Source organism: Nipponia nippon, unplaced genomic scaffold, assembly GCF_047370975.1.
Source record: "Nipponia nippon isolate SJK-2023a ecotype South Korea unplaced genomic scaffold, ASM4737097v1 scaffold_9, whole genome shotgun sequence".
Lineage (NCBI taxonomy): Eukaryota > Metazoa > Chordata > Aves > Pelecaniformes > Threskiornithidae > Nipponia > Nipponia nippon.
In genome coordinates, this window is record NW_028262413.1 from 29,543,266 (window position 1) to 29,676,042 (window position 132,777).

Here is a 132,777-nt window from a genome sequence, read left to right on the forward strand (position 1 = left end):
CTAGAGAAAATGGAAGAAGTCATAATTTTTAAGAATGCTAAACAATGCATTAGAATATGCTGTACAGACAAGATGTTTTACAATATCTTTCAGGTGTTCAGGCTTCATGTGGTGCAATTACCTGAGTATTGTGTGTAACCGTGGTCTTTGAATGTTGTTAGTTTTGAGGATAGCTTTACCATTTTTATGCATCTGTATTCTGCAAAGAAAAATAAAACAATCGCAACTATAAAGAAGTGCTTCTTTTCCTAGGCTCCATATTTATTCATGACTTTTATAAAATTCATGTTATATTCTGACTTACAAAACTACATGCCTCTTGCTGAAAGAAATCATCCACAGGGTCTTGCATGGAACAATTATGGTAAAGTATAGTAATATTTTGCATTTGTGCAAAAAGATTAGAGTAATTTGAAAGCGAATTATACATCTAACTAGTGGCATTATGCCCATTTCAGAGAAGAATAAATAGGAAGGGGACTTATTCAAGGTCAGATGGGCTCAATGAAAAAAATGGAAGCTTTCTGCTTAACCGAAGCCCTCTAGATAAACAAATTGTTACTTTTTTTTCCCCTTATGAAAACAGGGACTGGATCAGTGCTCTGCTTATGACTGCATAAACTTTAATCTTTATTGCTTAAATTTTTCACCTCTCTAGAATTTGATTGAAGCAAAACAGAATACTAGTGCTTGCTAGAAACAGCTCAAGTGTTATTTTGCTACTGAGTCCAGTTGCATATGATGCAACTCTGCATAAATATTAACTCGTGAAATACTGTGGCTACTCCTTTCTGGAACAGCAGTGAGTTTACTGTGCGTTAAGTTAATGTGTACAGGCACATATCTCTTGCGTACTATATTGGGCAGTCCTCCAGTACATCTCTCTACATCCTGCCAAGACTAACCAGTCTGTTTGCTTCTGTTGCTGCAGGGCCATGACAGCTGGATAACCTCTCTGCTTTAAATGCAAAGGGACAACTAGTCTCAGTTTGTTTGTATCTGGGTGCTCCAGAGGTAAGCACAAAGGTGATGTTAGAGATCTGTGTTGTCTCTTTTTCGTGTTTCCATCCAGAGGTCTCAGTTTGTCTTACTCACTGAGTAGGAAAGACTATAGCAGGGGGAAGCAAGCATTTGTGATGAGTACTTTTCTTTTCCTAACTGTATTGTTAAAGGGATATAAAGTGGGGACACAATTGCAGGATTGTGCAACAGTGGCCCTTAAAAGAAGGCAGAGGACCAAAACTCACTCGTAAGGCCCTAAAGGTATTGTGACCATCTGGTAAGAGTACAGCTGGGGAGTGGCAATCCTATGAATGGTACTTTGACCATTGGTCATTTATTGTTTAACTCTTTCTACTATCTTTATGCATATAATTATTATTATCACACAATATTTAAGCTGCATTTCAGCTGTGCACTGGTTGCTATCATATTAAGCTAATGTGAATTACTAATAATTTTGAAGTTCTGATAACCTTCTTGCTACACATGCTCAAAATGCTTCATACCCATGCACAGATTAGTTTGGAATTAGTCTTGTGTATGAATCTAATAACCTTCCTGTTACATATACTCAAAATGTTTTGTACCCATGCACAGATTAGTTTGGAATTAGTCTTGTATATGAATTTAGTTGTTACTTGGTTGTTCATGTATAATCCTTTTATTTTCCCCTTTATATTCTCATTCATTATCTTCCAGTGCAAACCCCTCCTGTTTCCCATGTGTTTTTCCCATTTGTTTTCTGGTATTTGTTTCCTGTTTTGGCCTGGCCAAGGGCGTTTCTGAGGTGCAGAACACTGTTTCACCCAGACTGGCTTCTAACAGTTTGAAAAAGTTACCAGCTGGCTAAAGAAAGGAGAGATGGTGATGGATTGAATCAGATGTTAAATCTGAGGTTACTTCAGACTGGTTCCTACTCTGCATTCCACAGTGTGTTGGGATCCAACAGTAGAAGAAGGGAAGTGACACAGCCACCCGCAATCCTGAGCTCTGAAAGTGCTGATTATGTGGCAGTGATGATTTGTACTGGGGTAAGAGCCAGCTGGCTGTGTGGATCTGGCTTTAGATTGCTTTCTAATAAATAACAGTTAGTATGGCTCAGCTTGGTATGAACGGGAAGTGCCATGCAGAAGAACTGTCACTCTAGAACATGAGTCAGAAGATGAAATTAGTGACTGACACAGATGCATATACTTCAATGCCTCCACATTTGGCATCCCTGCACAGGCAAAATGTTCTAATAACGGCTCCCCTCATATACCTTGAATTCACAGGAAAAGAGCTAGTGTTGGATGAGTAACATATAGAAGATATAGGTGAATGGTATTTTTAGCCTAGCAATCAATTTTTCCAGACACTTCATAGATGGGTGTAGGCTGGTTTTAGTCATGTTACTTAGTGTTTGCAACTGCTTCTTCCACACCTGATCAGTGACTGACACAAGCTCCTTTCCTCATCTTTTAATTGGTAAACTTGCCTTTCTAAAATATTTTTCTTTTTCTTTTGCCTCATGTAAATTGTGAACTCAGTGGCCAAGAGAAGTGTCTTGCCTTTGAATGAGCCCTCACACAGAAATGATTGTTTCAAGACCTTTCTTTATTGGGCTAGTGTACAAGGCAAGACTCTTCTCATGTATTTCTGAACATCAAGAGCAGAATTTATTTGGACAAATCTGGGTCCTGGTCTAGTTAACTAACTGCACAGGCAGATCACTGTGATATTAATAACGCTCGAGAATGCTAAAGCTTTACCCACACAGCCCTAATTGCAAGATGGGGTCACAAGTAGCAATTTGGTGTCTTGTATCCAGTCAAGGAGCTTATGTTCAATGTCTTTTGTTGCTGGTTTGGGCTCTTTCTTTTTTTCCCATTGGTTGTTTATTAACTGGTGGCACAGAAACATCCAATGTCCATTATTCTAATTGTTGTCCCATTTCTGTATAAAATGATTTCTGAGTCACATCCAAAAACATATAGACTCCTTTCATTGCCATGACAACAGCAAGGCATGCCAATGTTAGCAATGTCCGCTGGAAAAAAATGTCAGTAAAAGCAAAACGCAGTTAATTGAGATGTTTCATATATAAATCAAATTTTCTGTAATGATCCAAAATTATCCTGCATTGTGGAGAAGTAGCTAAGAACAAGCCCTAGATAAATAGCATAGTCTAATGCTGAATGTTGGGTCCTGTCCTAGGCACTGCATTACAAAAAAAGATTGTACAAAAATAGTGAGAGTGGAATTGGTCATAGCCCTGGCATAATGTCTGGATCAGAAGAGGATAAAGAGTTAAATGTGGTTACTAAAACTAAAGGATAATAACTAACAGTTTTAGAAAAAGAAAGACTTGATGTTAAAGTGTGCATTGTTCTTTCATTATCATACCTTTCTCATCATTGCTTAAGATTAAAAGTACATTTGATGGGATTACATAACAATACATCTAAAAGTAATAAATAATGCAGCAACTCATACAAAATAATAGGAAATCATTGATGTAAACCAGGTCTTGTAGAGCTGAATGCTAGAAGAAATCTGCCTTAGTTCAAGTGAAGCTGGGAAGGAGGAAAGCCGGGGGGTGGGACTTGAGAGATCTGCAGTCATCAGGAGGGATTATTTCTGTTTCAAAAAAGAGGTGGGAGCACAGAGCTAACGGAGGTAGCATCTACAGCCTCCTTTCCCTTGAAACCTGCATGATCGTATGGGCTTTCTCCTGGCCTCTCTCTATGCTTTGAAGCTAAGATGGAGACTGTCTTGGAAATGGAAATTGAGCATGAATATCCTGCAGTCAGGGGCATTACCTGCTGAACTCTAGAAATTTGTGGATTTTGAAGACTTCTGCTTATGCTTGCTGTGAAGGAGGGGGATAGGATGAATGATGTTGCTCATTCAGAAGCTGTGATTCACGTTTTCCTGGCCTATGTCTGGGGTTCTCCCATAAAACTCTTCTCAACTTTTTTTTGTTAGTTTTGCCCTGTTAATATGTAGCTGCAGATGGCTGGAGGGCTAATCTTTCCTCTCATGTGTCCTCAGGGTACCCAAAAGAGTTTCAGGAGCCTCCGCAATTTCCAAAGGATGGAAGTGCTATGATTTCATTTAGTGATAGTTTGATTCTCCAATCAGGTGGCTGATTTCTAGTGACAGCCATAGGTGATGTCAGAGCAAATGTAGATTTTGTTCCCCTTATTTACATCCTTATTTTTAGACCTACTGGTACTACTGTAGACTAGGATGCTGTTGACTTCATTTAGGTTCTCAGGAATTTTGACAATACTTGTCTGCTTAGTACAGGGAGATGGAATAGGCTTCCTCATCCTGCAGCATTATCCATCCTGGGTTTTTTTTGAGTTGAGGAGGTCCCAAATGCCAGCTGGCTGTAAGTGCAGACAGTAGCTCAGGCAATGTAGCCCCCAGTGAGTGGGGGCTCCAGCTCTAAAAGCCCTCCTGGACTTCCAGAGAAAATGAGGAAGTCACTTGACTTCTAGATGTTGTTTGAGGCTTATCAAAGATTGTGGTTAATATCAAATATTAACAGTTGCTATAATAAACAAGCTTCATGTGAGAATTCAAAAAGATAAATTGCAATGGTCCTTTGGGACGTTGGAAGCATTCTATGGGCTGAATACCTCATGAAGGTTGTAAGCAAAACTGGATTTTCTTTTTTTTTTTTTTTTTTTGTTGACCCTCTTACCCCAACCTTTAGCTGGCAGCGTGCTATTTTGCAACAGCAATGATCAGAAATTGCGTGGCAAAGATTTTCAAGGCGTCTTAGAGAATTAGGTACTTTGATTACAACAGTCTATATTCTAGTCATCATGTATGTTTTAAGAGGTATATATTCTAAAATGATAGGAAGATTTTTAATTTAGAACACTACTATTAATTTGCTTCCTTGATTCTTCTCATGTTCTTGGCACCTCAAGTCCCAGTCTGGAGGGTGGCTGCATAATGTCTCCAGCGTAACTTAGATTCTGAAATCGATGAGCTTCTGTGGAAACAGACAGGTACATCGGCATATAGCCAAACTGCATGGTGAAAGTCCTAGCCTCTCAGTATTGCAAGGTGATTGGTGGGCTGTGTCAAGACTTGACAAACAAAACAAGAAAACCTTGCAGCTTTATGAACTTAATATCTAAGTGTACGTAATTTAAAAACATTAAACATTGGGAAACCTAAGAAATTCCTTGAGAATTATACAACACTTGGTTGCTGGTGGAGCCTGCAAGCCATAAAAACCTGCAGTTAATGATAAGGTTTGTCTTCATGCTGCGGTTAGCATAAGTCTGTGGGTGTGGGGCATGTTAGCATATTGAAGAGTACTGCTTAGTGTGTCTGTTTATTCTGCTTTCTGTTCTGTGGAATGGCAGATCTGCTGGACATTTCTGAATTTAATGTATCTGTTGAATTTTTTTAAGTTTATTTCTTACACAGCATCCTTTAGCTGGCATATTTTAAAGAATGCTTTAAAATGTTTTTATAATTTACCCCATTTTTGGTGATGTTTGTTGATGAGACCACCTGTGCAAACAACGAAACTTCTGATTCGCATCAGAGTTTGACTATGGCTTTAGACAAAAGATTAGCCGGTGCAGGTAGGGTTACAAAACTAAAAAAAACTTAAGACTTCTTGAACAAAAATGGGTTGTCTCGACCATTGTTCTGTGGGCTGATATTACATGGGTAAGCTGCTAACAGAGACTATTTTTGGTCTGTATTTTTTAGCATGGTTGGGTCAAGGACTATTTTCAAAGCAAGGCATTTGAGTTTTATTCTGCTGCAAAGAATTATGAATCCAAGAATAGCCTTTTTGGGGGATGGAATAAAGAGCCATGAGTAGCTGGGAATCTGCCTCCGGAGCTGCCAGTGTCGTTTGATCTAATTTTGGTTGGAACTTGTGTCAGGAGTGTAGCAGCCCCCCCCGGGAGCTGAGCTCTACTGTTAGTAAATCCCCTAACCGCTTCATTCCTCAGAATAAACTATTAAGGATATGTGCTTTGGGCTGAGAGGGGGACTTATACTGAGGAGAGATGCAGTAAAGATGGGCCGTAGGACAAGAACGTAAGGAGGGGAACACTGGTCCATCGGTACCATGTGTCAGAGGACAGCCATCAGCAGATGCCTAGAGAAGAAAAGGCAAGAGCAAGCACATAGTAATGTGTCCCCAAATACTCTGTGGCCTTCAGTGGTCTATGGGTCAGGGCATTTTTCAGCCAGAGATGTCTTTGGTAATCTCTGATGGATTTTTTTTTTTTCCTTCCTTGCTTTTTTCCAGTCCCTTTTTTGAGTCCAGGTAAACTTTTGCTACATAGTGTCCTGCAGCAAGGTGTTCTACAGCTTAATTATGTGTGTATGAAAAAATAATCACTCCTTTGCTTGTTCTGAATTTGACATCTACTGGTTTCACTTGTTAGCCTCTAGCTCTTCTACTGGAAGAGACAGTAAACAATTGTTCCCTGTTCACCTATTTCATGTCACTAATCTTTGTAAACTTCCATTATATTCCTACCTTAGGCTGATGTATCCAAACGTATGCAATTCCTCCTTGCGCATGCTTGTCAATTTTCCTGTTTATTTAATGTAAGTCATTAACAACGTAGACTAATTCAGTCACAATATCCCTACCATTCTATGGACCACAACCAATCGACGTGGGTGTAACTGAAATTTCTCATTGTTTTGTTTCTTGCCAGTGTGGCCTCACTGATCTTACTTGGCATGTCATCGTTGCTGCCACGATCTTAGCCTATAATTCAGTCTTGATAGTATACTTTTCCTATTTTAGACCCAGAATTTCAATCCCCAGTGACACTTTCACTTGTTGTTGTTGTTATCCTGTTCATTTTAAGCCAAAGCCTTCTTTTTCCATATACTCCTGCTCATCCACTGACGTGACCTGTTTTGCCTTTTCTGCACACTTTCTATCCCTGCATACAGTATCTATTTCCCTTCCTTTCACTGACTTTCCAATACATCTATTCAATCAATATCCTCATCTAAATTAGGTATTTCATTCCCCTAACCTGTTTTTCAGACTGCTTTTATGCAAAAAACAGTTGTCTGCTGTTCCTCGCACTTTAAGAAAACAAATAAGCAACCGTTTTGGTAATGTTTTCATTCCCAATGGCAGTGGCCTGCTTCCATTTTCACTAAGGAAAAGCCATGCCTGCTGCACGCGCTGCCCCTGCTCCAGCCCTGCCCTGTGCAGGGAAAGGTCTGGGAAAGAGGTCTGGGCCCCTCTTTCTTCTGCACGCTGATGGTTTGTTTCCCGGTTTCTCCATGGCTCTTGCCACAGCGTCCCTCACGGCCCTGTCGGGAGCCCCTAAAGGCTCAGCAACAGGCGCCCGACGCGCAGCCCTGCGGCCTTGGTGCTGCGCGCACACCTGCACCACAGCCGCTCTGGGCAGCCAACGGCCGCGCCCCCGTCCCTCTGGCTGGGCCGCCGCAGGCCTCACCGGGGTGAGGCGGTGCGTTCCCTGTCCCTGCCGGCAGCCCCGCTGCTCGGGGGTTGCTTTGCAGCTCGTTTAGCCAGGGACAGGAGCTGGGCTGCCCGGCGGGCCGAGCCCCGGGCGGGCCGAGCCCCGGGCGCGCCACCGCAGCCTCGCCTGATGGCGGCCGCGGTCCTTTGCGGGGGAGGCGCGGAGCGGGCGGCCGCGCGCCCAGCTTTCCCGCGGCGCGGCCGGCGGCGGCTCGCGGCCCTGCGCGCGGAGGCGGGGAGCGGCCGGCGCCTCGCGAGACCCGCGCGGTAGCCCCGCGAGATCTCGCCGCCTCCCTCCCCCTCCCCGCCCGCGTCATGTTTTCTCTTTGACAAGCCGCCGTCGCCGTTGCTGCCGCAGGAGAGGACGCGGCTGCCGGCGGGGACTCGCCGCTTGCCCCGGCCTCGCCGAAGACCCGGACTAAGGCCCGCCGCCTCCCCCCGCTGCCTGGTGAGCGCTCGGCTGCGGGGGGCTGGCGAGCCCGGCCCCCGGTGGGGACAGGGGCGGGAGGCCCGGGCGAGCCCGGCGCGGGCGGGGGAGGGGGGTTCTCCTCAGCGTCGCTCCCCACCGAAACAAGCCGCGCGTCGCGGGGCGCGGCCGCGGGGTGTGGGGGGGCAGCTGCAGCCCCGCTGCACCCCGGCACGGCCCCCTCGCCGTGTCATGCGGGGGCGGCTGCACCCCCTGTGCCGCCGACGGGTTGCTGGGGGGGCGCGGGGAGGCGAGGCCGCAGCCCTAGCCACGGGCGTCTGGGAAGGGGGAAAGGTGCAGGCGGGGATGGAGAAAAGGGGGAGGCAGGTGGGGCCGCTCAGATGTCGGTGCCCTGTTGCTGAGGGTGAGCGAACGGCGGGTGCCCAGCAGCTTTTCTTCCTTTATAGGGAGGGGAGGAGGGGAGGGTTGTGCCTCTTCAAAGCAGTATAAACTACACAAAATCTGGGTTGTGCTTCGGCTGGGATCCTTGGAGCCTGTGCTTTTCCTCTTGATCCTCATGAATGCGGTTGTAGCACGGCCATGCGTTCTTCCCCTAAGTGTTAAATGCGTCTCCCTCAGGCTGTGTGCGTCCTGGGTGGGTCTGGCCGGTGTCACAAAATTCTGTCTGAAATTTGCCGTGCTGGCCTTTGTCAACTGTGTGTATGACTGTAGGTGTTCCATGTATCTCCAGACCTGTCATCTGAATTGCATCGTCTCCCTGTGGCCTATTTGCTGGCTCTTATTTGTAGTACTGAAAAATTATATGTATACTTCTACTTAGAGATGATTTATTTTGTTTTCTAAAGTGATGTCCTAGCATGTGTTTTTGTTTAACTTCATACAGTTAATTACTTTTAGAAGTTACTATATACAAGCTGCTTTTCATGTTTTTTAGGGACAGAATCCTATTGTTATGCTCTCTCCCTTTCACAGTGTACATAGGAGAGGTTTATGTGAAGTTGGTGAAACATCTCCATCTTCTGTTGTTTTAGACCTGTTCTTCATGTCACATATCTAAACTGATTGTTGCTTCATGGGCTGTTTAATTTGCTGTAGCTGAGACCATGTGCATACATAGCTGAAACCATGTGCATACATATATGTACATGTATATATACAGGCGTGCATATTAAGTTATGAGCTTGATCAGATTTGTAGTTTTAGCAAAGTGTTCTATGCTGTTACTTCATAACAAAACCTCAAAGCTATACACTTACACATATTGAATTTAATGCTCCTTGTTAGAGGCCCCATGTAAACCACATCTTCTCCATTGCATAGGAGTGTGGGACTGCAGAGGACTTGGATATCAGGATTGAGTCACATAGTTACGGGGAAAAATATAATAGGCATTTAATCTGGAAAGGTAGATTTTATACCTGGTCAGCCTGCTACTGCTTCCCAATATTCTAAGAGGAATCTATTAATTTTGTATGAAATATTAAAAGCTGTACAATGTTAGTGTGCTACAGGACAGAAGAAGGGCATTGCCAGTCTCCTGTATCCTTGCACTTACAAGGAATTTGTTAGGTGGCTTTATGCATAGTAGTTGGCTCTCAGAATGAAACATCTTAGGGCTCCTTGTCTCCGAGTATAAACAAACCTGTATGTGTTTGAGGCTTTCCTCTCTGCTCTTATATTCTTATTTAAATGTATCATGTATGTTTTGTTCGTTGTCTTAACATTAAGGATATCTGTTTTTGTAGCTGGAAGTATATAAGTTGAAGGGGGGGGTGTTGAAATTTTTTTCTGCAAGCTGTGTGAAGGAGGTATTGATATCTAATTGTTAATTAAGAATAATAGGGATATAAAGTCTTTGACTTATTTTTGCTGGAGGACCGCTTGGCATAGTAAGAATATAACACACCGTGGTTTTATTCATTTAATCTTTGAACCAAAAGATAGTTTACCAGTGAAAGCTTTTTCTCTTGTTATTTGAGAACTGAATTAAATGAATATTAGTTGATTAGGAAAGGATTTAAGTGGCGTGACTACTGTTTTTTGTCTTTCCTTTACCAATTTTAGATAGCCATAATCTTGCTTTTTCAAAGAAAACAGTGCAGGGGTGCTCTGCATGTTTTAAAGTATCAGTGATGATTGGAGTGGGACTATTTTACAGATGGGAAAAACTACACGTGAAATTAGTCTTTGTATTTTGGTAGTAAAATTAAAAGTGTGTACATTTATGTAATTTTGTTTGAGACTCACTTTTAGTATTCCAATCTTTCTTTCCATTTTTAATGTAATTCTTGTAATTATCATTGGGTAGAGAAGCACTTTTATCCCCATTTTAGAAACTAATAATGGAGACAAAAATCGTATGTATTTCAGGAAGACTTGGTGGAGCAGGCATTTGAGTTCTGGTCATAGGTTGTTATGAAGTCATTATCCTTTCAATACTACAGTCTTCATTTAGATATTGTACAGATACTTAATCTTCCTCTGTTTATATAACTTGAAAGATTTTTATCTTGCGCTAGTATGTTTTAGTTAAATGTAGGGTACATTTGTCTATGGCTGATTTGACTTCCTGGTGTCAAAGTTATCTTAGTGAATGGTGAGTATTGTGTTGGTTATGTTTCCTTCTCATGATTGGTTCTCAGAAGTACTCAAACTCTTAAATTGCTGGCAGGTTTTCTTTCTTTCTGTCTCCCTGTAGTGGTTGACAGTCATATGGAACATTCAAATCTAGTAGGTGCTTTCTCTTTAAAAACATCTAAAGTAGCCCTCAGAAAGTGAAGCTTTACTTTCCTAGGGCTGCTGAAGTAACTGGCAGTGTGCTGCACTGCTTACTGTGCATCATAGTAACTTCATAGTAACCCTTGTCATTTCTGAAGATGGAAAAAAAAAATAGCCTGGAACCCAGTGGCTGTGGAATTTGCCAGTCAACAGCAAGTGTAATTGTGGCCTGGGAACTGGCCAGGTATATTCTCTGGCCTTGACTGCCTGTTGTGATTGACCTGATGGCATCAAGCTAGCTGGGAGCATGTTCAGGTGGCTGAAGCAATCATGTTCTCTGCTGGAAGCTGGAATTAATTTACTGTTTAAAGAAGAGCCTACAGTTTCAGTCCTCCTTACTAGTGATAAAATTTTTTTGCTGTCAGCACTGCGTAATACAGAAATTTAATCCTCAAACGTTTCCTTACAAATGCAGAAATGTATACAACAGAAGTTTCTTTTTCAGTTGGTTATACTGGGAGTACTCTGAGTCAAGAAATGGAAATGTTAACACAAAGTATATGCTTTGCTTATTTTGCATTTAAGTTGTAGTCTAGCTCTTGAGTACTTTTTTTTTACTCTCTGAAATAAGAAATTGCATATTGAAGCAAAAATGGGCTCAACTGTATTTTAAAGTAGAATTACTTACACCTTATTCACTGTGTTCTGGAGAAAGAAGTGATTAAAAACTTGCTAAGAGGACCATCAAATAATTAGGTTATAAGTCATCCCTGGAGGTCATACAGTTACAGAATCATAGAATGGTTTGAGTTGGAAGGGACCTTCAAAGATCATCTAGTCCAACGCTGCTGCCTGGGCAGGGACATCTCTCACTAGATCAGGTTGCTCAAAGCCCCGTCCAGCCTGATCTTGAACATTTCCAGTGATGGGGCATCCACAACTTCTTGGGCAACCTGTTCCAGTGTCTCACCACCCTCATTATAAAAAAATTCTTACTTATATCCAACTTAAATTTACCCCCCCCCCGCCCCCCGTATTTGATGCATGGGGATGTCTGCTTCTCAGCTCCTCTTTTTACTAACTGCTTTTGATGATATGTATGTGGACTGTCTTCTACATTCTCAGCTTTTGTTTCAATGTACTTTTATGCATCTGAAGAAGTAATGGATTAAATTGATTTTTATAAGTTTCTCTGCTGAATAGTAATAATAAACTTTTATTTCTGCTTGGGTATGTTTTGTATGTTTTGTACAGCACCCAGGGGTATAAGGGTTTACATTTACAGACCATGATTAGGTTTTTGTATCACTTTCTTTATAAACATAAGGGCAAAAGAGCAAATAGATTTGATTTCTTATCAACTTAAAAAAACCTTTGTCCTACTTTTGTCTGTCTCCCAAAAGATTTCTGGAGTGACCAGTTATGACCAGCTGAAAGCATAGGATTATACTGATTTCAGTAGTAGACATGATAATGAATAAATAATCCTAAAGGAGCCCAAAATCATATAGGAAGACTAAATTTGGAAGAGTATCAGTAGAAGCTCAGCATGGCTTAGCTGATGAATATTCTGAAGCTAGGTGGAATTTAATGTTTGGAAAGAAAAGTTGATAGTTGGCTGCAAAATCAATCTGAATTAAGATATCAGTAATTTGGTTTCCATATGCTGAGCAGAAGGCTAATACAGGGAGGAAAGATAGTAGACATTGTGACCAATAGAGACAGGTGTTCACATAAATCAATTAATGTTAGTGTGTATTTCATTGTAACATTTTTCTTAGGAGTGAAGAACAGTCTGCTGTAGCTGCTGTTCTTGCTTGCTCTTTCTGGTTTAGTTCCTTTTGCTTGTCGTCTTGCTGTTCCAGATTTGTAGGAGGCCACGGCTTATTTTTTCTGCATTGTTTTGCTGTCCATCTATTATCTAGCACCTCTCCCTTTTTCCTTTTTTTCTGCTTCTACTGTCTCTTTTTGTCTCTTTAGTTTCAATTCTCTGTTAATTTGTAGTAATTTGTCTGCAGTGTCAATATTTTCTAATTTATCATTTTCTCTTTTTCTTTCCCATGACTTTTTTGTATAGGTTCCCATTTACCTCACGTCTGTCATGACATTGTGTGTAGACTAAATGTATTGGCCAAAAAGAACATTTGAGGAACGTTACCTTGCACAGTGATCTGTAGTGCTTTTTGGCATGAGTAAAATATTGAACAAATAACTGGCTTAGGCAGCATTATGTCCTGTTACTGTTGGTTTTAACTGTCATAGTTTGTCCTGGCCAGGAGTAATATGGAACATCTTGGAGGTTTTGTATTGCTTTTAGGTTTTACGTTGTTGGCCTATGACAAGGCATGACTTTAATTGATTTTATGTGTTCCTGGTTTCTAAATTAACCGTTCAAGAAAAAGGCTGTAAATGTTGTTTGGAGCCCTGGTATCTGCTGCTAAATCATATATATACAACCCTTTATTTATGAAAAAAAGAAAGCAAATCAAACAGTTTGCTTTTCATTTAGTTGTATTTTCAGATTGTAAAACGTTAATAAGGATTGCAAAAATTGCTGCATTGTAACAGTTGGTAGTGTGTGAAGCATGATTCTTACTGGGACTTTGTGCCCCCTTTGTAAGAAGTATGAAAGACGGGAATGGTAAAAAGTTCAGGTAATATGTCATTTTATATATTGTTAGGAAATGTTAGGACTGGAACCCAGCAAAACCAGAAAACAGTCCTTCTGTTGCACAAATTGAAGGTGTATTTGTATCTTGAATTCCACGTTCAGTTCTGGAGCCGTACAGATGAACATATAGATATATATGCTGATGCTACAGGTAGGTCATTATATCAATATAGATGATCATATAGCAATAAAGGAACTAGGAAGAAGGCAAAGGAATATGGTATGGATGATTAGAGTTATGCAATGCTTCCATGGAAAGAGAGAGTCTTTGGTTTCAGTTGATTCTGTAAAGGAGAAATAAAATAACCACATTTTTTGTGTGTCATAGTTGTATTAGAAATTGGACAGAATAATGAGATAATAATTTAGAAGACTTAGATACAGAATAAAGACTTTGGTTTACTGGTAAGAATGTTACATTCATTTGAATTAACAAAATAATTTATAAGGGCTCTAAGTGCTGATGCTACAAAACTAAAACGCTGCAAATTTGAACAGATTCCACGTGTATGGAATTGTAGTATTATCATCACAGTGAGGTGGTAAATAGAAACATATTGCATCAGGTTTTCACTCATATTTGGAAGAAATTAACTGTTCCAGACCTGTGATCAGCTATGTGTACAGAACAACTGCTTTCTTAAGAACTTATTTAAAGTAACATCCCAGAAAAAAGTTTTTGAATAGTCAGTCTCACTTGCAGTGAATGAATTGAATTGTATTCTTAATGAGGTAGTATAATTAGCTGATTTTTGTGATTGTGAAATCTTTCCTGAGTTTTGTGTCAATCAAAAGCTTGATTTTTTTCTGGTCCATCCACAGAAATTATTTCTCACTGTTGCAAACAAAGATTTAACTACTCTTGGCAATATTAAGAGCTGTAGTGCGCCCTGGCTGCCGTCTGTTTAAATATTAAATTTTCTAATCCTTTTCAGAAACCACCCAGGTGACACCATGCTTAAAGTACGTCTAGCACAGTTTACTCTAGGACCACTCATGTTGAAAATAGTAAAGGAAACTGCTGTGAACTTGAGAAAGATTGTTAGTGAACACCCGCTGAAGAACTCTGTCTTTAGAAATCCACAGACCTGCTTATTTGTTTTGCTTATTTGTTAAAGTTTTTTCTTTTCTTGCACTCTGTTTAGAAAACATCTTTACCTGTCCATGGGGGAAAGGTGGTATAACATTACAGTGAGGCAGTAAATAGAATTCAGGCGTGTGAGTTTCACAACCAGTTCTTTGCTTGTTCTTCAGTGTTGGTGTTTCCTGCCTTTGCTTTGACTGTACAGACTTCCAGCTTATTGTGTTACAAGCTTTTGTAATTAGGTTCCCATAAAATAACGATATATGTAGTCAGCATCTTAAAAAGGTTGCTGAAATTGCTAATTGCAGAGAGTGAGTAAGTGAGTGCTTATGAGGTTTATTTTTCCTCTGAGAAAACTTCTCATTTTTAGTACATGTAATGTTCGCAACCTTATAGGTGCGGTTTTTCAAGAGTTTTGCAGAAAATAAAATTTTCAACTGCTTTTGTGGCAGTTCTAAGAGTGTGAGCACTTAGCTTCTGTCAGAGTAATTGTTTTTGTCTGTACTTGATTTCTTCTGTAGCTAGACTAAGTTAAAGAAAAATGCCGTAATATGTAGCTTTATTAAATTCTGGCCTTGTTAATATCTTGAGTGTGTGTGCTAGAGTCACTGATTTAAGAAAACGTGTTTTCTTCATACTGACTGAAGATACAGTATCTCATTCTATGTATATTGGTGCTCAGATTGTGGTTCGTGAAGTGGTGCTGTCTTCATGTTTCCAAATTCAGAAGCTTCTGGGTCGTACTTAAATGTTTTTTTTTCATTACCTTTCTAATATATATTTTCACTTTTCAAGAAATTAATCCTGGTTTTGCTACAGGATATTATAACTTAACCCTTTATAAGTACTAAACTAATTTTCTAACTCTTCCCACATATCTTATAGCTTTTGGAGTAGGCTGTTGAAGCTGTTTTTAATTGCTTTATACCTAATACATTATTTATACAGGGAGTGAATAATCCTACATTTTATTCAGTTGACACTGTAGGGAGGAATAAAATTAGCTAAAGCAGAATTTGGATAGAATGTTAAATTTCATTCTTCTACTATTCTAAGAGTTGCTCAAATCTTTTTATAATGACAAGTGATAATATCTATGGTTTTTCTCTCCAGTTATAATATTGCTTCCTACAACACATGATTCTCTCCTCTTATTTCTCTGGCTGACATGCCATGCTTTTTCTGAGCAGAACAACATGACAGCGTTTTCCAAATCTTCAAGTAAGAGGCTTTTGTGTTTCGTATACATTTGTAATTGTAGGACTTTTGTGATGATGACCTGATAGTTGAACCTTCCTCAGTTGTGTAACTCGTGATGAGATACTTGTGTTAAAGAGATAGACCTTGTACAAGACACAATGTTTCCAATATTTTTGATTTTCATAAAGAAATGTTTGCAAAACCTCTTAAAAATCTGGGGTTTATTTTGAAACAATTAAAAAAGAAAGTAAGTGGAAGATTTGCGCTCTGCTTGCCGTTTGAGTGGCAGACTGCAAAAATGCAATCAGGTATGCTTAGAAGAAAGCATTATTACTATTTAAGAGAAAAGTGGCAGAGCAATAGACTTTCATGAGCCATAGAAAACTTTGAAACTTATAATTGTGTTAGTTGAAGAATGAATTTTGTAAGTTTAAAAATCCCCATGGACTGTGACAAGTGATGCCTAAAGACTAGGTTAAAAAATTGCCCTTGTTTAGTGTGTCCATTTGACAACACTTTACGTAAGACCAGTTTTGCTTTGGTATGTACTTGAAGATTCAAGTATATACAAGCAATGGGAAATCACTGTACTTGAAGATTTAGCTACATTTCTGACTTGATTGTTCAAATTTTCCTTTTAGCAGGCTGGGCAGCAGTTATACCTTCTTCCTTCCTATCTGTGGGCTTTTATTATTATTGAAATTCTTGATGTAATACCAGTGACTACCCGCATTTGACTATGAGGTAGAATGCCTGTGTTGGAGATCATGATGCTTAAAAAAAAAAAAGCCCTAAAATCAACTTCTCCCTTCCACACATTTAGGTAGTTTCTGTCTGTTCATAAGCTGAACGTGTGTGCTAAGGACCGAAAAAACAAAACACATTTTCTGGGGAAATTGTGCTATTACACTCTCTACTTTTTAAAATCCTAAGATAATATTCCTGTCTTCTACTTTTTAGTGATCTTTTGTACAACCTTCTTTTAAACAAAACAAAAAACCCTCTACTTTTTCTTGCCTTGACTTTCATACTTAAATCTCTTCTTGCAGGAATTTAGAGTTATCTCTTTGGAGTTGCCTAGAGCTGTTCCTCATCTTTCTGTTCCTCCTACAGTGTGTGCTGTAATCACTTTATATAGCTTCTGTTCCATCTCCACCTTTCTTTAATTCATCACAGCAATCTTTCTTTTAGATCTATACAGAGCACCTTCTCAGTAATTTTATTTTTTTTATTTTATTTTTTTTTTAAATCTAAACCCTACAAGGGAGCTTCCTGTTTACTTATATTAGGATAAATTTATCAGCTGCATGGAGGCCGTTCTTGAGTGACAAACTCAAATATGTCCCATAATTTCCAAGCTGACATGGAAAGGGAAGACTACATAAGTTCCTTCTGGGAAGTTGTGTATACGTTCTGTCCAGGGCCAATCTGTCCTGCTAAGCTGAGAAAAGGGACCTTTATAACCTTACAAGCTTTGACCTTCAACCCCATGCTAAAGTCCTTTTTAAATTATTATTATTATTCCCCCCCTTGGAATTTAGGAATATTTGCTGCACTTTCCAAATTCGAAAGTCCTTTGCCTGTATTGAAGTTGAGAACTTTTCTTACTGTTTTATAATTATTTTTTTTTCCCCTCTGGTGAATTGTTCTTATACTTGCATTTGAAGTTGATCAAAGCTGTCCCACTTACCTCAAAGTGAGAAGACCTAAAAACTTCTTGATTTCCAGAAGCTGTAGTAAAAATCTGAAAAAAAATCTCTTCTTAGAGATTTGACAGTCTTCATATCTGAGCCAACCAAGTGGGTTTATGAAAACTCTTTAGTGTTTGCTTTGTTCCCCTTCTAGAAAAATCTACATTTTCCATAGATAATTTAGGAGGTGGTCGTAAGTGGCTGGAAAACTTACTGTTACTTTCTAGTCCCATTTTACCTTTCTTATAGCACATTATATAAACACAAACCCACATTTTACATTGTTTCCCCTATAATTTCCCTTTGATGTTAACTTTGATGTTTTGAAAGAATTACTCCACTTTTGAAAATAAGTGTTACAGAGCAGTCACTTGTGCTTCAGACACGTATACCTGAAATACTGAAATATTTGTAGTATATACTATAAATACTGAAATATATATTTATGTATATATAAAAATACTGAAACATTTATAGCCGGACACCTATTTTGTTTTATCTCCTAGTCAGTTTTAGATCAGGGTATTGCTCATGCATCCATGCAGTCAGTGGCTTGGTATTGTACGTATAAAATAAACGAGCTGGGATTAATTGCAAGATCAAGTTTTTCTTTCTGTTTTGAGTGTTTAAATTACTGTGGTGAAAAAGAGAAGAAAGGAGCAGTGGTTATAGTTTATCACTTCATAATTTATTTCCGTTTCATGGAAATAACTTGTAAATTTAGTTATATGCATCTCCAGTCTCTTATTTTATTCTTATTTAAGATATAGGGATAGTTCTTATTTCCTTAGAAAATATGCAGTTTTCCTCCATAAAAGCAATTACTGTTTGCCCTATTTCATTAGTGATATAAACTTAATCTTAACTGAAAGCTCATTTGTTCAATATTCTGTTATACCTAACGATTACTTGCAACAGGCCTTTCACATTTTGATGCATGTGATTTATTATTTATTTTAGGCAAGCTTACATCTCAAAAAGGAATGTTTTAAGTGACCTGTAGGAAGTAGCCGGTGGTTTCAGGCTGAATTAATTCCTATCTAAGAAAACCAAACTCTTTAATAACACTGAATATTTTATATTCTTTAAAAATATTCGCTAGGTCACTGAAGACTGCATTCTCTCCCTGAAATATGACAACTTTTCTCCTTTTCTCTATATTTTAACTCAAAGGGAAGATCTTAAATGTTTTAATTACTATTAGTGTTTACTCTGTCTTGCTGACAAACACTTGCAGGCTCTTGGTTTTGTGTTTTTTTTTTTTTTTTCTCAATGCAGCAAACACTGTCTAAACTAAAACCTCTTTAAAATCACCATGTAAGCAAGTAGATGAACAGAAATATATGGAAAAAGGGGAAATTAAATTTATTGTAAACTCTCATTCTTGCTGAGTTCTTGGCCATGTGGAAATGTGTGCCAACAATTTAATTATTATAATTTCATAATGCTTAGAATTGCTTGTAAATTGATTTATTTGAATTTTAAATGCAGCCTATTATCTTCTTTTTATGCTTACTAATTATTGCAAGATGTGAAGACTTCATCCTGAGCTTAGAATTTGAGTGATAATAGCATGAAGTAATTTGTATATTTGGTGTTAGTTTGTTTACATAATGGGGAAAACCATGAAGAGACCAGAAGAGGTAGCTGTTTTGTACTTTTGTGCTTGAAAACACAGAATCTGAAACATAAGGGGATGATCATACGTTATGCAGTGAGGTGTAGCTTTGGAAGTTGTAGGTTGGTCTTTGGGTGCATTTTAAATGGCGGGCTGATAAAAGGAAAAAGAACCTTTGTCTATGCTGCAGGTAAGTTCCATGTTTCTTACATTAAGAGAGAGCTCTCTTAGCATATTTTCTTTTGTTATTTAAATGTTCCACTCTCCTCTTAGCTCAGGAAAAAAAAACCCAACCAACCTTGATTATGTTCTTGTTTTCACAGGTTTCATTTTTAAGTTCTTTTCTTCTCATTCCCTTTCATATGATGTAAGAGAAAAGACCAGCAGTTAGTGTCCCAGTTGAAGTGAAGGATAACTAACAGCTTTGTTTCTTCTACAGCTTGCAGATATTCCAGTAGAGTATTTGATGAATCTGAGCCTTTTCTTCAGTGCAGTTGTAGAGTCTGTGGCACTGTCTGTGACTCACAGAGCTATTCAGCATCATTTTTCACCCAACTTTAACAGTAGTTTCTAAGAGGGTGGTGGACAAATGCCTTTCCCTTCATCTTCCATTCAGCACCAGTTCTTTCTTTTTGGAGCTGCCACTAGTATCATTAAGGTTCTGAATCTCCCCCCTAGCACTTGTTAATGAAAACCACTTTCTTGGCAGGCATTAAGTTGGATAAGAAATATCCAAATTCTTTTGTCCAACTAATGTTTATAAGGAATGCAGTTGACCTTTGACCTTGCCCTGGGTTTTGTTGAAGGTAGTCTCATGCTTGTATCTTTGCTTTACTTTCTTTCATGTTTCTTCTTTACTCCTAGTATAAGACAGTTTCGTCGGCTACGCTTGATTAGTGTTTCCACTTACTTAAATGTGTTCCTGAATTATTTTTTTTTCTCACAGAGTCAACTCTTAGGTGGAGTTTTCCAGATTAGTTTCTAACTTTATGACAAAGAACTTGGAATTCTGAGTTAGCAAACAAGCTCTGAAGGCAGTCTTAGTTACCTTCAGGTTTATTCTACTGCAGCTGAAGTTGCTGCCACTGCTATTCTGAAAAAAATTCTACATCCAGGATACATAGAACTTATTTTTTAGGGTTTGATATTTTCATTTCGTCCTAACTGTTCTCTAGAGTAAGCTTTTGAAATAGGTGTTAAATTTGGTAAGACTGTCTTGTAGTCCTTGTTCAGCTGTGAGTTTTACGTCTATTTTAGTTGATGTACTGATCAGCAGCAGTAAAATATATGTGGGCAGTTACTCCCCCAAAGTGGGTATTTGCCAAACAGGAACTGTGGTTCTAAAAGATATGACAAAGGAGTTGTGTTGCAAATTCTCACTATTTACTACTACTTTTTTTTTTATTCTTTTTTTTTTTTTTTTCCCTGAGGAGAAGGAGAAAGCAAGGATAAGGGAAGGAGAGAGGAGAGCTGGGCTTTTGTGGTTCATGTTTTGTCAACGTGAATAGATTTTTCTCCACCTGGTGCTGGACAGATACATTTTTATATAAAGTAAAATATCAAAACTTTCTCTAATAATTCTAATTTTAAAACTTTGTTGTGTATCTGGAAATTATGTAATAGGTAATGTTCAAGGCATTATCTTGGTTCAATCCTAGCTTTTTTTGAACCAGTGAGAGCTGTTCACTTGGAAGATTTGGGGGTTTACTACATGTAAAATGTTGGCTAGTGATTTGACAGTAGGATAGGTTATTTTCAGATTGCTGAAAGGAATATTTTCTCTAATTGGAGTCCCAAAATATGAAACTATAAGCACATAACAATGTGATAGGGCTGTTTTTAAGGCAGAACAGTTGTTGCAGTTTCAAAAAGATCTTTTGGTTGTGGTTTGTTTTGTGTTTTTTGGTTTGGTTTTGGGTTTTTTTTGTTTGTTTTTGTTAAAATAGAAATCCCAGAAAGTTCTGGGAACCTTGAATTTGGAACTTTGAATTCAAAGTGTTTGAAGTGCTCCAGTGTTGAAATACTTTTATAAAGCTGTTGCTATACATTTAGGCTGTTTTAGGTTTGTGCTGCTGATAATGAAAGAAAAGTGCTTCCTTTCTCCACTTCTTGTCACATGTTTCTGCCTTCTCCCTTTGTGCTTGGCCGTATGATCAGCCATATGATCAGCTTGTTCAGAAAGCTGGTGGGACTACACGCTGGCCCACACTGCAGAATTGGTACCTTCCACATTGTCAGCTGACCTTGTAGTGGTTAGATGGAGTAAAACATCAGTGAATATATTCCTGTGGTCTTTCAAAGTCAAATGTATTTTCTTTTTGTCTGCACTTAAAAAGGCTCTGAAGCAATTATAAACCTTATATTTGTGGTCCTCGGACAACGAGCTGGAGGAAATAAACTGTGCTAACTATTGTTACCTAGTTTCTGGTTAACTACAGCGATACATAGTCACTGTGCTCGCACTCCACACAGAGACAGAGATAATTTACATTTGTATTCAGAGATCATTTTCAGGATTATATCAAATCAGCTTGTTGCCATCAGTTTATCCAGTTAAAGACCTGTCACATCAAACCAAATGTTATTTTCAAGATGGACCAACATATTTCTTTTGAAAGTTGCAGTAGGAGAGTAGGTCACTACTAAGAGCTCAGATTGAAGCTTCAGTCTGTATTTTTAGAGATGCATACAAGGGGAAGAGAAAAAAATCTTATCAGTTTTCGGGAAAAGGAGCAGTATTTGCACCTTTGAGGCACATGAGCAAGTGTTGTAATTTCTGAATGAAGAATAGGTGCTGTAAGTATAAAGCAAATGAATGAGTCTTTATTCAGATGACTTCTTAATGTAGCTAGATCCCCATGTATTGCCTCTTGAGAAGGCGCTAACTTTGTCACTGAAGACTAGAGTTTGGAAGTCTGCATTAATTGTTCTTACAGTTGCAATTCACATCAAACGGTAGTTAGCAAATCCTTTCTTCCTGACAAATGCAAAAACGTTGCCTTTTCTTTGTGAACAAGGTCCTGGATGTAATAATACCTGTCTGTGTCACTTGGAGGCTATGCCGTTAGTTTGGTTTGTTGTGTGAGTAAACAGAAGGTGTGTCTAGTATGAAATGCAAAGAATGCTCCCTCCCTCTGAATGGTAGTTAACAGTTGTGGCTCCAGTTTTTGTATGATAGACATGTGTAAGGATTTTGTCTGCTGTAATACAACTGAAGTTACTGGGACAAGGCTCACTGAGGCTCAAATAAGGCTTTTGATGAAGGTGCTAATCTATTGTAGAGAAAATTTGGCTGGAATAAAAGCAGGTGTTTAATAGCACAGAATGTGCTTTTTGGCGGGTATATTGGAAGAGCTGTATTATAGTTCTCTGATTTTTTTTTTTTTTTTTTAAGTGTGAAATGTCGAGTCTGAGAGAGAATGAAGTCATACTATGTTATCCATTGCACTACAAGCATTACAGCTGTAGTGAGCACATCGTCTCACTAGATGGCAGAGCGATTCCCTTCACCCCCCAGAGATTTAGTTTTAAATAAGATCAGATAGGGCTCAGACTACCAAATAACACAAACCTCATCTTCAGAGTATTATATTACTTTTTGGTGAAATTGTAATGCATTAGAACTTGAAGGGTCAAAGAACAGAAAGTGATCATTCAGAACCTATGTAACTTATGGTTAATGATTATAAAACAGGAGTCAAACAAATCTGTTTTGTACAATAGGAGGTAAAGCATTTGTGGGTTACTTTAAACAACACTTCTTTTAAAAAGAGCAGTTTGAAAACACTCTTGCTTTGAAAAAGCCTCCTTGCATATTAAGCTGTAAGTTAGCTTGACAAAATTTACAGTTAACATCAAGAATCCTCTTGAAGAAACTGGAGTTCCAAATGATAACAGCATTAAAATTAATAACTCAAGTGTCTCTTTGGGAGCAGTGTGTTCTTTTTATTTATTAATTTTTAAAAATTTTCTCAGACTTAGACTTAAAAGAACCCTGGACTCAACTAGTTGTGATCAGTCTGCATTCTTGTATGTGAGAAGTTTTTCAAGCTCAGTGGGTTTTTTTTTGGGAATTAGGGTCTTTTGGCGATGTTATCAATGCTTTTACTTTTGCAGTACTTGAACATTGTATAAATGATAGCTAAGAAACACTGTTGATTTTAATGACTTCATTGTTACTTCGGATGCGTGTGGTTCTTGTGGTTTATGTTTTTGCTGTTGAGTTCGAAAGCTGTCTACTGAAAATACTGTGTTTAAGAGGGTTAAAATATTAAGCAAGCAAAACAAGAATAAAAAAATTATTTTATTGGAATACAGAAATTGAAGTCAGTAAAAAAGTATCCTAAATCCAGTTGCAAAGCACTGAAATGCTGAAATGCCACTAGATTGCAAGTGAACAATAAAAATAGTAAGACATTAAAGTAGGCAGTCTTTGAAATCTATGGGACACGTATAAATATGAAATGCTCAATGTTCATTGCACTTATACTCTTCTATAGATTTCTCCTACTCATGCCAGGGTTCTGATCCAGAACTATGAATAGGATCTGGCAATGAAGCCCTCACTTTGTTTTTAAGTAGCTGGAGGTCCCAAAAGATAGTTATTCGAAAACCATATTGCATTCCTTTTTTTCAGTCTTATGTGTTGACAGAACAGCCTGGATTTGCAAGATGAAAGAAAAAAATGAGAAGAAATGGCCTGAAAAGTTTTATGATGCATGCTGCAGCAAGATATGTGAACTAGCTTGGATCCTGTAACCAGTATGGTTGTATCAACATGGTGCTGTGCTTGAGCTAAGATGACCTGCGAAGAAGCTATCCGAATACAAGCTTTGCTTATGTCTCTACTTAGTCTCACATAGGCCAACACTTCTAGACCATGCAAACACTGGTCTCTGCAGCACCTTGCCTTTGGGTACCAGTGGCATACATGAATGGTTTTGGTTAGAATCATTTTTCGAAGAGTACCAGTATCTTCCATTTTTGAGCTCTAAACAATACGTATAGTATAGGAATTCTAGTCATTGCTTTACTCTTGGGAGAACACTGTCAGTTACAGTTCCTTGTTTTTTGGTCTATGGAATTTCTTGTTGTTATATGAGAGATGTGGACTGTTCAGTTTACATTTTTGTCAGAAAAGCTACCCCATTAGGCTAACCTCCTTTATCCTTATAAAATACCAGAATGTGAGAGCAGGGTCACCCATTGTATAATTCAATGCAGATATAAATCATTATAATGCTGAGATATGCTTATCAATTCTGCAACATTTTAGGTCTTCAGATCTAAATCTTGAATTACCTTGTCTATTAAATAAATGCTGTTCATGTGTACTTTTAAAATAATAACTGGATAAACTAAAACTGTGGTTACTAACATTAAAATACAAATCTGTAGTACTTGGAAGAAGTGAATTATGGTGAGAAGTGTATCGTGATAAAGAAGAAATGCCATACATTGCTGCATTCGTATGGAACAGTCTTCCCCCATACATCCTCATCTGTCTGTGAGAGAGCAGTCACTAAGACAGCATTAGGCACTTTATAAATAAATTTAAAAACCAATTAATTTACTTGTGACTCTAAATATTGCAAAATTGGAACAAATTTCACTTTGTGTTCTTGCTGCAGATTACTTAGGATTTCTTTTTGTGATAGATATCTCTTCAAGGAAGATCTTCTTGTTAGCTTGAAATAAATGTTTTCCTAGTAGAATGACAACATGAGACTAGAAAAATTCTCTATGTTGTGTATCAGAATTTACTATATTGCATTTAAAAAACGTTTGCCGTTTCCATTAGAAACTCATTGCAGAATTTAACTGGGAACAAACTGCTGAGTTTTTCAGTTTAAATTAATTTGTGATTGTTTCATACCCATTTGTTCTTATGCCCATATTCTCCTTGTGCTTATTTAGCCACTCCTGCCCCCTTTTTTCTCTGCTGTATTTATAGACCAGATTTCATTTTATTTCATTTTTATTATGTATTTATTTATTTTGGTTTGCTGTGCCGAAAAGCCACACTCCTAGTCTTACCTTCAGGCTAGATTCTCTGTTAGGGTAGATCAGAGGAATAATCTTTTTCTCTGCATGATCCAGTGTCAGTCTTTAATGAGTTCAGGATATAGGTGACAGAAATCCAGCTGGCTAATCCACTTGGTTAGCATTTTATAAAATTGTGTAAAAATACTTCCCTTACCTAACCTTCCCTAACCATTCTGGAAAAGCTTGTTAATGCTACTCAGGACTGTATTTTCTTTCATGCTGACTTATGATCCCTCTGTGATTCACTAGACTCTTCTACTTTTGAATCTCCAAATAATAATTTCTCTACTTAGGGAGAACTTTTTATTCCATAATTGTATAAGCTCGCATATTTTACTATTAAATTTCAAGCTATTAATCTTACTACTTCTCACTTATGTATTGTTCTTCCCCTGTGACATATTCATCTACAGTGATAGAGATACCTCTGCACTTTGTGTTGTCATTGTTTTACCAACTCATTAATCAAAATATTACATTGTTGGTTTCAAGATAGAGAAGATATTTCAAAACATAACTAAAAACTAACTTGATTTTTTTCCCCTGTTTTCCTCCAAATTTTGTCTTCCTAACATACAGTTCTTCTATAAACTTATATCACCTTAATTTTTGTGAGTGGTTTATTACAGCATCATTTGCCTAAATAGTACTGTGTGCTTCTGAATATGCAAGATGCTGTTCTGGTGATTTTTTTTTTTAAATGGCTTACACTTTCATTTTGAGTGATATGGTTAAGAGGTTTGCAGTGACTGAGCATTGGGGAACTACAAGGCCATATGCACATTTGGCATACTGTCCATGCCATATACCTGTGGTGTGTCATCCCTAAAGAAGGACTATGTAGAGAAAATAATATGCTTTTCCAACACTATATTCTCCCTTCTGAAAGTGATCAAAGAGGACTTGTTGCTATGTTCAGTTTGAAAGTTGATGAACTCAGATTAAATTTCAAAAAGGCCTGATATTCTGTAACCTAACTGTAACTTTTCCATCTGTTGATTTATTTTAGATTTTGAATTTTAAAACAGTGAACAAAAAATGCAATCCTGTGTAATTAATTGTAAATCTTGAAACTACTCTTCATTTAAGCCAAGTTATAGTGGTTTAATCAAAGCATTCAAGTCTCACACATGGATTTTGTAACTGAGGCTTTGGGCTGCCTGTGTAGAACTCAGACCCTACTGCGTCTCTCAAGGGAATAACAAGGGCAAAAGGGATTTTTCCATTCAACTAAGTAAGTTGACTTGGGTTCAGGCAGTGCAAAAGTCAGAAAAGAGATGTATTCCAGGGGCTAGTGCTAGCCGAATAAAGCTTTGTGGTATGTGGTGAGGAATCCCATTTTAACCATAGGATTCCCAGGAATTTTGTAGCAATTTCATCATAATGTTTCATTGAGTTTGAATCCGTGTAAAAGTGTCATGATTCATAATGTGTTGGGTTTTTTTCCTAAAATTGTCGGCAAAGAAAGATCTCTCAAATTAATTGATGTCTTTGATTTGAAAGAATGTTGTAAGCTGTCAAGTTGGTTTGGCAATCAAGCAGTGTTGTGGCGTTATTAAGTTTTCTCTTTATCTCCATGTTGTTAGTGATCCCTTCCTTAAAAATCTGTCCAAAAAGCTTTGAATACTTTCAGAGTCTTACATTATACAATATGTTAATACAATGTAATACATAATGTTTGATACTGTAAATCTACTTGGAATAGGTGTAACGTGCATTGGGCTCTGAAGAGCCTATTGACTGAATTAATAGAATCTACATAATGTGCCTCTCTAGCAGTTAAGCCACCTGTCCTGGTTTCCATTTAACATTCTGACATGGATTTTAAGGAGATCTCTAGCTTACCTTAGAAAGGGTATTTTCATTGAAACATAGCAGAATTAAATCTGCTTTGTGTGAATTTTTGTGCACATGGATGTAGAAAATGCAGGCTCATACTAAAATTTTTACATCATGTTAAGGAAGTTGCACATACGTGTGTACTTATTTGTTTAAAATGAAGATAAAAATTAATCTGTAAAATGTCTTTTTTATACTACTCTTAAACTATACGGTTAGCATTTGATCTGAATTCCAGGTGGCAGCACTTATATGGGTAAAATGGTGGAACTTCGGTAATTCTTCGTGATTAATCATTTGCTTTTGTAAAGGATTATTAGGATTTGCCCTGCTGTGAGTAATAAGTTCTGTAGATAATATTGCACACCTATTTACAGTTTTTTTTCATCTTCAGGACTAATGGCAAAGGAGTAAACCAACATGGCAGCTATGGTCCCACCTGTGAAGCTGAAATGGCTTGAACATCTAAACAGCTCCTGGATCACAGAAGACAGTGAATCTATTGCAACAAGGGAGGGAGTTTCTATCTTGTACTCCAAGTTAGTCAGCAATAAAGAAGTAGTGCCATTGCCCCAGCAGGTTCTGTGCCTCAAAGGACCTCAGTTACCAGATTTTGAGCGGGAATCTCTATCTAGTGATGAACAGGACCACTACTTGGATGCCCTTCTTAGCAGCCAGCTGGCACTGGCGAAGATGGTATGCTCAGACTCTCCATTTGCTGGAGCGCTTCGAAAACGTCTCCTTGTGTTACAGCGTGTCTTCTATGCACTTTCTAATAAATATCATGATAAGGGTAAGGTGAAACAACAGCAGCATTCACCAGAAAGCAGTTCTGGATCAACAGATGTGCATTCTGTCAGTGAACGTCCTAGGTCAAGTACAGATGCACTCATAGAAATGGGAGTTCGGACTGGATTAAGCTTGTTATTTGCACTGCTAAGACAAAGTTGGATGATGCCTGCATCGGGACCCGGCCTCAGTCTTTGCAATGATGTTATCCATACTGCAATAGAGGTCGTGAGCTCTTTACCACCTTTATCTTTAGCAAATGAAAGCAAGATTCCACCAATGGGGCTGGACTGTTTATCACAAGTAACAACATTTCTGAAAGGAGTAACAATTCCAAACTCTGGGGCAGACACTTTAGGTCGTAGATTAGCTTCTGAATTGCTTCTTGGTTTGGCTGCCCAGCGAGGTTCCTTGCGATACCTCCTTGAATGGATAGAAATGGCTTTAGGTGCTTCAGCTGTAGTAAACACCATGGAGAAAACCAAGTTGCTGCAAAGTCCAGAAGGGATGATCAGCTTTGATTGCTTTATGAGTATATTAACACAGATGCGACGATCTTTGGTAAGTATACCAGCTTTGATTTTTCTACATTGCAAATGTAGTTGCATTCTTAACTTTAAATAGTTTCTCAATACTGAATGCCAGTTTGCTGAATAGTTTGCTTAATAAATTAAAAAAGATTGTGTTGGGGTTTTTTTGTGAAATATTTCTTTCAGTATTTCCTTTGTTACCCACCTTATCTTTCTCTTCGTCCCTGCCCACCCATTTCCTAGTAGGTAAAGGAGATGAAACAGCAAAGCAATCCCTGTGTTGTCAGTTCTGGCATTATGCTCTAACTTCAGGAAAAGAATCAAGGACATACTTGATCCATTTGCACTTTACATTTAAAAGTTAGAAAGCATGGAACAGGTTTTAAGGCTTGCTTTGCTGAATTTACTTAAAATTCAAAGTTTTGTAATATGCATTTTTCCTGTTCAAAGTTATTTATATCGGACATTCCTGCACTCCAGTTAACCTGGACCTCTGCTTATACACCTTTGGAGAATCAGTAAGATTTGAGATGTTTGGTGCTTTTGGTACCGCTCAGAAATTAATGCGATAAGAAAACAAGCTAAATTGTTTGGAACTATGGCACACGGCTTTGTATGTTGAGTGCTTACTTCTGGTCCTTTAAAGCTATGAAATTATTGCACAATATGCAATCATTAGCTGTGGCAAACTTCTGCCTCATATAATCAGACTGAAACAGGAAAGGACTTTTTCCCTGAAGTGGTCATTCTTTTCTCTCCTCTCAGGCTTGTAATGCTTGCTAATAAACATGAATTTTAAAAACTAAAAAATTTAAAGAATGGGGCCCATGAGAAGGGCATGGCAGTGGCGGGATCTGAATTGGATAGAATATCTTGATGGGCAACTTTATTTGTTGTTGGTTTTGGACTAGGTATGAAATTAGAGACCAAAATGTGGAAGATATGTAAACACAAAACTAATGATGATTAGTAATTTTTAAATTAAATAATAATCACTTCAAACTAAACACAAGTGACATGCATTTCAGAAAAAAACATTATTAGGAGAAATTAACTCTAAACCCAGATATTTTCACAAAAATGAATAAATAAGAATGTTTAACTGGCACTTGTCACATTTTTGGTATCCTGAGGTATATGCAGATATCACAGCTCAGTGGAGAAAGGTTGTTTACTTATGTTTATAGAAAGAGCTTTTAATTTTGCTTAACTGGAAGAACAAATCCCTAATGTATTTTGTACAGGTGCACTGTTGCTATATGGAAGTATTTTTCTCATAATAACAACATTTTAAAATTGTAGGGGTCATCCGCTGATCGAAGTCAATGGAGAGAGCCAACCAGAACTTCTGATGGCTTATGTTCTCTTTATGAGGCAGCTCTGTGTTTATTTGAAGAGGTATGTCTTGAAATGAACCTTGACTTTAAGGTAATTGTAGTTTACTTCCCTCTCACACATCTGATTGGTGTGTGCATGTGGGTATGGTCCAGTCTCTCCTGAGTTGTTCTGGAGTAGAGGAGGAAGGCAAAAAAAGGTGAAAAACTAAGATGTAGAGAAACAAAGTAATTTGGGCAAGCTAATGATATGGTGATGGATGGATGATTTGTGTTTTAGGCAGAGAATCATACTGAGGGGAAGTTAAAGTTGCATTAACCATTGCGACTATATGGAAATAAATGAAAATGGTACTGTGTTAATAAATCTCTCATTTTAATAGGTTTGCCGAATGGCATCCGACTACTCAAGAACATGTGCCAGCCCTGACAGCATTCAAACGGGTGATGCTCCCATTGTTTCTGAGACCTGTGAAGTGTATGTTTGGGGTAGCAACAGCAGTCATCAACTGGTAGAAGGAACTCAAGAGAAAATACTTCAACCCAAGCTTGCTCCAAGTTTTTCTGATGCACAGACTGTGAGTGGCATTTATAGTGGCACATTATGTAACATTTAACAGCTTCATAGTTATAGTATGAAATTGGAAAATAGTACTTTATTTCTGAGTGTCAGTTGTAACGAAGGTATGATGCTCAGAACTAATCACACAAGTTATTTTACTGAAAGTATCTCGATACTTTTATCGATGGCTGGAAGAAACATTCTGTTTCTTTTTTAATGACACACAGAGATCAATATCCATGTAACAAGAATGATTGAATTATCTAACTTGTTATGAAATGCATTTGCACGGATGAATTTGCTTGCCTGTAGGTGTGTTTTGTTTTGTTTTTTTCTGTTGTTTAAAAGGTATCTTAACTACTCAATCTTCTTTCCCCTTGGTGGTTTTCACACCAAGGTTCCCTAGTTTAAAAGTCCAGACTGGGCTAACTGCTGGCACAGCAACCATAATTAACTTTCTGAAAATCAGTGTACAGTATGCTCTTTCTGCCCTCAGTCACAGATTCTGCAGGTGCAACTGAGCACTTCTATTGATGCGTGACACAGAATAGAATAGTTTGCTTTTCTGTTACTATATTGGCTTTGCAGTGTTGACTTAAGTAAAAGCATTTTTTTGGTCACTAGACAATTTAGGTATGTTTTCTGAAATTGTTTCTATTGACTTCACTGATACATTTTATATGCCAGTGGACTGTAGCACCAGGCATCATAAAGCAAGTTTATGCATTCAAAAAACTTTGTTTAAACAAAACACTAACAGACAAGAGTGGAATGAGTAATCTGAATGAATGAGTTACTCTTTAAATAGTACTGTATACACCCAGACAACATATTTATGTGATTTCTCGCTGGGATAAAGAATTTTTTCTTCAGCCTTCATTGATGATCTTTGTAGGATTTGTCTATATGAAGAACTTAATTCGCAGTAAACAGGGCTGTCACCATGCAGTCCACCACCTGCTTTGTGCTGTCTTATGTTGTGGACATGCAGTGCCTTTATGCTGCAGATTTGAACCTGCTTTGCACTTATGGTGTGTTAAGATTCCTATAGGAAATTATTGCAGGGTGAGTTGGTTTGCTATTAGGTCGTTCTTCAGCTGTGCACTGACTTTCTAGTAGAGGCAAGTTCTTACTTTCTTAAAAACTTTTGGTCTTGTTTCTTTGCTGTTTATGTAATCAAAATGCATAGTCTCAAATGGTAGTGGATTTTTAGCATTTGACATATTTCTGTAATGTTGCCACTTGGTACTGGTTAAAATTAAGCAAAACCTACAGTGCTTTTTCAAGCTGTTACTTTGTAATCTTCAGAAATTAAGATACCTTCAAAGACTGTCCATCTCCAGACTTGGAGATCTGAAGGCAGCCTGAGTTCTGTAGTCTGTAGAAGAGATGCAAATAACTAAAATGGATTAATCACTATTTACATCCTTTACCTCAAGAAAATATATTTACTCATAAAATATTTTTCAGGGATTTGAATTTTACTTCTGAAGTCCAAATTCTCCTTAATTTTTACGTCATGTTATATGAAAAGGTTATGTAAAGAAACCTGACATTCTGTTTAAAGATACAGACTTCTAGGCCTATATGTGAATTTTACATTTATCTAATCATTCTTTTTTTTACTATTTTAACCTTTTTTTATAGATTGAAGCTGGACAATATTGTACTTTTGTTATTTCTACGGATGGTTCTGTTAGAGCCTGTGGTAAAGGCAGCTATGGGAGACTAGGACTGGGCGACTCCAATAATCAGTCCACATTGAAAAAATTGACTTTTGAGCCTCATAGGTCTATTAAAAAAGTGTCATCTTCAAAGGGATCTGATGGTCACACTTTAGCATTTACAACAGAAGGGGAAGTCTTCAGCTGGGGTGACGGTGACTATGGAAAACTGGGACATGGAAACAGTTCAACTCAGAAATATCCCAAACTTATTCAGGGTCCTCTGCAAGGAAAGGTATGTTTTGCATAGTAGAACACCTGTTTTTGTTGTGTTCAGTTGTGATATTGTGTAAAATTTGAAGTATATAAAATCTTAAGAGAAAGTTCTGTGTTTTATCTAAACTTCTCTTTGAAGCTGTGTCTACTTTCAGCAAAGCACTAAATCTTATGGTTGCCTTTAGGTGTGTGATTTGGACAATGGCATTGTTGGTAAACCTTCTCATAGTCTTATGAGTAAAACTTGCTCATGTGCTTTTGCGGAATGTGGTGACATTCCAGGAGGTGGTTGCCTTTATTAGCTGTAACATTAGGACTTTTTGTATACAACTTTTTTAGTGGCTTTATTTGAAAAGTGGCTTTGTATTGTCCTACAAGGCCTTCTCTTCCCTATCTGTCTATGTTTTGGCCAGTGTTTTAAACATCCACTGGTGCTTTCTTTTGTTCCACTGATGTAAGACTAGGATATCATTATGTTAGATTTGCTTGATAAACAAATCATGACCATTTTTATATATAAACTTGTCTCTTTGTGTACTGATTTCCACTTATCAAATACTAAATAATAAAGATTGCAAAGATTAATTTATGTGCGTACTTGCTCCACACAAGTCAACAAGTCAATTTACTGCTTCTGAAACTTGACTTCCATAAGCTTTCAACCTTCCTATTCAATTTGTATGAAAACTTGATTTTTATTTTTGGATGTAATGTAGGTGGTTGTATGTGTATCAGCTGGATACAGACATAGTGCTGCTGTTACAGAAGATGGAGAGCTATATACATGGGGAGAAGGAGACTTTGGAAGATTAGGTAATTTTAAAATTTCATGAGATGTTCTTGGAAGAATTCCTGTGTCTGGTAATGATACTATACATATATATGCCTTGTTCTCTTATTGTCCCCTCTAAATACACATACATATGCACACATGTACACAGCTGTGTCTGTATAGGTGACTGTATTAAAACTAGTGCAGAGACTCTTAAAAGGTTTCAATGCAGTTAATTTTACAAAGATTCAATTTTTCTATATTTTTCTTTTCAGGAAAAGTTGCCTTCATTCCTAAGACTGTGTATAATTGCCACTGCCACTTAAATGTTAACAGTACACGTTTTAAATAAACTGGAATTCTAGATAAACATGATCTAGTGATGGGAGGATAGTTCTTTGAACAGTCATGAATAACTGGCTAATAATATCAAGGGTCTGATTCTAATGTGATACTAATAAGGGTACTTGAAATTAAGTTTGCCAGAGTGGCTTAATGTCATTTTACCTTAATACATCTAAAAAGTTAAATTTAACTGAAACGAAAACCACAGTATTTCTATTTGCTAAAAGTTCACTTGTCTATTTCATCATCTTTGCTGTGCAGCTGGTATGCCTAGTATAAAAACACCCTTCTTAAGCAGGCTCAGTTGAACCAAACATTTTGCATAGAAAAATGCTTCAAATTGGCCTTTAGCTCCTTTCTGCTGTCTTTGCTTTGAATGTCATTATTGCCAAGTAGACGAGTGAAAACAAGTAACTGACGGGGCAGAAGATGAGGACAATGTTTTACAACTTAAACTGTCACAGATTTTCAAGGTAATCAACAGAACTGCTGAGCCTATCCCTGCTGTTAAGAAAAGCACACTGGGTTAGAGGTTTAACCTACAATTTTGAGGGGAATTGTAGAAATGTTCTCATTGAGTTTTAGGTTAATATGGGGTTTTTATGCGCTTTGGGGAGCTTTGAGTTTCAGTGCGCAGCTAAAAGGTGGCATTTAATTAGGTCATAGTAACTTGTTCACATTTAATCAGTTATGAATACCATGTAGTATTCTTTTCCCTATGTGCCCCATTTTTTCTTCCGTATCTGCAGAATTTTCATAGTTTATTAGACATGTAACTCATGCTTATTATGAAGTAGGTGATACTGTAATGTATTGGGCTTCTGCAGAAAGGACCAGTTAGAATTGGGATTGTCTAAAACTAACTAGTTTGCTGGGTTTATTTGTCTGTGCAGTATGTATGCTTGTATTGACAGTAGTAAGAGTGTGCCCTTACTTTAGCTTCCTCATGCTGTTCAGGCTACCTGCTGCCCCGTATTAGGTAGTATGGCTACCTAGTCAACTAGTATTAAAGGCAGTTGTACTAGTAACTCTTTTTATTTCTTTTAAACTAGGTAGAAAATAGTCCTATGATTTAGTGGCAGAAAGGTACGAACAAGTGTTCTGGAGTATGTCTTATAAAAATTAAATGTTTGTTATCGTTATTACAGATCTCTTCCAAACCTTACTACAAATCTTTCCAAAAAGTGGGCAGAAATTATAATTTGTGATAATTACATTGTATATAGGTTTTGCAAAATCTTACTGAAATTACAAACCATAAATAGAACTTAAATCTTCACAAAAAGAAAATATATTTTTCTTTTTTCCTTAGGTCATGGTGACAGCAACAGTCGCAACATTCCAACCTTAGTAAAAGATATTAGCAATGTAGGAGAGGTTTCCTGTGGCAGTTCACACACAATAGCTCTGTCCAAAGATGGGAGAACAGTATGGTCATTTGGAGGAGGAGATAATGGTAGGTAAAACTAACATTTTGGTAGTAATTTTCGTCTTATTCCATCTGTCACATAGACTCAGTACTCCTTGCAGGTTCGGGGTTTTTTTGTTGTTGTGTTTTGTTTGTTTGGGGTTTTTTTTGTCATTTGGTAGCTGTTCAAGAAAAGGATTTTAGTAAAATCTAAATAAAATATTTGACGTTTAACTGCAAGATTATAGACTTTAAAAACATTATCAGAAGGAAGAGAGGTTTCACACAACAGAAAGCTCAATGAATGCATAAACAATTTTGGAAAAAATGCTTTGCTGCGAACTTTGAAATAAACTCACTTATTTGATAAGGCAATAACTGTATTCGTGTACTAGAAACTGTTGCATTTAAACTGCCTCTTGAAGAAACATCTCCCATCTCAAAAATGAATGGCTTCTAAGCTTCATTGCCAGTAGATGCTTTGTCAAAGACAGAATCATTCATTTTCTACTATTACTGTTATTTAGCTAAATTTGGTTATGCTGCTAAATAAAAATTAAAACTCAGATTAAAATTGCTGTATTATTGCTTCCTAGCTTAGTGTGAGAAGAGATGAAAATGCAGACTACAGAAATCTCATAATCAAATTGGTAGTTAATAGGACTGGGTAGGAATTTGAATTTCATTCGAAAGCTAGCTCTGGCATGCGCATATAGAATTATTCCCACTCCTCTGTCTCCCTCTTTCTGTAATTTCAGTTGAAAAATCAGTTTTTACCAGGATAGGCATCTTAACCATCACAAAGTATTGGAGCTTGCTCTTCTCTTTCAGTAAATTGTAAACAATTTGGCTTTTGGATATTAATAATGCGGTACTAAAATATTGTAGGAAAGCTAAACCAACGTGAAACAAAGCATAACCTTTGTAGAAATTATCAGTCTTTGTAATATATTTCACATTTGATTTTATTTTTTCTCCTTCCTTATGAGGAATGTTTTTCTGTCAACACACTGACATGGGCTAGTGACAGTCCTTGTTTTTGAGGTCATTGATTGAAAATGGTGAAATTGAGGAGAAGAATAGCTGTTTTCAAGAGAAACTTAAAAGGAGGAATAAGGGAATAAAAATATTAATGTTTACACAAATGCACACAGCTGTTAGGAAAAAAATGCAGAGAAGTTGGGGTTTTTTCAAGTCACTTTATAAAGTAGGAGAGAGAAATTTTTTTATCTTTTTTTGCCAAATATGAAAAGGTTCAGTGCTTTGGAAGGCTTTAGTAATTAAAAGCAGGCAATGAATAGTGTAGATAATGGAATTAATATTTAAATTTTTAAATACACTACAGTAAGTACATATTTCCTGAAGTATGTAATTACTGCAATTGAAAGAGAATAGGTTTTATAAAAATTGTAATATGTTTTAATTTTAAAAATATACTCGAACATTTTTGGAAATCCAAAAAGAATTCTTTTTGGGTACTTCTAATTGTTGTAGTTTATGTATTGAAAATACCTTCCACTTGTGTTTCCTCCTTTTGTAGGCAAACTTGGTCATGGTGATACAAACAGAGTATATAAACCTAAGGTTATAGAAGCCTTGCAAGGAATGTTTATTCGAAAAGTTTGTGCTGGGAGCCAGTCTTCACTTGCCTTGACATCAACAGGGCAGGTAGGCAAAAACAAGTTTTCACTGAAGTTATAAAGGTTGGTAAAGATGCTGTGGGTTCATTGTTTCATCATCTATTATTTTGACTGTTGAGAAAATATTCAACTAGTACTTAAATATCAGTGAAGTTCTTGATTAGAGATTGACTAAAGTACCAAGATCCTAATGCGCTAGAGTAATTCAAAACGTGCTGAAGAGTCATGTAAAAATATACTTTTCCAAAGTCTTGCGTAGCCACAGAAAACGAATTATTTTTAGGTTAATAAACGTAACCAGTGCAAAACCAAATTGGATTCAGGAAACAAAGTGGGTTCTAGAAGCAAAAAGCAGTGAAATGCTTGTAATTTTTAATGCATTAACCAACTCAGGTGCTTAAGTGATTTAATGTTTTTTTAAAATGTATGTGTATTTTAGAATATAGATGTTAACTGGAAGTTTTATTTCTAATCTGAAAAATCTCAGGAGAACTTGGAGATAAATATTTAGGTGGTAAATGAAGGCCCTTATTGGCATGATGTATATACATGTAATAGAATAAGCATTTCTACACATGTAACCTAACTGACCCCCCCCTTATCCCAGTGTGATTCAAAGGCTTTTAATATAATTTATATAATATTATATTAATATGTTTTAAATTATAATATTGTTAATATATTATATAATGTTATATACTAAACCCTCAAAGGGTTTTTAAAGTATGGATTAGGAGTGTTGAAGTTTACTGTAGCAGTTTCTTTTCTTGCAACAGCCTCCCTGTTGATGTGCTTTGTGGCCAGTGATCTGAGTGGTTAGGGGAAGAAATATAGATTATATGAAATGTACGTTAGAGTCATAAAAGTACTGTGCGTGTTTTGTTGAAAGTGTAATTACAATTATTGTGCAAGTGGTTATCTGGTATTTTGTTTGTTTGTGGTCACCAATAATACAAATTTGACATACTGATATTTTGTGGTTTGTTTGCTCTAGGTTTATGCATGGGGCTGTGGTGCATGCCTCGGCTGTGGCTCTTCAGAGGCAACCGCTCTCAGACCCAAGCTTATTGAAGAACTGGCTGCTACAAGAATAGTTGATATTTCGATTGGTGACAGTCACTGTTTGGCACTTTCTCATGGTAAAAAGAAAAAGGTGTAAAAATACATGACCCTCCTCTTGATCAAAAGCAATTGTATCTCAGGTTTTGTTTTCTACTTTATTTATGTTTATAGATAATGAAGTTTATGCGTGGGGTAACAATTCAATGGGACAGTGTGGTCAGGGAAACTCTACTGGTCCCATTACTAAACCGAAGAAAGTAAGTGGTTTAGATGGAGTTGCAATTCAACAAATTTCAGCAGGAACATCCCATAGCCTTGCCTGGACAGCTCTTCCAAGGGACAGGTAACAATGACATTGGGGGACAGGTATAAATTCTCTCTATACAAGTCCACTTTGGGGTACATGTAACTCTTTCCTGAAGGTGTTAACCACGTCATGTGTTTCAAGTATTCTGCTTGTAATGTTTTGGACTGGAGAGTCTTTTCTTCTCTCTTCCTCTCTCCCCTTCTCTTTCTCTTCCTCTCTTTTCTCCTCTTCTATTCTTTTTTCTTTTTAGACTGCTAAAGATTACAAGTGAAAATATAGCAGCACAAAGGATTTGGGTATTAGTTCTTTGTATACGAAAATTACAAATTTCAAATTGCAAAATTACAAATTGACAAAAATTATCTCTGTTTGTAAAAATCGACAAGTTAGGCAGTAGGAGGAGAAACAACTCAGAATTTTTTATTTTGTTCTTCTGACGGGATTTTTTGTGGCTTAGGCAATTTCCTTTAGTGTTACAAGGAGCAAACTAAGCACAAGACTTTGGGAAATGGGGAACTTTAGCCAAATTACTGATGTGGATTTAAACATCTTAACAAATTTCTGGGTGGTTACATGTTAAGCTAAACTAAAACCAGGTACCTAAATAAATAGTTTGGTTATTAATATACAATAACTGAAATAATACTTTGTTACACCAAAGACGTGAGCAAGTGATTGAAGTGAACCGGTAAACTCGAGATTTATGTATGGACTAACACAAAGGAATAGAAAAACTTAATATTTGGAAGATAATTCAGGAAGAATTTCAATGCCCTGTTTTAAAGGGAGCTATCTTAAAAAAATGAATTAAGGAAATAGTGAGACTCAAATAGTACTAAGTGGTACTACCCCTTTTGAATTCTCCCTACATTGTACGAAAGTCTCTTTATAATCCACCATTTATACTAAAACAGCTTTATAAATACTGGTCAGCTTTTGCACGAATCAGATTAAATACATATGGCTTTATATTTATGGCATTGTAGGTATTTTTGTTCATAAGTGAAGAATGTTTGATTTGTAAAGACCTTTACAGAAAAGAGAGAAGAAAGTACCTTCAAGGTTCTGGAAGTTAGTCTGCCTCAATCGTATTAGTTTGTTGTAAGAAAAAAATTGTTTCGGTCAAGTGTGTACTCAACCTACATAAATTGTTAATTTATTAAAGCAGTTGGAATATTTTCAGAGGTTAACGTATTTTGGTGTTTGATTCCAGGCAAGTTGTGGCATGGCACAGACCCTATTGCGTAGACCTTGAAGAAAGTACCTTTTCGCATCTTCGTTGTTTTCTTGAGCACTACTGTGACAAAATTAACAGTGAAATTCCCCCTCTTCCTTTTCCTTCATCAAGGTATATACAGCATATGCATGTTATAGATCTTTATAAATTATTTTCTTTACAGCAGTGGTGCATGGCTTAGTTCTGGTTAGTCTTTTCTTTAACAAGCAAAAGTCTGGTTTATTTGCTCTTTCAGGTGCCTTTTGTTTGTATAGCACAGGAGCTTTTCAGTGCCTCAAGTGTAGCAGGATCTTTTGTCTGGAATTTATTTTAATTATGCTCTGAGTGAAATATTTTCTTCCAGAGTTATCCTTTAAAACACATTTTTCTATATAGTTGAAATGCTTTTACTATTTCTGTACATTATTTCTACTTTGCAAGTTCTTCCTCCTGTAACCAGTTTGAGTGGATGCTTACTGACTCTAATCTACTGATAAGCTCAGGCAAAAAAAAACTTCTAAAGTGATAAGCCATCAATCCAAACATTCAGTTATTGACCAACACATGTATGATGCTCAGATGGGGAGATGTATAATTGCCATTGTGTTTTGAATTGGGGTCAATGCTTTGATAAAACCCTATTTCTATCTAAGGAATTAGGATATTTTTCTACAAGCGTTTTTAGCATGTGAGGGTTGGCTATTTCCTTCTTGCAGCTCAAGGTCTCTGATCACCTCTGGAGAGACAGAAGTTGTTCAGAATGCATGGAAGACTTTTTTAAAGGTCACGTATGACTCTGTTGTTCAGGCTGTGTCAAGTAGCATAACTGTTTTCCATCTGAATGAACAAAATGGAGAAAGGCAGTTCAATTTTTTCAGTAACTGATTTGTCTATGAAACTTTGTAATGAGATGTAGTATTACAGTTACAGCAGTTTGCCTCTGATACAGACAGAGGAGGACACATTAGTGGACAATTTGGGATATTTCATGATCAGTTCCACGTGTTGTTTTGTTTTGGTGGGGTTTTGTTTGTTTGTTTGTTTTTTCCAAGATAAGATATTCCATTAGTTTTGAAAATGCAAGCTGGTTCTCACAAACGTGAGATTCATAGACATGAAATGTCACTTAAGTTTGAAATATATAGGCAAGAAGCATTTTCCTTGCTTTGGATTTGGGGAGCCTTTATGTACTTCCACAAATTTGTCTTTTCTGGAAGGTGCTCCAGAAAATGAAATGCAACAAAACCAAGCCTATCTTGATAGAGCCATGTTGACTAAAACAGCTGCTTGACAAATCATCAGTAATTGCTATTATAGCTTCCAGATTTTGATTCTTTTCACCAAAGGTGATGTTTTAAATGTATTGCTATAAAATACAAAAGCATGAATGTTTCCTCACTGACGTTTGCAAAAAACACTATAAGTATCAAAGATCCTTATGAATCTTTTTTCCTTGCTACAGAGTTTTTTCAGAAGTTTTCTTTTTTAAGAAGGCTGCAAATTACTATTCCGACTTTTCATTTTTGATCCAATTTGTTGTACTCCTAAATCTTCTGAGAGAAGGTTACATTTATTACATCTTAAAAGGTTTATTTTTTCCTTTATGTGAGGAATATATTTGTCTGTCTACTTGTGTATTTTGGGATGATTTTGACTCATGGGATTTTGCTTCATGGGACTACATTTCTAAACTGAATGCCTCTTGGAACCATTGTACACAAAGACACTTTTCTCTATTCTGATTTTGTTTTTTGTTCTTTTAAGCAGATGGGCAGTAGGTTTTCAGAGGCGTTTCTTTAAAGTCCCAGCTGTAATTTACTTATCTTTCTGGTATGCAAAATCAAATGAGCAGTTAAAAGCTTCATGCACAAATAAGTGAAAGGAAGTAAGGCTAATAATTGGAGACATTAACAGGCATGTATTTCTTCTTACAGGGAACATCACAATTTTCTTAAATTGTGTTTGAAGCTGCTTTCTAATCATCTTGCACTTGCACTGGCTGGAGGTGTAGCTACTAGCATTCTTGGCCGGCAAGCTGGTCCTCTTCGAAATTTGTTGTTTAGACTGATGGACTCTTCTGTTCCTGATGAAATTCAGGAAGTAAGTAATGCTTTTTTGTTTACACGTGAAAATTCTGCTACTCTCCTTTCTTTCTTTGACTGTGTAATTAGAGAGTTCTCTGACTTTCTGAATGTGGTACTCTGATGAACATTATTCTGACTTACAAATTTTACTCATTAAAGTTAAAATATTTAATCACCATCACTGTTTTACAATCTGAAAGCAGTGGAGAATGAGAATTTCAAAAAGCTGCTTTTATTTCATAGCATTTTCATTTTTATTGCTTGTAATAATGAGCCTGAAATGTTAATGGTGTGGATTGAGTAGCTAATTTACTTGAGTAACTTCTCCTAAGATGGCACTCTTACAGGAAATAGCAACTTAGAAAGAATTTTTTACTGTTTTCACAATACATTGGTCTCATTTTGCTCCTTCAGTGTGCATCCTTCTGTGCATCACAGAATAAAAGATTAACGTGCTATTGTGTGATAGAATTCTGATGTTAAATGAAAGTAAGTGGATGTTTTGGATATATGGTATGCTCCCCACCCCTCACTGGAAAAGTATTTTCTGCTGCTCTAATTTTAGGTAGTAATTGAGACGTTGTCAGTAGGAGCAACTATGCTACTTCCTCCATTGCGAGAGAGAATGGAATTGCTACATTCTCTTCTACCCCAAGGTCCTGATAGATGGGAAAGCTTATCAAAAGGACAGGTAAGGTCAAGTAAAAATATGCCATGCTTTGAAAGCAGTTGGTTTGGTTGGGTTTTTTTGGGTTTTTTTTTGCTAGAACATTTTGAGCAGTGAGGTGAGCCTCATTTGCAGAGTGCAAGCACGTTATTGGTGAGATGCAGTGCAAAATGCAACTTAACAAAATCAGTAGCCTGGCTAAATCAGAATCTAGTGAGGTAAGGAGCACCACGTGTTTTCTCAAGTGAAGCTTGACTACAGAAAGGTTAGGAATTGCTGTGTCCGAGTATCTAGACACGTTTAAACGTTAGATATTTTTGAATACTAGCCTGATATAACAAGTCTTGGTAACAGAAAATTAACTGTTTTCTGGGAAGAATACTTGTATAATGCTTTTCCTACATGGATTTCACTCTACTTTGCAAACATGACTGGGATGCTCCTTTTTCCCTTTTTCTTTCTTGAATGTAAAGAACAGGAATTAATGCAGGTTAGGAGACTTGCCCAGTATTGTACAAATGGAAGGAAAAAAAATTAAAGGAACATCTGTTCCTATCCTTGAGGGCAGTATGAACTGAAGCTTCAGCAGTAGTCTCAGGTTAAAAAATGAGAGAAAATGTTATTCAGTTCTGTACACATAGGATCCTGGTCAAATCCTTTATTTTATAAACTATGGAATAGACTGGTTTACACTGATACTGAAACTATGAAGAAGGATCTTCTGATTCTAATGTTCTAAAGATTTCTGAAGATTAGTACTGGTACAAACTAAAACCCCTGGCAATTACTAGGGTAGAGCAAGTTTAGGTTTTTCAGGAATCATAACCAGCAACAGTGCGGAACAATACTGAAACTGAAGGTTATTACTCTGCACCTGCCACACCTCCCTTGGTCTAATGTATGCTTGCCCTGCTTTTTACCCTTTTCCTTTTTCCTATGTATAGATTAGAATAATTACCCCCCTTGCTCCGCCCATCCCCCCCCCCCCCAATAATCAGACAACTAGAACAAACTGGGGAAAGCATTTGGTCCGATATCTAGTCTCTCTCTCTCTCTTAATCTCAGATTGTTACTAGCTATGGTCATATAATTCGATGTATTTATCTGTTCTCTAATACTACAAATCTGCAGAAAAAATTGTTTGGATTTTTTTGGTAAAGTCCTCCAGCTTATTTTCACATCTCATTAGAATATTTTTATTGCGTAACTATGCCTGATGCTTTTTTCTTCTTAGCTCATTATTTTGTCTTCATTAACAAAGGGTGTTTCTTGTGTCTGAATATTTTTCTTTAGAGAATGCAATTGGATATTATTCTGACAAGCTTGCAGGATCACACCCATGTAGCTTCCCTGCTTGGCTATAGCTCACCATCTGATGCCACAGAAACTTCCTCGTTATGTATCAGCTATGGAAATCTCTCTGATCAAACATATGCTGTCCAGAGCAGTCATCCGGATACTCATCTAGCTGAAATCTTAATGAAGACTCTTCTAAGAAATTTGGGATTTTATACAGTATGTATAGGTCTTGTATTTATTTTTTAAATGGTAATGAATTTTGAATACTTAAAAGGGTTAAAAGTTTTTCCTTGCTTTCAGAAAATGGTGCTCTTTTTGTTTATCTAAAGTAGTACTGCCATATGTATTTGTCCTGCAGTGGACTCGAATCAGTTAAATCTTCTCTAACATTATGGTTCTAATGTTATTGTAGCGGTATTTATTGTTCAGCTTGGCTTACGTAAATGTAGATGGTTTCATATCAGACTAAAGTATTTTATTGCTCTTACTTTGGCTTCAAAATGTTTTGGAAGATAGAATGTAACTGATCAAGTAAGATTTTATGGAACCCTTTTTCTCAGTATAATCTCAGTCACCAGAGAAAGATAGGCAGACACCAGGAACGTGAATCTGTTTAACTTCACTAGGGTAACTACCTTAGAGTTCAGCAAGTACAGGTCAGCCATCTTATTACATGTAGTCTGTCAAACAGATTGTTGTTCTTAGCTGTGTAACCTTAGAGGCTGATGAAAAGTTTAGGGGAGCGTAAAAGCAAGTAACGGACTCTCTCTCACCTTTTTATTCAACTAGCCAGTTAAATATAACAGTGAAAGGAAATCAGAGATTTTTACTTTTCTGGCATAGTATCCCTGTCTCCTGAGGGTGAGGGTTGGTAGTTTTTTGTTCTTTTCTCCAGACCTCCACCAGGCATCTAGATTGAGCTATCTACTTTGAATTTTCTACTTGAAACTAACTCATTTTTTTTCAATAGAATTCAGAATGAAGTCAAGCAGGTATCTACCTTCTGCTCCTTTTATTGCCATCCTAGATAATGCAAGGAAGGATTCTAATCTGAAACATTTTATGTGCCAGCCTGCAATAAATTCTAAAGGATTATTGCTTATTTTAACATATTGTGATTCAGGGGTCAGGGTGGGGAGTGAGTTCTTTCATCCAGTTATCCTTGGTGGGTTGAACGAAAAATATTTCTGCATCTGAAAATACTGGTTTTAGAATAGAAATGTTTGCTTGGCAGCTATCACAATCACTACTGTGACATTCTAAACGATTGTAGTTTCAAGTTTGGTTATCCCATGATCCACTTGACACGATCCAATTTCTTTGATAATCACAGGTGCACAAGGTAAAGATACAAAAGCTTATTTTTAAGGTGCTATGAAAGTATTCTAGCGTTTGAAGAAAGAGTTAATTGTTCTTTTTTTTCCCCTTTTTGTCTAGGACCAAGCCTTTGGAGAACTGGAAAAAAACAGTGATAAATTTTTATTGGGTACATCATCATCAGAAAACAGCCAACCTGCTCATCTTCATGAGCTTTTATGCTCACTGCAGAAACAGTTACTGGCTTATTGCCACATCAACAGTGTTAGTGAGGTGTGTGTCCTTATTTTTATCATTTGGGGGGGGGGAATTAATTCAATATGCATGAGCACCAGAATGTTGTAAGATTCCTGTTGAAAGTCTTCTGAGTAGGTGAAGGCTAAACTGATTCAAATAATGAACGCCTTAAATACATTTACAGAATTATTCTTATGTTTGGTTGTTTGTTTCCTTCTAGAATTCCAGCAGTGTGGCACTACTTCACAAACACCTTCAGCTTTTATTGCCTCACGCTACAGATATCTATTCCCGTTCTGCAACACTGCTTAAAGAAAGCTCTTGGAATGGTAGCGTTGGGGAAAAACTGAGAGGTAAATGTTCATGGAAAAATCAGTAGTGGTGGCACCGTAAGCTTAAGGCAGTTCTTGTTTGTTTAGATTTGAATAATAAAATACCTTATTTTTCCTATATCTGCATAAAGTAGACATCCCAAGCCTCCCCCAAAGGAGGAAATTAAGTGTCTACTCAAGGATAGCATCTGGTTCGTGCTTTTGATGTAACATTTTGCATACAGGAAAAATACAGAATAGAGAGGATATTGTCTCTGTGCATTTTTGTTTCAGTTTCATTAGTTCTAGATTTCTCTTTTTAGGAGTACTTTTTTTTTTTTGAGATTGCTGAAAAGCGTAGAAGTAAAATATGGAATGGATTAATAATTATTAAACAAACCTCCCAATTCAACATGTACACTTGAGACAGCTGAGATACTTTTATGCTGTTCTTTCTGACTTGTTAAATTGTGCTTGGAATATAATTATATTGTGAATTATAATTATAGTTGGTTTTTTTTTTTCTTCTCTGTAGATGTAATTTATGTATCAGCTGCTGGTAGTATGCTCTCTCAGATTGTCAACTCATTATTGTTACTGCCAGTATCAGTAGCTCGGCCTTTGTTGAGTTACCTGCTAGATCTGTTGCCACCTTTAGATCGTCTTAATAGACTGTTACCTGCTGCAGCCCTTTTAGAAGATCAAGAATTACAGTGGCCACTTCATGGTAAGGGTAATAAGTAACACACTGTTTAATCTGAAAAATAAAAAATGGCTTGTCACCTTTTTTTATTCTCTAAACCCAGAATGTATATTGACTTGTGTTGGAATCCAAGAGCGATATGGGAAATATATATTGAACTGAAAATACTAAGTTTGTAATACATAAAAATACCATTCTTTACTTGTAAAAGAAACACTGATTTTAGAATGACAGAATCATAGAATATCTCAAGTTGGAAGGAACCCATAAGGATCATGGGAGTCCAACTCCCTGCTCCTCACAGGACTGCCTAAAACTAAACCATATGACTAAGAGCACCGTCCAGATGCTCCTTGAACTCTGACAGGCTTTGTGCCATGACCAGTTTCCAGGGGAGCCTGTTCCAGTGACCGACCACCCTCTCTGTGAAGAACCTTTTCATACTGTTCAATCTGAACTTCCCCTGATGCAGCTAATAGATAATTTTGGCATGATCTGTTTACTTTCATGTCCAAATTTTACTTTCGCTTTCCATTTCATGGTGTACTAGAATTTTAACTTAAAATCATGGATTACCTGCTAAATTCCTGAACACGTGCCACCAGATATTTCCGATGCCAGTGAAACAGAAATATAAAAGCAGAGGGAAAGCGACCGACATTTGTGATAGGAGGTGCTATACTTATTTGCTGTTCATTGAATTTTTCATTAGTATTTTTGGCAAAGTTTTCTGCTTTTATTAAGTGCTGTTTCCAGTTGTATCATTTCTCTATGCATGTTTATCAGAACACAAAGAAATGTGGATTGCACAAAATTAAGTGCTTGGGCAGAGTTTAGAAGAGCCTTTACTTCACTGAGTATGAACAGTTGGACCGTGAATGGTGATGGCCTCTGCTGCTGCTGAAGTTATAATGTTAAGCGACCTATTTGTCCTAACTGCTGTTTCTTCAGTTTACAGGTTCTTGACTGAGGGGCAAATCTGCTATTGACTGGGAAATATTAACAAGATCTGCCATTGATTTTACTAATTTTGGAATTGTTTTTAACATCTGGGCAACAGTGACTAATTTGACAATTCATTGTTAATACTTTTAGGTGGACCTGAATTAATTGATCCTGCTGGAGTGCCCTTACCACAGCCTGCCCAGTCTTGGGTATGGCTTGTTGATCTAGAGAGAACTGTAGCTTTGCTTATTGGGCGGTGTCTTGGTGGCATGCTTCAAGGACCTCCAGTGTCCCCTGAAGAACAAGATACAGCCTATTGGTTGAAAACTCCACTTTTCAGTGATGGAGTGGAAATGGATATTCCTCACTTAGGTAAGCTGTTAAATGCAAGTGTCTAATTGTCATTGTAAATATTTGAGTTCAGTTTTGAAATTTCTGATGATGTTTGAATAAGTCTGTGTACTTAGGGTATGTCTTTCAGCATTCTTGTCTATTCACATAGTAATACAGAAAGTTGGAAAATGGATATTTAATTATATGCTGTAGTTTACAAAGGGTCTTGTAAATGCATACAGAAGAAGAAAAATCTGCAATTTCTCAGAGAAAGAAGTAACACAGACTTCACTGAGTTAAATTTAAATGTTTTACTCTTAGATGCTTAGCATTTAACAGACACACCAGGGGCTCCATTGTTCATATTTAGTATTGAAAAAGATTATCTTAAATTGTATTCTACTTACAAAGTGGAATTTTTATTAATTAGAAATAATACTATTAACAAACTTCAATCCTTCTGATCTACCAGAAGTGTTAACAGGACTGAGCACTAGTATTTCTAGTCATCCCTTCCTATCTGAATAATGCACTTGCTTCTGCTTCTCTGTGGCCTGTTCCTGTTAGTTCACATCATCTTCTTCCTCTGATTCTGAGTAGACTACTTCAAGACTTATTTACAAGACGTAGTATTTTGAGATGGGTCCATGTCTGAAGATACAATAATTGCAAGTGTATGGCTATATAGTTCAGGTAGAATTAATGATACAGAATTATGCTATTGAAGCAGAGTTGGATAATGCTTCTAAATCTTCATATGTTTTACGTAAATTGTAACTCTGAGTCACTTTACTCCTTACCTAATGTGAGTTTGTAGTCAGACAATGAGATGTCTTGATTTTTTTTTTATTTTTTTTTTTTAAAGAAGTGGAGAGTGAAAGCTGTTTTATACGCTTTTAGGTAGATGCATGTAATCCTCAAAATTTGCAGAGTTTAACTTCTTAAGTATTTCCCTTCTGTTAGACAAATGCATGAGCTCCTTATTAGAAGTGGCCCTATCTGGAAATGAGGAACAGAAGCCATTTGATTATAAGCTGAGACCTGAGATTTCCGTGTATGTTGATTTGGCCTTGGGTTGTACAAAAGAGCCAGCAAGGAGCCTCTGGATCAGTATGCAAGACTATGCTGTTAGTAAAGGTAAGATGTTGAAAATATATATACGTGTGTGTGTTAAAAGCATATTGCATGCTTCAACTACATACCTGGCAGAATCCAATATTTTCCTTGGCAATGACTTTTAATTTTGTAACATGATACAATAATTTATTGTCATGTTCCACGGTCTTTCGTTTGCCTTTTCTGTTACTTATTTTTGACATTGATTCCAGTGTTTGGCAAACATGTAGTTCAATGTTCTTTTTCCCTCCAAACTGGAAAAGAGAGACTCTTGTTTGCTTACTCAGTTGTTGGTGTTTCTGTTTTCCTAGTAGAGCAGGGTGAAACTTGGAATTAAAAAGAAAAATTGATGGGCAATAGATGGGGGAAGGCAAAGTAACTTGCAAAATATATTAGGAATGGGACGAAGGGGTAAGTCATCTTTTGTTTTTCAAGGCTCTGGGAGTCTGGCCTTACAGTATTAATGGTTCTTCATGCTTATTGCCTAAAATCTGGGTTCCTGCTCAAGCTTCCTAGGTCTCCTTTTAATGAGATCCACTAAGCATTGTGGTTGTACTGTAACTTTCTACTGGATCCAGAGATAATTTTCTGTAGCTCTGGCCAAGCTAGGCCAAATCAAGAAGACAGCAAATGGTATTGTGTTCTTGTTCAGAGCAACACAGAGAAGTCTGTTGCAGAATTCCACAGAAGTAGGAATTCCAGTAAAAAATGCAGGTTGTCTGTTTGCAAAATCTGAGATAAATGGGCTAATATGTATTATTTTGGTTATGGAATTGGGTGTTTTAGAAGTTGATGCGGTTCTGCTCTGTTCATAATGCAAGCTGACTGGAAGTTGTATGGTGACAGTTAGCGTAGCATCAAATGCAAAGTAATGGAACTTGCTGAGCAGCAGGTGTGTTAGACTAAACATTATGTGGCCAGGTAAGCTTTTTTGATTTTTACAGCAGTTTCAAGAATTCATAGATAATATTTAATTGAAAAAAATATTATGAAAATATTTGTAACTAAGTGGGACAGTAATATTTTTTTCCCCCATGAAAAATTATGGTGCCTTGTGGAGGCTTCCTTGGCAGTTTGGTTATTTTATAGTAGAACAATAATATTTTCATAACAGATCTTTTTAAAGTGGGGAAAAACTTTTGAAATGAAAAAGCCAGTTTCTGAAAATACTGGACAAACCTTAATTTTGAGACCTGAAAATGTCTCTTGTTAATATTAGCAGTGAAACTTGTGCTTAAGCTTGTGCTTGTGTTAATAGTTGGCTTTCCTACTGGAGATAAGGCTTTTTCATCATAAGTGAGTCTGTGAAATAATTCTTGAATGTAGTATCAACCACGTGTAAAAGAGCAGAAAGTCTCAAATATGGTGCGTTTCTAAACAAGTTCTGTGTAAATCAGTGGCTCAGTAAAAAGAAGAGCTGCAGCTCCGTATCCTTGCTTGAAAGAGAGGTTGCACCCTGGGTTCTGCTCTTTGAGTCTCTGGTAGAAGTTTGTGTGCATGCCCTTGGCTGACTGTTAGACTTAAGTACCTTGAGCAGACCAAAACACATTTGTCTGAAGCAATGTATTTATGAGCTATTGATGCTAAACTTTTATTTCTTAAGTATTAAAACTACTTCTAAATTGAAAGATTTAAATGGGTGAAGATTTTTTTTAATGATGTCATTGAAAATATATTTGTTTGTTGCAAACAGTAGCCAGTTTTGATGTATCCTTTCTATTTTCAGATTGGGATACTGCAACTTTAAGTAATGAATCACTCCTAGATACTGTGTCCAGATTTGTTCTTGCAGCTCTTCTGAAACATACAAGTTTACTTAGTCAAGCTTGTGGTGAGAGCAGGCAAGTAACTTAAAGCTGCTTTTAAAAGTTCAACTTCAATTTTTAAAAGAAAGTTTGTATGATTTTTTTCCATTTTGGGTCTCTCTTTTTGTAGATACCAACCTGGCAAAGCCTTGGCAGAAGTATACCGTTGTGTATATAAAGTTCGGAGTCGCTTGCTTGCCTGCAAGAACATGGAACTTATTCAGACTAGGTCATCCTCAAGAGACAGATGGGTAAGACTGTAAAGCTCTTTTGAGTTCTTCAGGTTTTACTGTGTATTAAGAAAATATTACATAATGTTAATTTCATATATGTTGCCAGTATTTTTGTTCTACCTTGTTGAAAAACTTCCAGGAGTTTTTAAATGAAAATAGGCGATGTATAATTAGGAGTCCATTAACCTGTAGTACATGTGGTATTAAATCAATTGCAGCAAATAATTGATTGACAATATTTGATTCAAGCACAGCCTGAAACCTAGTTTTACCTGTAAACATAGCACTAGTATGCTCTACCATAGAAGCCCATAACTTAGGATTGCTTAGCTAGGTTGACCAGGCCACAGCTTCGTCTGGCTGCCATTCCTGAACCCAGCTAAGTTACCTGGGCCTCTGATCTCTGTCCCTCTCTGTACTTCTCTCTTCCCCTTCCCTGCCTTACTCACCCCTTTTTCCTTCCTCCCCAGCCAGATTCTCTTCTTAGTCCTGTCATTACTTTAAGGCTACTTGTCCTTGTCAGCCCTACGTGAATGTTAGACATGATACGACTGGGCCTGAAACTAGCATGATGGCAACTTCTGAATCATTTTATTAAGCCAGGTCAGAATTGATGATGGAAGTGTTCATTGAATTACTCAGGGTTGGGGACTGTTAGGCATTACAAGGTAGTCCTTAAAGTAGGATTAGGGTTTCTCTGATAGGATTTTTAATTGCTGTTTACAGTCTACAAGTGGGATATTTTTAATCAAGGAAATTCTCATGTGACATCAGGATCGTGAGGCTTTTTAGCTATATTGTAAAGCACTAGTGATGCTTTTTAAAATTGTGTAGGTCTGTTTCCTCCTTTTAATTAATATTAAGGGGATATGTGTCTTTGCCCCTTCCTTTCTCATGGTCTAACGTATCTGCAAGAGATTCAACACTTCTGAAAGCATTGGGTGGAGCGTGTGTACGCAGGACAGTATGCATGCATTAAGCTTGGTGGTTCTCTGGCTTATCAAGGATACATGGGGTGGTCATTTTCTAAACACGTAATTAATCTGTTGCTTCATGTTCATGTTATAGCTGTTGTGCATACTCACCATCAGGTGCTGTGTACTGCGTGTGTGCAATAAGTTCCATTACTCCCAGAAATCCTTGAGCTTACTGTGCAGATGCAATACAGCGAATCTAAGTGTATGCAGTAGATTTGTTGCTTCAGGGAGATCTCAGATTTAATACTATTGGGGAAAAAATAGTTGGTTTGCATTTGCAAAGTATACACAGGCTTAATGATAGAGTGACGAGAGCGAATAAAAGGCACCAGAAAAATGGTAACCATGATCTGCTGCTACCAAGACTTTTTTTTTTTTTTTTTTTTAAAAGGAAAACTGCCAGGAGAGGGCAGATGAATGATGCTGGTGGGACATGTATGTCCCAAGATTTGTAGGATTAATTACTTTCTAAAGTATTCTAAAACCTCTAATATAACTGTATGTTTTATATTTAAAGCTTTGCCTTCTTCAGATTGTCTAAAGCTGTTTCCTGCACTGGAAAATTGTCTGTTAGGTAGTAGGTATTTTGCTGGTCAGCACTTACATCCTCAAATTGAAGGAAAGCATCAACCCAAATACATCCACTCAATCAAAAAGATGTTTTAAATTCAAGTTGTAAGACTACTGTTCTTCTTGTGCACCTCATAATGCTAATCTTTGGTCTTGGGGAGTGCATCTGTTTAATTTCATTGAAATAAAAGGGAGGAAAAGAACTGCAAATTCAGGACTGTTAAGACTAAAAATGGGAACATATTGAGTATCGCTTTAAGTAACATCATCGTTTCCATCGAAGTAAGTTTTATCATATTCATGTCCTTTTTAAAGGGAGAAAATTTTATGAGACAACGGCGTGTGGTTGTTAAAGGCTTTGATGCTGAAGTGTCAAAGTTTGACAATAGAGTCTAAGCAAGCATTACAAGGAGACATTTTTCTGCAAATAATCTGAGTAACAGTTATTAAAGGAAAACTAAATTTTCTGACTTATGTATTTAAAGCCTTGAATGTAAACAGCTGCCTGTTGTTTATTTCACACAATATCAAAAGTATCTTTTTGACAGGAAAAAAGCTTATTAAATACCTATGTCCTTTTATGTTCATCTTTCATTTTGGTGAGAATTAATTTCACTCTCTCTATATTTTTTTAATCAAGATGTTAGATAACCAAGAATCTGCTGATGTTGATACTCAAGAACATTCTTTTACTCGTACAATTGATGAAGAAGCAGAAATGGAGGAGCAGGCAGAACGCGACAGAGAAGAAGGACACCCAGAACAAGAGGATGAAGAGGAGGAAAGAGAACATGAAGTTATGACAGCTGGTAGTAAGTACTAGTTATGTGTGTCAATAATGTAATGTGCTTTGGAAGCACAATATATTTTTTTCTGCAAGGTAAAACAGAGACATTATTTAAAAGATTATGAAAGATTTGTCTGCATAAACATTGTAAGAAGTTTATTTTTTATAGAATTATGTAGTGCTTTTATTGGATCAGAAAAGTCTTTTGATAACCAGGGCATGTGAATATTGGGCAAGTGGACTGCCTTTATGGGCAGTTCTCAGGGCATCTGACATATACCAACGCTTCTTATATGCACTGTCTATAAGACTAATAGGTTTTATACTGTTTTCTCTAAACTTCTATTCAATAGACCTCTGAGTTTTCATCACTATTTATATATAGAATTTTTGCTGTGTTTGTGCTATTGTATGTAATAAGCTTTGAAGGGTAATGTTATTCTGAAGTTTGGAAACAAAACTGCTGTTGATAACAGTGGGCTGACTGAGTTAGAATTCACTTGTATCTTTGAATATCTCTTCTTGAATCTATTAAAAATGTGGAGGCTTTAGTCAGAGTTTGGTATTTGTAACACTTTTTGCAGTACTTTCTCATGGGGTTTCTAAAAAACTTGTTTAATTCTTCAGAAGATAGCTTGAAAAAGGTGAGCTTTGCAGACTGTTGTTATGCTGACTTGGGCTTGTAATCAGGCTCAATGGGGTAGGTAATCCTTAGTTTTTCCAACTTTTTGAAGCAACATACAGTCACGCTCAGTTGTTTTTTCTATCGTTACCCTAGTGTTTTCAAAGACAGAAATCATGTTAGCCTTCAAAAATTACCGTAGAATGTATGTAGCGTAAAAAATAAAATTGGCTGACTTGAAATATTTTCCATAGATATATAATGTTTTTTTCTTTTCCAAATATTGTTCTTTCAGATACTGTTAGATGTTTATCTTTTTCCAGCCTCTGCTGTCATTGCCTATTTTGCTGACAGTGTTTATATTTCCCGTTAGGACTCCTGTATTCCTGTTTGGGATCTTATAGACCAAAATGTATGTTACACCTTTAGTTTCTATACGATGTGTCATTACATCCACAATGCAGTGGGCTTTCCTGAAAGTGTACTATGGAGTGAAGTACAGATTCATGAGATGATTTATGGTTCTAGAAGGTGTACACGTGTTACCTGTTCAATAGATGCAATGTGCTTTTGCTGCTTGATATGCAGTTATCCTGGGCAAATGCTCAGTGTTCTCGGATTCTACCTGGACAGGGTTTCTGGGTACCATAAAGGAAACGTATCCAGAAATATCGAGACAGACAGTAGTGCTGCATGCACAAATAAGTAGGAAGATGATGACTCTTTTACTGGAGATCCTAAGGGAAGCTGATCCTGACATGCAGAGTTCAGTTTGTGTCCTTGATGCCTTGCTGCTGCTAACTATTTAATATCAATGAAGGAGGTGTTTGGGTTTTACCTTTGCCTTTCCAAAGGGGAACCGAATCTTTAAAATTAAAGTGATTAAGTCAAGAGAGCTTTAGGTCCTTGGACAGAGATGATGTGGTCTCTCACACAGCTTCTTCAGAAGAATCTGGCACCTAAGACAACAGCAGAATTAAGCAAAGTGAAGGCTAAGAATTTTGATAGGATCTTCATTGTACTGACCAAAGCTAATAAAAGCCTGAAACTGTTTCAGTATTGAATTACAGATATGCTGGTGTCTGCAGTAGAGATTTACAGAAGCATTACTTTATATATGTCTGCTAAAAGGCAAACAGGAAATAATCTCTTTTTCTTTGGTGCTATGCAAACAGGAGTTAGGTTACAGTAAGACACTGAAAGAAGACTGTTTAGAGTTCTGTCGAATTGCATTGTCTTCTGAATTTTAAACTTAACGTTGTGTAAATGCTTTGTTTAACCCGTTTGCATGACTTCTTTTATAGCTTTGTATTGCTAATGTATTCTTTGACTGTTGGAAAAATATTTGTTGTTCTTTGTAGTGGGGCAGTTTTTGGCCCAAGATGTAGATGCATATTTCATTCTATGTAGCTTTGTCTAGAAGTTAAGACCTTCTTTTTGTGTTGCATGTTACAGAAATATTTCAATGTTTCCTATCAGCCCGTGAAGTAGCTCGCAGTCGGGATCGAGATAGGATGAACACTGGGACAGGGACTAGACTTGATGATCCACCTCCTCAGTCTCAGCAGGAACGAAGAATCAGCACTGATCTGACAGAAGGTCAAGATGTGTATACTGCTGCATGCAACTCTGTGATCCACAGATGTGCCTTGTTGATCTTAGGAGTAAGCCCTGTTATTGAGGAGTTCCAGAAACGAAGGGAGGATGGACAGTTACAGCAACCTCCCTCTACTGCTCCTGAAGGGATTGGACTCATGACAAGGTGGGGTTTGCTGACTGCTTAGAATAGTTAACTCTTCTCTGCTTCCTTTATAATTGATTCAATAACCTCAGTTTTCCTCTGAGGATTCTTAGAATTTTTTTAAAATGAAGATTTTTGCCTAGAGCAATGTTATGTTTTTGTTGAGAATAGTGATTTTTCTCAATTTTCTTTGTCCACATTAACTAAACCTTAATAAGAGTTTTATTCTGTGTGGGACATATTTACTTTTCAAAGTTGGGTTTAGTGATAAATAGTAATAAAGTCCACATCATCAGGTGTACATAGTCTGAAGTAATTGGAAAAATTCTTCATTTTTCCTAAGATATATTTACATGTTTGGATTTTTTATTAACATGTTTGTATTTTCTTGAACTTTACCAATGTCCTATATGGTAGTGTCCAAAAAAAATTTGTAGGATATGTTTAAAAGTAAGAGTTTCAAAGCCTATTATGAAAAAAAGTGTCATTTGTGATTGATTTTTACAAATATTCCTAACATACCGGCATGTGTAAGACACTGTTGTTAGGCATAGGAGAATAACAAAATAAAGCCAAACAGCTCACTGAATTGGAGAAGTATATAATTTAAATAGTATAAGTTCTACATGATGTATTTTAATTTTCATAACCTGAGATATTCTTGGTAACACAGTTTTATTCTAAACTTGACCCATTTAAACTTTTATTCCAGAGATCTTTGTGTGTGTATTAGAATATAACACAAGAATTGTGTAGCTGGTGCTACTAGTGAACTCCTGAGTCTGCTTAAGCTTCTAGTGTACAGAAACTCTGCTCTGATATTTTAAATTAAGATATTGACAGGGAGTTCAGAAAGAGATTATATGTATTCAGTACCCTTTTATTCTTTTTGCCTCTTTTTGGATATCTAGTCCCTAAAGCATGGGTGGCTGCCTCTGTCGTTGTCAAAGTGGCTTTCATCTCCAGCATATCAACTTTAGGATGCATTTTATGGGTGGGTTTTTAAAAAGTTCAGTGCTTTTTCACCCACTTACTCTGTCTCTGTTTTCTTGTCTTCTCAGCTCAGAAGTGTTTCTGTATACTGTATGTAATACTTACCAAGGCACTTGAATGATCAGTCATTTGAGGTTGCCATTTGTTCAGTTGACCAATAAGGGTGTTCAGAAGTAACAAAGTTTACTAATACCCTTCATAAGCATAATAATTGAAGCCATCAGACCACTTTTTTCCTCTTTGGTGTGGTCTTGTGATGTTTCTGTGATAGTCTGCTCCCAAATAAAACTGTGGTACCTGCTAAATTTGACTATCAAATCTTACTTTTGCCTAATATCAATATTTTCTTTCTCTCTCTGTGTGTGCGTGTGTGTGTGCACCTGAAGCAGGAGTGAAAGTCTTACTGCAGAAAGTCGCTCAATCCATGCAAGCTCAAACTACAGACTGATTAAGTCAAGAAGTGAATCTGATTTATCTCAACCAGAATCAGACGAGGAAGGTTACTCACTGGTAAGTAAACTAGCATTATGTATTTAGAGATTGTCAAAATAGTTAGGTGGGAAGTACATCTTAAACATTTGTTTAGTACTGTATTTCAGTATAGAGATCTCTTCTAATAATCACCATTGTTAAGAGAAAGTAATGGTGGTAAAAAACCAATTGAAATTATTATAGCTGTTAGTTTTCTTACTTTTATGGGTGAGGGATGCATTTTAAATACTCAAATATTAGGCACTACATATGTTCACCTAAAGAAATAAGGCTTTTATTAATCTTTTAATCTAGAGTGGAAGACGAAATGTTGATTTGGATTTGGCATCATCACACAGAAAGAGGGGTAAGTTTTATTGTTTACCTAGTGAATATTGACCTGATAAATATGTTGGTATTTCCTAAGTTAAAATGTGTTTGCAATTAAATACGGTACATAGTGGCAATCAGGATGTTAAAACTGAGTATTTAAAAATAACATTTAAAATAATTATTACCTACTGTTTGTTGTGCTAAGTTCTGTTGCTTTGTGGCTTGGTTATGGTATTTCCCAGGTTATAACTATTTATTCTAGTTTCTAGAATTGCAATGCTCTTTTGAAGAAAGCAAGGATTTATGTGAGGTCAAGTGAATTAGGAACTTTCATTCTGTTTTCACTCGCATGACTTCAGGAAGAAAAAATTGGCAGAGAATTTCAGTATCAAGTGGAACACTCTGTTCTTGTGCTAACAATGAACTTTTACCATAAAATGTGCTTGAACATGGAGAACTTGTATCCAGAAAATACCGCTTCAATTTTTGCATCCTCTCAACACCAGCACACCGACAGAACCAAGCAACCGCTTCTTCTATTACTCCAATATAAATCAGATTTTTAGCTTTTGTACTGCTTTTTGTTGCTGCTTCATTCTGAGGACTCTTAATGAGCTTCTTCATAGAAGGTAGTGGAGGGAGCACAGAATGTTTGTTTACACAGAGACCAGGAAGTCCCACCATTCTGGATGATGCAGAGTCTCTGCTAAAAATCACAACTTATGTCTGTTGTATCTGTAAAAATCTTGGGAAGAGGCTAACAGGAATTAGCTTGGGTTATGATACACTTTAATTACAGAAGCCTTAATACTGTTAGGTAACGTAAGAGTTCTAGTTTAATAGCCTTCATCATTACGTACTCTGGTACTGAGAGGTTGCTTGCTTTTTAAAGGCTTTTGGAATTGTAAAGCAAACTATCAGTGGCAACACTCATTACACTTCAATTTGTAAATAATGTGGAAAGGAATTCCTTGTACATGGATAACCAACTGAACCGCTGAGCAATAAAGAAATTTACTAGAGCTGTTCATACTGTGACAGCAGGATGTATGTTGTCATTCTCACTGTTAGAAGATCTGATAGCCTCTGTCAGCGCTCTGATCTGCAGTGTATTCTTTGAAGCCACCATTTTTAGCTTTGCCATTAATCTGACACAGAACTCTGCACTTGCTTTCCTCTATATCCTAAAAGTAATCCAGGAAATCATCTTGGGTTAGATCTGAGATACAGTATATCTTTATGATTCTTGAACTGTTGATTAGATTGATGAGGTTGTTTTGGTCATGGGCTCCAGGAAATAAGGAATAATGCAAGAATAGACTTTATCAACCAACCAGAAGCTTTTTATTACAGAAGAAAATTCTGCACCAGGTGTGCAACACTGAGGAGAAACGGGTGTAAATGCAGTTGATCTATCCAGAACCTAAAGAAGCTCAAATAGCTCATTTGCAAACTGAACACTGACAGCATGTACTGATACCTGTTTTCTGGTACTGGAGGACTTACTTTGCTGTCCCATGGTACTTGGAGATTTTTTTTTTCTGGTTTTGGCAACTGGAAGTTAACATACAAGAATGAAAAATTATCTGCTTGTACTGGATGATATTTATGACCATTTTGGTTGATACCCAATACCAGACTTAGCCAGTGAATGCAGGGTGCATTTACAGGGAAACATTCCTGATATCAAGGTCAGGAAAAGATCTACAAAGGTCTGTGTGACCAAATGGATGAGCTGTTCAGCTTGGTGCTATTTAAGGTCTTTCATTTCTTACGAAATGTCTGGTTTTGTGAATCCTAGTTATCTTCTAGAACTGAAGCATGCCCCAGTGCTTGGTGAAGATGTAACCTGCAGCCATTTTGAATTGTCCACCCCTTGTAACACAGCCAGCACACTGAAGTGCTAGAGATACTGCAGTGCCTATCAAGGGTGTTTTGACTGGTAAAACCCCTTCAGTTTCATCTTTATTCTTGTGATGGGCCGTGACTAATAAAGGGGACATTTATGCTCACTGTTACCTCAGCTTGAAGAATAGGAGAAATCTAAATTCTTACAGCATATTTGCATTATGCTTGCTCCATCTTGAGTTGCTGGCAAAAAAGATTAAGGAGTTCCATCAGAATGAGCTATCTGCATTTGAATTTGCTACATTTGTTAAGAATTGAAGCATTAGAGAAAGCCTGGTTTCCTGTTTATGGCAAGTAAACTGCTGTAGAAGAGATGACCTGTGGAAGACTACAGCATTGTTCCTCAAGATGTTCTCCAGTGGGATTTTTAAGTGCCACTGAAGTCAGATTCCCCTGAAGCAACCATTAGACATTTTAGTGAGAAACAAGCAGCATATTTTTATTTGTCAGGGTTTTCTTTGAGATGTTCTTTCCATATTCATGTTTGTACCTTGTGCTCCTAGGACTCCCGTATATGATCTGCTCTTGAGTGGAAGATTTTATGTCCCTCTAAACAAGAAGGAGAGGAAGGAAACATGTATGCCATATAAATGCTAGAGAAGATCTCTATTTTGAGTGCAGAGGATAGTCGTGCATTACAACAGAAGCATACATGGGAAACACTTCTCAAATTGCAATTAACATGAAGTAAAGCTTCCTGGTTTTTCTTGTCTCTATTTCTACAAAACAGCAGTAACCATTGTTGCTTTAAGGGACTTACAGATGAACTTTTCAAATTTTTGTTGGATTGAATGTAGAGTTGGCAGTGTTAAGTGGAAAAGAACAAGTGGGTCGTACAGAAGAACCACAGGAACCACTTATCATTTCTTTCAGTTGAAATTTATTATTCAAAAAATTCAATCATGTTTCCTTTTACATGTGGTTTTTAGAATATCTTACTGCAGTTTGCAGCAGTCCCTTGAAAATATTTGTTGTTTAAGTGTGTCTCCATAAACTGTGTGAAGGAAGTTGACAAGCAGAGCTAATTGGAAAGCAAGGGTTTTTCCTGAAGAAATTTCCTTCTATCACCATTGGTTTTTTCCTGTAGGCTGTGCTATTTTGGAGACTTAAAAGGGAATTTTCACTAAAAAGAATTCCTTAATATATGGGCATGAGGTTCCTCCCATCTCTTCTTAACACATTTACTAGAATTTAACCACGCTACTTATCACAGAACCATGGCCACACATGATGTTTCCAGCTGAGGTTTTGTAGGGTTAATTTATCCTCAACTATATGCAGAGTATTTGATCCTTGCAAAGTTGTCAAAATGATGTAGTGTGTATAGGGTATCAGTGAGTGGTTCTTTTGTAACAGGCAAGAGAGTAATTCCCTTTGGAGTGAGTTGGCTCATTTTAGAACTTCTGTTTATTGAATGCAGCAACTCGTTATTCAAAATTCAGATCACATTTCCTTAATAATTGAATCTCACTGTTGATTATAGTCTGATTTTTGTGGTATGAAAGCTGTTCCTATTCATAAATCGCAATATAGAAAACTAGCAGTAGAAAAGCTGCTAATACTATCAATTGTTCCTCTGGTCTTGCAGATGGCTATGGAAGGAAAGCATTCTCTTTTTATTCAATTAACCTCTTAGCCACTCAGTCCTATCTTTAATTGCCTTCTTCATTTATATATCTGTTCAGAAATATGACTGTGGTATTCCTACTTCAGATCCTTTGAGTATCTTGTTCCTTGCTATTATTTAGTTATTTCTGAATTCTCCTTCCATTCCTGCAGAAAAAGTCTTTTTCAATACTTTTGCCATAAGGGGTGATGAGCACATTATTTTTTTGCCCTCATGTCTAAGCCCATTGGGATTTTTTTGTTGCTTAGATTAATCTTTTTCAATTTAGCACATCCCAAGAGTATGCCTCAAAATGTTGTACCTATCTTATACAGTACCCGTGGGATACTGTACACTGCATTAGATACTTAACAGTAAAGAATGTGTATTTATCAATACAATCATAATCATAGTTACAGACAGATAAATGAGAGTCCTCCAGTCCTGCGTTTTCTACTTCATATGAATCTTAATTCAGTGAATTTCAGTGTGCTTGTGTGTTCTGTAGTACTTTACTAATACAATTGGGAAACTCTGAAAAAAAAGGCAAGTTAAATGAAATCCAAATTAAATTGAAATAATTTTGTGTACCTGTAATAATATGAGTTCTGCATTTTGAAAGGGAAAGATCATGTTTAAGTAAGGGACGTAAACACGGCTTGATGTATGCGTATAACTGTGTTAAAGGGGATATATTTTTCTTTCCCTGAAAAGAAGGTGGAAAATTTAGAATGTCTGTTACCTAGGCTATACTAATTCAAAACAAGCGTAAATATTCTTTTCCCCAAACTTTGCTGCTTGATATATTGTTGTATGGATTGAGATGAGACTGATGACTTAAGTCTAAGTCAGAATAGTATGAGGAAGAGATTGTATGAATATGTTACCTTCTGTTTCAAATGTCTGCTTTTGTCTTCTGATTCTTGTGTGGTGTAGTGTATTTACTCCTTTTTGGCCAGTTGAGCCCCAGAAAAAAGAAGAGCTTCAAGCAAGTAACTGATGGCATGTTTATTTTTTTTGTCTCTATAGCTTCCCTACATATTTCATGTTTTATGAAGCGTGTATTGCAGCTGTGCCACATTCATTTAGAAAACTCATTATTACAAGCTGGCTTTTAAGGACAATAAACTTTTTTTTTTTTTTTTTTTTTACTGTAAGCTTAAAGTTTATTCTTATGTGCAACTCTATTCATGTGATTGTAGAGGCTTATGGAAGTGCTAAGCTGCAATCAATTCTGTGTAATTAATATTACACAGAATCAAGCTAAGCTCTAATATACAATCATACTTTTGATTCTTCTATTGATATTTAACATCTTCAAGGAAAAAAAAAATTACTTTGTTTTAGATTTGTGTGCCCTAATTCTGAAGTATACTACTTTCACTTCTGACATCTTTGTTTTTACACTCTATACCTTTAGTTATAACTTCTCTTGTTTTCATTTAATCTGTATCTCATAATTGTTGGACTTTTCTCCTAATTTGAAACAATTTTAAATTGCTGTTACATTTAAACATTCTTGCATTTAATACTAAAACAATTAGCTAAGATCTCATCTTTTTTCAAATATGAAATGGTTTAGGTTTTTATTAATATATAGTGGGTTTTTTTTCTTATAAGATTTGTTGACTATCAAAACTAAATTTTATTCTGATGTTCTGTTAATCCTTGAAAGGTCTCCTAAAGCTTGTGATTTAAGACACTGGAATGGCTTTTTGTTTCTTTACAAATCCTTTGATTCTGTGCTGTGCTTCATAGTGGCATAGCGTAGTGTAGGACAGGTAGAGGACAGTAAGCTGATGTCACTTTGGGATGCTTTAAGCTCTCCTGCTATTGAAAGACTGCAGGGCTTAAGGAGGCTTTTGAAATAGTTGTTGCTATGTAGACAACATTTTGTGGACTTGGTAATGGTTTAGCTATGCTTCCTGTAGGAAATCTGAGGCTTCGTTTATCTTCTCCCTTGGGCTCTGTTCGCCATGCATATGCTAGGAAACTCCTTCTTACATGAAACTGAGTATTTTAACACCCTTTTATTCTACTCTGTCCTATTTATCCTATGTTTCTCACCTGCTGCTTCAGCATATAACTTAATTTTTAATAGAGAGCTTTAAAACAAGTATTATAAGAATTAATTAAAATTAGGGTAAAGTGGTATCTGTCTTTACTTTTGTTTTAAATATTGTCACCAGGTCTAAATTGTAATTGAGTATCAGAATTTAAATTCTTTCATAGTAAACATGACAAAATAGATTGTTCTCTGTAAACTAGGTAATATTGCTGTGTTACATACACCAGCAGAAATTGGGAAATTGGACTACACTTTGAAAAGTAGTGTTTAAACTTAATCTTTGCATTATCCAAAATAAATTTGTGTGCATATATTTTTGTCAAATACCTAATAAGACCTAAGTACTGTGATGGTTCTTTCTGAAGCCATTGCAATCTGTTTAGTAGCAAGTGTAAGGAATACCATGCAAATGTACACGAACGCTATTTACCAAAAAGGAAATGGAATGTGAACAGGTTTTCATAATTCATAGCCCTGATAATTAAATTTTTTGGCCACTAAGTGGAGTTTAACTACCTAATTTACAAAGCAAAAGCAAAATTTCACAGTATTTTGAATTTGTAAGTTGTGTGAAGGTATAAATTGTGACCTGCAGGTGCAGATTGGTTGACAGAAAAATAGCATTTTGCCTTTATCTCGGGAAAAGAATGGTGCAGAATGGTTGCTAGGAGAGTTGACATAAGTTCCAAATCTGATGTGTATTTCTTTGTTCCTATGAACAGCTGTTTACAGAGCTGCTGCAGGTAGGCAGTGTTTAAAGGAGGTCCTGAAACTAGCATCCAGCTGTTACCATTGGAACTCAGCCTCACTGATGAAAGAATTCTTTCAACAGATGAATTTCTATGAATTTGTGTGACTTTTTCCAGAAAATGGCTGTGTTTAATAATGTATGAGGCCGATACCCTGCAGACAGATTTTAAAAACTGAAGTGTTAATGTAGATTTGTACGAGTACTGTGAATGGGTTGTGATTCTCCAAATTGTATCTGTAGCTCATAGTGCACAAGAGATAATATATAAAAATTCTATGTAGATTATTTAAGATAATTGAAACTAGAATTTCAAAGTGAATTTAAACACACATTAGGTTTCCACATAGGTCTCCAGACATTACGTATCTATGTAGATGGGAAGTTCTTCTGTACAGGGTCTGCCTTTTTGTAATACCTTGCGTAGCTCCAAGTCAGCTAACAGCATTTATAAAAACAATAAAATACCAACTTCGGTGTTGATATGTATATTTAACTGATGCCTATCAGTTAACTGCTGATGAAGGTATGACTTCAGTGAGATTGCACTCCTTTGTGTGAGTTCTAGCAAAACTTTTGGAAATGAGATCAAATATATGGTGATAAGTTGTAGTGCTGCAGATTGATGACTGATGCTCATTTGAAGAAGTACAGTTATTACTGATGGTAAAGCTTCAGGTAGTGTAATGACATGCCAATGTAATAGGAAATACTTGAAAATAGACTTGTGAAATTGCCAAATGATGAAGACGCAGATCTAATACATGCTGTAGATAGTATTTAATATACATGTATCTATTTATCTTGAATCATAACAAAGTAAATGCTCTCTGTTAGTCTGAAATAAAAATTTTCTGTTCCCTTCTGCAATCATGAATTCTGTAAATATTTCACCCAAAATAACATTGTGCTTTTTCAAAATGATAAAACATACAATGGCTTGATTAAAACCAAAATACACTCTTGTTTTATGCTTAGACCTTAAAATAAATATTCAAGGTGCACAATTTCTGTTGTAGCAGATCTTTTCTTTACTGTTTTGTCATTTAGCTGCAAAGCATTTTTATTCAGTGTTCTAGCTTAAAGCTGAGCAGTTTGAGTGGCTTCTATCTTTTTGTTTTCTCACTTGGCAGCGTGTTGCAATACTGCTTAACATGATTAAAAGAAATACAGCCTTTCCTTTAGGGAAATTGCTGTAAATTTAAATCAAGTGTTTTGCTCTAAGTTGCTTAATGCATGGTGTAATTAACATGAATATCCATTTTCCACCTGTATGAATAGCAGCAGTCTTTACCTACTGTCAAAATGTGTTACCTGGTGAATTGGAATTGATGATACTTCATTATGTATATCTTTAGGAGCAATACACAGTCAAGTGGAACCTTTAAGTGACTCATGGGCTCGACTAAAACACAGCAGAGATTGGTTATACACTTCGTCCTACTCATTTGTTGAGTCTGATTTTGATCTCTCAAGATCCCTTGGAGTACATACTTTGATCGAAAATGTTGTCAGCTTTGTAAGTGGAGATGTGGGAAACTCGCCAGGATTTAAGGAACCAGAGGAAAGTATGTCCACCAGTCCGCAAGCGTCAATAATTGCAATGGAGCAGCAGCAGCTGAGGGCTGAGGCAAGTTTCACTTTAACACCTTTCTTGTTCTTCATATGTTATGCTCATTTTATGGATTTTTTAAAAACATTGTCCAAATTCTGTCTATTAAGGACGTTTTTCCTCTCTTTTCTGTTAAAATATCTTAACTGGAACTGGGAACTTTTTATGTAAATAAACTCTAAAACGAAATGTAAAGAATTCCCTTTTTTTAAAAAAAAAACAGGTGTTAATGAGAAAACAGCTACCTCATTCGTTCTCACTTACAGTTGAAGATGATCTAATTCTAGTTTCTAAGGATACTTGCTACTTTCTTAGTACTGTCTTTTGCCTGCCTTTATTTTTAGCTTCGTCTGGAAGCACTTCATCAGATTTTAGTGCTTTTATCAGGGATGGAGGAAAAAGGCAGTGTGCCATTAATGGGAAGTCGTCAAATACCAGGATTTCAGTCGTCTTCATTGCTTACTTCTGTTAGACTACAATTTCTTGCTGGCTGCTTTGGTTTGGGCACTGTAGGACATGCAGGAGCCAAAGGAGAGAGTGTAAGATTACATCACTACCAGGTATGTACTTCAGTAATTTCTGCTGTTGCAATAACTGGGTGATAAAAATGTATCAGTCCTTATAACATTTATTTGTTTGACCCAGGATGGTATCAGAGCAGCTAAGAGAAGTATTCAAATTGAAATCCAAGTGGCTGTGCACAAAATTTACCAGCAATTATCTGCTACATTAGAAAGAGCTCTGCAAGCTAATAAGCATCACATAGGTAAGTGAAAACCAGATTTGCAAAATATGTCCTCTAATATACAGTGCAACAGCTTATATGTTTAACAAAGTGGATTTTGGTATTAGTGACCAGAACTCACTGAAGTATCTTTCTGACTTCTTTTCCTAAGAGAGGGAAGCTTTTTAACCTTTTTCCCTTTTAATTTTCATCAAGTGTTAGCCCTTTTTATTTTAAGACTTTTAAGTATTGTCAGCCTTTCTATTCCACATACCACAATCTTCCACAGTCACCCATGTCTTTGGCTCCTCAAAGTGATTTTTAGGTTTTTCAGGGATAATCAGTTTTCTGAAGAGATGAAAAGTCTCCAATCTTTTTTTCTTTCATTCAGGTGAACTTTCTGTAAACCCAAAACCTAAGAACAGGGCATCTTGCCTGTTTTGGCAGCCCTCTCTCCTGGCCTTCTATACCCAGATATTGCTATGTGCTTCCATCCTTAAGGGACAGCTGGAACTCTGCACCTCTTTATGCCTTTGTACATGCACTGACTGAGAGCTTCAGTACAGAAGAGAGATATAATTTAGTTTGTTGGTAGAGCCTGACAGGCATTCTTACCTGAATTCTTTTGTTGTTTCACTTACAATTAAAATGGAATCGAAAGACATTTTTTGCGAATCAACTTGAAGTACAGGTAGATAATTAAGTATTTCTCCCAGTTATCCTTACCCTAGGGAGAAGGTTCTGGTTTGAGATTTAGCCTCAGAACATCTACATCACAAACTAGATCTACATGATATTCTTCCTTGGACAACCTTGACATAGAGGTTGCATTGAGGGGGCTACGATGGTACATCAGAAAGACTACCTCAAAGTATCTGACAAAGAAGGCTAACTCTTTACTTGATAATTCAATTCATTAAATTTTATTTAAAAATAATCTGCTGTTCTTCTTAGTACTCTTACTCTAAACAGCTTATTAATTAAAAACTTTATTTTCATCTCAGAAGCACAACAGCGTCTTCTGTTGGTAACAGTCTTTGCTCTAAGTGTACACTATCAGCCTGTTGATGTCTCCTTGGCCATTTCCACTGGTCTGCTGAATGTGCTATCACAGTTGTGTGGCACAGACACCATGTTAGGACAACCACTGCAGTTGCTGCCCAAAACTGGTATTTCTCAGCTCAGCACAGCTTTGAAAGTAGCCAGTACAAGACTACTTCAGATCCTCGCTATCACCACAGGGTAAGTATGGAATGCTCCCTTGCTTTCAGAAAACTTAATCATTAAGCTTTTCAGCACTCTATAAAAATAACTTTTCTTTTGTGTGAGCTTTCTTTAGGACAATAAATGTTGTTCAGAAGCGGGGGGAAAAAAGAGTAGTCACATTATTCATAAGAAAGATGCACATAGGACTGATAAATATTTTTAAATTGTAAGTGAGGAGTTTGGACCAGGATAGTTAGAACTTTATGGTCTGTAAACATTGCATTCTAGTATTCACTGTTTTTCTAGTTTGGCTTTGTATCTAGGTCTGTTCAGCTGATATGAGGAGGCCTTCTGTTGTTGTGTAAAAGTCATAGAATCCTAGAATACCAGGTTGGAAGGGACCTCAAGGATCATCTGGTCCAACCTTTCTAGCACAGTCTAGATGAGATGGCCCAGCACCACGTCCAGCTGAGTCTTAAACGTGTTCAGCATAGCGGAGTCAACCACTTCCCTGGGGAGATTATTCCAACGACTGACTGTTCTCATTGTGAAAAATTTCCCTCTCATGTCCAATCAGAATCTCCCTGGGAGTAACTTGTACCCGTTACCCCTTGTCCTCACCATGGGACTCCTTGTAAAAAGGGAGTCTCCATCTTCTTTGTAGCTCCCCTTTTAAGTACTGGTACATGGTGATGGGATCACCTTTAAGCCTCCTTTTCTCAAGGCTGAACAAGCCCAGGTCTCTTAGCCTATCCTCATACGGCAGGCTTCCCAGACCCTTGATCATCTTGGTGGCCCTTCTCTGGACCCCCTCCAGCCTGTCCACCTCTTTTTTGCATAATGGGGACCAGAACTGTACACAGTATTCCAGGTGTGGCCTGACAAGCACTGAATAGAGTGGGATAATGACTTCTTTATCTCTGCTGGTGATGCCCTTTTTGATGCAACCCAGCATCCTATTGGCCTTCTTGGCCGCAGCAGCCCACAGTTCACTCATGTTGAGCTTCCTGTCCACCAGGACCCCCAGGTCCCTCTCCATGGAGCTGCTCTGTAGCCAGGTGGATCCCAGTCTGAGCTGCACTCCTGGATTATGTTTTCCCAGGTGCAAGACCTTACACTTGTCCTTGTTAAACTTCATAAGGTTCTTGTTAGACCAACAAAACTTCATAAGGTTCTTGTTAGCCTGTTAGCTTGGACTAACAAGTCATTTGTGTACAAGCGATACCAATAATGTGGTAGGAGTTCTTCAGTGCAGTGCACTGTGCTTTTTTTTCAGAATATAAAGTAATTTTCTGAGGAATACTGGCCTTGGCTAGACCAGGGAACAGCATCCAAAATCCTATCAACACTTAAATATTTAGTTTAATTCAGTAAAATAAAAAGCAGTGGAGAGAGTATTTTCTATTTACAACAAGAGTATTATTTAATATTCAGGACATGCATTTTCATTTCAGTGTTCATACAACACATTGCACTTACCTGCCAAATCCGTTATGTAAAAAAAAACCCAATAAGCCCACACCAAAAAAGAAACCAAACCAACCCAAAAAACCAACACCCCGTCTTTGGATTTGCAGTGGGATTATGTTTAATTAACTAAGTTGTTCTTTTTCCCCTAGGAAGCACTGGAAAAGTATCCTTTGATTCCAAAGATTGGACAGTTTTAAAGTGTCTTAAAAATAGGGTTCAAATAAGAATAATCTGCCAAGCATACGGTGGAGCATGAGGAAGAGTAACCTGCTGCAATAGAATGAATTAGAATTAGTGCTGTTAGGCCCAGTTGTCACTTGCGTTGAGTTTATAGTTGTGTCTTTATGTTACTGTTCCTTGGATCAGCTCTCAAATACTCTTGTATTTACTTTTTTGTGTGTGTGTATAGAACCTATGCTGACAAACTGAGCCCAAAGGTGGTCCAGTCTTTGCTGGATTTATTATGCAGTCAGCTGAAGAACTTGTTATCACAAGCTGGTGTGATGCTTATGGCTTCCTTTGGAGAAGGGGAAGGTGAAGAAGATGAAGTAGAATCAAAAAAGGCAGATTCAAATGGGGATAATGAGAAGAGAGACTTCAGAGGTAATTATCTTGCATCATTTCTGTTACAATTTTGAAATACCGAAAACATAATAAAAGAAACCACTGAATGCTGAGGCCCTCGCCCACTCTACTGTATTGATTATTGTTGGGTCATTCTTAACCCTGTAAATTAGATTAAATAAAGGCATTGAATAATTTTGTGTTCTGTCCAGCTTTATGTAGACTTGATAGATAAATCAATTCAAAGGGAGGAGCAGGTTGAGAATAAGAATTAGTCCATCTGGTTTGGAATTAGGAAGAGAATATTGTTTTCCTTGAAAAATGAGTTATTGGTAGTAGTGTTTTTCAGAAATGCGGTTGTAGGAATTTAATTATGTAAGTTTCAAACTGCAAATAAATACAGCTTCATTCAGGGAATTGTTGCATTTGCTTTGTATTATGCAGTTTTGCAGTCTGAGTGGATGGGAAGAGGTTGACCCTACCCTGTCATATTAAAAAATCTGCTACAAAATATTTTCTGAAATATTAATATCTTCACATAGTTTGCAGTACCTTAATGAGCATTTTGAATTTCTGCGAAGATTGTGTGTTTGAAGAAATTTTTAATTGTAGCTTGGTTTTAGGTGTACATATGGTTTTGGTTGTGCTTATGATTGTCTTCGCTTATAAATAATGCAATGGCTGATGAATTAATAAGATAATTAATTAGAAATTAGGATATAAGGTCTTCTCTTTCCACAAACATTTTCTTGTTAAAACTGCCTTGGGATATGAACCAGGGGTGTGAGGAAGTATAGTGTTTTGCATTAAAAATCCCCATTAAAAAAAACATACTTAGAAACCAATGATTACATTTGATATTACAGGGACATTTATAAATAATCATGTGTATTGGATTTACGTGGCAAGGTTTTGGTAGTGGGAGGAGGTGGCTTCCGTGAGAAGAAATCAGGAGCTTACCCCCATGTCAGACAAAACCAGTTCCAGCCAGGTCCAAAACAGACCCACCACTGCCCAAAGCTGAGCCAGTCAGCGGTGCTGGTTGTGCCTCTGTGGTAACATATTTAAGAAAGGGTAATAAACACTGTACAGCAGCTGTGTGAGAGAGGAGTGGGAAAAACGTGAGAGAAACAACTTTGCAGACACCAGGGTCAGTGAAGAAGGAAGGGGACGAAGAGGAGGTGCTTCAGGTGGTGGAGCAGGGATTCCCTTGCAGCCGGTGGAGAAGACCATGGAGCACAATTCTGGCAGAAGCTGGCTTGTGGGGGACCACGCTGGAGCAGTCTGTTCCTGAAGGACTGTATCCTGTGGAAAAGGATCCACATTGGAGCAGTTCTTGAAGAACTGCAGCCCATGGGAAGGGACCCATTATGGAGCCAGGAGCAGTAGAGATGAAGTGTTACGAAGTGATCACAACCCTCTCACATTGCCAATCCCCCTGCTCCCCTCAGGGGTGGGGCGGTAGAAGAGTTAGGAGTGAAGTCGAGCTTGGGAAGAAGGAGTCGGGGGGTTGAAGGTGTTTTAATTTTGTCTTTGTTTCTCACTATCCTACTCTCTTTTTCATTGGCAATAAATTAAATTAATCTTCCCCAAGCTGCATCAGTTTTGCCCATGATGGTAACCGGTGAGTGATCTCACTGCCCTTATCTTGACCCATGAGTTTTTCCTCTTATTTTCTCCCCCCATGTTGCTGAGGAGCAGAAGTGAGAGAGCAGCTTGGTGGGCACCTATCAGCCAGCCAAGGTTAACAGCCAGCCATCATGTAATAACTAATCATTGTATCTTTACTTACGGAACAGTTTGTTGCCAGTAACAAGGACTGCTAATATTTTCTGTCATCTTCCGTTCAAGTCTGATAGACTTCAAATGGTTACTTCTATCTCCAAGTTGCTTGGCTGTGTTTTATATTAAACATATAGAGCTTGCAAATAGTGAAGTGTGGTTCTATAGCCACGCTTTTGATAAGATATATACAGTAATTTCCTGTACAGTTCTTTATAAATCTTAGCATACCAAAGTACCCGTGGTTCATAACACACTATGTGGTGAGTACCTGTGTTTTTCCGAATGCATGCTAGTCCGCATAGTGTAACCTAGCAATATCAACTGGCTGTATTCTGTTCTGGACTCACTACTCTCAAAAATGGAAACATCCAAAAGGCAGCTGTGAATGTCTGCCTTAATTTTTTTTTTCTACTTTGACCTTGACTTTAAAAATTGTTATTTGCAGATACTGTAGAAGTAAAGTTGTAATTTTTAATTTAACTTCCTAGCTGCCCTCCGAAAGCAACATGCAGCAGAATTGCATTTGGGAGACTTTCTTGTTTTCCTACGTAGAGTTGTGTCTTCAAAAGCAATTCAGTCAAAAATGGCATCTCCAAAGTGGACAGAAGTACTTCTTAACATTGCTTCTCAGAAGTGTTGCTCAGGTATGACCTTTTCAAAATGTACTCAACGGTTACTTGCATTTCTGTAGTGCAGTTCCTAAAAATAGGTCCTGTTAGAACGTGTTACATAGTGAACAACTAAAACTAACTTCAGTAGGTGTACACAAGTTACACTTTGGAAAATTGTGCACTGGTGGCATGCAGCCATGCAGCTGGCATCATAGGTGCGTGCCTGATGCAGAAGTCACTTTCAGGTTATTAACATATTGTTCCATCTTTAGGAGTTCCCTTGGTTGGCAATTTGAGGACTAGACTTCTTGCACTTCATGTACTAGAAGCTGTATTACCTGCTTGTGAATCTGGCGTTGAAGATGATCAAATGGCTCAGGTCTTCATATTTTGTTATAAGCTTTTACACTTGTTTCTTCAAAAAGTCTCATTAAACTTTTAAATGTTTCATAGGTTTTTTTCAGAATCCAAATCAGGTGAGGCTCAGTGTAGATATTTGCTTATCTAAGAGCACTAAATATTTTGACACTTATACCTACAAAGCAAAGTAAAACAGTATAATATTATTTGTTGTCCTCATCTTGGGTTTAAAATGATCTGAATTATATTCTAATACGCCAGGTTGTTGAACGATTATTCTCACTTCTGTCTGACTGCATGTGGGAGACTCCAATAGCTCAGGCTAAACATGCAATTCAAATAAAGGAGAAAGAACAAGAAATGAAGCTACAGGTAATGATGCTTTTACTTTCTCTTTTGACTGGATGCTTAGCTGAGTTACATTTACCACAAATATTTTGTCCTATTTCTGATAGAAGCAAGGAGAGTCTGAAGATGAAGATGAGAATCTTCCCATACAGGAAGTGTCCTTTGACCCTGAGAAAGCTCAATGCTGCATAGTGGAGAATGGGCAGATTCTAACTCATGGGAGTGGAGGTAAAGGATATGGTTTAGCATCCACGGGAGTTACTTCTGGGTGTTACCAGTGGAAGGTAGGTTGCATAAAAGTGTCTTTCTTAACTTCTCTTATTTTGTTTTGGAAATGTACTATGATTTATAAAGAACAGCTACCTATGTTTTTTCCCTTATGACAACATTCTTGAGTAAATGACATTTTGGCAGCGTTAGGTTTACGGTTGGACTCAATGATCTTAAGGGTCTTTTCCAACCTAAATGATTCTGTGATTTTTCAATCCAAAGTGAAGAGTTTGTGGCCGCTTTTGAGCACTGCCATTTGGATATTTCAGTACACAGATTGGAGACTGTGAATATGTCTTGCATATTTGTCGAGGTGATGGTACTTGTCCCTAAGATCCATAGTCAGGACAAATGTGCATTTTCTTGCAAAAGTTACCTGCTGAACTACGTAGATTTTGAATTTTTTCTTTAGAAAAACACTTCACAAAACATTTGTTTTCTTGCAAAAAGACATATCAGCCTGTCTGACGAGACCAGCTTTTAATGCATCATCTGGAGAGATTTTTTTTTTTTTTTTTTTTTTTTAGGAATATAGATAGGTACACAGTTGTAGTCCTTGTTAGTACCATCTTTAAGCATAACACTTTAACTTCTTTTTTTACTTGAAACTGTGTAAATCACTCACTGTAAACATGAGGAGTAAAGCTTATTTATTTCTGTAATATTATTTTTAGCACTTGTAACCCAACTTCTGGTTGTGTACATTTTGAGTCTAGGAAAAAACCCAACTTCTTCATGTGTTTGCATACAGTTCTTTTAATTACTAGTAGATCAAGTTTAAATGACTTGTTAATGACTGACCTTATACACCAAGATGTCATTTTAGAGGTAGAGCATGATTTTAGCTTATTAGCTTGTCATTTTTTATTTATTAAAAGCTTCTGAGCAAAACAGGTAAAAGTATGCATAAATATGTGTAAGGTAAATTTTCATTGCTTTATTGTGTTAAAATATATATTCTTTTTTCCCCTGTTGTTTTTTGTTTTGTTTTGCCTGCTAGTTCTACATTGTGAAGGAGAATCGAGGCAATGAAGGCACGTGCGTAGGAGTTTCTCGCTGGCCAGTACATGATTTTAACCATCGCACTACCTCAGATATGTGGCTATATAGAGCCTATAGTGGTAACCTTTATCACAATGGAGAACAAACTTTGACTCTGTCCAGCTTTACCCAAGGAGATTTCATCACATGCGTATTAGATATGGAAGCAAGAACTATTTCCTTTGGTAAAAATGGAGAGGTATTTAACATTAATTGCTTTTTTGGTGTTTTTTGCAACAGTGATTTGGCATGGATAGATTATATATAAAGCTAAGCATGGCAGTTAAGACACGTGACAGTTTCAGTATTTACAGGGATTGTAATACAGGTATAACTTTGTCACATTTCATATTTTTGCTTGTTAAGGTGTTCTAAGTTTGGGGTTTTTTGTTTTGTTTTTTAACTAGGAGCCAAAACTAGCTTTTGAAGATGTGGATGCAGCAGAGTTATACCCTTGTGTTATGTTCTATAGCAGTAATCCAGGAGAAAAGGTAACTTAAATGTTCATCTGCATAGGTGTACTGGTTTTGGCTGGGACAAAGTCAGTATTATTCGTAACAGCCCGTATGGTGCTATGTTTTGGATTTATGACCAAAACAATGTTGATAATGCACAGTGTTTTAGCTGTTGATGAACAGTGTTTACAGAGCATCAAGGCTTTCTTGGTTTCTCACTCTGTCCCTCCCAGCAAGTGTGTTGTGGGTAGGCAAGAGGAAGTGCAGCCGGTCAGCTCACTTAAAGTGACCACAGGGATATTCCATATGGTATAACATCATGCAGCAATAAAACTGCAGTGAAGTTTGCCAGGGTTTTTTGTTGCTCAGGGACTGTCTAGGCATTGGTCAGCTGGTGGTGAGTGATTGCATTTTACATCACTTGTTTTTCTTTGTTTTGTTTTTTTCTCTCTCTTTTATTTATGAAATTTTCTTTGTCTCTTCTCACTTTTGCCCTTCTGATTCTCTTCCCCATCCTGCTGGGGGGAGTGGTCGAGTGGCTGTGTGGGGCTTAGCTGCCTTACCCTGGTTAACCCTCAACAATAGATCATAACTTTATCCTTTCCCTTGTGTTCTCCTCTGTGTCAGTGTTATGGATGTTGGGTTTTTTTGGGGGGGGTGGTGGTGGTGGTCACTAACAAGTGCTGAGAATGTCACCGGTTATTCATTTTGATTTATGACATACATAGCACTACATTACTTGCACACTAGCTAGACTTTTCATAAATTCCTACATTGTGCAATCTATTGTAAATTTAAAATGTATTTTATTATTTAGAATTGATTTACAGACTTATGTTCTACACACAAAATTACATTCCCCAGAAGCCAGGGAGAGTGTAGTATTAGGAAATCCAGATAGTCTTATGTGAGAAAACATGAACTGTTGTAATTTCAGCATCCTTGAGTTTGAAGGGATGCAGTTTTTGATCAGTGTTAAGGTGGATTTCCTAGGGAGCCCAAGCAAAAAAAGACAATGCTAGTAATTTTTTCTATTAAGCAGGAGATTCCTGTATTTATAAAATTACCTTCTTCAGGTATGTTGAGAAGATAACTTTTAAACTGTTCTCTTTAAACACTTAGGTGAAAATCTGTGATATGCAGATGCGTGGTACACCAAGAGATTTGCTACCTGGTGACCCCATCTGTAGTCCTGTTGCTGCAGTGCTGGCAGAAGCCACCATCCAACTTATTCGCATCCTTCATCGCACAGACCGTTGGACACACTGCATCAATAAAAAAATGATGGAAAGACTGAATAAAATCAAAACATGTCTTAAGGAAGCAGGCCAAAAGCTGAAGAAAAGTCGCTCAATTCAAAGTCGAGAAGAGAATGAGGTGAGAGAGGAGAAAGAAAATAAGGAGGAGGAGAAAAGCAAACATAGTAGGCATGGTCTGGCTGACCTTTCAGAACTGCAGTTGAAGATGCTCTGTGTGGAAGTGTGGCCTGTTCTAGCAGTAATTGGTGGAGTTGATGCTGGTCTCAGAGTTGGAGGTCGATGTGTACACAAGCAAACTGGACGTCATGCCACCTTGCTTGGAGTAGTGAAGGAAGGCAGTACATCTGCAAAGGTCCAATGGGATGAAGCAGAAATTACTATCAGGTATGTTCCTTTCCTATACTTTTCAAAATCTAGTGATTTGTGCTTGGAAATCTTCAGAAGTAACATACGTTTTGCATTAGAGTCATGCTGATTGATTATTTTAAGCCTAGACTTCAAAATTGGGCTTTTTAAAACAAACAAATATTATGAGTTAAATTTTTATGCTATCTAGTAATAAAACGCCTTGTATATAAAAAATAAATTTGATAGTTTCGAATTGATGAGCGTCATTACACTACTTAGATTTGGCCTCTAGCTTTCAGAGTTGGGATGTGACCAGCTTGCCATTATTTGACGTGAGCATTGCTTGTTTTAGAATTGGTACATATTGGCTAACTAAAACATTATTGCTGTCTTAATTTGCTACAGCTACTTGGTTATGTCTGTAAAGAACACAGATTTTTACTGGAGGTTAGTGTAGACTTCTGCTGTAAATGGTGAACCTGGTTCTGAAGAGAGATCTGGTTTGGTTTATTAGAGTCGAGAATAGGTGTTTTTGCTCTATTGTCATTCCCTCCTTAGGGGACTGGAAATTGCTCTGTGGGGCTTGAGGAGTGGTTAAGGAGGTCAGGAGATGGGAGGATTCTCTCTTCTTAATGGTGGGTTGGATGATGATATTCAAATCAATGCTGCCTTGAAGTAGTGTTTGTTCATTCTTCGACCTGTTTTAGAGAGCTAAAGGAATGCCCCTGTCTTAGATGTTAACACTCTGGAGTTGTTCTGCAGATGATGGTGAGAATAGGGAGGAGGCTGGAAGGGGATACTCCTTTTTCCACCTACCTTGCAGATGCGCCTGCAAAGGGAAGGCACTTGGAAGGAAACTCTGAAATGAAGCTAATGGCTTCTCTGGGCTCTCTGGTGCTCTCGTAGGAATTGACTGTTTTTGTGTGGAAAAGATTTGATTCACTAAATTTCTTAAACTCCTTCTGGCTATAGTTGAACCGTAATCTTCTGGAGAAATTGAGCAGTAATTATTTTTTTTGCCACCAGTTACAATTGCACTGTGTACTAACTGTGGTCAGTTGACCTCTTAAAAGTGTTGCAACATTACGCCTATTTTGTCTTTATGCAAAGGCTGTTGTCACTTTAACTAAATATGCTGAAGTACAATTGATTGTCAAATTTAGTTCTAGATATAAATTATTCAAGTATGCCCATGTGACAGTGTAGTCTTAAAGTAAGTGTGCCCTTAAAATAATTTGAAATATTTGAGCGAAGTGGTACAGTGCTTGAACATAGGCAAGCTCTTGGTAATGCATTGAATTACCAAGATTAAATTAAGAATGTACCTTCTTAATTTAAACCAGGCTAAAGCTTGCTTTCATTTTTAGGTAGAAGTTTACATTGTGAGATGGGAAAACATTTTGGGATAATAAAAGGAAGATTTAAAAGTCCTTTATCTGCTGGATGTGTGGAAAATACAAGATGTATGGAAATACAGGCTGGTGAATTTTTGTCCTGCTTGGACTGAAAATTAGTCAAGTGTAACAGTCCTAAATATTACAAAAAATTATCACTGCATATAGATGGACAGATAGACAGACATATATGTGTCTGTTGGGTTTTCTGACCTGTTTTTTTAAAACTCACTGTCTTCTCTAGGTAATCTGTCCTGACATAACCAGAGACAGAATTATCATAAGCTATTAGTAGTGTGCTCCTTGTGATGAATACTTGAACAGGAATGTGAGGTCAATCAAAGCTTTTCCTTAATGTGAAAAAAGTTTAGGAGTGTTTTCTTTCTAAGCTTTTATACCTATTCACAAATTCAGCTCAGATATGATGATAAAATATGGCCTACGGTAGTTTTTCATAGAAGTCTGTTACATTATTTCTAAGAAATACAGCAGAAACCTCTGTCAGCACAGAATTGATAGCTTCTATGATGCTTCTGGGTTTTAATGCTTGTTGAAAACCTGTGCATGCTTTGTTGCCTTTGCTCTGATATCATATCTCCCTGTTTTCTGATCATAACCTCATTTTCCCCTGTTTACATTTAATTTTTAGAATTGGTTTGTTTATTTTATGAAATATATTTTACATCTTACTTTGCCTACATTATTTCCTGTACTTTCCTCCTGTCTCTCCCTCACTTGCTTTTTCCTGTGTCATTCTGATCTTTATTAAAGCTTCCCAACTTTTTGGTCGCCTAGTGATACTCCATTGTATAATCTGGAGCCCTGTGAACCACTGCCTTTTGATGTTGCAAGATTTCGTGGGCTGACAGCTACTGTGTTGCTGGACCTTACCTATCTGACTGGTATTCATGAAGATATGGGAAAGCAAAGCACCAAGAGACATGAGAAAAAACACAGACATGAATCTGAAGATAAAGGGGAAATGGACCAGAAAATGGAGGGTGATGTTGGATCAGATACACGATTAGGACAAAGTGCTGATGATAACAAAGGACATAGCACTACAAGCTCTAAGTTGGAAAATGAAATTGCTTCCTTTTCTTTAGAACCATCAACACTAGGTATGGAATCCCAACACCAAACTGCTGAAGGAAGAAAAAAGAATCATGAACATACTCCAAGAAATCATGATATAGTGCAGTCAGAAATCAGAGCAGTACAGCTCTCTTATCTTTATCTTGGTGCTATGAAGTCACTTAGTGTTCTTCTTAGTTGTAGTAAATATGCTGAACTACTGTTAATACCAAAAGTCCTGGCAGAAAATGGTCACAACTCTGATTGTGCTAGTTCTCCAGTTGTTCATGAAGATGTTGAAATGCGTGCTGCCTTGCAGTTCCTGATGCGACACATGGTGAAACGGGCAGTCATGCGTTCACCGATTAAAAGAGCTCTAGGACTGGCAGATTTGGAACGAGCGCAAGCCATGATCTACAAATTAGTGGTTCATGGGCTGCTGGAGGATCAGTTTGGTGGCAGACTTAAACAAGGTACATTTTCAAAATTATGGAAGTATAGTGCTAAATTATTTTTTAATTTCTATTAAAGTTTATAGTAACAATGATAATACAAATAACATAATCTTGTAATTTTGTAGTGGTTATACTTCGGAGGAATCTTAATTGGACAGAGAAATTTTACAAAGATGTTTTACTGTTTTGTAGATATAATACCGACTTTTTTGCCTTTTCCCCAATTCCTTATTTTAATAAAATGTGAATGCATATCAGTAAATGCATATCAGAATATAAGAGTTTCTAATTTGTCTTTAATACTGTCTAAAAATGAGCAGTTCTGTACACACTTGTCAGAAGGATTTGTATGTGACGTAAATATCATAAAGTTCACTGTTGTTAAATGTGATTGTATGCAGTCATGTTAACAGATGATGTTGAGCATGTGTATGTTCAGGGTTTAAATAACCCGTGTTTCTGTCTTGTGAAAATCTCTAAATCAGTTGTGGGGTTTTTTGTTTTTTTTTTTTTTCTCTGAGATATTTGGCACTGCACTAACAGAAGCTGAAGAGAAAATTATATCATTCCTGTTCTTCTTAAAAATAGGGGTATTACAGTCTGCATCTTCAGGGAAACCATTTAAATCAGTTTAAACAAAGAAAAAAAATCTAAAATCTTAAAGCTAATTACTCGCTATCCGGTTCTTTACAGTCTTAAGGATGACTTCTAAACCAACCAAAAAAACCCTTCAAAAATCTGTTACTTACACAGCTGAGTTAAAAATAGCTTTATAGTTAATCAGTTCTATTTCCATATCTGCAACTTCTTTCCCTTTTGCTAAGAGAATAATCCTAGCTGTTACAATAATAAACCTAAATCTCTAAATCTAAATATCAGAAGATCTAACCAAGTAAATGGCCTCTGTTATCATCTGGAAAGACTTGTTTACTATTTACCTTGTATTGGTATGACAACAACAAGAGCTGATAGACTGATTTCTTTACATAAGTCCATAAGTTATTGGCAGAAGTATTTGTATGGTGTGCATTTCTGCACACCCCTTTCTTTGGGGGGAATTTTAAATAACAATAGTTATTTTTGAAAGTTTAACCACAGCTACTATTTTGCTCTACACAATTATATTAATGTTCCTGTAACGTCCTTTTTTGTGTTGTAGAAGTAGATCAACAAGTAGAAGAAGGTGATCCATCTCAGCAAGCCCAAACACCAGTTACAACCAGCCCTTCTGCTTCTAGCACGACATCTTTCATGAGCAGCTCTCTGGAGGATACTACCACTGCTACTACTCCAGTAACTGATACTGAAACAGTTCCAGCTTCAGAATCACCTGGTGTTATGCCTCTGAGTCTTCTTAGGTAAAATATCTTTATTCTCAGCATATATGATTTTGTGGGTGTAGGGAACCAGTTCTGTGGTTTATATGCGATATATGTCTTTAGCTGTCTAAGCCTTTAAAAATGTTCTTGTTTGTGTTTACTGTCAAGAACTGCCTCTGCAGAGGACAGAGTTTAATGCATTACTTTGCCTTGCAGGACATGTGTTACTAGAAATAAAAAGCTCTTAAGCTTTCAACCTACACAGTGTGTATATATATATGAATTCTTCAAGACAGGAGGAAATACCTTCCTTATGTTGTCCTTCAGCTCTCATGTTTATTTGGTATAGTTTAAATTAAAAATCTCTGAAATTCTGTATTTTTAACTAATAGTTGTTTATTCTCAAACTAGAGTAGATCTTAGTTTGTAGGTAACATCATGCAAGCTAAGACCTCATTTTATCCTGCCCTCACATACTGAAATGGAAGTAAGATAATTAACTGTGTTGATGTATCTGACCTCTGTTCTTAGAGGTTTTGCAGATATAATTTGACAAAAGACAGAACAATATCCTATTACCAGGATGGTGAAAGTAAAATACCTGATTTATTAGTCAGGCTGAGGTCTGAAGAAAGTGGGGAAATGGGAGGAGTGTTTACTTCTCTTTTATCTCCTAGGACAGCTCTTGGTCTGAGGGTTTTTTTTTGGGTGCATATTTAGAATTTAACTTTCCAGGCAAGGATGGTAGGAATGAACTGTTCTGACAGGGTTTTTCTGCGCTCCGCAACGTATGTATTGCGCCTTACCTTTACAAAACTCAATTGCTGTCAAGTATGACTTGCCAAGTGCACCCTAATTTGATGTTTTTCTTGTGTCAGACCTTTTTCAGCATAGCTCTTTTTAATATAAATGTATATTGTTCTTTTTTAAAGGCAAATGTTCTCCAGTTATCCCACTACAACTGTACTTCCAGCACGACGTGCTCAGACTCCTCCAATATCTTCTTTACCAACATCTCCTTCAGATGAAGTCGGAAGGAGACAAAGTTTGACTTCTCCTGATTCCCAGTCTGCGAGGCCTGCTAATCGTACAGGTAAACTTGTAGTCAGCGTAGATAGAAATGTGGACCAATTAGTAAATTCACAGAAGTTCAGTGTAGTTTTTTAAGACATTGAAAACCAGCAGGGTTTCTTTTTAGTGCACTCTAACATGCAAAGCATTGTTGAAAACCTTTTAATGACTATCTTAGTACAAAAAGCTGTAGATTGTGTAGCTGTAGACTTTATCAAGCAAATGAAATTAGTTTTTAAAAGCTGTGGAATGGATTAAAAACTACATGTGTAAACCGAGAATGTAGTATAATTGGTAGTAACTTCAAAATGTTAATCCAGTTTGGGCTTGTTTCCTTGGTTGTGTGCCACCGTTTAGTGCGCTAATTTTCTAGCTTTTGTTAGGTCATATACCACACAGAAAACAAGAATTGGTGTGGTTTTTGATACATACACCAGTGTAGCTTCTTCCAGTTAATCTTGTTTAATGAGATAGGAAGGGCTGTCCATCCTTCATGGGCTCCTCATGCTGCTGTCTGGAATCATGTGAAGGTAATGGGAGGCTTCTGTTCACAGAAGTTTTATTACTGCCTGCACTGTACTACTCAAAACAGAAACTTGCTCTGTTCCAGCGTACATACAGAATGGAATAGCTAGGAGGCTGAGCAAATTGTTGCATGAGAATCTTGAGCTTCTAAAGAGCACCAATGAGTATTGAGATGTAAAGGAGATAATACTAAAAAGAAAAGTACAAGTCCATATGTATGTGTTTTGTATTAAATGAATAGAAGAGACTGAGTTAAAGTATGTTCTCCGGATTTCATACTCAGTGCTGAGAAACAAAGTCCATGCTTTAAAATTCCTGACTGATACAACTTCTTATTATTGTTCTTATATCCATGCTATTAGTTGGGTCTTTTAGCTGTTTTATTTGTTACATGGCAACTTGTCTGCTCAGTTTCACATCTTTGTTTGTTTGTTTGTTTGTTTGTTTTTACAAGATTACTTGCTTCTAGTCATGATACTGTCTTTACAACCCTGTTTGTTAGTACATTGTTGATGCCTTCGTTGATCAGACTTCACTTTTAAGGCAAATGATAAGGAAACTGTTTTTTGAGCAGTAACTGACCTTTTTAGAGTCCCTTGAAAGACTCTCTGCCCAGAAGTATAGCCATCATTTGCAAAGAGATTTTTCAGATACGTCACCAGCTTAGTTGAGGTCTCTTTCTGTACCTTAAGAGGAATGTGTATTGGTGTGATCTCATAGCATTTGGGAATCTTGATAATTCAGATGAGGATAACTTTATCTAGTCTACATAAATATAAATCACATAATTTGATACAGTTTTAACTGGAAATAAACTTCTTAGATATATCTTAAAAGAAATAGTTCTTACAATATCATCAGTATCCTACTTGATTAAACAGAAGCTTACATAATACATATGTTACCAAAAAGAATTAATACCATCTGGTTTTATTATAGAAAGTATCTTATTTTGTGGGAAGTAGTAGAGAGGAAAGTTGTTAAGGGCAATTATTCCCTTATTTGAAGCTGGTATATCAAAGTAAGGTCTGGTTAAGTAACACTAAAGAAAGATTTATGCACTTTACATTTAATGGTTTCTGTCTTTTAAGCTTTGTCTGATCCAAGCAGCCGACTTTCAACATCCCCTCCTCCTCCTGCCATTGCTGTTCCATTGTTAGAAATGGGGTTCTCACTCAGGCAGATTGCAAAAGCTATGGAAGCTACAGGTAATCTATTACTATAACATCAGTTTAAACTGAAAAATTACATAAATATGAAACACTTTTTTCCAGTGGAATACTTAATTTTTAAGTTCTGTAACCATTTATGGGAAAAAAAATTGATTTTTTCACCATCAATGACATAATAAAATTCTAAGTGTGATTTTCCTGCTTTCAGGTGCCAGAGGAGAAGCGGATGCACAGAATATCACAGTGCTGGCCATGTGGATGATAGAGCACCCTGGAAATGAAGATGATGAAGAACCCCAGTCAGAAGGGACTGCAGATTCACGACATGGGACAATAGTCTCTGGAAGTGGTGGAAAATCTGGTGATCATTGTTATTTGCAGTCACCAGGTGATATCCCTTCTGCTGATGCCACTGAAATGGAGGAAGGCTTTAGTGAAAGGTAAAATGTAGTTTTCTTCTAATTGCTTGTAATTTGTTGCTGAAACTGAAAATCTCACAAGTTCATTGTTGCTGACAGAACATTACTTTGTAATGCCACTTTTGAATTTTGTTACAACATGAATGAAAGCAAAGATGCAATTAAATTAGGTGTACACAGTGCATTTATTTTCCAGTACTGTTTGTGCACAGAACTGGGGAAGAACGTAACTGATCATCCTTCTTTCAAAAAAAAGAGGAAGGAGGAACGAAAAAAATGGGGGCATATAGTTTACATTTTACTTAAAAGACCTAGTAATAAAGCAGAATTTCACTGGAGTATTTTTTTTTCACCAGTGTATTCATGGACAGGTATTTTTCTACATTTTTCTTTTTAAATGAATTCTTGGTTTGTCCAGAGAGGATGAAACTGAATTGAAATTTACATTCTCAGTCACCTTCACAACCTTAGATCTAAACTATTTATTAAACAAGGAGGAAAGGTGGTTGGTTTTCTTTTGTTTTGTTTTGAATCCTAAAAGTAGTGGTTATATTTTTAAGTGACACCTATTAGGAATCATACCAGCTTTTTTGTTAATAGGGAGGATGACAATTACAAGATGTATTTTGAGAACACTTTTTTGTTCAGATTCCTTGATCCTACTGAGATATGTGTTTTTAAATTTCCTCAGTTACTTTGTCCCAGGTAAACTGTCATTTCATGGAAAACTCACAGATTTCAGTCGGGAGAAATAAACTAAGCAACAAATCTTACTAAGTAACTTAAATTCATGCTTTGCAAAAGATTTTGGGCAAAAGAGGGAATCACTGAGGCAGCAACAACAGAAATGTTGATTTTATTTCTTTTAAAAAGGAGAAGAAACCTCATTTGAGCTGTAGTTAACATTGACGGCATAAAATGAGTGCTTTCCCAGAATTAATGCAATGCTTAGGCACTATGGAAGCATTGAATAGGTGTTGACACGGCTGCATCTAATTTGAGGTAAATCTCACAGTCAAAAAGACAGTAAATATGTGCTGCAGTGGAACTGAAAATTCTTGAATTCCAAATTCCCTTTTTTTTCCTTCTGGGAAAGAAAGAAAACAAATGCCAATAAATATAATCTGAGTATTTTTCCTTACTTGCTGTATGTGGCTGCTTAAAACTTGGTTTCATTTACCTGTAAATTACAAATTCTTGTAGCCCTGATAATATGGATCATGTGGATAATGCAGCTTCTGCAAGTGGACCTCCTTCTAGAAGTCGGTCAGCTGTAACGAGAAGACACAAATTTGATTTAGCTGCCCGAACATTGCTAGCGCGTGCTGGTAAGTATACTGAAAGACGTCCGAGGTCCTTGCTTATCCAGTAAATGAAGAGGAGGGGGATTGGTACTTGACACGAAAGTTAAAAAACTCTCCTTCACATATGTGTTTCAGTGTATGTTTAACTTTTTTTATGTGGTAATAAGTAGATTATGTTTAGCAGAAGAGTTAAAAACAAAGCAAAAGGAAGCTGAAAGTCCAGTCACCTTTATTACATGAAAAATAAAAGTACTTTTTTTTTTTTTTTTTTTTTTTTTACTTCAGCAGGATTATACCGCTCGGTACAGGCCCACAGGAATCAGAGTCGAAGAGAAGGGATATCTTTGCAGCAAGATCCAGGGGCACTTTATGACTTCAACTTGGATGAGGAGTTGGAAATTGACCTTGATGATGAAGCAATGGAAGCTATGTTTGGGCAAGACCTGGCTAGTGATAATGATATTCTGGGAATGTGGATCCCAGAGGTATTGGATTGGCCTACCTGGGTGTGTGTGACTGCAGCGGGGGCTGCTTTAACTTACTGCTTTCTGCATGTTCATATTTTTAAATTTAAAGTAACATGCATATGCTTATAGCATGCTTGAAAATATCTTACTAAATGGCAGCAATGCTTAAAATCTTCTTGTAGCTTCACTTTTAAATTAAGAACAGTGCTTTCTTGTGTTTCTTGCTCTGCACTTCTACATGTACATAGTTTTTCTTCTGCCTCTCCTGAAAGACGAGAACAGAACTAGGGATTACAAACACAGTTGTAAATGTTTGTTGTATTTATTATAATAATAATAGTAGTAGTAGTAATAAAAATAAAATCTGATCTGTAGCAACATAATTTGCACTTAAACCAGTTTTTCTTAATTTAGTCATGTCGTGTATTTCATTCTCTGGGAAGGATATGGTGACAGTCCTCACTCTGTTGTATAGCCCCCTAAAAATATGTTTGAGGTGGAAAAGAAATGTAATAACAGCAGCTTGTTAGTCTTTGGATTATCCATGTCAAATTAGACAAGCAACCCACAAGACTGAGCTTCCATCTTCTAATTACGATTACCTGACTCTGATATGGAAGCAAGTATTGAATTTTTTAGAGAGCTTGTTTCACTGGAACATCACAATGAATTTACTGACTTAGGACAGAAATGTAATTATAGAAAAATGAACTTTATATTCAGACAAAACCTCAGAATTTATTGACCCAAATGATAATTGTTGCTCAGTAAATGTAACATCCGATTGTCTGAAAAAAAACGATTCTTTTTTCTTTTTTGGATCTGGTCTAGTCAAGTTCTGAGGAGAACCAGATAACTTGGAGACAGCATTGAATGTGAACTAGCAGAATTACATGTAAAAAGTTATACTGTCGAGAATTTTGAGTCAGATCTGAAAGGAAATAGGAAAATCTCGTCCTCTGAAACTTTACTTCCGAATGTTTTTCCTGTTCTGAAATCGTGTGCTCTTCATTATGTCATAAATTGTCTATTTCTGCTTTGCTTTTGTGCAAGTTAACCATAAAAATATCACTCTGTGTGTGTAACAGAAATGGGCAGGAGCATCCACCTAAGAATATTGGCCTATTTTATATCTAATATGAAGATGTTTATTCTGTACAAATAACATGTAAAAATCTTACTATGCAGCATGTTTGTGAATCTGAAGACAGAGAAGAAGTCGTGGTTTGTGAACTGTGTGAATCCAGTGTTGTCAGCTTCAATCAACACATGAAAAGAAACCACCCAGGCTGTGGTCGTAGTGCAAATCGCCAGGGCTATCGTAGCAATGGTTCTTATGTAGATGGATGGTTTGGTGGTGAATGTGGAAGCGGAAATCCATACTATTTATTGTGCGGCATCTGCAGAGAGAAATACTTAGCCCTGAAGAGTAAATCTAAAACATCAACTTCTGAAAGGTACAGAAGTACAAGATGGAGGAATACTCTGTGTAAAGAAAGGAAACAACTTAAAAATGTTTACTAGCATCAGCATTTTAAGAATTTGACTGAAGAAATTAAAATTCCTAGCAGAATTTGTCTTGATTTAACTGAGGCTTAAAATAATTTTCTCTATTCAACAAATGCATATTTAAAAAAAAAGGTTGTATTGATATTTCTATTTTTTTAAATGAAAAACAAGGAATTATTTCTTGGGTTGTTGCCTGCTCTTCTTGACTTTTGAAAACTTCTTCCTTTTTCAATTTTGTTTGACAATTCCAATATTTTTTATGGGCCTTTCTCACATTAGTACTGCAAAATGCTTCCCCCCTCCACAGACACTTTTAGAAGCCCTTTTATATGTCTCTCTGTTACTAGCCATTTCCAGAAATCATATATACATTGACCTAACAGTAAAAGAACTTAATAGTAAACCAAGTTTACAATTATTATGCATATATGTAAATTATTAGATCCATTCAGTTATTTTCTTTGTTGTTTTTTCATACAGGTACAAAGGCCAGGCTCCTGATTTAATAGGTAAACAAGACAGTGTCTATGAAGGTATGTTATTAAGTTGCTGAAGATATTAAATACTTCGCAGTTGCACAGTGTTTTATTTTTCCATAAAGGTACTTCCATGCAAATAAACCTGTCATGAAACTGTACACGAAAGTATACTTTAAAATCTTCTTCAGACTAGATGTAGTATTTTAATTTTTTTTTTTTTTTAGTTCAAATGGGAAAAAAATCAGTGACATTTTTTCCTGTGTTTTTCATCTAAGTAGCTGAAATGGCAAATACTTAACTTTGGGTGCTAAGGTATTGTGGGTACATGTTATATCCAGAACTGTACATACAGAGCCTTATGTTCAAATACGTTTCTTCAGCTGCCTTTGTAGGAGAAGTTAATTAGCATAAGTTAGAGTCTCAAAAGTCTGCCATTAGGCTTATTCTTACTTTTTCTACCTTCGTACTAGCTGAGAGTGTCCTGAGGCTGGCTTTCACTTTAAACAGATTATTTCTAGTGATTGTAGAAAACCTTTCCCAGATGATTCTTTGAGATTCTGGGCCTTTCTGTAGCTTGTATGATCATAATTGTATGATTTACCACATTTGTCTATTTAAGAGTAAATAAGTGCTCCAGAATGTAACAGTAAGTCCGTCTTCCAATAGATAAAAGGTGTTCAGATTCTGCTGTATGGGGAGTAAGAATAGAGCGGGAGGGATCAGTAAATATGAGTTGACTTCTGCGTAAATGGTTGGGAAGTGAATGGAATACATAACTGAATTGCAATTATGGTGCTTTTTTTTTTTCCTTCTTCTTCCCTGGGAAGGAAAAGCAAAAGCCTGGGTGTACAATTATGACCTAAGAATTCATGCATACTTTTTTGATAAATATGAAGACCAGAAATTTCTAGTATCTGTCTTTACTATTGAGTCCTTTGGAACATGCACCTGTTATCATGATTTAAAGCACAACTGTATGTCTACACTTCTCACTCTCTTCCAAGTTTTGGAGGTGTCTTGTGTTAGATGTGATGACCTCTTATTTCTGTGTTTTAAAAAAACAGCTAGTTTGATGCTTCAGACAATCTTCCATGAAACTTCTCTGCAGTAGAAATAAAGATCAAATTTAATGGATAGGGGCAAGGGGATTTTATTTTTCTGATTTACTATCTTGTGTCTATGTCAACATCAGAAGATGAGTTTTTAAGACTGCTGTGTTGCAGATTACAACCCACATTTTATACCCTGTATTTTTTTTTAATTAATTAAAATTATTTAATATTTTAGTTTTTGTAACCAAGTCTAATTATATTTCTCCAATTATAGAAGACTGGGATATGTTAGATGTAGACGAAGATGAAAAGCTGACAGGAGAAGAGGAGTTTGAATTACTGGCTGGACCTCTTGGGTTAAATGATCGCCGTATTGTACCTGAACCTGTACAGTTCCCTGACAGTGACCCTCTGGGTGCTTCAGTTGCAATGGTGACAGCCACCAACAGTATGGAAGAAACATTGATGCAAATAGGTAAATTTGAAATGAGATTCATTTAAAGAACAAATACCTCCCCTTTGGTGTGACTTTATAGGAGCAAAGCAGAAATATTTTGACAGTCTTTCCTACCTCCCACCATGAGGAAGCGAAGACAGGGTTCTAAATTGTCCTTTTATTATAGGGGAGTTAGAGAGAGGAGTGTGAGGCATTTATATTGACAGAAAGCTTGAAGCTTTGATTTACTAATAAAACTGTGACTATAGTCCCACAGTGGCTGCCAATAGCATGTTTTGCAGAACTCAAAGATGGATTCATGGATTTAAGTTGGGACTTACTGACCAGCCTGTTGAAATGCAGGATCAATATGTAAGTTTGTAGGCCCTCTAATGGAAGAGGGAAACAGAGGAATTAACATCAACTTGAGTATTGTCAAGTTGTGCTCATCTATCTTTGAAAATAAAGCATAATTAAATTATGAAGTGTATTTCAGAAGTGTATTTTCCTCTCGGTCATTATCACTACAGTTCTGTATGTATGAAATGTTGAAAAATTAATGAGTAATTTGCAAACATAAGCTACATTTGCTTCTGCACTTATTACTATATGATCATGTTTTGTTTTTCTTTAAACACTAATGCAAATCATCATTATTTCCAAGGCTGTCATGGCTCTATAGAAAAAAGTTCGTCTGGCAGGATAACCTTAGGAGAACAAGCAGCTGCCCTAGTAAATCCACATGACCGTGTTATGGCTCTAAGAAGAGTGACAGCTGCTGCCCAAGTCCTCCTTGCAAGAACTATGGTTATGAGAGCGCTCTCACTTCTGTCTGTCAGGTTTGTGGCACCCTTGGCAACACTTCCACCTTTCCATTTTGATAGGGATGCAGTTTTAAGCTATTTGGGAAAGTGATTCTAATTTTATGTACTTACATCATACTATTAAGAGAAAAAGTTCTGTTGACTTTGTTCTTTTGAACCCTATCTTCAAACTTTATGGAAGAAACTTCTACATCTTACATGGAAAGTGGACTCCAGTAGTGGCAGCAATTCAGAACATAAAAAAAGCTGCGTTTGTCAGTGAGATTTTGTTCAAGGCAAGTATTAGAACGTAGAGGTAAACATTAGAGGAAAGAAGATGAAGTGAAGGAGTTGATGGGATACGAGGATTTAAAAACTGGCTTTGTACAAGATACCCATGCAACTATGAAAACATCGCAGAGATCCGACACGTAGATGTTCATATCGTCATAGCATAACTCTAACATGGATTATCCATATTACTGTTTATGAGTGATTCCAGGTAAACTCATGGATTTTTGCTAGGGCAGGTCTAGAATATGTTTTTGTCTTCAGCTTAAAAAAAAAAAAGGAGTGGAGGGAGTTTCATTTCTCTTTCTTCCCCTTCCCCCTGCATGGTAACAATGTTCAGCTAATTAAACAGGGAGTGTTCACTAATGGTTTGGGAATAGTGTTATCCAAACATAACTTTCTTTTAAAATGTACTAACAAAACCAAGAGCATTTATATTCATTTTTGACAGTGGCTCCAGTTGTAGCCTGGCAGCTGGTCTTGAATCCTTGGGATTAACGGATATCAGAACTTTGGTTCGTTTAATGTGCCTCGCTGCAGCAGGGAGAGCAGGCCTCTCCACAAGCCCATCCACTGTGTCAAGTTCAACGGAGCGATCTAGAGGAATACACAGCAAAACAAGCAAGCCGATATCTTGTCTTGCTTATCTGAGTACAGCAGTAGGCTGTTTGGCATCAAACACTCCTAGTGCTGCAAAACTGCTGGTACAGTTATGTACACAGGTAGGACTGTTATTTCAACATAATTATTTATATTAAACTACTTACACGTGACATAAAGCAATCCATTTTGTACATACTGATAATTTGTGCTTTTATCTTCTGAATTGTGATGAGACTGCCCTCAGTTTGAGGATCTGCTTAGAGTTCTTGTTTATGGCTTTGCACAAAGGTATGTTTCATTGTTGTAAAAATCAAGTAACTTTACACTTTTTTTTTCTGATTACTCTTTTCAAGTGGAGAAAAATGGATGCACTTTTCGAATTGATAGGGTTTTTCCGTTAAAGTTTGGGGTTTTTTAATGGAGTCAACTCTATGTGGAGCACAGATTGTTTATATTTAGAAAGAGATGATCTACAGCTGTGGACATGCAGCAGGATTTCATATGTATCGGGAAACTTTCTAAGCAATCAGAGTAATTGTTTTGTTCTTCTGAGTTTGAAATATAATTGTGGAGAAATACGGATGCTGGATGGGATAATGGATTTTATTATGTGTTATTGCTTTTTATCCTACCACCAGGTGCATAACTTTTTAAAAAGTTCTTCTATAAGCTCCTTAGTTCTTGCTGGTACTATTGGTTACTTGATACTTTTTTTTAAAAAAAAAAAAAAAAAAAATCCCTGGATCTGGATAGTTGGTTCCATTAAGACCAGGTATTCCCCAGAGCAGAAGACTTAAATTCCATATTGTACATGATCCTTGCCTGTTAAAATAAAAGTGGTTGGGAGCTAAGAATTTCTGAAAAAAAAATTTAAAATCTTTAAAACTCTGCATGATTTGTTCAACTAAAAAAGTTTTCCAAAATTGATTTTTTCTGTTTCTTCTGGTTATTTATGGTGTTTAATTATTTATTTTTAGAATTTGATTTCTGCAGCAACTGGTGTAAACTTGACAACAGTTGATGATCCAATTCAGCGAAAATTTTTGCCAAGTTTTTTAAGAGGAATTGCAGAAGAAAACAAACTTGTCACATCTCCGAATTTTGTGGTTACTCAAGCACTTGTGGCATTGTTGGCAGACAAAGGGGCCAAACTGAGGCCAAATTATGATAAAGCAGAAATTGAAAAGAAAGGTATGATATAACTTTGTTTTTAAATGTTAATTATTAAATCTTCAATTTCTCATCTGTATTTAAGGAGAGACTTCCTAGAATAATGTAGAAATAAATATACTCTCAAAAGTGTACAAAACTTGTTTTAATCAAAGTAATCTTATAGTTTAGTACACAAATTTTACTAGAAATATGATCTTATTACATAGTTGCATCTTTTGCCACTTTAAAAAAAAATCTGAACGTGTGGGTATTCGAAGCCATATAGCTAAGACATTCAGCCTCAGTTGTGCCACCTAATGAAATTAAGGGGAATAACAGTTGATTAGGGCCACCAAAGTACTGTTCTGTCTCTGATGCAGAAAGTTCTGCAGCCTCTGCTGTGAGAGGTCAGGGAGCCAAAAAGCAACTGCTGTGCCTCAACAGCAGGCTGTTGCTGTGTTAAAGGGAGGGAAGGACACAGCAGTGACAGCAGCTTATCTCTGTCAGAGGAGGCCTTTTCCTCTTCAGAAAGCGCTTGCTCTTTGAGCAACCATTTTCCATATGGTGGGAATAAGACTATTCGTAATTCTATTCTTAAGGGGTTTTTGTGAAATTCTAAAGGGAGTTATGTTTGTCTTGGTATCAGAAGAGTGTTTTTTCTAATAGTTAACATGATTGCAATGTTCTTATGTTTGTTAATCTCTTTCTTTTTTTCTAGAAATGATGGCTAATGCTGTGTTCATTTGTGTAATTCTGTTTGGTACTCATCTAGGCATCATCTCATTGTTTTGTTTAAGCAGGTTTAATTGCCCATTTGTATGCCCATCCTTCCTATGATCCTTCTGCTGTAGGCCCTCTGGAGCTGGCTAATGCACTAGCAGCTTGCTGCCTCTCTTCAAGGTTATCTTCACAACATAGGCAGTGGGCTGCTCAGCAGCTGGTGCGAACTCTTGCAGCACATGATCGAGATAATCAAACTATTCCTCAGACCCTCGCTGATATGGGGGGAGACTTACGAAAATGTTCCTTCATAAAATTAGAGGCTCATCAGAACAGGGTAAGTATGATTTCTCCCAGAATTGCATGAATTTTAATACTCTCTTTTGTAGAATACAGAAAAAGTAAAATACTATTATATTAGAAATATACTGACTGAAGTGATTTCCCACAAGAAGTAATGTTTTGGTGATAAAGTAAGTTATTGCTTGAGGATACCTCTGATGCAGAAAAATGCTTAGCTTCTTTGAAGCTTCAATTAAAGGGGACGTGAAAGTGTTCTCACAGTACATGAAGTCAGCAGAATCACCCTAAATCTTTTCTTAGACTAGATCTTAATTTGCATTAATTTTTCTGCCATAGTAGTTAACATCTTTGTCCAGTATTCTGTGCGATAGTGGCCTGTTGAGCATGGGTCTGAACAAAGCGTAGCATCCTTATAAAGCGTGCTTAATTACAGTACACAATACTGTAAAACTAGAAAAATATATCTTGTTTGATTGTTACAGTGTATTTCAATAACATAGCTAATACTCTCTCCCATTGGTTAATGTTTGCTTAATATTAGTGAACAAACATATCTAAGCTTGAGATTTAAATTCCAGTTTTGCCATGATTACTTTGGTATTTGTAGGTCATGACATGTGTTTGGTGCAATAAAAAGGGACTTTTGGCGACTAGTGGAAATGATGGCACCATAAGAGTGTGGAATGTTACAAAGAAGCAGTATTCATTGCAACAAACGTGTGTGCTCAACAAGCTGTAAGTTGATTCTTTATAATAGTCAGAGATTTAATTTAAGGTGTAATTGTGCAAAATAATGAAAAGAGCCAACCCTGCAATATCTCCTGCACAGACATTCTCTCATTTTTTTCTCTGGGACTGTTGCTGTGATTATGGCATACAAAGTAAATTAAATCATAGAATCATAGAATCATCAAGGTTGGAAAAGACCGTTAAGATCATCGAGTCCAACCGTCAACCTATCACTGCCAAGTCCATCTATACCATGTCTTCAAGCACCGTATCTATCTGTTCTTTAAATACCTCCAGGGATGGAGACTCAACCACTTCCCTGGGCAGCCTGTTCCAATGCTTGACCACCCTCTTGGTGAAGAAGTTTTTCCTAACATCTAACCTAAACCTCCCCTGGCGCAGCTTGAGGCCGTTTCCTCTCGTTCTATCACTCGTTACTAGGGAGAAGAGGCTGACCCCCACCTTGCTACAACCACCTTTCAGGTAGTTGTAGAGAGCAATAAGGTCTCCCCTCAGCCTCCTCTTCTCCAGACTAAACAACCCCAGCTCCCTCAGCCGCTCCTCATAAGACTTGTGCTCTAGACCCTTCACCAGCTTCGTTGCCCTCCTCTGGACACGCTCCAGCACCTCGATGTCCTTCTTGGAGTGAGGGGCCCAAAACTGAACACAGTACTCGAGGTGCGGCCTCACCAGCGCTGAGTACAGGGGCACTATCACCTCCCTGGTCCTGCTGGCCCCACTATTCTTGATACAGGCCAGGATGCTATTGGCCGTCTTGGCCACCTGAGCACACTGCTGGCTCATGTTCAGGCAGCTGTCAACCAACACCCCCAGGTCCTTTTCCACCAGACAGCTCTCCAGCCACTCCTCCCCCAGCCTGTAGCGTTGCATGGGGTTGTTGTGACCCAAGTGCAGGACCCGGCATTGAGCCTTATTGAACCTCATGCAGTTGGCCCTGGCCCATTGGTCCAGCCTGTCCAGGTCCCTCTGCAGAGCCTTCCTGCCCTCCAGCAGATCGACACTTCCACCCATCTTGGTTCATCTGCAAACTTACTGAGGGTGCACTCGATCCCCTCATCCAGATCATCAATGAAGATATTGAACAGGACTGGCCCCAGTACTGAGCCCTGGGGAACACCACTCGTGACCAGCCGCCAACTGGATTTGACTCCATTCACCACCACTCTCTGGGCTTGGCCGTCCAGCCAGTTTTTAACCCAGCGCAGAGTGCACCCATCCAAGCCGTGTGCAGCCAGCTTCTCCAGGAGAATGCTGTGGGGAGACTGTGTCAAAGGCCTTTACTAAAGTCCAAGTAGACAACATCCACAGCCTTCCCCTCATCCACTAAGCGGGTCACCTTGTCAGAGAAGGAGACCAGGTTAGTGAAACAGGATCTCCCTTTCATAAACCCATGCTGGCTGAGCCTGATCCCCCCGTTGTCCCGCACTTGCTGCATAATGGGACTCAAGATGACTTGCTCCATGACCTTCCCCGGCACCGATGTCAGGCCGACAGGCCTGTAGTTCCCGGGATCCTCCTTCTGACCTTAAAATACCTTAAAACTGAAACCAGAACTTAAGTATCAAACTGATAAAATCCAGTATAAAGAGATCATGTTAAAGCTCTTTAAAGATATTCTTAATTAACTCATATAATGAGAAACGGGTAAAATAAAAACTGTAAGGGACTGTCATATGAAAAAAGTGTGAATATCCCTTCAGTGGGTTCCAGTGGACAGTTCCAACATATAACGTGGTAATTACGAGTGTGGTGGTTTGAGTCAAGTGTGACAAAGAATCTGTGACTTCTGGGATTCAGGAACTGAGTGTAATTCTTCTTCCTAAGAGTGTCTGGGAAGTACTTTTGTATCATTTGGATGCATCTAAAAAAGAAGAAAGAAAAAGAAAAGACTAAAATCTAATTCTTAGTACAGTTTATGTGATTTTATCTCAGGAGAATGAAGAAACAATAGTGAACTACAAGGTTTTTTCAGGATGATTTCTTAGTGGTCGTTTTAGTTCTTGTTTGCATGCTACTGTTAGATGCTGCCTTAAAAGGAATAAATGGAATGATGTAACTTGACTTCAGAAGATAGTACTGAGAGCAGCATCTTCCTTTAACAGAGATCTCAGATTATTCATGTGGCAGTAAAGTGTGCTTCCTGTACAGTAGATTCAGAATTCAGCACTCTCGTGGGCTTCATTGCTAGCAATCTCAATAATGACTTTCAATACAAATGCAACACAATTCAATTTTACTCTTTATTGCAGTGGGTAAGTGCCCGTTCATCTTTAAAGGTAAAATTACGTTTTTTAGCCCTTAAGAGATGAGCAGATGAAAAGGCATTATCCCTTCTTTTTGATAGAATTATCTTCTCTTTCTGTGAGAACTTTTTGTTTTTCTGAGTTTGGAGGAATGTTATTTAAATGCTAAATGCTACTAGATTACTATTCCCTGATACAGTATTACTATCTGTTATGTTAACTTTTTATGTTAATATTGTTACATGTGTTATGATAGTAAGTTAATGTTGTTAATAATAGTCATAACATCCCGTTACCTGCTGTATTCACAAATTAAGTGTCTTTGGCTTAATCAGGAACACACCAAAGGTATGCCTCCAATATCTTCAAAAATACAGGGGTGATGCAGTATTTGGCCTACAATACGCATCCTGGCAATATTATAGCCTTCATTTTCCTGTTGCTAAAATCAGTAAAAACTGTGCCTGTTGTGTATGACCTTAAGGGCAATAAAACATACCGGTGGTCCTGTTAGAGTTAGCCAAAGCAAACTTTAAAATAGAATTTCAGAACAGTGTAACAACACTGTAACATGAGGAAGAGTTTAAGCTAGAATTGAGACCAAGATGTACCTCTTTCATTTCTTTTGTCCAAGCTATTCTGTTTCATTTCATGACTGCCTAGAAAGTTTTGCCCTCGCCAAAGATGTTAAGTTTGTTAAATTTGAGATATAATAGGTAAAGTTAATTAAACTTATTTTTCTAATTGAAACCTAGCTTCAGATTTCTTCCTGTGGCAATAACTGGTATCTCATTCTGTAATTTGAAGTGGTTTTAGATATAATGTAGAACTACGAGCAGAAAAATTTATTATGTAAATCTGCAGTGATGGCAGGAGGACTCCACATTTTTACTCAGATATTTCATTAATTCTATGTTTTCCTGTCTGCTTAAGGGAAATGCCCTTTTTAAATTGCATTGTTTTATTCTGTTGTAGAGAAGGTGATTCTGAAGAAAGTCTGGGATCACCCAGTGACCTTAGTTTGTCTCTTGTTTGTTGGAGCATCAGTGGCAAGTATCTGGCTGGAGCTACAGAAAAGATGGTGAACATATGGCAAGTCAATGGTATGTTCTTAGCTGCCTGTGACACTTTATGGTACAACATATTTCTAGGGAAGCTGCTAAGTTATTGAATATTTGTTTACCCAAATATTTAACTGTCTGTGCTGTCCAGTTTAAATGCCTACCATCTTCCATAATATCTTGTAAACCTATTTAATTAGAGGAAGGCACTAACCACAAATGGACGTGTGATTTACAATTAATTCAGTAGAAGACTGAGCAGCATATGAGTCCTTGTTGAATCAGAAGTGTATAGGTGTGAGGCTTGATCACTCTTAGCAATTTTTGTCTGTAAATACTATCTTCCTATGGTCGCCAAGAATTACCTTTCTACCTGCAACAGGGAGAATGTGAAAATTGGCTGAAACTGGTGGAGAGGATTGCTAGAGTGATCAGCTAGATGGAATGTCTTCTAATGAGTGTAGAATGAGTGAGCTTGGTTTATTTATTTGAACAAAAGAGTCTTTGAGAAGGAAGCTTATAAATAAATACATTAGGAAGGTAAACTCTAGGAGAAGCCCAGGGAGAAAAAGCAGCTCTGTAAGCAAATGTTGTGTTGACACAAGAAGAAATGTAAATAAATTGGCCACTAATAACTTCAAGAAAGTTTCTAATTTTCAAAAGATTGTGATCTCATCTTTTATAAGGAGGAATGACACCTGGGGAAGAAATACTATAGAATGAATTGAATGAATTAGCTAAATTTATGAGATTGCATTGTGATAAGAGAGGACTGAACCTGATCCAGGAAAGACCCTTTCCAATTCCTTGGTTCGGTTTGTGAGCATCTTTAAGTGGATTCTCTTACATTTTTACTGTCATTTATGCTGCAATTGACTAATCCAGCATAATACCTTTAGAACTCCTGTGAGAGGAAGACTGTTAATCACTTTGTCATTTGTAATCTCTGAAACTTCATTCTGTTGTTTTGTGCATATGAAAATCACCAGTTATACTGCCCGTGTTAATAGGCAGTCCACAGGAAAAGTATAAATTTACTGAGTACTGAAGAATTTAGCTTCCTTCCTTGACAAAACTACATAACTTGAAATTGAGATTTGTTAGCTAGATTTTGTGTCTGCGTAGATTAGTGGACCATTGCTTCATAGGCTTGTAACTTACATGAATTTGTAGTACGTCCTAGCTCTAAATAAGGTCTCTTGATGTTTTCCCATGGAAAGTATTTTTGTTGTTTTCTTTTCTTTATGAAGATGAAGTAGTTTTAAAAGACTTTTTGGGCTCCTAGGAGGAAAAGGATTATTAGATCTTCAGCCTCACTGGGTGTCTGCTCTAGCTTGGCCAGAAGAAGGGCCAGCTGCAGCATGGACAGGAGATGCTCCAGAATTATTGTTAATTGGTCGTATGGATGGATCTCTTGGTCTTATTGAAGTTGTAGATATTTCAACCATGCACCGGCTAGAACTGGAACACTGCTACAGAAAGGATGGTAGGTGACTGTATCAGTATTTAAGTAGAAATTAAAATTATGACAACCCTCCCCCTTTTTTTTTTTATTAAGCAAGTATATAATATCAATTTTTTATTTTTGTTCATGGGATATGATTTCTGGTACTTTACCTGCAAGCATCATTCATTTACGTTCATGGGAGGAGAAAAGTCTGTGGGATCTCCATCTGCACCCTGATTCCCCTACAGCAGAGGCAAACAGTTTGTAGCAACCTAATCAAATCCTGACATTGTTTGCCATTGTATAAAATCAGTATAGATTCCCCGCAGCGTCTGCTCTGTCTATAGAAAGCATGTAGTCAGTGTCATTTGAATTACTGAATTATTGCCATTTTTCCTTTGTAGTTCCAGTCCAAGGGGACATGAAGTAGCACATCTTTGGTAGCATTGTGTGGTTTTGCATATTGCTTCTTCAGGAAATGTGCAGATTTTTTGGCACAATCAAACGAGGCAATATCTACATGCTAAGAAAGGCTGCAGTTGTTCTCAATGCTTTTCTTAGCAGCATCTCTATCATAGAATCACAGAATCATAGAATGCTTTGGGATGGAAAGGACCTTAAAAGGTCATCTAGTCCACCCACCCTGCAATTGGCAGGGACATCTACAACTAGATCAGGTTGCTCAGAGCCCCATCCAGCCTGTCCTCGAATGTTTCCAAGGATGGGGCATCTACCACCTCGCTGGGCAACCTGTTCCAGTGTTTCACCACCCTCATTGTGAAAAATGTCTTCCTTATATCTAGTCTGAATCTACCATCTTTTAGTTTAAAACCACTACCCCTTGTCCTATCACTATTGGCCCTGCTAAAAAGTCTGTCCCCATCTTTCTTATAAGCCCCCTTTAAGTATTGAAAGGCTGCAATAAGGTCTCCCCGCAGCCTTCTCTTCTCCAGGCTGAACAACCCCAGCTCTTTCAGCCTTTTCTCATAGAAGAGGTGTTCCATCCCTCTGATCATTTTTGTGGCCCTCCTCTGGACCCTCTCCAACAGGTCCATGTCCTTCCTGTCCTGAGGACCCCAGAGCTGGACGCAGTACTCCAGGTGGGGTCTCGCCAGAGCAGAGTAGAGGGGCAGAATCACTTCCCTCGACCTGCTGGCCACACTGCTTTTGATGCAGCCCAGGATATGGTTGGCCGCCTGGGCTGTGAGAGCCCATTGCTGGCTCACGTCCAGCTTTTCATCTATCAGTACCCCCAAGTCCTTCTCCTCAGGGCTGCACTCAATCCCTTCATCCCCCAGCCTGTACTGATACTATCTCAGATACATGTATAGCATTCAGTCTACTTTTTTTGTTTTCCCTAGTGTAGTTCTTTTCACCATGTCAGGAATATAAATTCAGTTATTCTAGTAAAAAGAATGAAAAAACTGTTACAAAATAATCTCAACAAATGTCATTACAGTGGCACTCAGTTTTAACTTTACTGTACCAATTCAAGAAAATTTTCAGACCAAAAATACGTTACGTAACCTTTGTGGTGGGGGAAGTTGTTACACACTTCATATTTTAGACAATCGCACTGCAAAAACCTCTTTGGCAGGAGTGAAGTTCAATTTAGTTTAATTTTTGTGTTTTCTGTTTACGTAGTGTGTGTCACATGCCTTGCCTGGTTCAGTGAAGACAGACCATTTGCAGTCGGCTATTCAGATGGAAAATTGCTAATAGGAACAAAGGAACCACTTGAAAAAGGAGGAATTGTTCTAGTTGATGCACATAAGGTAGAGTTAGTCTTTTTAAAACTAATGTATAATTTTTGTAGGTAAAGATATGTTTAAGCTATTTTCTGTATTTGAAAGCTACTTATAAAGTCAAGTGCAAATTATTCTAAGAACACATATCTATTTCTGTTACACATATTAAACACAATATATTTTAAAAGAACAGTTTACCAAATTTAAAAAAAAGGAAAAATAAATTTTATAGCCTTTTTTACTGTTAGAGACTGTGAAGTGTATGTACATAGAGTTACAGAAGTGTTTTAAGGACACAACTATGCATGTCTGGATTTAAGACTGTAGTTCTTTTATTTTGTAAAAGTGTTCATAATAAATTTTAATTTTGGCTACATCACATGTTTTTGTAAAGCTTAAGTTTCTGTGCAAAGCAAAAGATGTTTTTCTAAATATGCAGCTGCAAAAGTTTAGATGCTTTGCTTGGCTAGTATGTAATAATAAGTCATTAATAGTTCGTAAATGATCTGTTAGGGTAAGAGGAGAATTCCTCAAGTGTAAGTGTAATAAAAGCACCTTGAGTGCTTCTATGAACTGATCTTGGTATTTGAAGCATGGGAGTCACAGAAGTGAGCATGCTGTGACAATAAAACTGTACTTGCCTTTTCCACTACGGGCTATTCCACTTTCCTACCTAAGTCAGAGACTCAAACCTACATCTGGCCCGTTGCCTAATATGTTTATGAGCCATGTACCATTAAGGTAATTCACACTACAATTTCATAATACAAAAAAAAGAAGAAAAAATTGTCTACTTCTGGGGGGGGGGGGGGGGGGGGAATGAAGAAAGGCATGCAATGAAAAGAGAATGGTTTTTTCTGTGCTTTCCCTTTAGTTTCTCTCAGGAACCTAGGATGTTATTTTAATTTGATAGTTCTGAAAAGTATCATTATGATTTTATAATTGCAACTCACTATCTCTGTAATGATTTATTTGAGAATAAAATGTTCTTTGTTATTAATAATTAAATATTACATTAGCTCCGAGAGTTAAATTTTCTCTGTTCTTACTGGGTTACTTCATACCAACTTTTAATTTTTTTAAATCCATTAGGATATGATTGTTAGTATGAAGTGGGATCCAACTGGTAAGATTCTCCTGACATGTGCCAAAGAAGAAACAGTGAAACTCTGGGGATATATGGGAGGATGTTGGAGACGTCTGCATTCACTGTCCCACCCAGCTCTTGTGAATGGCATTGCCTGGTGTGCTCTTCCAGGGAAGGGACCCAAATTGCAGCTTTTACTAGCTACGTATGTAATTTTTTAAATTGTTTTTATAGCTCTTTTGCAGGTCTTTTCTGCTAGTCTTCAGCGTCCAGAGGAAAGAAAAGTTTTGTCTTTTTTTAAAATAACATTAATTCAGTAAGCCAGTTGTCATGAGATCCATAAGACTTCAGAATTCAAATGGAAAGAGTGGCTCTGGCACGTTACCAGCTCTTTTCTCCATGCCATGAGACCTGTGTATGGTGGTCCTGCTTGAAATTTTTTTGTTTCATCCAGATATTTTTTCTGAGAATGTGGTGTTAGTAAAAATTGAAAAGCTAAGGGATGGGGGGAATAGGAAAAAAAATGCATTTATCCATTGGGAACGTGCCTTTCCACTTTAGATTAATTGATGCAATATAGTTTTCTAAGAAGGTGGTGAAGACTACTGGTATTTTAAGTTAATACCAGACTACTGATGTTTTATTGGTTAATACCTTTAGTTTGTTTTTCTGATTTATCCTGACTTCCTGTAGAGGATGCCACAATGGTTTGGTGTGTGTCTGGACTGTTCCCCAGGACATAGTAATCACATTGCAGTCCAGCTCAACTTGCTCAGAAGGATGGTGGGACCAAGAAACAAGTGCCAAGGTAAAAGGAGTAAACTTGGTGTTTAAGAAATTCTTTGCTCAGTCTGAAATTGGGGGAGGGGAAGAGTATGAGTGAGTTATTGAATCTCAACGTTTCCTGAGAGAAGATATTTGCTAAAAAAAGATTATATTGCATTTGTATATGTGTATGTATTTTCAGAACAGCAAATGAAAAATCACAGGTTTAAATGAATTTGATTTGGCTAAAGATTATATTTTGATCTGTTTTCATTCTTTTTTAAAGTTGATGAATTTATGCTAAGATCTAATAAGAGTTTAAAATTGTTTTTAGATAAAATTAAGTCGATATTAATTTCACCTACGTAAATTGTAATGTGGTCTTCAATGTTGATGGCGTTTTGTGAGGGGAGAAAAGATAGTGATAAATCTATAAAATATGATCATAGTATGAGTCTTTTTTTATTATCTTATGGAAATTACCCCATCTCTGTGGATGATCAGTATTTATTGCAGAATACAGAAGCTGTTATGCTATTCTGTTTTTTGTAAATAGTTCACAGTATTCCGTAACTATGAAATAATTTGCAGGATGGATACAGAAAAGCAGTAGAAGTCAAGTGTGTATTTCAACTGAGAGGACATATTACTCCTGTTCGGACTGTTGCATTCAGTCCTGATGGACTGGCATTAGTATCTGGTGGACTTGGTGGTCTCATGAATATTTGGTCTTTACGGGTAAGATCATCTTTGATGTGGCATGATTCTTTTTTTAGTATGAGTATCTAAAATGGCCAAGGCATCAGACTAGCTTTCCTCACCCTCCCCTCCCCTGTATGTTAGAAACATTAGAGAAAGCATGATATAAAATAATGGTATAAAATAATAAATAATAAACTATAAATTGAAATTGTACTTAATATTGAAGTATTTTATAGTTCTACTATTGATTCATTCTGTAAGCTTGGTCATGTTAGTTAGGCTTTGCAGAACCAGTCACACTCTCTTTATACTTAGGAACAATATGCTCTTTGAGAACTTTTCCAAGAGTCAGATAATGTGTATTATTAAACACTTCTAAATCCTTAGTTATGCAATCTCCTTAGTATGATAAAAATGCTAGATTTTTTTTGCTTTTAGTATAAACATTTCAGTTTTTAAATAGTTATTGAACAGCTTGGGAAAATATCATCCCTTAGGAATGTGCTTGTATGCATTTAAACAGAAAAGTAGCTGTGTATACACACTGACTCAAAACACTTCTTTCCTTAGGATGGTTCAGTATTGCAGAGCGTTGTGATAGGTTCTGGAGCTATACAGACTGCAGTATGGATACCTGAAGTTGGAGTAGCTGCTTGCTCTAACAGATCAAAGGTGACACTATGTGTTAAAATAATTTCTTTCAGATTTTTTACCAAAAGAAAATGCCATTTGTCTGTCTGTATTTTTCCTTTCTTTTTCCTTTTTTTTTTTTTCTTACCCCCCCCTAGCAATTTGCAGATAGAAATATCTAACTCTGTTATGTTTTCAAGACACATTGGCTTGGCTTTCAACTATCACCTGACCCTAAAAAGACTTGTTTGGTTTTTTTCAATAGTATCACATGTTTAATTTGGAGGGGCAGGGTGGAATCCTTCTGAGCCAGTGGTTATAAAGGATTGCTGCACACTGGTTGCATCAGCTTATCTGTTCAATGGCAGCAGCCGTACATGGACAACGAAAATAGGCAGAAGACAGATTTTCCCCCCCTTTATGCAGCATGAAGAAATATTTCATTTCCCCCAGCAAATAAGATACTTCAGTGATCTAACTTAATCTAAAGCAGCCTCAACCTCAGAAATTTTTGAGGAGCAGCAGAATTTACTTCAGTGTTTGCTATGTCAAGAACTGCTGGCATCTGAACAGAAGTTTCATAACAGTTGATTATTCCAAAAGATGGTATTTTTTGTGAATGAAGATAAATATGGCCCAAGTTAAGACTCCTGTTGGTAGAGTCATGCTGCATGTGGTTCTAAGTATTTTGGGATTCTTTGAAAGTCTTTTTTGAATTCAGACCTAATATTGAAGGTCATATTACAAGGCAAATCCTAAACTAAGGTTACACCTAAACTAAACACTAAACTAAGGTTACAGCATTCGCTGAAATGAATTCTGTTTATTACCATGTTTGTATTCTTCCTTGGAGTGATAATGGTAGCGTTGCCATGGGAATGTGAGGAAGTGGCAAAGGGAGATGGCTACTCTGTAGCATTTGTGAGCAGATTATTCACCAACAGAGACAAAAATGTTCAAGCTTATGTGTTTTCTGGCCCCTATGGAAACTAAGATGATTGATGATAAATCAACAGAGCTGAATAATCCTGCTTTATGAATTTTTAATTTCTAATGTGTCTTTTGACTGCTGTCAAACAGGATGTGTTGGTAGTGAACTGTACATCAGAGTGGATATCTTCCAATCACGTCCTTGCGACATGTAGGACTGCACTGAAACAGCAAGGAGTTCTGGGATTAAATATGGCTCCTTGCATGCGAGCTTTCTTGGAACGCTTGCCAATAATGCTTCAGGAACAGTATGCTTATGAAAAGGTAAGAAGAGCTAATGCGAACATTTAAAATTCATGTCTGACATGAGGTCAGTGTTTGAATCACAGCTGGTTTCAGGCTTTCACCACAGAGAATCCTGTTTGCAAATGTCTCAGTGTTCTCAAAGCTAGTAGTCTCCTAATCTGAGAATATTTAAAATATTAGAAAAACTTCGATTAAGTATAGAGGAAAGTATTTTTCTATAGGACTAGCTTTGAAGGACTCCTGTTTCTGAGGTGATTAATTTCTAACTTTGCATGTTCAATTTGTCTCTCCCACTCCCCTTACCTTTAGCCCCATGTTGTTTGTGGAGACCAGCTTGTTCATAGTCCTTATATGCAGTGCTTGGCATCACTCGCTGTGGGCCTTCACCTAGATCAGCTCTTGTGCAATCCCCCGGTACCACCTCATCACCAGAACTGCCTCCCTGATCCTTCAGCCTGGAATCCCACAGAATGGGCCTGGCTAGAGTGTTTCTCTACTACCATAAAAGCTGCTGAAGCCCTGGCCAAGGGAGCACAGTTCCCAGAATCCTTTACTGTTCCGGACTTGGAGCCTGTTCCAGAGGATGAGCTCACTCTCCTAATGGTAAAATGTGCTATATTGTTTCAACAGTAAAGCATATTGTTATTGACCGTATGGTATGATGCAGTTAACGTCTCTGAACTGTAAAGATTTATATTCATTAACATAAGCACCAGCAATAAGTGTAAGTTTATTTTTTTAATTAACTGGTTAGAATATACTGTAAAGATTGCTCCCTGTGTGGTTAATCACAAGTGCAAGTCAGTTGCATATTAAAAAACAAAACAACCCAAAACTGTGACAGTAATTTTCCTATGTGATAGAAGCAAGAAATGTAGATCCTTTACAATGCTATTTTTAGAGTAACGTTTTGTCACTTTTCTACACTGAATTATTTTGCCTTTGTCAATTGCCTTTATGACTTGTGTAAACCAAAACAGAAATTTTGGATTAAGAATTTTTTATCAGCAAGCTTATAACATTTTAAGCCAGTGTTTGCAATTAAAACTTCAAAAAGCCCTAAGCATCAGTAAATAGGAAAAGATTACTTCATCATGAATTTTGTTTGTTTTTCTTTTTTTATTTTGATTGCAAGTAATGGATAACAGTGTCATTGCTAGATAGGTGTAGTAGGGAAATAAACTTGGCCTATGGACGAAAATAAAGTATTTGAGTCTGCATACATTCATTATTACTGCTATACTGTTTAGAATAATTTGAATGTCAATATTGTTCTTAGTTAGAAAGGAAAATATCTATTGCCTAACAGCAAAATAATGTGCATCTCTTGAAGTGAAAGTGGTAACTGTGGCTTTTGTTGTGCAGGATAACAGTAAATGGATTAATGGTATGGATGAACAGATAATGTCTTGGGCAACGTCAAGGCCAGAGGTTAGTAAAACTGATGGCTTGGGGGGGGGGGGGGTGCATTTTTTTTTTTGGTTGGATGGGTGGGTTTTTTTAAGTTTTTTTTTGTTGTTTTTTTTTTTAACATCATAAGCTACTGAAAGTACTCTTGTTCTAAAGTATTCTTTCATGCTATTGCATAGGATTGGCACTTGGGAGGCAAATGTGATGTGTATCTGTGGGGAGCAGGAAGACATGGACAGTTAGCAGAAGCTGGTAGAAATGTCATGATACCAGTAGCAGCACCTTCATTCTCTCAGGCGCAGCAGGTGAACATTTAAAAACAGTCATGTGCTTCTATATTTAGGGATTCGGCATGTATTGTTTGTACAGTTTGTCAAAATCTCTCTCTAAATGCCTTTTCAATTTGTTGTTCGAATTTACTATAAAGTACCCCCAAAACAAGTGTTCTCACTGAAGAGGAAGTCTTTAATTATATGACAAATTCAAACCAAGAAGCCACTGAAATCTGACAAAGCAAAATTATTTTATATGAGTGTGATTTGAAAATACCTGCCAGCTTTAACATAATACATGTGCCAATTTTGTTTTCTGAAATAACATTGACATTCAGTATGGAAACATCAAAACTAAATGTGATTGGGTAACAAAACTCCGTTAAACATGGGGTGAGTGAAGTCTTATGTTAATAGGGTTGTCACACAGGTATTTGCAGTGTGACAAAAGAGTCTGTTGTCTTGATACAATTGTGAAGAAAAAAAATGTAAAAAGAAGATTGTACATTGTAATGCAGGTATTACAATGTTGCTGCATCTAACACAAAAATCATTGAAACTCCTTTATGTCTCTAAACTAGGTTGTTTGTGGTCAGAATTGTACTTTTGTCATTCAAGCTAACGGCACGGTTTTGGCTTGTGGAGAAGGGAGCTATGGGCGACTGGGACAAGGAAATTCTGATGATCTTCATGTGTTAACAGTCATTTCAGCACTGCAAGGTAAAATTGTTGGGTTTGAAATAAGTCGATTGATAAAACACAAATAAGCATTTTGGTAGTTAATATAATTATTTGTGTTGATGCTATTTTTGCAGATGTACACATTAAAATATTGTAGTCTTTAATTAAAAAAATGAACTAATAAACTATGTTTATTTCTCCCTAAGATTTAAGTAGTAATATGTTAAAATTCCTTAATTTTAAGAAAGCTTCAGGTAAAAGTGTTTGCTCAAGATAGGAATATTTCATTTCAAAACTAATGGCAGGCCAGAAGCATAGGTTGTACGTGCGAAGACAAAAGTTTTCTTCAAAATAAAAACAAATAAATTGCTGTAACAAGAAGACTCTTATTGTGGTTTTTCTCCAGACTTAATTGGCTACCACTAGGGGCACTTCGATAAATATATGTTAAGAGCTTATTATAGTTTATTCTGAACTTTTTTTCTCATTTTTCTTTAACAGGCTTTGTTGTAACACAGCTGGTGACCTCTTGTGGATCTGATGGACATTCCATGGCTTTAACAGAAAGTGGGGAAGTCTTTAGCTGGGGAGATGGAGATTATGGCAAACTGGGACATGGGAACAGTGACAGACAGCGCAGGCCTAGACAAATAGAAGCTCTGCAAGGAGAAGAAGTGGTGCAGGTTCCAAAATATTTTTTGTCTCCTATGAACTACAGGCCTGGTAACCTGGTGCTAGGAACGTTCTAGAACCATTGTCAGTCTCGACAGTTTGAATTCATATGCTGACTGAGAACAGACAACTTTTTACTTCTCTGTGCATTATGAACCAAGATGATAATTTCCAGTTGAAGGATATTAATATCACAGAGCTCATTGTTGATGTGTGATGTTAATTGACAATTGTTACTGGAGAAGACTAAAAATTAGAAAGAGCATGGAATAGAGGGATGATCAAAAGACTGTCAAAATACAGACACAATTTAGGAGTTTCCCTTGGTCCTTGTCAGGTGTCTTTGACCTACAAAACTAGTCACAGAGACCTCCTCCTAAGTACTAAGTGTGCATTATAACAATGCACAAAAACATATTTGGCTTTGACTGGAGGTTTCTTTATAAAAATATATTCATACAACAAAAGCAATCTGTTTGCAGAAAATAGTAATTGGTAAAAATAAATACATAAATAAATATAACACCTGAAAGCCTTTCTTCATGCAAATACCCACCTGTCCTGCTCCTCCTCAATGTTACTGCTGAGAATAATAACAACAGGTTGTTGGAGAAATCATTAATAGTAAAATATCTGTGTTTTAGCTCTTTATAAAGTGAATTTAGCTTAGGGGAGGAAAAAGTATTATGTATTTACATGTAATAGCGAATATAATTTTCCCCCAAAATTTAAAATGTATTTTAAAATTATGTTTGTTTTGCTTCCAGATGTCATGTGGCTTCAAACACTCAGCTGTGGTGACAGCAGATGGCAAACTTTTTACGTTTGGAAATGGTGATTATGGTCGATTAGGACTTGGAAATACTTCCAATAAGAAACTTCCAGAAAGAGTAACGGCGCTGGAAGGTTACCAGATTGGACAGGCATGGTTTATCTAAAACTCGCAATGTATCTTTGTTTAAAGCTGATGTTTTCAACATATTTAAGTGTGTTGGTTTTTTTGTTTTGTTTTGTTTTGTTTTTTAACTTTGGCTATTATTTTGATTATGATGGCAGAATTTGACTGCGCATAATTTTTTAAATAATTACTTTCCTGACTCTTTTGATCCTGTTTCTGCAAAACTACCCGTGTTTTTTAACATTTTAACATTTCAAGATTTAGGTATTATTAAGCATGAATTTATGTGCTATTTTGTATTCTTAAACAATGAGCATGTGTAGCATAATACTATCCTTTGGTTCTAGGAGCTGAGAGGAAGCAAATACCTAAAAAATACTACTGTGGTCCTAATTATCTTTAAAATACTGTAATAAGCAATGGAGGATTTAATGGTTTTAAAAGATACTTATTTTTTAAAACAAAATTTTTCTTTTCTTAAAGATAGTTGGGGTGTTTGAGTTAGTAGTAAATTAGCAAAACCTGTGGTAATAACATATTTCTCTCAACCAGGTGGCCTGTGGACTCAATCATACTGTAGCTGTGTCAACAGATGGCTCAATGGTTTGGGCTTTTGGAGATGGAGATTATGGTAAACTTGGTTTGGGAAATTCCACTGCAAAATCCTCACCGCAGGTTAGAATTCATAGAGAAATTATTCTTTGCATAAATTTTCAGTGTTGTTAAATGTGTTACACAGTGTTCAGAGTGTAATTTGCAGAAGTTAAATTATTAATTCCATCCACTATACTGTTCTGATGCAATTTAGCATAAATAATTCTGATGATATGTTATGCTGAGCCTGATACTTCAAAAGATTTCACGTAAATAACAGTGACTTTATCTCAGTGGCAATATAAATAGTGAAAATCTTAAGATTAGCTTAAAGAAGAAACCTTTCTTATTTTGGAATTTGGGAGGAAGGTTGTTTACACACTCATCTACTTCCTCCCATGCCACTCCCCGCTCACTCCTGGTAAATAAAAGGTATTTTGAATCATTGTGTATAGAATAAGGTGTTAGTTCCATTAAAGAAAAAGAGAAAACTGTCTCTCAGTTTCCTGTATTAATTTACAAGCATTAATTAGAGTAATCCTACAAAGTATGCATTGCAAGTGGGAATTGCAGATTTCTTTTTGGAAGCAGGAGTTACAGATTAAATTCTTGTTTGCTTTCTGTTCATATCCTCATAATACCATAGCTCTTTTTCCTTTCACTTACCCCTTAGAAAGTGGATATTCTTTGTGGAATTGGAATAAAAAAAGTTGCCTGTGGAACCCAGTTCTCTGTTGCACTGACAAAAGATGGTCATGTGTATACTTTTGGACAAGGTAGGACAATCTGGTATTTCGACTTTTCCATCTATAGGTTTGTGTGTATCTCAAGTGAAAAGGAAGAATATTAAGACATACTTATAAGACTGACCTAATGCTACTTTTTAGATTTGTGCTGATGTAATCTGCATTTTGGAACTTCAATGGTGCAGCTTTAACATAGGCCTAAAATCCAGATTTGTAGCTCTATCTAGTTTGATCTCAGGATAGCCTTTCAATTTACTAACTTACTTTTTGAAGTGTTTTCCTAAAACTTCATTGAATTTCACATGTCCAAAAACATTGGGTTACTTTGTCTAATAAAGCATGTGCCTACACAAGTTGTTTAAAAATCTGGACAGGAGAATTTCCAAGTGCACTGAATTAAATGTGTTTAAACTTCTCAAGTCAGTTAATTCACATGTATTATAAAACCCTACATTTAGATCTAGAAGTCTCATTTTAATAGAATTTGATCTTGTTTCAGACTTTAAAATAACAGCTTCAGCAATATTGATGAGCACTGTAGGAAGCACTGTTTTGTAGGAAACATACACTAGAATTCTCTCTAACCAATTGCACTTGTGTCCCAGCTCCAAGAGTATGCAGAATTGTTTTTTGTCTCTCCCTGACTTCTGCCTGCAAGTAAAATTGACTTTTTAATGTTCTTTACATGTATATACATGTGCTTGCAATTTTAGATCGCCTGATAGGTTTGCCAGAAGGTCGAGCTCGAAATCACAACAGACCCCAACAAGTTCCAGTACTGTCAGGAATCTTCATTGAAGACATAGCTGTAGGAGCAGAGCATACGCTAGCTTTATCATCTACAGGGGATGTATATGCTTGGGGTAGCAACTCTGAAGGGCAGGTATGTAGTATTCCCTGTTTATTTCTAACCTTTATAAGGCTATAATTGCACTTTACAGATGTGGTTGGAATATCTTCAGTCTGGTGGAAAAGAAAGCTTTTATTTTTGTTCTGCTTCCCCCTCGCAGCCATAACAACATTTTAGGCATTTCCAATATTTTGTTTTTTATTTCCTACACTCTTACATGGTAGTAGTTTGGGAAAGCAGTGAAAAATTCTATCCAAATTATTTTAATCAAAGCTTTTTAAAAAAATTACAAATTTTTACCTAATTCTTGAGCTGTAATGAATTTTTTCAACAGCATAACATTTATGGTTGGTGTCAGTCAGAGTTGTGAACTTTTTAGATGCTTTTTATAAAGAAAATATAAATTAAATTTTCAGGGAGTAAGTTTTTAAAGTCAGGAAAAATTTAGTAAATAGTAAATTCTCTCTCTTTTCTTTGGGACCCTAATTTTACTATTGCCCTAATAAGTCCATTTTTCTCCCTCACCCTGTGTGTAACTCAAATTTTTGAAAGGACTTCAGCTTTTTGACAGTTTTCCATGCTACAAGTGCCTCTTGATATATTGGCTGTTGGTGTTTCAGGAAGTTTGGGCAGACTTCATCCTCTGGTATTCTAGGACTGAGTTTTTGAGAAGGGTTGTTGAGCAAGTTGTTTAGAATAATTTCTGAGAGGAACCTCTTTGGGTTTTGGTTTTGTTTTTTTTTTATAGGGTGCTTACTTTGTGTCTCTGGAAGAGAAAAAATTGTTAGGGTAAAAAAAATCAAAGAATTGTTATTCTGACAGCCTGTTTTACAAATTGTTTTATATGAAGTGGTAAAAAAACCAAACCTATATTCTTATACAACATTTTAATTTTTAGAATATGAAATTAGAATATGAAACTGTCAGTAAAATGAACAGCTTCAGCAAACTTTCTTTTTACACAAATTGTGTTTTTATAAACTACTGTAGGAATTTGTGTGCTAGAACAAAAAAGGTATTTAAATGGCACAGAAGAGACATATGAGCTATGCTGACTATGCATGAGAAAGACTGTGCAACATAGATGATTTAGCAGCATAGATTAGTTCCTCAGTCTGCAAAAGAGCTTGCAAAAAGTCTCTAGCTATTTTAAGGTCTCTCTGACACCTAGATCTGCTACTCCCATTGAGTATGGATAAAACATCCTATTGAAAATAAAAGATAAATGCTAGCATAATAAAAGATACATACGGTAAATATTTTTTATCCCGGTATAAGCTGTAGATGAATACCATTTTTTACTGTTTGCTCTGAATTTTTGCTTAGAGAGTTTTAGAAGTACCATCCCAGTTGTTGATTCTTCTTTGTACCTTTTACATCTGTTATAAATTGTCAGCTTGGACTGGGCCATACCAACCATGTCAGAGAACCAACCCTAATAACAGTCCTGCAAGGAAAGAATGTTCGACAGATTTCAGCAGGACGTTGCCACAGTGCTGCCTGGACAGCTCCGCCTGTTCCACCAAGAGCTCCAGGTAAAGAACTGAGATTGTTTGTATGGTCATTTAATTTAGTTTTTGTGTTTCCTGGGGGATGAGTGCAGCAAAACTTCTAAACATTTGGGACAAAAAATCTGTTTTGTTTTATATCCATGCAGGTTTTCAAATTATCTTAGTCTCTTAATTTTGCTACTGTCGTGGTTTAACTCCAGTAGGCAGCTAAGCACTGCATAAGCTACTGCAAAGAAAGTCAACTCCATCCCAGCCAAAAGTAGTACAGCTGCCCTTTATGAAATAATGCTTTTTTCTTTTTCTGTGGTAGGTGTTTCAGTGCCTTTACAGCTTGGTTTACCTGATGCCATTCCACCACAGTATGGGGCACTGAAAGAAGTGAGCATTCATACAGTAAGAGCAAGGCTCAGACTGCTGTACCACTTTTCTGACCTCATGTACTCTTCATGGAGATTACTTAACCTCAGTCCCAATAACCAGGTAAAATTCCATTTGAAAAAAAAAAAAACAGCTTAGCTGTGTTCTGTTATGCCATGTCGCTAGAGAGTTTCTGACCAGATCAAGATGGATCTTAGTAATAGGTTCTATAGGTTTTTTGTAATAAATAAAAAAAAAAATGTAAATCCAGATTAAACCAAAGTTTGTCAAGTATTGTTCTGTATTTTTGCTTATGCTAACATTGATTTGTCAATGTTTCAGTTTCCAAAAGCTTGCTAGCCTCAGAGCTAAAAACAAAAAGTGCTAACCTGTCTGTTTCCTGAAGCATTGAAGTGCTAGTGATTATTATGAATGTTTTTATTCTGTAAAGAACGGAATTAATATGCTTTATTAACATGTTTATTCTCATACTGCTTTACTGCAGAACAGCACATCTCACTACAATGCTGGAACATGGGGAATAGTTCAAGGACAGCTAAGGCCCCTGCTAGCACCACGAGTATACACACTCCCCATGGTACGCTCTATAGGAAAAACTATGGTTCAGGGGAAAAACTATGGGCCACAGATTACTGTGAAAAGGATATCAACCAGGTCAGTATTGTTTTCACAGGCATTGTATTAGACCTCAAACAAATACCTGATATTCGTACATTTTACATAACTTCTGGCGTACTGAGCTCTCTCTGTACAACTTTGTTAATCAAGTGACTTCAGTAGCCTTTATGTGTTTATGAGTTACATTGAATGGCTGTGTCGTCTTTTTTTTGTTTGTTTTTTTGAAAGAGGTCGGAAATGCAAGCCCATTTTTGTACAGATAGCAAGACAAGTGGTAAAGCTGAATGCATCAGACCTTCGCCTGCCTTCCCGTGCCTGGAAAGTGAAACTGGTTGGAGAAGGGGCTGATGATGCAGGTGGAGTGTTTGATGACACTATTACAGAAATGTGTCAGGTATGAAAAGTCTATTAATTCAAAATGTGTGAGTAGAATTTTTGTCCTCTCTGATGTCTTTTAGTAGTTTTCGAATTTCCTTTTTGCAGCTTAGCAAATACTTGTTCTTCAGTCCTGAGCCACAGCACTAGAGCTGCCTACTTAGGGATGTCTCTGAGGATAAAGAAATTTTCCTAGATTGTGGCAAGGAGATGCCATAAGGCCACACTATAACTAGTATTGCAGTAGGCCCCTTGGAATTCTGAGATGGCCCCTACACATTATGGGAGCATTTTGCAGCCCCCTATTCTGTCCAGTCAATACCTTCTATAAGAGAAGTTGTACTGTATTCCTTGATTACAGTGCATTCCGTGCATACAATACAGAAACACCTCACACAGGTGTTTCTCATACGTGTCACCTCTCAGGTTCAGTGCTGGAAAGGAGATCAGTAGCAGAAAGTGCACATTTTTGCCTGTCTGTAACCAGGATATTGTTGCTATTGTCAACATAGCTGTCTTGTCAGATTCACCTGGAAGCTGAAGCCTTCGGACTACCAGGACTGAGATAAAGCTGGTCAATGCTAACATGTACTGCTTACAGTTTTAAAGGTGTGTCTCAGCCCTGTGACACAACTATGATTGTAGCTGGGAGAAGGACTCAGGACAGTGCTGCCTGGAGAAGTGCTGCCTGGAGAAGTCTGGTTGTTCCTTAATTTTCCAGGAGCCTCAAAACCCAAAGAATGAGGATTAGTGAGGATAATGAGTGTATCTGCTTAGTCTGGGACAGGGCAACAGCTATGGATAGTGCTGGAGCTGGCATTGGAGTTAGAATGAGGATACAGGGTGGAAGAAACTGAAGAACTCCTTTGTCAATGGAATTTCTGAAGCCTCTAAGACTAGAGTAGGGTTGATTCAGGTAAGGACTTGAGGTGTAATTTTGGGGTTCTTTCCTAGACAGTTGACATTAATTATGAGGTGTGATGAGGGCTCAGAACAGAACTCATTGAAAAATTTCCTTCATTTTTGGTTCTTGAAAAAGCTGCACCAGTAGGGTGTATAGCTTACGGCTTCTGATTATTTCTGAAACAGGTACTAGGAATGTATGACAGAGCAGTCAGTAAAATAACCATTATAGTCTGACGTAAGGGCAGGTCTTGAAATAAACGTGTTTTTATTACTAAAAATCATCCCTACCATGTTTACTTTCCCTTAAATGTTTCACATTAATTTGTAAGACGTATTCGTTACTATAATGGAATATTCTATCTTGTAATGCTGTAATGTCATAATATTTCTGTAATAGGTTTGTTATCTCTGTGTCTAAGAAGGCTTTTTTGTTGTTGATTTTTAAGGAGCTGGAAACTGGAATAGTAGACCTGCTTATTCCTTCCCCAAATGCTACAGCTGAAGTAGGCTACAATAGGGATAGGTAAGTTGTCCAGGATTTGCTTTTATTGCGGATGTTAGTGGGTGACAATTAAAATCTTCTGTTAACTATTTTATACCAAGTGATGAGACTTCATTGTCTCTGGTATATTTTTTCCTTCAGGTTGTGATGTTACTTTATTGTGGAGGAGAGGGCATGGTTTTAACATGAACTTCCTGGACTGCTGATGGCAGAATTCAGAGTAACATCAAGAATGCCAGCTTTTGTGGTCAGGATTAGTTCTGCCTATCTCAGCCTCCGTTACTTTAACAGCTATAGATAACAATAATCTTATTTGGACACCCCTTGCTGATAATTGTGTTGACAGTTACTATGCTGTGCTTAGAAATGTTTTATCTTTTACTTCTAATGAAGTAGTGTAGAAGTGATAGTATTTTCACTGATTCTTTGTTCTTTCAGGTTTCTCTTTAACCCTTCAGCATGTTTAGATGAACATCTGATGCAATTTAAGTTCTTGGGCATTCTCATGGGTGTAGCTATTCGTACAAAAAAGCCATTAGATCTTCATTTGGCTCCAATGGTCTGGAAGCAACTTTGTTGTATCCCACTCATCTTGGAGGATTTGGAGGAGGTAGATCTGCTCTATGTGCAGACCCTCAACAGCATTCTTCACATTGAAGACAGTGGGATTACTGAAGAAAATTTCCATGAGGTAAGATACGAAAGCTTTTAGGTTTATTCTGAAAGCAGTTACTTTATCAGATTGACCTTTAGTATTTATATAATTCAATGTCTCTGTTATTGGGATAACAAGCACTTCATATGTATTATTATACTTCTATGTGACTGATAGTTAAATATTAAACTCAGATCACGAGAGTGACCTACGCTGAACATACTTTTCCTGTTTTGCATAACAGATGATTCCTTTAGATTCTTTTGTTGGCCAAAGTGCTGATGGTAAAATGGTTCCCATAATCCCTGGAGGGAACAGTATCCCACTTACCTTTTCAAACAGGAAAGAATATGTGGAGAGGGCAATTGAGTACAGACTGCATGAAATGGACCGTCAGGTAAGAACCTCATTGTGACCCTATCCCCATTGTTAATGCAAACAGTATTTTTGATTTATGCAAGTTTCCATTACAGTTTATTAGGGAATAAGAAAAGCTTGGCTTTCTGCATCTTGCCTGAATCCCTGTACCTTTTTTCCCCCACAGACTGTTTGGGGATTTTGTTTTAAATTAATCCTATTTTTCTTAGTAATTGCTCGGTTGACAAAAGAGCATTAGAAATCAGAACTTGTCTTTCATTACAATAGCCCCACTGCAACTGTCAGCCCCACTTGAGAAAATAACCTGCAATTGTGCATGCTGTGCTCTGTAATTGGACATTATAGCAACATAGAGATTAGCTAAAGTAAATATTATTGACAAACATTTGTTTGACTTAAAACTATTTCTCTTCTGCTTTAGCACAGAAACTACAAATATTTCATTATATGTTTTGAGATGTGTTAATTACCTATTTGCATACTTTTGTATGTTTTGTCATTTGTACAGTGAAGCTTGTGAAAGCAGTGTACTAATTACATGCTAGGAAAATTCTTTTCCTTTTTGTCAAGATATAGATGCATGCATGATATTATCTGCATCAGAGAAGCAAGTTTCTCATGAGAGGTACCAAATCCTAAGTCTTCTAGAACAAGTACAGGCTTCTTACAAATATGACACTGTTCCAGCTCAGATGTATGGTATATACAGAGTTTTTTGGTTTAGCCATCATCATTTGTGCTCCTAACTTGTACTTTCTGTTTTGTATCAAAACATGTTCTTTAATGTGCAATTACAATTAAAAATACCTGTAATATTCTCCAGGATTTTGAGAGAGGATACAGCCCTTACAGGGGATGCATGTGTGGGAGGTTGTATTTGGCAGATGTTCTATAATTCTATCTCTTTATCCCATTTCTAAGCTGGTATCTTTCTTTTGCATTTGGGTGGTACAGTAAGTGGCAGAGGTAAGACAATTGCACTTCAAGCATCTCTTCTTTTTTGGGCAATAGGTGGCTGCTGTAAGAGAAGGAATGTCTTGGATTGTTCCAGTTCCTTTGTTGTCCCTTCTGACTGCCAAGCAGTTGGAGCAAATGGTCTGTGGAATGCCAGAAATATCAGTTGACGTTCTGAAGAAAGTTGTGCGATACAGAGAAGTTGATGAGCAGCATCAGCTAGTACAGTGGTTCTGGCATACCCTTGAAGAATTTTCAAATGAGGAGAGAGTCCTTTTCATGAGGTTTGTGTCAGGAAGATCTCGATTGCCAGCCAACACAGCTGATATCTCTCAGCGATTCCAAATAATGAAGGTTGATAGGGTAAGATGCTTTTTCATTTTTTGGGGGTTATTTTATTCCTGTCTAGTATAATCTGTCCTTTGGCAACGGGAGATGGGTTTCCATAATTGTAAATTTACAGAGAGAGTATGGGATGGGATATGCTCTAAGCTATTAAAACCAAACATTTTAATTGTGTAGAAGTACATACACTGCATGAATTGCATCTTAAATCATTGGATATGTTTACTATAGTTATATGATTGGAGGTCAAGACAAGTTCTTGCACAAGAAACAAACCTTCTTTTATTGTAACTTGTCCGCAGTTGTTTTCTGTTGCAGTCCCTTTTTTCATTTGATAATTTTCACTTTTTTTTTAACGTTTTAAATCCATGTAAGTAGCAACATGTGACCACTAGTGAACCCTAACATCTTAAAACCACTGTAATGAGTTTACAGTATATTACTTTACATACAGGATGCATTCATTTGGCATTACTTTTGGGTCTTGTGCAGTGAAAGCACATTTTCTGTGAACTACATGAATCAAAAACTTGGCAAAATCCAAGATAACAGTGGTTTGACTGTCATCTTTGGTTAGGTGTCTCTCAAATTGCCTCATGTTAAAGGCACACCATGGTATGTAATTTTAATGTTGCTTGGTATCTTCCAGTGGGCTGCTAAATGGTAGTGTGATGAACTTTTCAAATAGTTGGGTTTCATTAGTTTCGCACGTACTTAAGGACGAAACAAGTGATGTAAACAAGGGAGGCTAGTCTGCTTCTTCAAAGGAATTTTGAGATAGAATGTGAAATGATAGAGGCAGAGAAGGGAGGGAGCAATGAAATATGGATATGTTGCATTTTTTGCTTCATTCACAACTTAACTGTCCCACCTTTTATCCATTTCCACAGCCTTACGACAGCTTGCCTACCTCACAGACTTGTTTCTTTCAACTGAGGCTCCCACCTTACTCCAGTCAACTAATCATGGCAGAGCGTTTGCGCTATGCAATCAATAATTGCAGGTCTATAGATATGGACAATTATATGCTCTCACGGAATGTGGACAATGCAGAGGGCTCAGACACAGATTATTAACATTCTGTGAACAAAATCATCTTCCTTTTACTACAAATAGTGCCCTAAGTCTAATTCATTGTTGACATAATTTTACAGTAACCATAGATGTTTTAGGAGCATAAAAACATGTTAATAGACAGTGGCCACATTTTAGTTACTCTAAATGTAACAAAAAATTAGATGTTTTTATTTTTTTGTGATTGTAAAAAAGAAAAAAAGGAAAAAGAAAACAAAAAAAGTATGATCAGTAAGTTTTTTCTCCTTTTTTGGTCACTTTTGATAAGTTTGCATGGAGACATTTTGGTGCGTTTTTGTTGGGAATAGTACATTTGTAAGCCCTCCCAGTGAACATGAAGAGTTGTACATTGTGTATAATTGTTCATTAGCAAGGACAGTTTTACATGAATATTCACATATTTATTTTGTTTTAATTTGAATTGCCTGTGCAGGGTTCCTTATGCAGAGAAAAATAAAGCAAATTCAAGAATTGATTGCTTGTATGCATTTGTGAACTGTGATTGGTTTACTCAGTCTTCTTACTTTTATATTTTGTCTCAGGAAATTATAGTATTACAGTGTTTAGACAGGACGTGACATTTGAAGCATCTTAAAATGTTTATCTTCAGCAAATCTGATGTGTAGTATTGTGCTCTGCATTCTTAATGTCTTTGAGGTACTGGCTTTTTCGAGTATTCCTCGCACTTCAATACAAGTTAACGTTGTCCTTGGTTCCTTCTTGATTTTCATTTAAACATTTTTCTCCTCCAGAGTAGTAGCTGTTGACAATAACAACATACTGCCACCTTGACTCAGAAACCTTTAAATCTTTTGTCAAAAAAAAAAAAAAAATCCTTTTCAATATACAGATTGATGTAGTTGATTCCTGATCAGAGTACAAAAAAATGAAACCGAAAGTGACAGGGTGGTAGTTGAGGCTATGGATTTTATATACATCCTTAGTTTATGCCTTTGATTTTAGTAAATTTCGTATGTTTGGTCTCATTTCGTTGCAGCTGTAATTGTATTATGATCAGCAGGGTGTGGCTTACACTGTAATGCTCATATTTGGTTAGGACAGTAATGCACTGTACAAAGACATTTTTGTTCTGTGTCTTAGGGCTAAGTGCTGAAGAATAGATAATTCGCCAGTGTCTCTATCAAAAACATGATTTGTGTCAAACCAGAAATGCTGCTTGATGTTCAGGAGCAGGATTTAACTGGGCTGAGGAAAAGGGTAGAGTCTGTCCCCAGGTGAGTCACTGCTGCTCTGCCCTGATTTCCGCCCCCCATTCTCACTGAACTCCTTGGGGCCTGAGGGCTATCGAGAACATTTATTAACGTAATCTCACCTTGGACAAGACTGGTCTATCTGAGTCTGGAGAAGAGGGTAGAAATTCCTGTTGTCTTCCCTCATGCGATCATTGCATGTTAGCAGGAATTGCTAGGGAAACTTCCCGGTTGTCCGAGACTGAACTGGTATATTGCTGCCAGCTAATCGTGGTCAAAGGGCTGACTTGATAGATAAGCTGTAAAAATTTGCAGATCCGGCTTTTATCTGGTGAAGTTCTTTCGGTTAGGACTAGTTGTTGGCTCATGAAAAAGGCAAAAGGTTCTTGAGGCGTGACCAAGAACGAGACTGCAACATGAAACATCTAGAGGGGGGCTTTCAGCAGTTTTGGGGAAGGAGGGACTCAGGGCTCTGAAATCATGCAGACTTAGTTTCCTGCCTCATTACGTATTATGGTTCCAGATTGGACTGAGATTTTTGTGTCCCATCACTATGCTGTGGGGGAGTATATTCACATCTTAGTCTGAATTTATAGGTGTAATACATAAAAAATAAAAGGTTACAAATAAAAGGGGAAACTGCTATATAAAGTCCTGTAGTATTGCCTACTAGACTCTGAATTAGTGCTACTAATTTGTCAGTCTGTTTCAATCAGGCACAGAAAATAATAGAACTGTGCCTAAAAATTACAGTTTTGTGTGGACTATGCAGTTGGCTTCTTGGGTAATGAGGGTATTTTTGGAGGCAGTTTACAGTAAAGTGAAAGAGGATGTTGATATTGGTGAATACCGATGTTGATTAAAGGATTGTGCTTGATTGCTTTAATTGAGACTTTTTTTTTATTGATCGTGCTTGTCCTTTGAATGTTCTGTCTTAGCATCATTAAAACTGTCAAGCACTTAATTATTTTTATTTTATCCTACTGTTTGTTTTCACCATAATTATATTGTGCATACATTCCTTTTAATCTGCTGATTGACATTTTTCTGTTGCTCAGGCATCTGAGTGAGACTGGAATCATGTTCAAGTTTCTTGCATAATGCTTCTTATACATAATTGCATACAAAGATAAAGAATGTACTGCATGTGCTACTACTGGAGACTGTCTGAGAAAGTTCTAACTTTATGTCAGTTTAAGGGTGTTTTATGTATGCAAACTTGTGCCTATATAGAAAGGGGAATAAATATTACCAGTGTATGTCTGCAGTCTGTAGTATAAGTAGGTCATATGTGCACTTATTTAAAGAAAAAAATACACAACTTTGTCTTGTAACAAACCTTCCAGCGGCAGCGTTGTTGCACTAGGCAGCGCTGGCTGTAGCAAGGTAGCCTGCAAGGGATTCCCAAATGTCATACCTCATTTCCTTTCCACCTTTCGGCATTGGATGGGACCTATGTGTATGACTGAAGCAGGGAGTATGAGTGGTAACAAATGCATATCAGAGGTAAGAACAAGTGTGTGACAACGTGTTTATCTAAACCCATTTCAAATTAATGTGAGATATGGAGGCACAGTAAGCTTAGAAATGTTACATTCTAAACATAACTAGAGAAAAACAGGTTGAAAAGCTTTAGCGACAAAAGTAATGTGCTGGGTAGGTATTATATAGGACAGGACTTAGGTGCCAAAAGCCTGTGTCTCTTGTTGAACATGACTACTATTTGCTGCTGCTTATTTTTTGCTGTACATGAGTAGTACCTAATTCCAAGTATTTCCAATTGCTTTTTCCTCCCCTTTTTTTTCTTTCCCACCTAGGAAGTACATCCCTAGCCTTTTGGGCTGTCAGGCTGTCAGACAGCTGGATAGCCCTTTGAAACAGGTAGGCACACTACCGCAGAGAGAAGATGAACAGCCAGTCCCCGAGACTAGAGGTAGGCAAATTACTTTAACTGGGTGAAGCAAGCCTCACTCTTTCTGGAGCCAGCAGTAGTAGTGTTGGTTCATCTGACAGAGCTGGAATGTAGCGGTAGGTGGAATGCGTGCCTGTCATGCTCAGAGGGGACTGGTAAGAGCAGAATGTGTTCTTGAACAGTAGTATTCTCCGGAGAAGAGGTGAACGAGTGATCAGGTCAGGCCTGGAAGTTTGATTTAGATCTGCCATTCAGCCCTTTTGACTGGGTGATGAAGTTTAATGGCAAAAAAATACCGCTGCTGGTAAGTGAGCAGTTTTACTGTGCTGCAGGACTTGGTTTAATTCCCTTTTACCTTATTGCCAAGCTGAGCTATGTTATCACAATGGAAATCTGAAGGGTCTTCTCGATGTTGCTTTTCCCCTATTGTGTAGGAAAAGGCACAAACTTTTGATAACGGAAGTTTTGTTTGCCACTTGCATTTGATAACCTGATGCAGCTTCCAAGTAGGCATCTTGGTTTATGTCACCTTTCTTTCTTTTAGTACTTTCATAAAATGACAGATAACAAGCTTTCCTCCCTCCATACCTGGTAAGTTAGAGTTAGGGTCTGTGAAGAGTGAAAAATGTTTCATTAATGTTAAGAGAACTTTGACAGAACTCAGATGGCTTGGAACTAAAGAAAACTGTTAACATGCTTCCATCCTTACATAATACCCGAAGTAAAATGTAATCATTATACCCTTAATTTTCAGATTGGGTTGCTAAGTAAGAAAATTTATTCTTGATGCTGAAAAAAATGATCAACACAACTGTGTTCAAATTTTACCATGTCATGAATAAATATCCCCATTCAAGGAGGGGAAGAGCAAAGTAATATGACTTTGAGCATTTGTACACAAATAGGCAAAGAAACCAAAGTGGGAGAGTGTTCCAACGCCCTTTTTAGCTCTGTAAAGTAAAAAACCTCAAAAACCACACCACCACTGCCCCTCCCCTCCCTGCCCCTGAAACAGTCCTGATAGAAAACTGGCAAAAAGGCATAAATAATATGTAGACAGATGCAAACCCGCTTTCGTATCTTGTAGCTACTTGAAAATCTGTTAGGTGTTACATCTGTGTATCTTTCATCACAGAGTGCTTAGAGAGCTGGCATCAAGAGAAGGCCGTCGGTTACTAATGTGACTATATAGAATTCCTGCCTTGTTTTGGCTTGTCAGCAATATGTGAAACTGGTGTGTTTTCACCAGTTGTGTATCCAAGGTAAGAATTGTGTCAACATCCCAATTTCCACATCACAATAAGCTTGTTCAGCTCATTTCCAAGTTGTAAATGCTGTTTTAGGATTGCTGTTTGTCCTTCCTGTCTGTGCTTCCAGTTTTGTTCCTAACTTTGCAGTGCATAAGGGTCCTACTTAAATTTTAGGAATGAGTTAATGAAATACCAGAATATGACGGTGTCATGCCACTAAATATCTCTCAGTTGTGAAGGTGCAATAATGAAATTATTTTCTTTATTTGTCTTCTGGATGAGTGTTTCTTCCAGATACTCATACTGATCAAGTATTTCTCTAGAATTTCAGCTCTGTTTGACTAAGTTTCTGTAATGCTGTGATTTATTTCTTAGCTTAGCCAAATTAGAGAGTACCAAAGGATATCTGTGGATCAATTAACCAGGATGTAAAGGAGGAGTAAGTATATTCACTTATGTCGAGAGCTGTAAAGTCCTCTTCCCATTTTTGATGCACCACATAAAGGATGTTTTCAGCAGTTCATAGCGAGCTCATCAGTTCTTGCAGAGGAAGGAATAAGCCCTAGGAATGTAGTCTATTAAAATATTTCTGCTGATATTGTTTGAAACTTACCTTCCAAAAGAAACTAATTGGAAATTCAGTTTTGCAGTGCTACTCTTGCAGTAAAAATTGGCTTCAAGTGGAATTCTGATAGCATGTTTCCTTTCTTTCTGTTCAGACATGAATGAACGACAATGTATCAGTTGAAATAAATCTTTCTTTCAAGACTACCTGAGGCATCAGAGCCAAGTTTTGCATTATGTCACCCCAAGCATTTTCTCCACATTGCTTTAATAAAAGGTATGGTAAAAAGAACACAGCCAGAAATTGGAAAATCAAACCAGTTACTCCTAAGTCATTGAGGCCTAACTTCAGAACATTTTTCCTACAGCTTAGATGCCAATGAGAGGCGGAAAAGGCCTGCTTTACTTCAGTAGTAGTTTTTCACACATTCTTTTTGTTTGAGAGGTACTACAGTCACACTGTTCTCTAAAGGAAAACATGTATCGTGTTACATATTTGTGACAAACTTTAATAATATGTTAAATAGAATTTGCGACTTCTTAAATTGCTGTTCTTTAGAGGAAAAGCTAGCTCTTGTAGTCTTCCAGTTATGTAAAAGACGAAAATGCAGACAAAGGAGTAGGTCTGCAGAGCTATACCTGTAGATACAACTGTTAAAATGCAACAAAGCTATCGGATTATTTTGAACCATGATAGTCGTGATATACTTGAATTCCAGAGATGCGAGTCCTAGTTCATGTGTTTGTAACTAGCAGATTTCATCAGTGTTCTGTTACCAGTGCAGTAAGATTAATTATCAACAATTGCAGAGTCCCTCATGTAAATGAGAAACAAGCTTGCTATGGTATATGCGCATAGATTGCTGTAGTGACAAAGTCTTGAATAGCTGGTATGTAATGGAACAGAAATGTCGACAGAACGGTATTTCCAAAAGCTAATACTTCTAAATTTGCTTTAATTTTAAGGACACACAGACACTCAGGTATTCCTACTCTGTGTAAGGTTTTAAGTTAAAGTGAAATCTTAACTGCTGTAGACTTCCTTGTGATTTAAGCTGGATTTCAGGATCCATAGTTTGTCAAACTGGTCTGTAGGCAGCCTTCTGTTTGACATCTAAGCTGAACTGACATCTGGTCCTCTAGGGGAAACTAAGTTATCGATAGCCAGATTTAACCGTCTGTCATTCTTTGTAAGCGGAAAGGTCTTCAGTGGATTGTATTGAATGGGAGAGATTTAAGGTAAATACAAGTTCATCTGCAGAGTCAGCAAGAATAGGCAGGATTATGTATTATGGCGTGCTCTCTAGGAGTCAGAATTGTGAATTCATGTCAGAATTGCTGAACAAAACAGAAAATAACAGCGGAATTTGAGGACGTGCTCCCACATGGAGTAAAACACAGGGTTTGAGACGGGGTGCTTTTTAAAAAAGCATGCTGTAGTTCAAACAAAAACCTGAATAATTCAAACCAGATGATCACAATGATTTTTCTGTATTGGTATACTGAGACAGACTCAACAAGTAAAACTTTTGACAGGTAACTGCAGTACAGTTGACACCATAAGGTGGCAATCAGAAATGTTTACCTTTCCTCAGGCAAAAATCTGTAAGGGCGTAAAGAGTCTTGGAACGTGGCGTTACCAGTCCCGAGTACTCAATACCACGACCAAATCCCAGTGCGTTGTATCAAGGCAAATCTTAGACAGAAGAATGAAACTGTGCCAATGTTTGGTGTCAAATTTTGTAGACAATGCCATAGCAACCCTTCATTATAAAAAAAAAAAAAAAAGGCTTCACTTCCATGTAGCAGAGCAGCATGCAGGAAAGTGACAGCCTTGTGGTTGGGGATGAAAATAGTGATTTGTTTTGTACTTTGCAGTGAGAAACAGGTGTTCATATAGATCTGTACTGTAGTGTGTTCCTAATTTAGCATGTGAAGCTACCGGTTGTAAGTCACTGTCTTTTCCTGTAGGTTAAGTTACATAAACTAGCATTTGTTCATATTGCACTTAAAAAATAACTTGGTGTATCTCGTCGAAGTACATTATGCAAAGGGTCAAACCGTGTTTTGTGCGCGTTGCCATGCATCCCTCATTTAATAAATGAGCTGACAAATCAGCTACAAACGGTAATCACTGAGGAAGCGATGGTTGTCAGGTACTCTGCTTTTGCTAGCAAGATCTTACCTGGCGTGGTTATCAACCTTAGTGGATGAAATGACCATATGGATATATCCTTTTAACAGAAATTTGTTAATCACCCTTTCCCTGAAATGTGTGTAAATCATACAGTTACCCAAACTCCACCTGCTGCCGCTTTGTGCCCTTTCCCATTTACATAAGGAGTTTAGAAAGCAAGGGGATCCACGCTGAACCTCCTGACTCAAGGGGAGGGTCCTCCTTACTGCTTGCGTCTCCAGTCTCTGTCTGAATCATTCTAACTCCATTCTAACTCCCTTTTCCTTTCTATGTTTCTTCCATGCAGTAATTAATAAGGTGAACCTTGCCATCAAACTTATCGAACCTTGTCCAAACCACTGTTAAGCTTTGTTAAATTCCATCGAATTTATTGAACTCTGTCAAATTATTATTTTACCTCAATAAAACATGTTGCTGCTTCTCTCTTCTGAGTGAGGTGCATTCCACTCATCCACAACAAGAGGGTTATCAAAATTGCAGTTTTCAGCCTTAATCAATCAGAGCTAGCATTTTGTGACAGCAATGCAGGGTTTTCCAGTTTCAAGGAACAACAGAAAGCACTTAAGACTGTCCTGGTGGAGATGCATGCCTTTTCCCAGTGCAGCCTTTACAAAACATATCAACCACTTGTTTGGACTTAAACCAGAGTGCAGGAAAGTAGCCATGGTTCATTGAAGCAACGCTACCCAAGAGGAGAGTGGAAGTGAAGTAAAATACCCACATTGACTGAGTTTATACAATTTGTTGTACTTAAAGCTGAACCAATTTTCTTGATGCTTTTTCAAGCATCGACCTTTTTTCTGGCTTACTGTCTGGAATCATGTTAGCACTTCTCTCTGCTCTCAGCATTATTGAAGGACATTTTTCCCTAACTCTCTCTAGACCGCTTTGTGTTATGTTCCGGCAGAAATCCACGTGGAGCGTTTGCAGTGATCCCCCACAGAGGGTCACCGCTTCTAGCGTCTGGTCAGTGATCCGCACACAATTTTCCAGTTTGAGTGTCTTGAGGTTTGGGCAGTTCTTGAGAAGCAGCAAGATGCAATCGTCTGTAACATGGCCGCATCCAGAAAGGGTCAGAGATAGCAGGTTTGGACATCTGAAAACATGATCGTTACAGGTGAGAGGAGGGGAAAAATAAGTAAGAGCTTGCAGAAGCTAGTATTGTCAAGAATAAATATGAAAGTTAGAAAAATACCTCCTCTTCTGTCAGGGGTATAAAGCACGAGTAGGTGGGGACACATGTAGATCTTAATGCTCAGCTTTACTAATTGCGAAACTTACCTTTGCTTTTTCTGTTGGTAGCAACATCTCTAGCTCAGGTGGCATAGTGGAGAAGGGGACCTGGGTGCCTATTTAAGCTGGAGCTGCATTGTTTTTTTTCTTAAGGAGTTGCATGGTGCTGCGCTTCTCCAAGCACAGCGAATGAAGACCCAGTAGAGATGAGATTCCAGTCAGGGTTAATTTGAGGTCGGTTGAGTGTGTAGACATGCTGAGCACTGGCAAGTCAGACACTCCCCCGTTTTACGAGGACTAATGGCTGTATTTCAGCTCCTTGGATTTACTGGATAGGTGCCAGCTCCTACTCGAGAGTGTTGATGTTTGAACCCCGCAAAACTCTTAAACCTTCCTTCAAATCATTGAAACTGCTAAGAACGCTACTGTTAAACAAATGATGCAGCAAATTAAAGCTCTTTTTTGTTGCTTGAGTAGACCTGGGAAAGTAGAGAAAAGGCCTGTTCCAAGTCAGTATGTTGATGACTTACACTAACTGTCCTTATGCAGAAAACTGGAGCAAACCAGTATTGCTAAGCTGTTGTGCTGACCAGGCATGTTTTCAAGGACCCTTGTGCACCAACCTGCAAAGCCTTTTGTACAAAGGGTGTGGTTTCTGGCTTACACCTCTCTCCAGGGAGCAGCAGTTCAGCTATCCATCTATTTAGCTAAATGCGGCTTCATGCTTCTCTATTAGCACAGGACTTCATTAGACTCTGGTGTGGGGAACAACGATTACAGCAGTGCTAATGCTGACCTTGTGAGACCTTTGGACAGAACTATTATATTAGCCTGCCTCTGTCCTGTAAGAACTGTAAGGTGTCCATCACCACGCTTGCACATAAAGATCTGTGCTTACAGCCTGTATCAGGGTTTTAGGTGTACAACAGCAGGGCGGGCAAACAAGGGGCTCTGCCGTCACTGCAGCATTTTCTTTCATCCTTAAAAACCGGTACATAGTAGATTCCTCTTTTTCTACATCCCACCTCATGCCCCCGCTGCTGCTTGGCTTCACCTTTTGAGCAGAGGTAATAAAGTGAGATCGTGTCAGCTGCATGATCTTTTTTTTACTCTTTTCCTTTACGCTTAGGAACAGTTAGGAAAAACAAATGTTTTAAAGCAGGCAAGGTCAAGAAAGGCTCTGACCTGCCATCTCTTGTGGCTTCGTCAACAAAATAAAAGTACTCCAAACTCAGGGAGAAAAGCTGTGTAGTTGTTTAATTTGCAATTTATTTTGCACAGAATGCTAGGAATTTTGTTTGGATGGAAGTGCTTTCAATGGGTTGCTGCAAAAAAAAGGGCAAGAACTTGTCTTAGGAAGGCTAAAATGGATGGGGGGGGGGAGTGGCAATATAAGCTGTCATTTTTAAGAGTTCAGTTTAACTTGTGGAAACAAATCCATGTAAGGTTGAAAGGCATTTGCTTAATTTTTATGGACTTGGAGATTGCTAACTACCCAGGCTTTGCTTTGAATTTTGTCCAGCAACAAGTTTGGGGTTCTGGATTCTGCAGAGGAGAAAGGCACTTAAATGTTAAACCGTTTCTGCAGAGCTGTGGTCTTGCATCCTCCTTCTGAATCCTAATTTGAGATGGCAAAAAAATGGAAATAGTTAGTGAAGTGTGGCCTCATGGTAGATATTCCAGTGCCAAAATGAGAGAATACTTCCTCCTATGCCCTCCTTTGCAGGGGCAGATGTGCTTCCTAATACTTTGGTAATTAATCCAAGGTTTTTATCAGTTCTAGAACAGTTCTGAAATTTTGTACTTGCAACTTAATGTTCTGCTTTGAACCTACATTTCAGACCTTGTTTTGAGATTGCACTGTTACTGTTCTCACCAAGACACTGTGTCCTGTCAGTATCCTGTGATTTACTGGGGTTTTTAAAATTGTTATTTCCAAATAGAACTTCTTGCCTTCCGTGTTGTGGCACAAAGCTGAGGGCTGGCTGCGGCACAAAGGTGTGCCACTTCAGGATAGGCACTGACCTGCCCCTTTCAGCTCTAATCCAGGACCACAGCCACCCTTGGTGTTACTAAAACACTAGGCTTGGTTCTACCCCGTTTGCTCCTCCTCATGTAATTTAACTGGTTTTTGTTAGAGCTGCTTTGTAGCAGTAAAGCTGTTAGAAGAAATGGTGTGCACCCAGAGCTGCTTTTCCATAGTGGTATTTCTTTTCCTTTGCTGTAGTTTATAAAAAGTTTAGCTAAATTTCAGTGTAAAAGCAATACTTTTTAGAATGAAACAGATTTGGTGTTTATTTAGTAACATGTTTAATGAACTGGGTTTTATGACATATAGTCAGTATTTAAAATCACGTCTTTTCTCTAGTCTCTCTCCCCAGGACAATGCTTTGCACTGCCAGAACGGTACGTTTCAGTTAAGCAGCAATGTAGTAGGCAGTATTGCACTTTCCTATATTAATTATTCATTCTTCAAAAAAAAAAAAGGTAAAAATAGGCTTAAGGAAAGTCAATACGAAGTATACGCTATTGCCACTATAAAACCAACTTAACGCTATATTAAAACTGCAAAGTCAAAGCACTCACGTACTTAATGCTCCATTTCAGGTAGGATGTATGGAGTGGAGTAAATAGCTCTCAATTGTCTCATTTCAAGGCAGTTAACCTTTCCAGTAGATGTCGAGTTTCACACCCAAAGAACATACCTGTTGCAAACTTCTAGTAAAAAATCATTGACAGTGTTTTCATGCCTGTTACAGAAGTCTTTCTGGAAATTGTTTTTCATCCAGTCCTCAATGTTACACACCTTGACTCTCTCTGAATACCAGCAGATGGATAAGTACTTTAAAGCAGGTCCCAGGAGAAAATTATCCTTCTTTAGTTCCGCTGGAGAATGAAAGTTCAACAAAGACCACAGTATAGGATCCTGAAACACTTCTAGCAACTTGTGACATGTTTTTGCTAAACTTCTCCTACTATTTTTGTCCAGAAAAGAAAACAGATGTAAAAGGCATTCCCGATTCAGCTGGGTGATATGCATTGCCCGTCAGAGCGTGTCAGAAAGAAGACGGTCGCCTGGCCTTGTGCAGTAACAACGGCAGTGCTGGAGGGGGCTCAGGATCACCAGAAGGCTGTTGAACATATATGGTTGTGGAATGGTGTTTATTTTTGGCGAACAACTGGTGCAGAAGCTAAGAACAGGGCAAGGAAAAGAAACATGCATGCATGAACCTCTCTTGTTCTGTTTCTACAAGGGAATGGAATGGGCATGTAGAATAGCAGCACTTGACTTTCACAAAATGCTTCCTTAAAAGGGATTTCTTTCCTTTTAGGCACTTCTGAGGTTTAGCAAAGTTCTTGTGCTGAGTTACTGAACTGGGGGTGGGGGGGTGTAGCTATAGCTGCAAGGAGTAGCTTTGCCAGCCTCTCAAGTTTGGAGGATTTGGTTTTCCCAGCAGAAGTTTGTTTTCGCAGTGTACAACAATTTTAGCCTTGATTTGTTCATTGATTTTTCTAAGGTTGCACTTTTGCTTCACGTCCAAGGACTGTTATACTGGATAATGAGCTTTCACGAACAGCGTGTAAAACCAGTTGAAGGATTCCCCGGGTGCTTTAAAGCACACACACACACACAGCGGCTGCAGCTTCAGTTCACAAGCCGCAGCCTTGTGGGCAGTCTCCTGCACGCTGCTATTTGAATAAACAAGGCTAGCTGTTTCCCCACCTTCTGCATGAGGAAGGTAATGATGCGCAGGAAGACAGGCATGGGAGCAGCAAGTCTCTGTTTAGCTGCTTGTAGGCTTGTGCTTTTAAAATAGATGTCTTCCATTAGCTTGAGTTTTCCAAGTTTTCTTGTGTTGTTCAGGTGTAGTTCTGTTACTGTAGACTTGGCAGTTTTGGTGGGAAAAGGATATATAGAATTGGTTTTAGGAATGAAAGTGTTTGTTTTCCAGTAATGAGAGAAACTGTAGCAGAAAGTCTCTCCTAGAAGAAAAATAAAGCTACAGCAAACGGCAGGTTGGAATTAAAAGCAACAACGAACAGCCCTATAACTTTCACATTTGTGAAATAAAAATACTAGAGACTAAGGTAGTTTATGCCCATCTTCTGTCAATACAGGAAAATAATACATTCAACTAATTAGCAGATATTAACAGCAAAACAGCCCTGCAGGAATTTCTGAAGTGGCTTGTACATAGGTACAACCTATGCATTTTAATGGGGCTTGTTTCAATATATGACAGGCCCCAAAGTTCATCTTTTCCTTCTTACCCGGAGAAAGCAGTCTGAAATTCAGCTCTGAAAAACAAGCTTTGAAAGTTGTTTGCAGTCTGCAACAATTATTTTAGCTTATCTGTGCTTGAGTAATGTGTATGCCTACCCACAGCGACGCAAAAAAATGGCAAACATGGATCTGTTTAATTCTTCAGAGTTAGTCATTTTCTATTATATACGGTAAGCTGTGTTTAACAGTTGCTAGTCTTTCTGGTTTCGTATCCTTTGTCATTTAATATTTTTCTTGAAATGAGAAGGAGATTCCTGCTCCCCACCCATGCTCAGAAGCAGGCTATGGCCAGTGGCACGAGTACTTTATGAAGCCACGAAAGGGAGAAGAGCAGCAGATGATTTCACATACCAGGTGAACCAGTCACTGGAAAAGAGCAGTTCTTTGTTCTTATACAAGCATTTTCATCTCTTCATCCTTTTCAGAATTTACCTTCATTTTTGAGCAGGTTTAAATAGTTGAGACTGCTCTGAGTTGTAATAAACGCAGGAATATTATTTATAAAAAAACACAGCAAGCAAACTTGAATGACAAGGTTCCCCTTGCTAGGATGGACTCTTTAACCACAGAGAGGACACACACCACAATCTGACAAAAATTAACAGCTGTTGGGTGACAAGGCCCTTTAAAATTGAATGGCAGGTCCTCTTTGGGTTGAGATGCTAAGTTTTGGTGGAGGCGTTAAATAGTGGGAACACTTCAATTTGCTTTATTTTGTTTTCCCCGGAACAAGTGAGAATACTCTGCCATCCCTGTTCAAAGGATTTACACTAACAATGTTCTGTAAGCCTGTAGAAGGACAAGAGGAGTTTCATTTTCTAAGGAAAGGAGACACTTTAATGGCACATTTTCCATAAACACACTGTGTGAATGAGATATAATTCACATTCAACCTGGAAATGCTCCAGAAACACACAAGATGAGCACAGTCAGTAATCCTCACTGAAAATTACACACTAGATTTTAATGGTAAACAATTACAACTATGGCACTACAGTACTTGAGGATATCCTAAAGCACATTGGAATCAGTTTTCAAGGTGCTGATTACCTCATCAGTAAGACACAGACACATCAGTAATGAAACGCTGGGGAAACTTTTGAACACCATGTGTTATGCTTTCCGTTGATTGAGCAAAATCCTTCTAACTGGCCGCTCGCTTTGGATACAATCCACTGCCCCTGCCTGTCTGAAAGTTTTAAACTCTCCTCTCAGGCTGACATCTGCTACCACCTGGCAAGCGCCTCCCGAGAAGGAGCTCTCTTTGTGAATGCCTTAGAGATTTGCATAATGCTGCACTTAGCAGCTCACTATACAACACACTAAAGCAAAAGTGTTCCGAGAGCTGGATTTTGCAGGTTTGTTTTACATAGATCTCGTCTCCAGTTGTATACGTGGCTAAACAATTACTAACGAAAGGACAACCTTTGATCAGACAAATTTTGGTGAAAAATATGCAAGTCTCTGAACTGTAGAGAGCAGTTGTTGCTTGCAGAGCAGTCACAAGCAAGAAAAAAATTCTTGCCAGTTAGTGTGTACTATGATCAGCAGTAAGTAGAAAAGAAACATTTGGCTTAAATGAAATGAGATATCCCCCCCGCCCCCCTCCCCCCCCCCAAGCTAGTAGATAAATATAGGATATACAAGTAAGGTTAAAAATGTAGTAGTAGGCCAGGTGCAGTATATGTTACTGGTTCAGTGCTCAGTTACTTTTTTTTTTTTTTTTTTGACACCACACTGACTAGAATACAGTGGATAAGCAAAGTTCTCCACCAGGAAGAGAAATACTTGTGTTGCCACAACAAACTGTTCATACTGTCCATCTGGGTTTGCAGTGGGAGAAAGTTAAATTAGGAAAGGATTTACAACGTACTCGTTCCAGCAAAGCATATGGCCGAGTCCTTATCACCACCTGCTGCGAGAACAAGACTGACGTGATTGCATTGTGTTCCCATGGCCGTGTCTCACATGGACCACGCTGGATACCATTGCCCAAGACCTTAATGTTACAGAGCAAATGTTACTGAAAGGAAATACTGAAGTGAGAACATAACTCTGACTCAAAAAATTAACTGGAGAAGTAGAAGCTGCTTAAAGCAAGTAAGTGAATGTTGCTGAAGATGATTACAAATTTAAGTTTCTAAAAATACAAAAAGGCACATTTACATCACTGGTTTGCGAGAACACTGCATACACCTGACTACTGTAAGTTAAACTGCTTCTGGCCCATAGCTAGTTGCGTATTTCAAGCTTTGTATTCGCAAAACTAAAATTCTAAAGCAATCCAATCCAAGTGGCATGCAAACAAAAGACAGCTATAGCTGGACTCTACTTAACTCCCCAACTGTGAGCAGTACGGCTGCCCTTCGGGTAATAATGTGGTAAGGTACTTTGCTCGCCCCGCGCACCGATCAAGTCTGTCAAATACCTTTTCCTGCCTGTATAAATGATAACAGCTACCTATTCTGATGAGAAGAAAGGCTCTGGCTGCAGGAAACGGAGAAAGAATAGGTGACAAACTATCTACAATTTAAAGCAATGAATAGTTCTGTTTATTGTTCAACTGATATAAGGATGTCGTCTTTTACTTATGTCACTTAAATGGATCAAATAATCACCACAATAGGTTTTAACTAGCGTACAGTTCAAGTATTCGTACACCATTAGCAACGCTGAATGCTTTCTGCAGTTTTTTATTAAGCCAATTTCCTCTCTTTCCTGGTTTAAGATGCTGTGAAAAAGGTATGACGAATGAAGTTTTAAAAACCAGCTGATGGTGATTTCTCTCTATACGTATCAGGGTGCAGCTAGCAGGTAACCCACAGGAAGGAAACGGACGTGTACTCCACGTGCAGCAGGCTGAGCCATGGTGCAATCTGTAGGGAAATTTTTACTGCGTACTACCCTGTCTTTCAGAAGCATTAACTGAAAAGGGTAATCACATTTTACTTGAATTCTTGTGTGTTTTCAGACTCCTCTATTTTACTGTTGTCGCAACTAAAAGGCGGCGTTTGATAGTGTGATTCTACATTAAGTAAATTCTACTCTTACTACCACACTTTTGAGATTTTAGGGGTGTCCGGTTCCTTGTTAGGCACACAGGTGCTAGCTAGAAAGGATGGGCTGGGGGAAGACAACTGAAATGTAGCATTTGTCAGAGTTCAGATTTTTTGGGGCCTCCTGGCTTTTGCAGTATTGGTTTTCCTGTCTACCTTTTTTAAATCTTACTAGCCGACTTCCACTCTCCAGCACGGCAGTACAGCTAAAATGCCAGGTTTTTTTTTTAACACAAGTCTTTCTCCATTACACAGCCAAGTTTTAGAAATTGTATCGTGCCTCCAGTGTTTGTCGAGACACGTAAATAAAGATCCCACACTGGGCCAATGCGTAAATACTACAGCTACCAGCCTCTGCTCCAGTCAACAAGCAGTCTTGGCTCATCAGCTCCCATCAGGCAGGCTGTGCTGTGAACCTGAGCGTCTTCCTT

The 132,777-nt window shown here is 37.4% G+C and overlaps 2 protein-coding genes across 15 annotated transcripts; one reads left to right on the plus strand and one right to left on the minus strand.

Moving 5' to 3' along the window:
* The first annotated feature begins 7,784 nt into the window (after positions 1 to 7,784).
* HERC1 (HECT and RLD domain containing E3 ubiquitin protein ligase family member 1) lies at positions 7,785 to 117,113 on the plus strand. 14 transcript variants are annotated; one of them, XR_015701448.1, is made up of 78 exons: positions 7,785 to 7,925; positions 27,165 to 28,120; positions 29,392 to 29,487; positions 29,807 to 30,001; positions 31,633 to 31,944; positions 32,642 to 32,738; positions 34,355 to 34,498; positions 35,991 to 36,118; positions 37,085 to 37,229; positions 37,324 to 37,495; positions 38,673 to 38,807; positions 40,610 to 40,775; positions 41,325 to 41,450; positions 42,720 to 42,941; positions 44,163 to 44,315; positions 44,500 to 44,632; positions 45,126 to 45,317; positions 46,389 to 46,610; positions 47,535 to 47,708; positions 49,414 to 49,528; positions 49,623 to 49,743; positions 51,913 to 52,084; positions 54,137 to 54,443; positions 55,802 to 55,925; positions 56,202 to 56,253; positions 63,908 to 64,179; positions 64,506 to 64,721; positions 64,807 to 64,927; positions 65,890 to 66,127; positions 67,971 to 68,164; positions 70,399 to 70,554; positions 70,794 to 70,900; positions 71,143 to 71,253; positions 71,337 to 71,513; positions 72,500 to 72,739; positions 72,948 to 73,031; positions 74,118 to 74,638; positions 76,768 to 77,543; positions 78,685 to 78,883; positions 79,777 to 79,937; positions 81,532 to 81,648; positions 81,821 to 82,052; positions 83,235 to 83,359; positions 83,621 to 83,841; positions 84,991 to 85,259; positions 85,792 to 85,844; positions 87,117 to 87,317; positions 87,943 to 88,117; positions 88,824 to 89,094; positions 89,953 to 90,166; positions 90,925 to 91,184; positions 91,758 to 91,885; positions 95,119 to 95,246; positions 96,490 to 96,690; positions 98,296 to 98,426; positions 99,492 to 99,691; positions 100,180 to 100,294; positions 100,843 to 100,989; positions 101,524 to 101,625; positions 102,664 to 102,837; positions 103,129 to 103,422; positions 104,185 to 104,250; positions 104,409 to 104,534; positions 105,083 to 105,221; positions 105,684 to 105,865; positions 106,622 to 106,777; positions 107,305 to 107,427; positions 108,020 to 108,122; positions 108,806 to 108,975; positions 110,339 to 110,477; positions 110,764 to 110,933; positions 111,316 to 111,485; positions 111,678 to 111,843; positions 113,177 to 113,253; positions 113,671 to 113,923; positions 114,132 to 114,284; positions 114,836 to 114,964; positions 115,277 to 115,413. XR_015701448.1 is itself a non-coding variant. In XM_087744463.1 (78 exons), the coding sequence occupies exons 2-78, from the start codon at positions 27,191 to 27,193 to the stop codon at positions 116,638 to 116,640; spliced, it is 14,649 nt and encodes a 4,882-aa protein (XP_087600589.1). In that variant the 5' UTR covers positions 7,785 to 7,925; positions 27,165 to 27,190; the 3' UTR covers positions 116,641 to 117,113. The 14 variants fall into 14 exon arrangements, 13 of the variants coding, with proteins under 13 accessions (XP_087600589.1, XP_087600590.1, XP_087600599.1 ...); XM_087744463.1 differs by lacking the exon at positions 114,836 to 114,964 and adding an exon at positions 116,455 to 117,113 and having other exon boundaries at positions 115,277 to 115,582; XM_087744464.1 differs by lacking the exon at positions 114,836 to 114,964 and adding an exon at positions 116,455 to 117,113 and having other exon boundaries at positions 90,928 to 91,184; positions 115,277 to 115,582.
* Positions 117,114 to 120,903: 3,790 nt separating this feature from the next.
* FBXL22 (F-box and leucine rich repeat protein 22) lies at positions 120,904 to 130,856 on the minus strand. The gene is made up of 2 exons (XM_009469679.2): positions 127,711 to 130,856; positions 120,904 to 124,868 (listed from the first exon to the last, which is right to left on the minus strand). Exons 1-2 carry the CDS (start codon positions 128,043 to 128,045, stop codon positions 124,523 to 124,525), a joined length of 681 nt encoding a protein of 226 aa, XP_009467954.1. The 5' UTR covers positions 128,046 to 130,856; the 3' UTR covers positions 120,904 to 124,522.
* Positions 130,857 to 132,777: the final 1,921 nt, after the last annotated feature.

Excerpts from the sequence above, each read along its gene's own strand:
- FBXL22 (XM_009469679.2), bottom strand. The coding sequence starts at position 128,045 with ATGCATATCACCCAGCTGAATCGGGAATGCCTTTTACATCTGTTTTCT. Across the intron at positions 124,869-127,710 it reads TTACTAGAAGTTTGCAACAG|ATGTCCAAACCTGCTATCTC; the intron begins GTATGTTCTTTG and ends TCATGTTTTCAG.
- HERC1 (XM_087744463.1), top strand. The coding sequence starts at position 27,191 with ATGGCAGCTATGGTCCCACCTGTGAAGCTGAAATGGCTTGAACATCTA. Across the intron at positions 41,451-42,719 it reads AAAGCTTATCAAAAGGACAG|AGAATGCAATTGGATATTAT; the intron begins GTAAGGTCAAGT and ends ATTTTTCTTTAG. Across the intron at positions 85,260-85,791 it reads AAAACATCAACTTCTGAAAG|GTACAAAGGCCAGGCTCCTG; the intron begins GTACAGAAGTAC and ends TTTTTCATACAG.